This window comes from Cygnus olor, chromosome 6 (assembly GCF_009769625.2).
Source record: "Cygnus olor isolate bCygOlo1 chromosome 6, bCygOlo1.pri.v2, whole genome shotgun sequence".
In the NCBI taxonomy this organism is placed as follows: domain Eukaryota; kingdom Metazoa; phylum Chordata; class Aves; order Anseriformes; family Anatidae; genus Cygnus; species Cygnus olor.
Window position 1 is genome coordinate 22,877,025 of NC_049174.1, and position 144,179 is coordinate 23,021,203.

Sequence of the window (144,179 nt, forward strand, 5' to 3'; positions counted from 1 at the left end):
TATTGTGAATGAGCGATACAGAAAGAACATTTCCACCCAGACAGAAGAATCAAATCAGCCTAAGCATCTCCCATACTTAAAATGCACCCCCCCCACCCCTGCCCAAAACCCAGAGTCACTCCCCAACCACAGTTGCTTGGCTTTGTCTTCTTAAAACCAAGCAGCCAACCCACCTGCCCTTCCGTAAGCATTTCTAGTCCATGGAAAGGGTTTAAAATGTCACATTCCAGTTGGGACTCCTTCCATATATCTGTATCTTATGTACCTCCTCTTTCACAGGAGGGAGGGTTCATATAACCCTACAGCAGCCCCCATCACTTTAATGTTTATTCTCAGAATAGTGCTATTTATGACACCGCTGGTGAGAGTTGTGTGATTCAGTTATCAGCATAACTGAATTCATTTTCTTAAGGTCAATTGTCTTCTGTGGATATTACAGCTTGAATAATATTGAAAGGGAGCTGTCATCGTAATTTTCAGCACTTGTTTTTTGTATATCCTTGGAATTCAGCGCTTATATATATGTGTATATGTATATATATATAAAATCTTAAAAAGAGTATTTAGCAATCAATGGAAGCCAAATTTCATTAGAGATTTTTTGCTGTCCTAGCAACTAACATCTCAGTAGTTCTACAGTGGATAGAAATACGTTTTACCAGCACTACACCATTGATTCCCCCCACTCTCACAAAAAAGGCCTTCCAGAACTTAAGACAGGCTTGTAAATGTACTTTTATTATGTTGCAACAATCAAAATATATATGTACTACTGATTTTTTTCCCAAAATATTAAATGAAAATGTAATACATTTTTGCCCACATTGTGTTCTTGAATTGCTTTGGAGTCTGTAAAGACCCTGACATAAAAAAACTGAAGCAACTGCACAATTAGAGACTGAAAGGTGTTATTGAGCTGCGCTTAGACTGCAAATGAAGTCAGATGTCTCTGTTTAATCAAATATAGCCTCAGCAGTCTCTGTTTTGTGAGTATTAGAAACAATAAACAAATATACACAGAAAGCATCACAAACAGTAAATCGGTTATTTAAATACAACTGTATCCAACATAGCAGCTAAACACTGGACAATGTTTGAAGTCATCAGCACATCCACATGCTCTTCTAAATGACGTTTGGGGTCCTGAAATAAATAGGATAACATGCGAGAAATGAATAAAACATATCTCTGTGAAGGATTTCAGTTACTTCATTTCTATGTAAGAAGGCTGTGACTTAAGGAAGAGAAGACAGTGAAGCTCCCAGATTTTCCTTTCTAACAAGACCTAGCAAATGACTAAATTGCCAAACGATTAGTCCATACTATCACTCAGAGAAGCAGAGGATAGGTTTAGGAAGGAAATTTCTATCCAGCATCTGAAGAGTAACCATGACAGCTGTGAGTTTTAAGGACAAAACACAACACGTGGAATTCACTATGCATCTCACTAGGTCCAATATTTTAAGCTCAGTTCTGGTACACTGCAATTTGTTTTCAGATCTTTGTACAAATATGTATTCTAATCCTGTAAAGCCTCAAGCATGATCTAACACAGTCTTTGAATAGTTGTGTCAACTGAGAAAATTAACATATTTATACCTATCAAGAAAATGCACAATGAGATGTTCAAATGTTCTGACAAATAGAATGCTAAACCTGAACAGCATTATGAAAATACACATTCCCACACACTATTACTCAATTGAGTGTGCACTTGTGGGCATTCACATAGAATAATTACATTATTTCTGGTTGAAAACTTAACTATATTCATAAACGGTTAAAATAACTTTCAGAATCAAGATTAAGTAATTAATCTGAAAATACTGCAAAATTATCAGGAACGTTTAAAAAACATCTCTAAATTTTACTGCTGCATTGTTGTAGCATTCTTGTTTGTAAAGAAAACATGGAAGGCAATCATATGGGAATTTTATCTACTACTTTAAAAGAATTATTGTCAAAATCTAATGAACTCATTTGAGTTTATGTAAAAGTGAACTGGAAAATCAGCATGTCAGGAATGCCATAAAATGTAAGCTTTCTTAAATAACTCATTTTCAAAGATCATGTAGTTCTCCAATATTCTGTTCTTAGCAAATGCATCCTAATAACATAATATACCTATTGCGAGCAGCTGTCTGTTTACAAAATTTTCTATATAAGTTGCAGAGAAAAAAACACAGAAATTACTTAGTAATTTTATCAGGAAAAAATGGCTTTTCTTTATAAAGAACTGCATCAAAATAGATATTTTCCCCCACATACGTCTAATTATTTAAAAGACGAATGAAACTCGAGTTATGTTTGAGATGACATCAAAACTGTTAAAATACAATCCTTGTTACAATGTTTAATTATATATATTTATGTATGTGTAGGTGTGCATAAACTTTATTGTTCTGAATGCTACAGAAATACACGAGTGACTGAACAATAGTGCAGATGTGTTATGACATAGCTGCTAGAAGCTGGCACATAAGAGCAATCCAGAAGCCTTTAAATTCTTCTACTGCCACTAACAATACAATATACACTGGTTTTTCAATGACATGCTTAGTATTTTTAAAGCCATTTTTTTGTTTCCATTGCCCCTCTTGAATTTTGAACACAACCTTTTACCAACCTGTTTTGTCCTCCTCTCCTCCACCAAAGCACATTTCCTCAACCTTTAGGTTAAAATGATATGTAGAAATGGTTTTCTGTCAAGTCCTCTATACATCCTTACTTTGCAAAGGGATAGAATGAATTGAGTAGGTGTTTTCAGTTTCAGCTATGGTCCTAAACTGTTTTGCTTCAACAGCAATACAAAGCAGTGCAGCTTACTTGCATATGTACATATCGGAGCTACGCACTGTCTGTGTTCGTGAACCAAGGACAGGGGTGAGCTGGCTCTTTAGCCATGATAATGTATGCAACTACACCCCCATCTTTTTTCAGTAGTACTGTTTTTTAAAAGTCATCATGGTTTTGGCCTCTCTGACAGTACAACAGACTAGGATATCTTTATGTATCTCCTTGGAAAGAGAAAAAAAAATGGAAGAAATCTCAACACTATTCCTCTGCATCTAATATAAACACATGTAGAATATGACTTGCAGATATACTGCAGATTACCTAAGGTCAAAAGCCTTGTTCCTTACACAACAATCTTCAGCAAAAATAAATTCATTATTTAGAGTTGAGAATATCTTGCATGTAGAACTAAAATCACCTACACACATATATGAAAATTAATATTTAGAATGAACGAAGCGTATCATTCCACCTCACTCTAATTCATCGCACCTCACCTGCTTGCCAACATTTTTTATTGCCAGCTGTTCAGGTGTCATCTTATCTTCTTCTTCAACAGCCTGTGAACGAAACACAGAAAAGGTCAGTGTTTCAGATTTCATTTACTTTTTCCCCCAACCACAAGATTCTCAAATATAATTCTCTTTCACAAAAAAAAAAGGAGAAAAAGGAAAAATCAAAGAGCAACACATTTTAGAAAGTCAAAAGGAAAGCTACTTCAGCTTTTCAGCAGAGATGGTTTTAATTACTAAGTGTTAGCACAAAAGATGAAGGTAAATACTCATGAATGGTTTTATTGTCAGATAAGCAAGATGTATTCACAAAACTTTTAAGCAAAAAATCCTAAGTGAGGAGTATTGACAGTAAAGATAATTGAAGACAATTAAACTAGTACAGCAAAAATAAAAAAATAAAAATAATGTCACCTACATTGTTTCAACTACTGGCAGTTTGATCACTAGTACATTTTATACTGTTTAGAGTCAATATATTTTTATAATGTCCTGTTGTTTTCAAACACATAGTCTGTATTATGTGAATCCACTAACTTTACCTAATGGATGTAACTGAATTTTATTTTTGAGGACCTCTTGGAAGTTAAAAAAAAATACCATTTATCAAGAATGACTGATAAGCTTATTACTTATTGAAAAGTTGCAGACATCTATGATTTATAAACAATATTTTTAAGTGTAAATGCCAGTATTAAAACACCACAAATAACTGTGATTCTTCTTTCTTACAACATCAATAATAATTTCTTTATTTAAAAAGAACATGAAATTAGGCATCAGAATGAGTTCTAAATATTTACTACCCACCTATCGACTGGAGTAATACCGATAAACAACCTTATTCTGTTATACTGAAGTCTGGTCAAGTAGTCCTTGACTGAAGAATGAATAATACAATCAATTTTGAGCTACGGGAATCTGAAATTCTCTTCACCAAGCACAACTACAAAATTAATGTGATTACTCCCATTACTAAGCAAAACACATCATTAAACATTTTGCTAGTTTAGGGCAAAACCTTGGTGAAAACGCCTGAAGAGCTATCATAGTATTTTAAAAAAAGTTAATAGGCAACTTCACATAGTTGATTAATAAATGGGGGAAACAATCTTCACAAGGCCATTAAAGCCATGCTTGTGCCTAATTTAAACAAACCCCAAGAAACCCTTTGCAGAAAGCAGACTATACAAATCAGATTAACCCCCAAGGTTCAAAAGAGTTCTGCAATGATTGCTTTGTTCTTACAGTCTAGTCTTTTACAAGTCATTTTGAGTAAGGCTGTGATAATTATCTTTGCTTCTGGAATTAAGTAATAACTTTCTTCACTTCATAAACAGTTACAATTATATCATTATGGGATATGAATACCTTGTTATAATTCTTAGCTAATTCTAACATCTCCTTCACTACTGTTTCATTGAGTTTGCAGTGTTCACTGTAGTCCTGAAGTGTCAAACCTTCCATCCAACTCTTCTTATGCAAATTTAGCAACATCTGCAAAATAAAACCTGTTTAGAGCACGCATCATAAAATACATTCAAAATACTACACAGATGTCTAATTTATAGTAGTAAAAGTATAATAAAAATTATTGATTGTGCAATGTTTAAGTAACTACAGTAATCAAATATTCTGCTAAAGCAGACAATAGGCTTCCTTTAAGTTTTTAAAGACCAAACTTCTTGAACTCTAAATATGAAAATGAGGCATACAAACCAGGGTCACATTTATTCTGATGGGAATGTTTTTCTTTTGTAATTTAGTATTTTTGCTGGAGGTTGAGAATGCACGATTGTATTGTTGAAGAGGTAGCAGGAAGGTGAATATTTTAGCTACCACATAAGGAATGGTTGAAGGATCTGGCCTCTGATGAATTTGAAAAATATTTTAATGCTTTGATTAAATGTATGAGGTATTTATTTAGACTTCACTGATTATCCTGAACTGTATGCAAGCAGCTGCCACAGTTGTGAAGAAGTGAACTTCAAAAGCAACCAAAGAATGACTTCTGTTTGTCTTCCTACAAAGTAAAGAGCCCTAAAAACTACATGATAAAATGAAACAGATTTTTGATGGTGATAAGCGCAGGGACTATTAGAAATATCTGAAACGTACTTGGCTCTCTGATGACATTCTGACAGTCTTGAAAAAGCGAAGAAATAACTACAAAGGTAATTTCCTGATTTTCATGCATAAGGAAAGCCTATTTTGCAGATTTTCTGCACACTCAAGGACTGTAGGGAAGAGTCTTTCAGCAAACAGTTTCAGTTTGCCTTCAATTTGCAAACATTTACTACAGAAGTCTTTGAGAACCTATAAACCCTGCAATTCCTACTACCTGCATGAAAGCAGATACTTCGTCCTTTGTGCTGCTTCCAAAGAAAACTGTCTTTGGAACATACGAACTTAGTTGAAAGTGTCATACATTGTTTTAGCAATATCTTATTTACTGGCAGAAAGAGTTGTAGGCAAACTGCGTATGGATAGATTAGCTTGGCTATCTGGGTTTTAAAGTATGGTTTTGTGTGATGGGCTCCTCATCCAATACGTGAAGCATGTACTTTTCTTTCTACAGATGGAGGTAACCATCACCATGAAGGGATTTTTGAGATCTCAACCTACCTTAAGTGAGACACGTAAAGATAACGTGCTGCCTCACAAATTGAAGCTTCCTTAACTTGGACAAAATTATTCTCTTACTTGCATTTACATATGTAAACCATTAAACCACATACACACTTGGAACTTCAGATAAGACTGGACCAGCCACACTGTTGTACTTTAATGTAAACAATAGCTGGAAGCTAGAATAATACTGTCCTAAAAAGGGTTATCTATTTCACAAACTCCTTTCAGCTCCCTGATTTGCAAGATTATTCTTCCATTATTCAAAATTGGTTTTATTTTTATTATTCTTAGCCTTCTAAAAGTAAAAATTAAGTAAGAAAACCATTCTGACCATTGCATCATGAATTCCAACTCTGAAATCAATTTATAACTGTAACAAAGCCAGGAACATGCATAGTCATAACTGAGGACATAATCTGGCTTTTCAAGAACTAACTTCTGTAGACTATAAACTTTTTTTCCTGGTTGAGACTGTCAAGCTAGAGGATTTTACTTGTGACTGAGGAAGTCTGATACAAAAGTAACTGAGTATTTTTTGTCAGTTACTGAACAATATTTTTTCTGTGTAATGTGTGAAGTTTGTGTAAAGTAAGAAATGTGTCCTGTGAGTTAAGCAGGACATCACAACTTCCTGATGCTCAGTGTAGTCTTCGAGAGCTCTATTCATACCAACCAGAAGCACTGCTGAAGTGACTATAGCCAATAAAAAACCTGAGACTCCTTGGTTATACAAATCCGTTTCAGAAAATACATTCTTCAGTCTTCTGGAATTCCAGCCTGTGAGAACCTAAGGGAGGTGGTACTTTTTCAGCCTAAATCACTGAAAATTAAACTTTGCACAAACCTGTTAAGTGTGGAGAACAGCATGAGAACTTTCCATAAAACATGGGGAGAAAAATGTTGTCAAAGTACTTACACAAATATTAGAATGTGTTTTTGAAAGGTTTCATCATTACTACACATCTAAGTGCTTTCTTATGGAAGAAAAGCCATGAACTGCAGGAGAGTTAAAACAACTACTGAAAGTATCAGCAATTAAATTAGAATATTACCACAATTCTTAAGTAGTTTGAGCAGAATTCTTTGTCCTCTGAATAAAAGCTAAAACAATTACCTTCTGTTCTAGTTCATTCTTCCTGTAGTTGATAGTGATGGAATAGTAATGTCTGTTTAGTCCATGAATTAGTGCCTGTAAAATTCAGAGAAAGTTTGTATAAAAGCTTCTCACCATTGAAACAAAAGGAAGAGTTCATTTAAATACAGCCACCTTCAAAGATCACTTAAGGGAAAAAAAAAAGGAAAAAAAAAGCACAACAGACTATAGGTACATATCAGATAAATATACCTGTTCCTATTTCTATCTTTCAATGTCTGTCAACTGGTGGTTATACTTTCTGTTTCTAAAGCACGGACTCATTCTACAAGTAACAGCCATCATAGGAAAAAGTGATTAACTGCCTGCAAACTTTTGACTGATACATATGCGCAGGTATTTCTCTCAAATCTTACCTCTCTCAATAAATTTGGCTATCACATCTACTAAAATATAAGTCTCTTTCTGTTACAAATAAAAGAATGCTGAGTGCTTTTATTTACAACCACTGCCAACCTTTCCACATTTATATTCTGAGCTACAGTACAAAGAGAGTAGCTTCAGCCAATTTTCAGCTTTGCGAATTTGTCCTTACTTTCTCCACCTGCCCTTTCTCCTTCCTCCCCTCTTCCCAAATCACTCTTTTAAAGAGTTGACAAATGTAAAAGGTAAACAATCTAGGTAAAAAAAAGGTAAAAAACACTTCAACTCTGAACAGAAGCTGTAGTTTGGCAACTGCAACAGGATTAATTGAAGCCCATAAAATAAGCACTTGCTCTACATTTTAAAGTAAACCTTGCTCTTCATGTATTTTGTTTCAAATGGAAACCACCATTCCAACATGACTTACAAATTGGATGCACAGACAAAAAGCAAGTAAAAAGCTGTTGATAAAGGAAGACAAGAAAAAAGACACAAAGAAAGGGATGAAGGGATACAAAAGGGGATATTTATTTCTAAGATGTTAAGAAATACCTTAAAACTACTGTTGGAGAAAGAAACAGAAATTGCAGCCTAGCTGAAATCTCTGTTAAGTTTGCTGCTGAGCTCAACTGTGTCAGAACTGTACTCATGACCTGAGAACAAAAGCAAAACTAAACTGAGTCCTTAGAGGGGAAAAAAAAGGGGGGGGGGGGGGGGGGGGGGGGGCAGACAACACTGCTTAAGAACAGTCTCATTTTAAGCCACGATTTTAGCCTAACAGTGACATTGCAACAGCTCGCTACCAATTTGGAAATTAAATAAACCAACAAAAAATAAAACACTCTCACAAGAGAAACCAAAAACTCCCGTGGCTAAAATATGCCATGCTATAGTGACAGTGCTCTTAAAATAATGAAGCTGAACAATACTACAGGGGTTTACAAAACGAGTCATTACACATGGTCCAGAAAAGCTCAGTTAGGATATTCTCCCGAAATATGCAAGCGCAGGCTTGCCTACATCCAATCAAGAGTATTAACTGGTTATTTCATACTCATTACTGTTCACACTTTTTTTACCAATTCAAAAATCAAAAGTAAAACAACCATCTTCTGAAGCAGACACCGTTTAGCTATTGGATTTTATTATCATTATTTTAAAAAAGGGTTTCAATGTGTAAGTAATAAAAACGAACTGATCTTTTGAAAGTTAGGGGTATGGTGATCTAGTCTCCCAGAGGACGTTTCTCTTACAGCAGAAGTTTAGCCCCTATGTCAGTCCTACCACGAGTAACATACTGTCTTTTGCCTAGTATGTTTATCTAGCAGATATTGCTTTGATTGTTTAAGTAATAGATCAGAAGAGAAGGAACGATTCTCTGATTCTATGAATTTTGATTCATGGGTGCCAGAACACATGCCTTTTAGAATGCATGGGAATAGCAAGGGAAAAAAGTTTTCTGGGGAGAAAAAAGGAAAAGACATCGAGGCAGAAGAATGACACAGAAAAAAGCATTAATCACTCTCGGGAATACTTCCTTCAGATCAGAAGCTATTTCTTGAAACGAAAGTTTGCTTCATTGAAGACCAACATTTTTGTCTCACTAGTCAAACCGTCAACTTTAGAAATCAAACTTTGAATACTGAATTTCACAAATGTTTGCAGAGAAATACAAGACAATATTCTCAAAGGAAGCATTATAGTTGAAACAACCAAACAATCCACTGAATCTCCTAGTCCACCATTTTTTCACCAAATTACTGTATCATCTCAAAATGATTTTTTTAAGACACGATACAATGTTAAATCTAGATTACATATTAAGCAAGAAACTTAATATGCATACAGCAGAAAGGCAACATCATTAATATAGAAGAAACTTTTTACATAATTTACTTCAGAATAATTTATACTTAAGAAAGCTCAGACATGCTAATAAGGAATTTTTTAAATTACAGCACTGAAAATGGATAATCTTTTACCTATCTTGCGTCACACAGTATGGCATCAGTTGTTACTTTAAAGTTTGCATTTTGATAAATCAGTACTTTAACCTTTGCAGTATTTAATTATACAGGCATTCACACTCAGTTAGCTAATTTAGGGCTCAACTTTAAACTCTTCATATATATAACTCTATTGATGAATCACATCAACTTCAAATGCATGCAGAAAAATGCTAAAGAGAGAACAATAAACAAAACTTATAGCTTACTGTTTTTAGGTACCTGCCCCCAAAATTGCTGAAAAGATCCTGCAATTCACAGGACTATCAACACTGAGTTTACCTGGATAGACGGCTTGTTTAAGTGACCCAGATTTGAAGTTGTTTGTCTTGGTTCATGTCCCAAGACCATCATATTAGCATTGATCAATCTGAAGGCATCAATAACAACCTGTAAAAACAAGATGTCAAGTCAATTCTTTTTAGAAAATGCAACTAATAGTGCCAAGCAACAGTGGACAAGGCACAATCAACTCTCATCTGTTTTTGGCCTTTATCCAGAAAATCATTTAATTATAATATTAATAAAAAAGAGCCTCCTGCTGGCTATGCTATCAGCACACTACACTACCTTGTATTGTAAGGTGACACCAATTACTACCTTTTCCATGGAGCTGTAAGTTTTATAGACATGATATAATCAGATAACATTGAATTTTTATATATGCTTACTCTAAGCTTCAAAGGTATGCATATGTTTGTCACCTAAATCTTATCCAATCAAAACGAATGACAGAGAGAGACTAAAACTGAAAGTGAGCACAAGCTAAGGGACTGAGTCTAAAGCCCAGTCCTGTCACATCAATTATACTACCACAATACTTGAAATGACAACAAAATTATAGCCAGCAAGGAACTTGCCCCATGTATTCCCTTCTAGTCAGATGCTTTTTGCTTCTTGTGACTACGAAAGGGTCTATAAACTGTCTGATGGATTAAAAAGTCCTTGTCAGTGTCATGCTCAGGAATAAAAAATAGAGTAAAAGAAAACCAAGGTCATTTATGATTTAAAGGTACACAGTAGGTAGTATTCAGTGCTATTTCTTCGCAAATAAAGGAAAACCATCACTGATTTTTATTCTGTCCTGTGCTGAATTTGTCTATTAAAATAGTTGGAAATAGTATTGCATGGCCCATAGAATAAAACCCAATCACCTATCCAACGTCTGTGTCAGGTGTGATGGAGCTGAGAACATACCAGCAACACACGCGAAACTACTCTTGCTGGGTACTCGCCATTACAGATTAACCATAAACTGACCTTTCTTGTTTGGGCCCTGGTCTTTTAGCCAGACTTGTGGTCATATGCAGCCGCATGCAGCCCCACGAATAGCTCTTGCCATACTTGCAGACATCTTTTCTGTCTAGCTTCGAGGAGTTATCCCAGTTCTTTTAGCTAAATAGTTTAAATCTCATTTTAGCAGCTTTTACTACACTCATTTTTATTCTCTTCCTCTCCATACTATGACCAACAACAAATACATTTATATGACTGGTCTGATATTCTGAGGAATTAGAGCTGAAACAAATCTTTTGTGTTGAAAAAACACGAAATCAAACACTGTTTGCTACCAAAAGTCTGCAGAGAAAGTGACATCAGGTCTCCCACATTATTCTAGCATTTTCTTCTTGATTTACAGCAATGTTAACTAAATACATATGCAATTTGACTAAGACTGTAATAGAATTATTGAGGTCACTGAGGTTATTCATGTGTAAATAAAATTGATGCAAGTTAATTGATTAGGCAGCTATTTAAACAAAATAAATATCTATCCAACTGTAAACTCAAAAACACTAGTAACCCATCACCTTTATTTTTTTAGACCAAACTATTTCATCTGTGTTGAGTGATTCAGTACCACTATGGCCTACTGGGCAGACTCTCAGCTACCTTGCCAGCTGTGTCTGCCCCAATATATGTCATGATATAAATATTCTGCATATATCATGTCTTAAGAAAGCCTGCAGAAAGCGTACAAAACATGTTTTTATTAAAAATATTAGATAGTGACCCAATTAATGTCAGGTAACAGTGGCAATCCCTTTCTGAATAATAATAAAAACAAATTACTTTTAATATGCAGTAAAGAAAAAATGCCATCTTATGTTAATGCTACTGAAGGGAATAATTTAAAAAAAAATAATTCTCAAAATGACCTTAAATAGTTTCTATTTACCTATACGTTCCTTGTTGAAAGATATAAAATAATTGTATTTTTCCTTTTTTATTACTAACAGATTTTTCTCTATCTCAAAACGCTTGTGACAAGCTATTGTATTTATCTCTCCATGTTCCATTTTAACCAGATGCTCCAATTTATGAACACCTGGAAATGCCCAACCATAACGAACAGGCAGTATAAATTAAAAAGTCAAGCAAAGAAAAAAAAATCTATACTGCAGGTCTCCAGAGACAAGCTAGACAAGGGGAAAAAAATCTAGCAAATAAAAATTTACCCTGAGGAGCAAGAAACATCTGCATGGCACCATCCCAAAATCATGAGGAGCTGCTTGATAACTTGAGATCTTAGTGGCCGTGCTCCTTGATTGGAGTTTAAATGAGAAATTCACTAGAAAGTGTTGAGTTTATCCAAAAATGAATAGCTTCATAAACTATGGATTTGGTTTGGTTCTTGAGCCATTTGAAACAAGAAGAAAAAATAATAATAACGACAACAACAGATTAAACTTGGTTTTGATAATAAATTCAACATTTTAGTCAGTGTTCTCAAGGTTATGTTCGGATAAATTTCAAAGGAAAACATGAGAACTAGCTGCTAAAATATTTGAGAATGACACTGACTATTAAGCTAGTGTCTTTCCTCTGATCACAAGTGCTTTCCGGTAGGCCTCAGGCTCCACCTGGGCGTGAGGCCTGAAGTACCTCATCTCCTCAGCTGGGCAGGCTGCACTAACAGAAGGCGGTATGAACTACTGAGGTAAAACTGTAATTCCTACAATCTCAGAAGGGCACCATGAGTACGCATGCGGATGGTATTTCTCGTCTTACTTGCACTATGACGACCAATGGTAACTAAATATTTTAACTACGCTAAGATTAAAGGAATTTGCTGCTATCTCTATAGCAACCATCTTAAAGAAACTAACATGCTCAACAACCTGGAGGCTAAATTTAGACCTAATATGCAATAAAAGCATAAATACAACAACAATTCCTACATATTGGCTTCTACCAAATGTAATTGCTTTTTTCATGGTGAGAACAAATCAGTTCCTCTTTTAGAGGATTATACCAAAATAAATAGACTCATTAATGTCCAGTTTACTAATGAGCAATGGGTGAACTAGGTGTTAATTACGCCACAGTAAGATTCAAGAAAAGAGCCCCAGTAAGCACTTGTAGGTGCACACAAATCTGCTCTGTACGTTTGCATATCTTGAAGTACAGCATGATGTAATCAGATGACAGCAACATGGTCACCCTGCACTTTATGATGGAAACTTTAGATATGGTATTTTGAACACAGAACCTCTGAGGATTAATTAAAAGCAAAACAAAAAACACCCCACTTGGTTACTTAGAATTTTGCTAAGAAGTTGGTATTTCCTCATCCAAAAATTTTAAGTTGTCATTACACTTAAATTATCTGATGCATCTTGTGATATGTTAGTAAAAACTACAGTTTCCAAGCTTCATGCTAAATTCTCTTTCCATAGACATAAAAAGTTAAACAAAAGTCTGTGGCATTGGGATATTTTCCAGAAATAAAAAGGTAGGATTTTTTTCAAATGCACTTCCGCAGTGCAACTCTTTCACCACTCTGACCATTTAATTTCTCTGAGTACAAGTGTCTTCAGACTTTTCAGAGGTCATTTCAACAGCAGACAGCTTATAACAAAACCATTAGCAGTTTGGCTAGCTTAAGGAAACCTCTTACTTTCCTTTTTTGTTTATTATCACTGCATGAATCTGCAGCATATGAGAGTTTATAATTTCTCAGGCTTGTTAAATTCATGTTAAAGGTCTGTTTTCTTGTTGAATAAATTTTGTTCATATAATGCTGCCTATTTCATATACTGAGTCTTTAATAGCACCTTTGGTCTATGCGCAACTCACAGATCAAAACAGAGGACTAAAATAGGGGTTGATGATGCTATTTACATGTGTGATTCCTGCTGTCTTCTTGTTAGTAGCTTTAATATAATAGAAGACCTTGTCTGTTTTGTAATTAACACATCTTTACTGGAGAGATATTTGGAAGTGATTGCTGTGAATATACTGGTTAGTAAAATAAACACAATCACACACCACTTTCTGTTATCAGACAAATTTGTGAATTGTACACATTATACTCCAGATCAACAAACTGTGATATAACAGCCAAGTAGAAGACACATTTATATAACCCTTTATTTTTCTGAAAATATGTATTCAATCTGACCTTGCAAATATAATTAGCTTGTGGGATGTGTGGATTTCAGTACCATGGATGCTTTACTAATTGCAGCTCTTGGAAATAGATACTAAATATTTGGAAGCTGCCAATACAAAATAAAAACTGCATCTTTTTGTACATCTGTCTTAGCTTCAAAAAAGCATAATAATCTAAAAAACAATAACTATACTGCATTTTTCAAGCATTTCCCAGGGGTCACCAACCCAGAATAGAACTTGCATAATAGAGTTTTAGAAACGAAATTTACAATTATCTTCGGTTTATTTTATAAATTTGAGGATAGCTATAATTAATATGATTATTCACAAGTGTTGGATTCCTCGATTGGTAACTAGATAAAAATCTGGCCTTTTATAGTGAACATGGTTATTAAAAATAAGTGTGTGTTTAAAATTTAGAATGTTTAATAACTGGACTTATTTTAGCTTCTTCTGACAGTGTGCCATGTAGATTACCACTTTTTCTAAAACAGTCTCCATAACTGTCTGTGTGAAAAAAATCAAGACAATTTCAAGAGTACTTTACCCACTTGATTCTATTAAATTAGTCCAATTGCAAATCTACAAATAATATTTAAAGAAACACTCTTGTTTTGCAAGGTCTACTATGTTTTAATGATAAGGTTCAGTTAGAAGTAAGCCACCCTTCTTATTGAAATTAAAAAAAAAAACCTCTAGCATCAGTATTTTTTCCAGTGAAGAATGTATCACATATGGTGACTATCTTTAAAAATGTATTGTTTCCTTGGAATTCAAATCGCAATGTATTGTTTATGCCATATGTTTATGAACAAACATACTAGTGCTTAAAGAAAACTATGCAAAAGATATAACGTGGTTATGCAAGGTGTGGAAAAAGAAGTAATGTCCCATCTAAAATATCTTTTATCACCTGCAACTGACCTGTTATCAACTGCTTAGTTTGTTTCTAGATTCTTTAAAAATGAAACAGAACATGTGACTTGAGAAGTGCAGCTCAGGTTTATGACCATTTCGTTATTTATGCTGCCATGCACTGTTAGACAGCTACAAGTGAAGAACATCTTCTGTCCCCTGTAAGCCCACAACATAAAAAATTCAAAGAAATCTTACTTTTTATGCCATTTCCAATGAAAAGCACTAAGAACTGAAACTGACTCATGCCAAATGCATATCACTGAATTGCTGTGATTGTGAGTTTGAAGTTTGCAACATGGAAATTATTTATAAAATGTCAATTTTAGCTCTGAAAAATATATTCCTAGGAGTATGTGCATTTTCCTTCTCTATCCTTAGAGAATTGCTTATTTGTGGTCAAATCTGCTGTACAACTTGAACATCCATATTGGGAGGGGAGAGAACTACAGTATAATACATTTATCTTGACAAGTGAGGGCATGCATCCATAACTCACAAGTAGCAAAGCCACAAGTTTTTAAAGCTATATGCCTTAATGAAGATAAATGGACTATTCTACATCCACCACGGCAAAAGGAAATTAAACATTTAATACTTTTCAACAAAAAGTCTTCTTGGAACTTTTTTTGTTTTAGGGAAGGGCATGAACTGAAGTAACCTATGTAAATGGTTTAGTAGGTAAGCATACACTGCTAATTTAAACACAGCAAATCCAAAGGATGTTGCATAACAAACACCAGCATTCAGAACACCAGCATCGATATTAAAAGTTTTAGCATCCCACTAAAAAAAATTAGGAATTAACATATGCAAAACATGTTATTCTGAGTACATGCAATTACAATTAAAATGCTGGCTTTCAAACAAAACAGTAGAAAACGAGTGGTATAGCAGCAGTAATAAAGCAGTTCAATGCTTAGCCATTTATGCCTAGGCTTAGAAAACTCGTATCCTGAACTGAAATGCACAGATGAACACCAAGTGTCCTACACAGTAGTGCAGATGCAACGCATCTCTCACAAATGATTCTTCAGGAAAAAAAGCGTCAGTCTTTATTGAATGAGTAGTAAATCAAAACCAACACAAACGTTGTCTACTTCCTTTTTCTCCAAATCTGGCTTAGTTCTCGCCTCCATTCAAGGAGGAAGTTTCAGTCCCTGTTATGGAGGCTACTACACCAAATGCACCACTCAATGTTAAGAAATGCTACGGATGAGTTCCACAGTTATTTGGTGGTTACTTAGCTGTTTGTTACATGGAAGACGTAATCCCACTCTTGCCAAGGATGATTGCCATGCATACCACAGGACGCATTTTATTGCACAAAGATGCAATATTGCCATAAAAGGTTTTTCTAAGAATTAACTGAACACTTTGTTTTCAAGTTTTGGCAACTAAAAGGCTACAATCACATTACAAATACATAATATTGTGTTCCTGTAATTATTTATGACAATAATTGTGACATTTCCTTTCTTTCCTTTGCATTATTACAATGCAAATTGTGATAATGAAAAGTATCAAAGCTTTGTGCTCCATTGTTATTTCTCAGCTATTGTGTTTATTCACTTTAATCTCAAAATCCACAAATTACTAATACGTCAATATTAATGGCCAGTAATGATCCAATACTCAAGGATGAAAGTTTTTATACATACTGTAAGAGTATCTCAATGTACTAAATGTTGTACAAAATGTACAGGACAATATAATCCCTGATCTCAAACAGCTGTAATCAAACTTACACAACATAAAGCTCCCTTCTGTATTTTAGAATTTTTCATTTAAAACAGAAAATAATGTTAGCAAGTGCAATTCTGAAAAATGGTCTGTTTCAGGCATAAAATAATCTGACATAAAATTGTAGGTATTACATGGTTTAGAAGATACTTTACTGAAAAATATTATCTGCATAATAATTCAAAGCAAACCGTGTCTCAAAGCAGTAGTGACAATATAGTCAGTTTCTTTTAGTTTTTAACTAATAATTTCAAGCTGCTAATGACTTGAATTTGCCTTGTTTCTCAGAAAGATTTATTAAGGATAACAACTACTAAGACAAATACATGAACCAGGGAGGGGAAAATTGTGCTTGTAAAAAAAAAACTTGATAGGTGGCTCCTATGTGCTTACTCAAAGTTCTCACAAGCTTAATTCTTAATGGGCCACTTTCAATGTCAAATTTCAGGTGTTATAACTAATCTCTCCACATATCTCATTTTACCGATTGCTTTTTTTCTGCTTCCTTAAAAGCAGCCACTATCTCCTCTAAACAAACCAAGGAAAAGGAAAGGTACAAGTGAAAATAATAGTCGTGGAGAAGAGTGGAGGTCTGAAAGTATGCAAACTATTAGAAACTAGCGTAAGACTTATGTTCAGCTGAAGAAAATTCTTGAGGACAGATGGCAATTACAGCATTCAGAAGAATCATTGTTAGTTCTCTGCCTGCTTTTGGCTTCTACTTTTAGACTACTTTTTACCAAATCATTAACAAAACCATTATTCTTATGTTCATCATTGAATAAAAAGTCTCTCTATTCCTCCAAAGAGTTAAAAACTGAAATCAGGTATTGACAAAACCATATCACTGATACACAAGTTGACACCTAGATCTAGAATTAACATAAGCACCAAGGTGGGGGAGCTTTATGGAATACAGCAGCCAAACAGGTCATTCAGCAAATAGAACAACAAGCCTCTGTTCAACTGTATGATATATCAGTTTTGTAGTGGCATTCTAGTCTTTCACCCTATGCCTATTTAAATTTTGTCCATTTCAAAGAATGGAAAATAAAATTCAAAATAGACTGGACTACTACAAAATTCTGAAGTAAATTATTTGAGCCACCGTACTTATTTAAAATGCACTATTTTTCTCCATTACCAGTTCAAAAGGATTTTAAGGTCTTGCCCTTGCAAAGATGACCTTGGCTTTGGATGGACTCAGTTTGCTATAGACTTCCAGCAGCAACTCAGCTAAGCTCTCCAGAAATTTGCTATTTCAGGACAAACCATGCATATATATATACATACAGTAAAAACACAGTACCTTTTTGGGACTTCTAGGAGCACAAAAAGGATATTTTATCTCACATTTTGAAACAAATAAAGAATAAATGGTAACTGTTCATCACATTTGTTAGACTCATTTAGAATAAATTATAAAGATTTCATAAATTGAACCAAGGAAAGCAATTCAGAGGTCCCACTGGAAAAAAAAAAATCAAACAAAATGTTTTTAGTCTAACGCTCACATTCTGGCTTCTGTTTGAAGCATCAGACCTTGCAATTCCAGAAGAGGAGGCTACTAATATCACAGAACCCGGTTCTTCACTGATGTGGAAGGAGAAAGAGACAGCAGTCATAACTGAAATGGGAAGCTGCTGACTATATTCAGAGACAAAAATAACCACCAGAAAACAAACACACATACACAAAAAAGCCACTTCCGGACTAATAAGCATTGGAATAGATACCCCCGTAAGACTGTGGCATCTCAAGACTCAAGTGGACAAAACCCTAAGTGATTTGGGTCCAAACTCAGCATGGAGCCTTTGTTGCACACGAAGCTGGACTATATGATCTTCTGAGATTACTTCTGACCTGAATGATTTCTGTTACCTGGATACCCAAATGTTGTTTTTTTTTCTCCTTGCATTCTCTGAATGAGATTAAGATAACAATACAACACCACAGCAAAAACCTCTTTTACAGAGGTGGCAGGATACAGTCCGCACATAGGATTAAGATGCACAGCATGTTTGTTTCATCTGTCAGGAGGTGACAAACATGCAAAATACAATTTATAAAAATTTATCAAAGACAAGTCTTCTTCAGAAAACAAATATTTTTAAAAATAGATTTTTGCCATGAAACAACAGATCTTCTACCAATATTTTTGACAGTGCTTTGCTTGGAAAGGTAACAGTGCAATAGACACGAAATTTTGCTGTATGAACGAGAGATTTTGTTACATACCATACTAAACACCAACAAGTGCCATCAAACTTCTCAGATGTACAAAACAGACTACTGACCATTTTGGATATTTCACCAAACTTTCTGTCAGCAATTATTTATCAAGGGAAACCAATGAACTACCTCTCAGAAAGCAAACCATTTTAAGTGGTGACTTTTTCTAAATAAAGGTTTCTAATATAGTTAAATAAGTAAAATAAAGACTAAATTTAAATAGTTTAAAAAGAAAACACCGCTATATTTAACATATGAGTGTTAACATATAGATAATGTGTGTAAAGTGAAAGAATTACATTACAGTGGATTTAATGTAGTGTATTTTCCTTAAGAGGTGAGGAACAGCTGCTAAGTTAAGGTCCAAAAAAATTTATTTTTAACATTTGGCAAAGGTATATAGTTCTCTGTACAGATATTTCAAAATGTATGTTGGAAAGAAATATAAAATGTCAATATTTAGCTTTAATCCAGATCTTTAATGAAATTACTTCTGTGGAATATTCTAAATATGTATTATAACTCCCATTTCACAGACTGGAAAACTGGAGATGTTTTTTTTTTTTGAAAAAGGCTTTTGTAATAAGTACAAGATAAAGTGACAGCTAGACAGGTTGCTCCACTCTCCACATTTTACCATGCTTACTTTGAATTTATTCACAAAAATCAATTACAAAAAAAAAAAGCCAAAACAAAGCTTTTTCTCTCTGGGTTCTGCTAACACTGACCTGAGTTAAAATTATATATATATAAATATATAAATACATATATATATATATTAAAATATATATATATACATATATATGAAACATGAGTTTTTACAAGCAGCTGAAACTTTATTAGCCTAAATATTGAAATATATGGTACATAGTCATGGAAAAGAATACTGCTTGTGTAAAAATATATATGTGTAAAGTTACAAGATCAGTACTAGAGTTGCCTGTCTTTCTTGTGTCCTACAATATTTAAGGATTTTATTTTTATATGTGGATTTCATATTCTGTTCAAGGGCTTAAGAAGACAAGAAATGCCTTTTTTAAACAGATGAGAATTATGTCTTCTTATCTTTGAACTGCAGTCCCAAACCACAGTCCTAGTAGATGCTTGGAATCAGAAGATGTGTGCCCAGATTAGGAGAGCTAACAAAGAAGTTAACAAGTTTTAGCTTTCTACCAGTGACAGGGGCAAACCGCTTTCTAATGCTTTGGTTAGACGAGGTGAACCTGAGGCTCCTCACCAGAATTCATTTCAACTTCCTGACATATGTAAAAAACCTGTGCCCTTCTTTATCCCTCACTAGCACCACCACTACTACTTCACTGACTACAAGCCATAGCAATTTATCTGGGCACGGCCCCCGCCCTCAGGCAGGTTTAAAATTAGCTAATGTGTTATTTGGACTTTGTTTTTAAATACTTCTAATCTCAGTCAAAATACACCACATTAAATCTTCTACGCCACATGTTCACAATAGTTTTTGCCAGACAGTTATGCTGCTAAAAGGTATAATGAGTAATGATCTTGGACTCATGCAGCTACATGCACTAGCAAAGCCCACCAGTACAGCGGCTACTACAGCAACAAAATTACCTCTACAAGCATTTCTTCTTTTGCTGGCGCTGAGAAAACACAGGTACTTCCCTGAAATAGGCTACACTCAAATTGTCTATGATACTAAGGGGCACTAGACAGCATATTAAGGGAAGCCATACAAACAAAACGGTCAAAACTGACCTAAAAAATCTCCCCAGCTCTAATAAAATCTGTTCTTACAGTTCATCTAAAATCAAAATACATTTCAATGCAAGTGAACTTGCCAACCAAGGATATAAAAATCATATACATCCCGCAGCCCAATCTCAACCACTAAATCAAGAAATTAATTTGAAGTACTATTCATAATTTGGGGTATTCTTTCTATTTCTAAACTTTGGGGATGCACTTGCCAGAAACATTTTTTTTTTAAAGATGTGAAACCTGAGAATGCAATTTAATCTTACTGTAGCATCTAGACCACATTAGAAACAAACATTACAAGACTTCCAGTGATCTCAAGTACTGGCAGCAATTGCCATAAGAAAAGATGTAACTGAGAAATGTTTATATGGACAAAAATTCAAAATAAAAATGCCAAATATTATTTACATGAGGAGAACAAAGACCCTTATTTAAGATGACATCTGTGTCCAAACAACAGTGGAAAAAAAACCACACCACTTAGTGAGCAAGTGTGGAAGTGTGGTATAACAGTAGTGTGACTTACTGGGAGGCTTTTCCCCTTAAATGGATTAACAGGTTAGAGAGCTCTAAATTTTTGGTATAGTATCCCCAATTATATTTTGACAAAATCATTTTGTTTCAACATTCATACTTGAGTGAGAAAATAAAAGTAAGCATAAAGTAAAACTTACAGAAAAAAGTCAGCACTAATTAATATTCTACTGCAGTATTTTTTTTCCACAAGAACTACCAACATATTCTTCCACTCTTTATGCAATTTAAAAGACAGCAAAATTGTTTCAACATCTAATAGCTTCCAAACAAATTTTTTTTAATTTCCTGTATTTACATAAACAAATATGATAAAAGAATCAGAACTAAAAACCACCAAACAAACAAAAAACTTTAAGTGAAACCATAGATTCTAATATTCTATATGAAATTAAAGGAAACCTTAGTGGAATTGTTTGTAGCTACTGTATAAACTCTCACAGGAAACATACTACAGCTTTACAGAAAATGAATACTTACTTTTTAAATATTTATAAATTTACATTAATATCATCCATATATACCATGATGCATTTCAATAATTATTCTACAATACAATGGGAGTGCATGCTCAAACAAAACACCTCAGCAGTATTTAAAGCAGTAACCACCTAGCCAATTCTGTACGTTCTGTAGTTTTTCATAATCCACTCTCCCTGTGGTTGAGCAAAATCGAATTGCCTCTCACATTTGCAGACAGCTCTGTGAAGGTGATAATAGAGCTGCTCCCTGCTGTCATGAGGCAGGAAATAGGAAAATGGCATATGGGGCTAGAAAGAAATAAAAAGAGAACTAAACAAGAACAAAAGAGATTTCAACAAAGGACAACTATAACCCAATACGCTTTGCAAGTTAATCTCTTTTCATAATCATTTAACATACTTAATCATCTATCTGCACACTTTCTGAAAATCTTGAATGCTTGATACCGAGTCTTCTTAAAGTTTTATTGCCAAAAGCATTTGGAATAGAAAGGCTATTAAGAGCCATCATATGTAATGCCTATAAATCAATGCCTTATTGGTACCCACATTAAGGGGCTAAATCTATTCTGATCTGCTAGATTCTGATCTTAGATTTGTGCTTAAATGAAACCTCTGAAACAATGGTACACTTGGATTTATAGTTGCAAAATGTTGAGTCACACCTGAAAAGCAAAATATGAAGTGAGGATTATGACCGGTTATGTGTACTGACAATATTCCAAGAGTTCCAGCTTGTTTAGGACTACTGATGTCATGTGCAAAGTAAGTGGATAAGGATGTTTCATTTACGGTGAGATTATTTATTTATTTATTTTTAAGGGAGAATGGGCCTCCAAAAATCAAGAACTTACACATATATACAGTTTCTCCATACTAATTCTTACTGAAGTACCTTAAAAAAATAAGAAAGCTACTATACCTTTCCTTTTACACTTTGAATGGGATCCACCACCACAGCAACAGCTCTTTCCGATAAGGCTTCAAAGCTCTGCTGAGTATTGATATCTACACCAGACAACCAACAGCCAAAGCCAGGGTGACTATGATACCAACCAACTACCATCTCAGGTCTGAAACAAAGAGAACACCGAGATTCTTTAAAAATAAAAACATGCAACACAAGAAGAAATAATAAAACACAGGGCATAAAGTAAGATGATCTGTGAAAAACACCATTGGAAATATTTACATTACTCTCCATATTATGGTGAAAACATGATATGAATAAATGTGACAAAAGAGGGCTATCATTAAGGGATGCACATTAGCAGTAGAAGATCATGCTTTCAGTTTTTCACCGTTACCACACCTTTCTTGAACCAGTTTTTACCCTTTCAGCACTTGAGTAAATATCTACTCTTTAACTCCTTGGCATTGAGGGTTGAATTTTCACGGCAGAAAGTCCATTTCAGACATGGACAACGGGAACTAACGGTGGGAAAGGATTAAATATCAATTAAACCAGCAGCAGAACTAGGAACTCAGTCAAAAAGCAATTTGCACTGTTCTGTTCAGCTGCTGAGCTTTTTGCTAACATTAATTTTGAAGTTTTTTCCCACAGATAAAAGAATTTGAGCAAGCAGACGACAACTGTTGAGAGGTAGGAGTGAAATAAAAATTTGTTTAAATCCTAGAATCTTTTAGCAAATAAGTTTCTCCTTTTTATTAAAATTGCTCATAAATAAGCTAAAACTTTGTATTTTTTTTAAATCTTAATTGAAAAAAAAAAATCAATCTTTTACTAAATTGAGCAGCATTCTTTCTGTGCAATAATCAAAGATGTGGGTTTAACATAACTGACAACCTCCTGACAATTGAAAGGCATGAGGTGGACTGAATTACATGCTACGTTACTCACCCCGTTTTCTGGACCAATTATATCTTTTTAAAACTTAATAGCAGCTCCTACTTCACTAGTTTTGCAGAGAGCCAGCCGTTTCTTCTAAACAACATGCAGGGAGTATTTGTTATTCTCAGGTCTCCTCAGGGTGACTTACCTTCCTGTCTGTTTCAGCATATCCAACATTTTTGCTTGAAATACAGGATCAACTGCCTCCACACTGACACCCTGGTGTAAAAGAAACAGAAATCGTGGTAATTGCACATGAAGTAATACTTCAAATCTTTTACGTGTTATTTTCACAAACAAAATTTAAAACACAATGTCCACAAGCATCTGTTAAAAAAGGAAACCTGATTACTTTAGAACACCCTTAAACGTAAATACTATTTATAAATGTATGTCAATGAATGTTTTAAAAATCTAAAAAGATTTGAACTGTCGTTTAAGTAATTTCTACTATGATTCGTCTTTTCTACCTCCTTTTTGTTCCGTAAACTCTGGCCTGTTGTTTCTCACAAGTTCAGCTCAATAAATTTTGTTCAAGAGAAATAACAGCTTTTGTTAATTCTACATATACTGACTATGTATGAATACACACAAAGTCAGGACAAAAGAATTTAAATACTTCATTGTTGTGGAGCTATGATTACACAGGGATCTGTACTTTTTTAAGAGCAGTATTTTATTTGTTAAACAAAAAAGTACCATCAATTCCAATTATAAATATTGGTTCATCATCTCTTTAAAATATATTTCATAACATTAATATTCTTACTCAAAATTAAAACGCTTAATTTTTTCACACCATAAAAAGTATCATTTAAGAGATATGCCACTATAAGATCTGTCAAAGAGAGTTTGAAGTGTATCTATAGCATCATCACAATTAAGGACATGATACATTTCTAGTCAAACCTTTACATTTTTGAATCCTTCCCTTGGCTAGTACATGAGTTCTTAAAGTTATCAATTCATAAGTCTTGTAAGTGGTGTTATACCAATATAATTTACACATAAAGACACAACAGATCTCCAGTGATATACACTGGTGTATAGTACACTATATGTACTAGTCTTTGCTTCAGAAATGAAGTTTTCGCTTTTTTTTTTTTTTTTACTGAAACCCTTAAAATACAAACAATCAAACACTATCTAAGCATAAACTTAAGGTATCAATACGTGAATTAGACATGTTCAGATTATATCCAATAGGTATAGACAGCTTAAATAAGATTGAACAAATAGGTAAGGAAGGAAAAGCTTTTACAAATTATTTACTATGTGAAAAGAAAAAAATAAAAAGTCTAGCTGCAAGAACTCACCGTTCCAGACTGTGGCATAGCAAAAACATCAATCACTCTCACAGTGTAATCATCAACAAATTCCCCAAGCATCAGACCCATAACTTCCATAGGGACACCAGCACGACCGTGTTTCAACATCTGGAATTCAGACCAAATGATATTGTTTAACTATATATGTTTAACAGGAGGTTCAAGTTTGACCTGGGATAGTTCTTCCAGCCTTTGCTTCTTTATTGATAATTTGCAACTTGCAGCACTTTTGGAAACTGTAAGGCACTATAAGACAGTAAAAATTAAGCCATAAAAAGAGAAATAACTTTCTTATTTTGAAAGTTCCACACAATATTAAATGCACTGTAAAATTATTCTGACCAGCATCTAAAGAGCACAAGTCCATAAGGTCTGGGTAGGTGCCAGGTACTCAGTCTCAGCACCACACACAGCTGTAGCACACACAAGACACTTACTTTCAGCAGCGCAAGGGAAGAGATATAAACCTGTTCCGCTGTATCGACCGCAGGAGCATCTGTTGGTGGCCCCTATGAAAAGAATAAATAATCAAGTATTTTCTCCACAGTTGTTACAGCCGTTCCTAAACATTTCCTTTACTGTTCCACATTATGAAACTTAAAGAAAAATGCATGTAAGATTTGGAATTTGTGTGCTGGATGCAGTTCTTACAAACAAAAAAAAAGCACATGCAAGCCCCAAATGCTTTTTTATAGCGCCTTCCTACACTAACCTATTTCGCAATAAAAAAACACTTAGCCTCCATCCCGTCTCCCCCATCTCTAGAACAATACCAGCCTAAACAGCAATCTTGTCAGAATCAGTCACGTAAAAAACTGGCAAGTATTGCACTGGGTACAAACCTGTTACAAGACATACAGACTAACAGTCGGATTAAGTTTCCATTAGTCAGCTTTGCCGCAAAGCTAACCTTCGTCAGCTGTAAAATATGGCCAGTTCTCCAATTAACTATGTGTTTCTTACAGTGGTGTGAATGTAAATGCTGCTGGGCTAGCATGATTAACTGGCACCAACACAAACAGCAATTTCCCTTTGCTTCATCAGCTTTCAGCTACAGAGGACTTGCAGATAAAGGCTATGGGAGTACTTTGCAGATGCACTGGTACAGTGAGAGAAAAAACGGACCTCCGATCCCTAGGTGGAAAAGCTGTGAACAAAATACTTTGCTCTTTGCCTTACGAGTAGTTATTTAAAATTAGCACAACTGTCCCAGGTGTGAATGATTGGTTGAAACAGGTTCTCTGTACTGCTGAAAATGAAAAACACAGGAGGCAGCAGTTTAACTGTCCCCTTCTTGAAGAGCAGGAGACATATTGCTCTTACATACAGAATTCCGTATCAGCTTACCTCATTACAGCCAATTAGCAGTACATTCATTACTTTGTTAACAAATTGTGTACAGCAAATTTCCAATGAAAAGACAAAAGGTTATCTCTGCACTAAGTGACGCAGAACAAACTTGTAATGGCTACAAAGCAACCATGGAGTACGGGAAAGAAAGATGCTCCCCATTAAATTAAAGAAGGAAAGGAAATGGTACTATTATGCAAAGCTAGATTAGAACTTTGATTCCGCCCTTATACACAGTATAACACTTAAAGTGAAAAATTTACAAGCAGTTCATTAGAACATTTTGCAGAACCAGATCCATGGGGCACCAAAACACTTAGTCCAAATATACTACAAGCAAAATGCTTGGCTGATGAAGCTTCAAACGCTTAATTGTTTTCTGGTACTGTGCTTTTTTCATCCAAAAAAAATTTACATTTTTAAGTGTATTTTTCCTGCTTCATTTAAAGTTTATCCTACATTTTCTTCTTTTCGCTTAATACTTGGAAAGCATGAAGACTTGTATTTCCATTTAATCACAGCTAAGAAGAAAACACAGATAAGGGTACTTTTTTTAATTAAAAAAATAGTATGATAACAACAACCTTCTAAGTGTATAAAGCTCTTTTCCAATTTTCTACTAGTTTTACACCAGAGAGAGTCTGAAGTGATTGCAAAAGTACAAATTAAGTGACCTTGGCTCTGTATAAGGAAGAACCATAACATTAACACTGTGATATGACCACAAATATATTCTACATTATATATCATATATATGATATCACCATATAAATTTCTCCTAGATTTTCTCCTAGATTTCTTTTTTTTTTTCTAGATTTTCTCTGCAAGCAAGCATTGCATTTCAACATTCGCTATTTTTAAAACTGAAAAGCTGCGATTTCTGGAAAACTAATGTTCATGCTTGAGATTGGCTTCTCAAAACTCAGGAACTTAACTGAAGTTTATTCCACAGATTATGACATTTAAATTGGCTCTCCTGCATGTACTCTCTAATGTCTGTTAATATGGCAGATCACACTGACACCCTTCCTGCAGCTGAGGCATTAATCATGTCTCTGTCCCCTACATAGACACCTGTGTTCACAACTTGTAAGAGTTTAATTATTCTTCATAACTTTTCCCATTTTAAAATCTATTTAAAATCAGTCAGTAGAGTCAACACTTAGAGTGAGGAGACAAAGACAAATATTACTACATTTTGTTTCTGTAACAAGGCAGCTAAAATACTGTTAACTTAAGCAAGGATAGGAAGAAAATCTGGGCGTTAACCTACTGTGCTCCTTCCTAATCTCTCTCATTATTTCTGTACTTGTTAGAGCTTTGAAATTTTTGTTTGCAGTAGCGATGGTCCAGAAGTATTTAATATTATATTTGCTATTGATCCTTTGGGCATTCTACAAAGTAAGTTTTAGACACAGACAAAGGCCAGCACCCATAGCCAGCAACTCATTTTCAGCAAAGGGAATACCGTTTACGCATAAGGGAACACTCCACTGGTATAAATCAACTTTGCCTAGCATTCTTTTCTTTCTTTTTTTTTTTAAGCTATAGCATTCACTTCTATGATTTTGCACTTTACACGTAGTTTAACTATAACTATGCATGTAAAAATGTAGTTTTACACACTACGTGTAGTTTAACTATATGTATACACAAATAAAATGACTACACCATTAGTAGACAGCAACTGAAAACTTTACTGTTTCACTTTAAGCACATGCCCTAGATCATAAAAATATTAAAGCTCCAGCTCTTCTCATCCAGTTCAATTAATAAACTTAAAAATTACCTAATTGTAATCTACAATGCAAATATAGTGTTGATTTATTAGCTACCAGGCTCATATAGTACAATGTATATTAACTAGTTGTTTGTTTGTGAAGACCTCACGATTTCCCTTTCTGTCTACTCTGTTCTCCTTTTAGATTATAATTACTAACTAATTATTAGAAAAGATGATAACTTGTTGCAGTGTACCAATCATATGTATTTATTCTCACATTTATATTCCATTCTTTGTTCTGGTTATAGATTAAACTAACTTCTCAGAGTTCTGAGCTGATTTGGATGTACTGATTCAGGAATTTTGAGAAAGACACTGTCTATAGGTTAAAATTTGCCCAAAATCTACCTTCACAATAGATTGAATTTCCTTTTATTTTCCTACCAAAGGTAAGATGACACATAAAATAGTACAGGTACACACTTATCCTTCTACAGAAAATTATAAGGCCAAAGTTCTTTAAAGATTCTTAACATAAAACTTTTAAAGATCTAACTGACAAAACCAACATTATCTATCTCGGGTCTTCCAAATAGTTTGCTTTAAATGATGCCATTTGAAAAAAAAAAAAAAAAAAGGGCATTTGGAACAGGAAGCGGTTTACTTCCACTCTGACCACTTCCTTCTCCAGAAAGGGCCGATGTTCTAAGATGGTGCCGGAGCGAGAGCTGTAGCTCCTGTCAGCTAGTTACACAGCACGTGGCAGCCACGCATTACACATCTGGAGAGTTCTTGGGCCTGTTTCTGCTCGTCTTCCACAGACATTTATTCATTTCTTTCATCATGGAAAAAGAGGGGGGGAAAAAAGACTATTAGCTAATCTCTACATGGAGGCAAAGTATTTTACGCTGACCCTCCACAGCATGTGCTATTATCACTGTTCATAAACTTCACTGCCTGCCAACTTTAACAAAGGAGCACCATCCTCATGAAGCAGAGTACTAAATTAAATTAACTGGTGTCAGAAACCTAAACAAGAAAGCATTTGTATCTGTAGTACAGAAGATCTGCTGGTATTTTTGGTTTCATTATGGTACTCAAAGGTCATGCAGTTCTCCCACTACAGCTTTGTAACTGTCCATCTCACTGCAAAATAACATGCTGCCTTCTTTCTGCCTGCCCACAGCTTTATTGAATAATTTCTTGGAGAGCTGGAGAAAAATGAGATTTAGAAAGAGCAAGGAGAATATTCTTTTTCCTAATCATTCCTGTATAAGCTGAAGAATACAGTAATTACTAAAATTTAAAGACTGCTCTTAAAATAATCTCAAAGAACAATGTTATAGTGCTACTTATTGAAAAAGGATTTTTATTCCAAATCAGTTATACACATCAGTCCAGTGAATGGCTGCCTGAAGGCCAGTCATCTTGTACAATCTAATCAAATTCTGGTGTTGTTTTGAAGTGGCTGAATCCCAATTTCATTGACAACCAGTAACGTTAACACTATTACAATGCATTTTATTTTTGCTTCAAGGTGTTTCCCAGTAAGACTTGCAATGGAAAAAGAATTGCATTCAGGTTAGAACAGAGGGTTATGGTGAGGTATTAAAATTATTCACTATACAATTTTTGTTTCAAACAGTTAAAAAGATGATCCAATATAAAAAGCAGCCCTTTACTTGGGCAGGCCTTGTTGACGAAGTGTTAAAGGCGTTTGCCATTCTAACAGGATAAAAACTAACGCCTTGAAGTGTTATCTACTCAGGCCTTTTAGCAAATTTGTTAACACTTTTAGGTATATTACTCCACCTTTCTCTTAGTGTGAACTGGTATCAATTATTTAGCCAATTTTATTATGTTATTAAAATACCTGCTGATTAAATGTGAACTAAAGTGTCATTTTAGAGCACTGCTCTTATTTGTAGTATTTCACATTTATTCAAATTGGTATAAGAAGTGGACTCGATTAATTACACTATCAATAGTGAGAAATACTCCACAAATAGAGACACTTTCTATTGTCTAAATGGATCTTAAATACTGTTCTAGTGTCACGCTAATAGAACAAAAGATGATGTTGAAATACAGCAGAGCAGTTTCAACAAAGAAACCCGGTTTTACGCGGGCAGCTGTAATAAAAAAAGGCAGCAAAGTGTTGTAGAGCAAATCTTAGCTTTATTGCATCAAATAACATATTGCTGTGTAAAATATAAGAACCATTGCAATCATGACTTTTTTCTTGCAATTGGAACAATTTGAACATGAACATAGGACACGCATGCGAACACTGACCGCTGTAGTGTTTATTTCTTTCCCAGTAAGGCAAGAAAGAACCTTTTAATAGTTTAATTCTGTGAGTATTAAACAACTAGTGTGAAAAACAAGCTGCATGTAAACTATTTCTACTGCCTCTGCTTCAATGACTAGCTGAGGCAACCTGTTATAGGAGGTGTTAATTGGCAATAGGAGTACAAGTCAGAAGCATGTTCCCCATCGTCCTAACCCAGCAAGGCTAGGTCATTAAAGTGGAAATGAATTCTTTCATGCCGACTTAACCCCTTCAGTACATATTTTCAGCTGTTATATATGAAGACAATTGAGAAAGATTAACTAAAAAGACATAAAAACTTGCCGTACTTTTGAAATAAAAAAAAGTGTTCACAAACCCCCTTTTCCCTTTACTCCCCTACTGAACCACCTCCATTGTAAGTGTTCCAGATAATCATCACATTTATTATGAACTAAGGAGGAAAAGGGCATCTACGGTATAAAAGCAATGACAGCCACAATAAAATAATTTAGCGTGTTAAAAGATATGTGGAAAAATCAAGTGCTTAAAGTGAGCTTAAAGCTCCCGTTTTTATAAAGGTAAATCCAGTAGCGAATAGTTTGGAAAGGGGAAGGAAAAAAAACACAGAATATTACATGCAAAAATGACACAAATTCAAGCAAATATGCAAAGTAGGCAGAAGTACGAGCGATGATAAAAAGATTTTAAGAAGTCACCTAAGTACTCTTCTCTACTTACCCTTTGTAGAGAAGTGGTATAACGATGAATTCACAAGGATTTTCTTAGAAGAGCATAGTACTTTTTACCCATTGCTAAATCTAGAAACCTTATTTAAGTTGTAATTGTGGAGCAGTGTTTCTGTACTGAGACAATACCCTTGAAAATATTAAGTCAGTCAGTGGAAGTAGCAAAAGGGAATAAGCCACATTCCCATATCTCAACAGTTCTAACAACACTGTCATGATAAACACCAGAGCAAATGATCTAATTCATAAAGAGTGAAAAATCCTAAGAAGTTCATAAAAATATTAGTTTGCACTGTGAATCACATGCTAATTAGTAGAAATTTGAAATTTTATTGCAGTTTTCCAGCTAGTACACACACAATTTTACAGTTAGTTCCACATCAACAGGATTATATTTTGAAGCAAGCATTATGTCTAAACAGTTTGTATGTTTAGGCCCATTTTTATACCAATTATAATCAAGCATACATAACAGACCACAAAATACCATAAGCCTCAACAAACAGCCTAGATTTCTGAAAGGATCACATTGTCTTGTTACGCCATATGTCAGATGAAATAAAAATTTCAGTAATATGTTTAGTCTCAGACAGTCTCAGGCTCCAAAATGGAGTAGGGATACTAGGGAAATATTATGGCATCAATTGCTACTTTAAATTAAAAATATCTTTGTGAAAGCCTTAACAGGCTGTATTAAAGAAAAAAAACTGCCTCAGTATATTTTACAAAATCCTGCCTCCTAAAAAAAGGAAAAAAGGTTTATCCAGGTTCATGTTTACAGCAGAACTCAACAACAGCAATATAGATGGACTTGAAACATACAGCATTTTCCATCTTCCTCCTCTTCAAAAGCCAAAATTACACAACACAGAACTTTGTATAGCTCTGAGCAGTTGGCTAAATGGGTTGGGATCATCAGTTTACAAACACCTCTTCAGCAGAGCCAAAGATTTACTACCTATTTTGCTTGTTTGTTTTAAATTAAACAAAACTTCAAACAAAAATATTCACTAGCTCATTGAGATACTCCATAGAGAATCTGGTCAGAATTTTAATTAAAAACAGAAAAAAAAATCAACAATAGAAGCATTCAAAAAAATTAGTTTACATTTCTAGCCTGTCCATTCAAAACTTTGAGTAGAAAAAAATTATCCTTCTGCCAGTGATCTCTCTTGCATTACTTACAGTTTCATGAAAGAGGTACAATAATCCATCTATATGGGTACACCCGAGATTTCCCATATACCTTTAGTATGCAATTTATTTTGCTTACCTAATTGTCTAAAATGACAGGCATAAAATTTAAGTGTCTTCTACAAAAAACAGCTTTACTGTTTTCCAATGTTCCCATAGAAAATATCATTTCAGACTACTGAGGCTTACAGCTTACTAAGAGAAAATATAACAGGATTTGGCAATGACTGGGTGCTAGTTGTGTTTTGATATAAGCTTAGTTATGCTACATGGTACTTGAGAGACTCACTCTAGTTAGTCTGATGTCTTGTTAGAGGTACATAATTATTAACCCAATATTAAAATGTAGTCACAATATAAAGTGATTTGCATACACCACTGATGCAATTTGCAATACTCAGATTTTTCTGTTACGTTCCCAACCCAACTGTTGCATGAAGTGGCCACTTAAGCGTATCAATCAAAATTTATTAAGAGAAAAATCAAGAAAAGCAAGAAAAATCAAGGGAAGACATGCATCACCAATGCAGTTAACATCTCTTATTATCAGAGTTACTGTTAGCAAAAAGCAATAAAAACAGGGACACAAAACAGTGTTGTACACATCTTTGAAAAGTACTACTCTTCACAGCCTCAAACTACCGGGGAAAAAAAAACAAAATACTAAAGGTTGGTTTCACTCCAAAATAGAACCAAAACTAATCTGTCATCTACTCATACCATTACAGCAGCTACTGAGGTTTAGAACGAGAGCCTCAAGGCATATAACTAATCGGGATTTGTAATTTTTGCCTGCCTTCAGAAAATTGTGCTCCAGTCTAGACTTTTCACTATCTTATTCTAAAGAATTCCACCAAGCAGCAAGGTAGCCCTCAGTGTGTGCTGTCTGAGGTCACCCTAAAGCATACTTTGTGGAGCACAGCAGTTAAATAGGGTTTACTTACACTTTACTTAGAAAGTATTTGGTTCTACACATTTGGGCTTGCTGTTGTAAAGAGCTGGTACTCTGGACACAAGCAGGTTAACTGAGAAACTCAGAAGGAAGGTTAGTTATTTGTAATACTTCAAAAAAAAAAAAAACACCCACTGACATTAATACACAAAGAACACTAACATATGGCTCCAGGAAAACCTGAGGAGAAGTCTTCTATACCACAGGAAGAAAACAAGGCCTTGTTCAAAGGTGCTGCACAGTAGCATTGCAACATTCAATAGCATGGGTTTTCAGACAGAAGCAGCAATTTAGATCGCTGTACAGGAGCTGTTCTCTGCTTACAGAGTGGAATGTTACAAGTGAACAGGTATAACGCAAGAGGCACAAGGATGACTGCTCTTGTTTAGTCTTTTTTGCTATTTTCTCATTATGACTACATTCATTTCCTTGTCCAAGTTCCTTTGTCTCTTCTGGGGAAAGTCAGCTGGACTACACTGGCAATTAAGTTGAGGAAAGAGAAGCTAATTGCCTAATTATTAGAAATAAAGAAGCTTAAAATCTGCGGCCAAGAGTAGACAGCTAAGAATGGTCTCCAGAGTTTACAGGAAAATAGTAGATCACAGGAAGCTGATAATGCTCAGGCACAACCCACTATCTTTGTTATTTTTAGTAAGGCATGACAGTAGCATGGCCCATCACACTTTAAGGCATCTTTTACACCATGAAAAAAGTACACACTGTAAGTACCCATCAGCTCAGACAATTGCATGACAGTTCCTAATGTGATTCTAGCATGTCCCCATACTCCTGCCCCCATTAGCACTGTTGGATATAAATAACATTACAATTACTGAACCATATTTCAAATGTGGGAAAAATATACCCAGACTTTAATAATGCCCAACAACTTTCAGATTAAGCCTACACTATCCACAGAGCTGTCATCTCCAGTGTAAGCAGACCTGGGCCACAATGGCACCCTAAATTTGATATGCAAATTTTAGTGTTTTAATACAAGACTGTTCAACCAACTCATGCAATGAGCTACTCATCTCAGTCAAAGAGAACAGTTTAGTATATCTTAGGTGCTTTTTCCACTCCCTGAAAACATAATCATATACATAAAACATATATATATATGTAATGTCAAGCAAGGATACCTGCTTGAGCAGAGGGATGGACCAGACAGCCTCCACAGATCTCTTCCAACCTTAACCATCCTGTGGTTTAACCGAGACTTTCTATAGGAGATCACACAGGCGATTAAGTTCTTTGAACTTTTCATGGGAGTTGATGTTGGATGGTTTCCAATGGGTGACTAATGTTTGTCACTGAGAAAGTTTTAAAACTTCCTACTCTTTAAATGGGTCGATAGCTTCTGGGGAAAAAGGTAGAACAGGGGTCAGCCACCCACGTTGTATACCTAGCTTCTTCAACTGGGATGTACATGGGATATTTCAGCAATACCAGCAGCATTCTGAGCACTTGGAATTTGTGGTGGAAATCATCACCAAAGCGATAGCACAGTAATGATGCAGAATTTCAAGACCTATAATTCAGACTTATTGCTCTTGCAGAGCATTCTCAAAGGGAGTATCTGAAGCTGGAAACACATGGGAAGCAGAAAACTGTGCATCATCACAATTCAGGCCACATAAAGTGTACACACCCAGGAGTCACAGGAATAATCAAGTCATGCAGGTGCAACAGATACCAAGAACTACAAAAAACACTCCACATCTTTCCAAAGAAAAAAAACAGTTCCTGATGTTAAGACAACAGTATTCAATAAACACACCTGTATCCTCCAAACTAAGAGCAAGCTGTTTCAAGAAGCAATTAACCATAACAATTTTCAATAAGGTGCTTTATTACACAAGGGAATTTTAGCATGAAGATTAGCAAACTAGAACATGCCATTTACTTTAATATACATCAGTTTACTCCCATGACCTAACTCAAGGAAACCTGCATTTAATTGATAATTGGGAATGAGCTACTGACCCTCCTTGCCTGCCAGATCTTAAACTCTTATTCTGAAGCCTCTCAGAAAACCAGACCAGCAGTAGTGCTCTTTTCTAATAGCCATCCTGGATAGATTAGCAGATGAAACAGAACTTTAAATCAGTGGCAGGTCTCCCAAGTTCCCACGGTGCCATAGATTTACTAAATGGGATCAGTATGTTCTAAAAAACCATGATAATATGAGGGAAAAGGTTCCACAGCATCAAGCAGTGCAATGCTTGAAACCTCATAATCAAAGTGACAGTTTTCAAGTGCCATTTACAATGCCCTAATCTGGAAACATCCCAGCTAACCCATCTGATCAACTATTTCACAGATGGAAGCACTTGATGGCTAATTGGCAAGTCCATTATTCAAATAAAATAGCTATCTGCACTTCTATTTTCTCTATTCCAAGTCAAGGTGTAAACACTCCTTGTAAGACGCAGGTCACTTCTCTCCCGTCCTTCCCATTTGGATATTTTCCCCTTCCCCCGCCGCCAAATATGTTAATTCAGAAGTAGAGGAACAATTTTATTTTCCATATATTGCAGTAGAACTTCTGCACTGACAGAGCAATGTAGGCTATTCTAAAAAAAAATCATTTGAAAAATGAAAAATTAAAAAATATAATTACTTCACTGCTTCCTCTCACACCTGGACTGAGAAAAAGAGACAGGATGCGTTTGCATGGACAAGAACTTGTATAGCTTGGGTTATTGTCCTCAAAGTGTCAGGGAAAGAGCTCTGCTCTCTTAATTTACTCACACTCTGAAACAGTATCCAGTAGATTGCCTAATAGAGGCATATGTGGAACTGATTTCACTAGCAAACAATAGTTCAACGTACAAAATGAAGAGGAGTGTTGCTCCAAATTCCTGCCTGCTGCATAAGAAGAATGCTTTTACGTACCCCACAAAGCCTGTTAATTTGTCTGCAGCAAATGTACAATGCAAAACCAAGTACTAAATCACCCGTGAAATTCTGTGGTAAGCAGTGCTTCATGGGGATATCAACGTGATATGATACAGAAAAGAATGAAATAGGAAAGGGGATATAACTAAAAAGCCCAGCATGACAAGAAGCAGAGTCAGGAAGACAAGAGACCATACAGGAGAAGGACAAGAGGAGGAGGTACTTCCAAAATCTAAACTCCCATGAACAACAGAAGAGAAATGAAAGGACTAATAGATGTTTTGTCACTTTGTGTGTTCCCTAACTTTTATTTAAAAAAAAAAAAAACAACCTCACTCATCATATGCATATCAAGCATACTGTTCCCCACAGAATGTTGTTTCCCACAACATTCTCCTCAAGAAACTGGCTGCTCGCGGCTTGGACTGGCGCACGCTTCGTTGGGTTAAAGACTGGCTGGACGGCCGGGCCCAAAGAGTTGTGGTGAATGGAGTCAAATCCAGTTGGAGGCCGGTTACTAGTGGAGTCCCCCAGGGCTCAGTGCTGGGGCCGGTCCTCTTTAATATCTTTATCGATGACCTGGACGAGGGGATCGAGTGCACCCTCAGTAAGCTTGCAGATGACACCAAGTTAGGTGCGTGTGTCGATCTGCCCGAGGGAAGGAAGGCTCTGCAGGAGGATTGGGATAGGCTGGACCGATGGGCTGAGGTCAACTGTATGAAGTTCAACAAGGCCAAGGTTTAGGTTGGATATTAGGAAGAACTTCTTTACTGAAAGGGTTGTTAGGCATTGGAATGGGCTGCCCAGGGAAGTGGTTGAGTCACCATCCCTGGAGGTCTTTGAGAGACGCTTAGATGTAGTCCTTAGTGATATGGTTTAGTGGAGGTTTTGTTAGTGTTAGGACAGAGGTTGGACTAGATGATCTTGGAGGTCTCTTCCAACCTAGACGATTCTGTGATTCTGTGAAGTATAAATTCAGATGCCTACAATATCAAGTATCTAAGACAATCAATTTATGCACAAAGAACTGTTGCAAAGAAGGTCTTATTTATGGTACCATGTACAAAACTACCACAGGTATCTTCTCATTCAAGGAACATGAGGTTAATGACTAAGTTTACTGCCAGAAAACATTGTGGATTGCTTATGTGATGCCAAAAGCTATCAGGTTATCTTCCTTCCTCTTTTCCCCACGCCAAGATGGCAGTCCTTCGTCCATCTACGACTAATAAAGAGGAAATGGTCCATAAAGTTTCTAAGCCACAAGTCGCTGGAAGGAAAACTTATTGTTAAAATATCACTTTAGGAACGAGCATGCATATTGTCTTCATCAGACGTTTATTAGCCATATGAAGATAGTCAGTGCTAAATTCCATTGACCCTAAGCGTATCTCTGGCAGTTTCCAATAGTATGTTGATAGAGCAAACAGTAAAAAGGCAAAAAAATGGATTTACTTAAAGCATTTCCCAAGTAGAATACAAGACACCAAAAGACTTTTGAAAATAAAGTTGTAAAAACAAATCCAACTAGCTGCAGGAACAGCATATTGTAGTTCAGAAATAAGAGGAAAAAAAAGAAAAATCACAGAATAATAAACAGAACAGGTTGTATTAGCAAGGGGAAAGAGACAAGCACTGTTGAAGAACCTAAGGCAAGTCAATGAGAAAAGTCCATGGTCGAGATTGAACTCTGCTTACCAAGCATTTGCTGTTACTTGAACATTAGTTACAAAGCAAATCAAATGGACTACTATCCAATCTGATGTGATAGTCCTTTTACCAACCAAACCCCTAGCTAAAAAAAAATAATCCCTGAATTGCATTACATAATATTCATTTGAAAGTGTTTCTTCTTCTACAAGTCTCTACATACAGAGAAATCTTACGTCTTTCTAACAGGTGTTTATCACTATGTTCAGCCTTAAACGAAGAACCTTCAAAGGCAACTATGACACAGCAATAAGAAAAACAAAGTTACATACAATTGTTTAGAACACTCTAGGGCAACCAAAGGATAATAACTTTGTTTATTTTACAGCAAGACAAAGTATCTCCAAGAAATTTCCCAATTTCTCTCTTCCACCTCAGTTATCTGATTCACTCTAAATTATCTCTTAATCAATCAACATTCAAAACAGATCTTTGAAGGTCCAATGAAACACTGTATCTTAAGGATGCAGGATTATTCTTTTTGAATAGCCTTCCCGCTCTTTGAGTAAACCGAAAGACTACAAAAGTAGCAGAGATATTCAGTGCAAGCAGCAACTTGCATAAAGAGCAATTCAGTTTTCCACCTTTTTTTTTTTTAATCCAACACATACTCATCAATTCATTTAAGAGACAACTCCATATTTACGCAAACAGAGCAGCTTTGCAGGCCAAAGCTGCCAGAGGAGTTCATCAAGCTTCTTTTGAGTATCACATTCTATTGTCTGCCTCAATTTTCTATCAAGCCTTAAGTTAAAGCTGAGAAATTCAGAAAGCAGCCGAGAGAGTTAACTGTAAATTTGAAAAACAGCTTTGATATGCGTCAAGTTCAGAGAGGACCAAGAAGTGAAACTTGAGTGATTAGACTGCGCAGATGTTAAAAAAATGAAGAGTCATGAAGCAGGCTGGCAGCTCAGAGGAACAAGAGAAATAAATGTTTAAGAAAGTGAAACTAAAAATAACTGAGAGCTGCTTGAAGATTCACTAAGAGAGCGTGAATAGAATTTTAGCTATAAAAAGGAAAAAAATTATGCACAAGAAGTTACAGCTTATTTGGCAAAACACCTAGAGGCTGGAAATGAGTTTAGAATATACCACCAAATGCTTCGGTATTAAACCACTCATTTCCTAGTTACACCGGACACAAACACAACACAGAATCCAAAGAAGCTGTAGGTTTCACAATTTCAGTCACTCCAGAAAAAAAACTAACACACACATCACGAAGTCCAAGATAAGCAGAACTGATTCCTCCAGAAGAATGACAGCCTGGATTCCAGACTTAGAACAGAGCTCCTGAGGCAGATCAGGAGAAAAGAAAGAGGCCAGCTACTGTGTCCAGCTAAGACCAAAAGGACTAAAAGGAAATTCCACTGAAGACCTGTCTTTTCCTTAAAGAAATAATTCTTCCTAGAAGCTTCGGACAGAGTTCCTTTTTCATTATTTTTTTTTCCCCCCTGTATTGACAGTAGCCAGGAATAAATCTGGCACCACAATGTAATAAGTTCAGCTTGGTTTTATTTTTGAAGACTGCTGGCTACACCAACTGGCCCAGAAAAAAAAGTAAGGAAGACTTGTGCTAGCGGGAGGAGAGGCCATACGATGTGTGTGGGCTTTGCACTGGAACAGGACAGCTGCCACAGGGGCCTTTTTGCTGTGAGCAGCATTACAGCAGCAAGAACAATAGCAAACAACATAAAACAGAGTAACACACACACGAGTGGCTACAGCTACCCAGAAGTGATGATATCATCACCCTGAAATTTACATATACCTCAGTATCTTAAGTGCTGTTGTGATGAGCATTATAGGTACTGAAATATATCTTAAAAGCTATAAGATTAAGAGAGATATTGAAATAGCAAACGGGTATGCTCAGCCATTTTGAACAATACTACTGTTCTGAAAATCACTATTATAGGAAATTGATTTTTGAATTTTATTCTCCATTTTCACTGCTTTTGAATCCAAACTTAAACCATTCAGACACCAAATTAAAGGTTTATAAACATTCTGTAAAAATCACAGTGCCAACACAAGTGTTCATACTGACAAGAGAAACAGTCAGGCTGTAGCAATGATTTGCATACACTTATATAGCATCTCTAGAGTCAGAGATTATTACTATGAATTCTGTGGTTGGCTTTTTTTTGTGGGGGGTGGTGGTGTTTTAAACATAATTAAAGGCATATTCCAGTAATTGATTAATATTAAAAAGAGAAGATATTGACAAGCTATATACTAACCTGTCCCAGCCCAGGCATACCTCCTCCAAGTCGTAGAAGTCTATCCATATTTCTAAAAACAAAAAAAACAGAAACAAAGGAAAAAATGTCCCCAGGCTCTGAAGTGTTTACTAAATTGCTATCCATATAATTCACCTTCAGTCACTCAGTATGTCAAAAATATTGGTGGTAATTACAACACAACATCAGACTTCCTGTTAATTAACACCACATATTAATTCAAGAAGCTGTCTTCCATACTAATTAACAGACCTTGTTTTATTGCTTTGGTTTTGGGTTATCCCCATTTCTGAAGATGAGTACTCTTGTCAAACTTTTCAAAAACTTTCCTATCATTCAATTAATTTGGGGAGTTTTGTTGCTTGAGAACAGCACCTACATCCAGGAAGTGCTTAAAACTTATTAGATACACAGTCAAGTTTACTCCAATTTGTTCAAAAAGCATCAACAAAAATGTGAAAGTAAGGATTTTAGCATCCTCATTAGTAAGTTCTGCGCTAATTAACTTACAGCTTGTCAGTTATCATCAAAACTACATGTGAAAGACACTGAGCAGATTATGGATCTCTGAATTAGCATCAAAAGCTTTTTTTTAATGAACTCATTATACTAAAAGAAATACTGTAAAGTAAACATTTAATGTGTATATAGTTAGAACGCTAGTGATAGTACAGTCATTTAATACATTTCCAGTGTTGCATGAGGCATTGCTTTAGCGCAAGATTATTCCAATCAACGCAGCTAACTCGTTACTTTCTTGGAGAGAAAAATCGAGGTTTTCTATCTTGCACTTTTTAAAGTACTGATCTCCAGGAATAGGAAATGTTAAGGTACCCAACTGAAGAATTAAATGTTCATTACTCTGCAGTTTATTCACTTTATATTGTTGAAAAGCAATCTAATATTTAATTCTAGCTACCTAAGTAAGGGCTTTGTCCCAGGTGTAACAGTTCTTTTACTTGCTTACTTGACTTTGCAGTTTCTTGACTTTACACAATAAAATCTGGTAATAAAATAAACAAAAGCTACTGAAAATTCTTATAAAACAGCTGCTTTCAGCAAATCAAGCCTTTATATTTCCAAGTCTTACAGAAATTAGTAAAATTTATTAGCTTATTCTAATTATGAAATAGAAAGTACGTAGTAAAATACCAGAAACTATCATCTTAACTCTACAAGTTTCAATACAATACAACAAAGCCTGTTCGTGCAATATAAGAGTGATAAGAACAGCAAGTAATGGTATGTCCAAAATACACTCATCCTCAAAACAGATGTTACATTACACATAACAGAATTATACATAATCTCAGGCTGCAGTAATGATACTAGATCAAGCATTTTAAGTTTAAATATGCAAAAAATAGCTTATCTTAAAAAAAATGGCTTTGCATATGAAAGATGAAGTTTTTATGTTGAAGGAATGATGATATTCATTTTGTGAAATTATTAGTGGTTTTACTGACTAAATACTAGCACGATTATATCAGTTTAAGTTTAAAACAAATATTTTAAGCTTCGCAGTAACAAATAAAAAGGAGCTATCAGAATCTACAAGACATGATTATTTAACTCTTACTTTAATGATATATAAATATCATCCATTTCAAGCAACAATATCTATGACACATGGATCAATAACACATGCACTATTTGATAATTTCACTCTACATTTTTAATTTGTGAATTTCACTCACAATTTTAATGCACTACCAAGCTACTAGCTTCATTTGATTCACTTCTTTTATTTTGTAAAACATATTTTTAACACATGCAAACCTTACAACTGCAGCCTCAGCTACCAGTAACAAACTTGAAATCACGTTGTAGAATTTCCATGGAAAGGTAAAGCTGTTGTGTAAGCACAGGGTAAATCACTTAGGTGAAACAGCCATGAGCACAAATTAAAGCCATTTATGTCTCATTCTCCAGGGTAGACACCCCTCCATTGAAACGCAAGATGATTCATCTTTCATGACACTAACAAGGGCTGAGGAGTAGGTAGCTGAGAAGTAGGCTTAAGCTACTAAACCTACGATTTTAACCACTCATAACTGTATGCTTATTTTGGGAAATTCTTAGTCTCTACAATGGGTTGCCATAAAACACATTGGTAGTTTTTCCTACACTACTGCAACTTCCATAAGCCAATGAGGTGTCTTACCTACCTTCATTTAAGAAATATCAAAAAAAACTTTATGCCTTTTCACATTTCACTTTAGCAAGTGATAAGCAATATTTATTACTAGCTCATTAGTATTTTATTTACATCATTTATTCCAGTCTAACCCAAGACTGTAAACGTTTAAGTAGAAATTATGCAAGCACATCATTTATGAATCATTAAAATTGGATTAGACTCATCAGTTACAGAAACTTTTTATTTGTCAGCATATCTTCCCAGGTTTTAGAAGAACAAGAGTCTCATTTTCTTTCAGAACTGGAGGGATATAACATTTCCAATGTTGCTATCACAGACTAGTCACTGTTCACGTTCAGATTCCCAAGGCAACACCAGAGAGAGAAAATCTCCACAAACCAGTTCTAGATGGAATGCAAATTATTTCACTAGCTCCGCAGCTTGACTCTGGTTAGAGTTTTGGCAACTAGTATTTTACATTCTTATTTGTAGCTGAAGTTGTTTTAGTAGGTTAGAGTATATTTAGACTTTCATACATATATTTAAACATATTTGTTTACTCTGTGTAAACATCTGAAGATTTTAGGTTAGCCATCCAAATTAAAAACAATTTTATTTTTTGTCAACCCACTGTGCCCAAATATTATTTCAGCAATAGCTTCAGTTTAAGAAACAATGTTTTTGAAAACAACTTAAGCAAAATTTTAGACCATAACTAAGATTACAATTAAAAACAAAGCATCTCTGCATTTCTAACCTGGTACTCAGCAAGAGGTGATTGCAGAACAAACTCAGCAGCAACTCCGACTTTCAGGCTATAAAGATGCAATCAGTAAGTCTTTCCTAGAGAAGGAAAAATGAAGGAGAGGGAGGGGAAGAAAACAAAATTTAGAAACAGTAAGTAACATGCATAATAAGAAATGTTACACTGATTGTGTAGCCCAAGTATCTGTAACACAGGAAGAAGTTTAAGTTTCTCAAAAGTAAAAGAAAGGGTAAGGCATTTTAATAGCCTCTTTTTTAAGCACAGTAACTTAGTCTTGGATCTATTCCTGCTTTAGCACTAGACATTCTTCAGAAAGGAATAAGAATTTCTGCTCTTTCATTGGTCAGCTAGGATTTTCAGAGGCCTCAGCAACTACAGATTACATACAGATTAAGGCAGGACTAAATTACCTCACGATTTAAATTTTCTTCAAGTATCACAACATCATCCAGGGTCTACCTGAAATGTATTTCTAGTGATTAAGGCATCTTCTAGATAGAAATGGCCTTTTACAGATAGAACAGAAGATCTAGTGCCCAAGCTTTCTGCAGTTCACTGCATTTACACCAATCCAGACTATGCAGTCCAAAAAAACAGGAACACAGTTTAAATGAACATGTAAATACACAATTTTTTTTTTTTTAAGTACTCTTGGTATTAGAAGCAGTTTTCCTCACCAATAAAACAATTTTTATTTTTACTATGAAAGCAGATAAAAAAACCACAGAAATAAGAGGTTTTGTGTAACATCATCAACTTCCCGAAAGTGAAGCCACGCTGCATTTTAAGAGAATGAAAAAACTGACTTCCAATTACATTTTTATACCACCTTAAGTGCTTCACAAACCCTACCAAGTGTGTTTCAGCAATTTAAAGCTAATCGATAATTTCTAGTGCCACTAGACTGTAACTGTGGTCTGTTGTTACTATTTTAGGAGAATTCTGCCGCAGCTGAGATGACCTAAGCACAAAGGTAAACAGCGGCCTGTAGGCACGGGGAGTGTTTTTTGCTGTTGTTTCTAGCAGCGTGACTAAAAAAGTCACTGAGGGCAGCAGGTTTGCCTGAATTCAAGTTGAGAAAGGCTGTTTTACATTCAGTTCAGGAGTTAAAAGTTGTGTTCTCGTTTCCACAGAGAACACTGCCCACTAATTGCCTCCACTCAATCACTTACAGTGCAGCGTTTACAACAGATCCGTGAAGTGATCTGCGGCCATGATTTGATAGACATTTTTTTCAATGTCACTGTTAACATAAGGAGCAGTGGGGAAGCTGCTGCTGCTGCTTACCAACTTGATGCTGCTTTCTCAGTACTGCCAGGACAGCCATTTGTGCAGCCTTGCGGTAAACTGATAGGCTAACAAAAATGTTGTTTTTAACCCTGTTCATTTCTCTGATAGGATTCACACTACATCCCAGAAACAGTTGTCTTGGCATAACAGAAAGAGAGGTCTTAGAAGAGCTGACTGCTCTAAAGCTAACCCAGACTCCGGAAGAAATTTATGTTGAACCGTTCTTGAAGCTAAAGCTGCCCAAAGATGTCTCTGGCTGTCTTCCCCCCCTCCCTGAAGTAAACGAGGTCATTTAACAGAGTCCATTCCGAACCTCATCTGAAAGAGGTACCAGAACAAAGGAGGAGGTGTTAATCTTTCTGGGAAGTCAGAGCAGAAAGAACAAGTCGGAGTTTCTCAGCGCCAACAGGCTGGGGTGCGATTCCACTGACAAGTCACACGAAGAGGCATTAGGTTTCTGCCAGCTTTGCACAAGGAAGGGGTCCAGGAGAGCTCCTATGAGCCAGGCCCACAAGAGGCAGCAGTTGTACCAGCACAGGCTGCAAGAGAACTGCAACCAGCCCAGAAGCTGGCTTCAGTTACAACCCAACTCACTTTTAGCCAGCTGCCCACCCAGGGGTCTTGCACTCCCTTTAGGGATATTAGAGACACAGTTCACTGAGAGCTTGATTTAATGTCAGACTGTGAAGTGCAACAATACAGCCACTGTTATCAACAGCTAACCCTGCTGTCGGGTCAGGGGAGGCAACAGTCCTGAGGGGCCGGACCAGAGGACAATCCCGCGGTCACAGCAAGTTCAACACTGACAGAAAAGTGACATGGAACAACAGCTTGGTAAGCCTCACACCATCAAACTTAATTACCAAAGACTGTTTTAAAAAAGCAAGCCAAAAACCTACATTCTTGTAGGTAAATCACAAGCAGAATTAGAATGAGATCTTCTTTGTATAAAAAACAGAGAAGATGTTTACAGTAGAAGAAACTACTGACATTACATTCATAAGCTGCTTTATGGGCAGCTCTCTGTCATGGAATACTACTGTAATTTATCTTAATTAATTTGGACCTTAAAACGTACAGATGTCACTTCAAATCTGAAGCAAATATTTAAATTAGACCTTGCACTTTAAAGAAAACCTTAGAATATTAAATGTAATAAGCATCCAGCTCAGTTACACAAGAATACAGCTTATACTTCTGCTCCAATACCAACTGTCTGCTCTGTCCTCTCGCTTCTTCCCTGCTGGACACACACAAAGTGGTAACGTACTGCTGAAAGTTTTTCCTCCCTGCTGGGAAGTGCAAAAAGCTAGTGTTGATCACACACACACCTGCTTTTATTTATATTATATATAAAACAGAGAAAAGTGGGAAAAAAAATCACAGCAAACTTCATACCCTTTCTCTCCAAGGTCAGCAGAAGGTACTTTGGTAACATTTCCTTCTGCCCGCTAGGAAGGGTTAACAGTCTCTGTTTAAAGTGAAGCTTTAAGGAAGCGAATCCACATATCAATAGTTCCATATCAAAAAGTTGGTAGAGGCCAGTTATAATCATCATAAACTTGCATTTTGGTTCACTGCAGGATTTAGATGACATACATTCATCACTGAAGCTATCAGCAACCACACTGATCTCAAAAAAAAAAAGTTAAACAGTTTCTCTGCTTGTATAAGTCCATGACTGAAACAACTCAGCTAAAAGACCTTGGTCATTGCCTGGTAGTTAAAAAACAAAACAGAACAACAACAAAACAGACCTCTACTATTGCAGTCTTCTCTTTCAGTTGTCCTGGCCTCTAAGGGAAAAGTCTGTGGATATTAACAGTGCACTGGGAGTATACACAAAGCATCTCTGAATTGATAAAAACAGGAATTTTAAAATACCTGTGCCTAACACTTGTTCATAATACTATTATTAGATAACTATAAGTCACAAGAGTTGTCAGATTGGAGAGCTCTGTCTCACCATTTAGTTGTTGATTATGGTTTTCTGGTCACTTCATAAACGTTGACTTAAATACCAACTTTCAATAACAAAAACATTTTTCCTTAGGCAACATAGGGAAGAAGTTATATAATGCATTATGCACAATATGTATGCACACATTAGGTACCCACAGTTGTTGTGCATGTGTTTGGCATGTTCCAGCCCATATTTTCAAATCAACTTGGAAGTCTTAAATTATTGCACCTCTGCATGAGTTTCATGCTACAGTGCATTATTTTTTCATCTGTTATTAACAAACCATGGTGTAACCCCCCAGTGCAAGAGAATCCTACTGGGTTGACAGCTTGAGTTACAGTCAAAAAAATAATATCAAAATTAGCTTCCACAGACGTGGATGAAAACTGGCTACCAGACTGCCCTAATAATGGAAAGAACACCAGGCTAGGCTCAGGTGACAGGAACTTACTCCACAGTTTGTGCAATCTGAACACTCTGTGACTTCATGCAAGCTATTTCACCTCCGGTAACTCAGTTTCTCCACCTGTTGCATGGTGACTACAATACTGGAAGTGCTCATACAAAGCTTAGATCTCCTGGTGAGAAGCTCAACGTAGCAGAGTAGCTTTTTCTTTTTTTAATTTGCTGTTACTCAAGTGGTTTACGGTTTCTACTGCAAGTGTAACACAATTCCAAGAAATTGCTATGAAGGTAAAATAGTTAAGGAAATGTATCTTGCAGAGAAGCACCATTTCACCTAGAAAAGGTCAAAAACTCAATGCAAGTAAAGTCATCGAACATAGACTGAAAGCAAAACTTGAACCAGAACAGGGATCTCATGTGACAGCAGGGGAAAAAAGAGGCTTCTTATGTATTTTGTATGAGAAATGGAAAAAAATCCAAACAATCTATTATAGATAATCCTCAGTTATTTGCCATTAAAGCTAAAGATTAACCATATAATGAACAAATGGAGTCTCAGTAGTGCGAGCCCAGAGCTATGTGACTATCTAGGTTCCATGAAGTGCTCAGCTTTGGAGGCTGGTCATTTTTGGACTGTACAGACCTAGACTTCATTAAACCTGAGCTGGACTAGAAGGCATGAAGGTTAGATCCTCTGTTTTTGCTTTCTGATTTTTAGAAGTATAGCGAACAAATGTGTATAATTCAACTACAGCCACTGCTGAGCTGGAGTTACTGAAGTAACCCAGACTGACCTCTCTAGCGCTACCCAAGTACATCCAAACCAAGCTACCACGTAAGGGAAGATTGCTTAACAAATCACACCACCACACAAAGCCCCAGAATGAGCTTTCTAACTTTATGCTGCACGTACATAGCGAGCTCCCTGAAACTCCACCGTAGGAACGGCAGACACACCACTGCTCTGGAGCACTTCCTCCCCACCGAGCCATCACCATGCGGTTTTTCTATCATTCAAGGTATCCAAACTACCTGTCCTTTCCCACCACCCTAGATGTTGTCTCACCCCAGACGAGGGGAAATAATTGCAGCTTCTACAGATCTTTTCCTTACTTCCTAACAGCCGCTCACTGACAGCGCTCCTCTCAGGAGAAGCTTCTTACAAGCGCGCTCCCTGTTTTGAGGCGGGCAGCTCGTCTTGGACTCACGGGGGGGGGGGTGGTGGGTGGAGATCAATACAAACGCGTAGGACTTCTCAGCTCACCTAGTACCCTTTCAGCTATATATAGCTTTCAAATACGTTGGCATAACAACTAAAAAAGAAAAGAAAGGAAACCAAGCGTCTCCGCCGGTCGCTGTTGTTCTCCGGGCCTTCCAGGCCCTACCGGAAGCAAGCAGCCCTCTGGGTGCTGACATCCGCGCACTCCCGGGGCCGCCAGCTGTTTACAGCCTCGCTCCACCGCCCAACTCGGTTCCCACCCCGCCCGGGCCTGCCGCTGACGGCCCCTTTCCCCCCGCAGCCCGCCTCGCCCCCCGAGCACGCCCGCGGACCCCTTCCCCTTCTCACCGCCACCCCCCTGCGGGCCGCCCCCTGCCCCTACCCATGACCAACCCCCGCCGAGGCGGCGGCGCCGCGCGGCTGCTGCCGGAGCCCGAGCGGGGCCTGCTGCGCTGCCCGGGGCCGTGAGTCCGAGGCCCGGCTCGGCCTCGCTACCGCACCGCGGCCCCCCCGGGCGCCGCCTGCCAAGGCCCGGCCTCCCCCCCCTCCCTTCGCGGGCCATCCCCCGGTCCGCAGAGCCCCCCCCGGGCCGCCGATGCCGGCCTTGGCGCGGGGGCGGCCCCGCCGGGCCCTCACCTGGGCGCGGGGCCGGGCCGGGCCGCGGTGAATCAGCCGGATCTCATTCAAACCCCGGCCGCCCAGGCCTCCCGCCGAGCGCTTCCCGGTTCAAAGGGCACGCGGCGGGGCCTTCCGGGCCCGGAACCGGGCGGGCGGGTAAGGGAAGGAAGGGGAGGCGGTTACCATGGCAACGCGGCCCGCCTGGCAACGGCGCGTGCCGCCGGCGGGGCCGCGCTCGGTGCACGTGCCCACGAGCGGGTGCGGCCGTTAGGGCCGTTAGGGCCGTGCCGCCGGCTCGCGGCCCCGGCCGTCAGCCTGCTGAGGGAGGCGGAGCGAGCAGCGCGGCCGCTCCCCGGGCCGTGGCGGGCCGTAGGCGTGAGGGCGAGCTGCGGGGCGGCGAGGGAGGGCCCGGAGGGCCCCTCAGGCAGCGGGGAGCCGCAGTGGCACCTGTGGTGCTCGTGCTCCCACACGCCCCCGCCCGTCACAAGGGCACCTGGAGCTCGTGGGAGCAGGGGCCGTCAGAAGGACGCGGCCTTTAAGTGGCGCTGACTGGAATCTGGTCTGAAACTGACTGGAATCTGGTCTGAAACTGACTGGAATCTCGTCTGAAACTGTCTGGAATCTAGTCTGAAACCGACTGGAATCTGGTCTGAGGCGCTGAAACCGCTTTGTCGTGAAGTCCCGCACCTTCAGTTTGGCCGTAGTGCAGGGTCAAGTTGTGGCTACATGACCCCTGTGCCTCATAACTACACAATATGATGGCTGAGGAACCAAAGGGTGTGTCATCAAGTCGGTAAAAGAATGATGAGTTGGAACAGTAGTACCATATGTAATCGCCTCAAAAGTGGTGTTATAGGAATTAAGAGGATTTAGAAAAGAGCAATATGCTGGTCATACATATGAAACATCACAGCAGCAGAAATGGGAAAGAGTGGTAATTTTTACCACGCAAAGAAGACAAATAAGACATAAGATAAAAGCATGCATAATGATGAATAATGCAGAGAAAGCCAACTGGATTTTTCTATTACCCTTATATTACACAGGAACAAAAAAAAATTAAAAATATGAGAACGTGAGGCTGAGGAAATAATTTTTCAGACACTATGTGACTGTTCTGGAACTGAGTGCCTCAGGAACTTTTTATGGCTGAAACAATACAAGTGCAGATATATATCTAGTTACCAAAATATTACAAATATTTTAGAAGGCTTAACAGCTTAAGAAAGCTTAAGAAGGCTTTAACAGCTTAAGAACCTAAAAAGCAACATTTTAGGTTTCCATAATGAATGTCCAAGAACAGCATTACGGTTTGGTTTTGAGAGCTCCTTCAAGGACTGAGAATGTGAAATTAGAAGATGATCGGCACCTATGCTCACAAACAACTAGCTAAAGTAAGTAAAAATGCATTGTGTTGTAAATTGCACTGACATATCCGTAGCCACATACAATCACCCCTTCCATGACACTTTAGCAATCGTGGAAGTCTTAGGTTTTTTATACTGTGATGAGTAAAATGAATCAAAAAAGAGGGAAACTCAATTAACATGATACATACTGCCTTTTAAGAGGGGTAATCCTTCTGAAAAACTATATTCCCATAATTGTCTCCCCCGTGCCTTTTCAGATCTTTACTAGGCTGAGAGAATTACTAGAGCTAATTCTCAGAAGATTCTTAAAATGCTAAAGGATTGAAATTTAGTTTATATGATGACTGTCATTTCTATTTCATGTTATTAAGGCAAAACCTATTAGTGCATTTTATCACTGCAACAACAGCTAAATTATTCAGGAAAAAAAAAAGTGTGTGTATATCAGTGTATGTTTCTCTCATACAAAAGAAAATTTGAACCCTGTTTCAAAGTGGCAGTTACATTCTTTCTTATTTAACCTTGCTAAACTTGCGCTGTGATAGTCTTGTCATTAATATTGTGAGACATTTGAGTATTTTAATGTTCTCTGTTCTAAAAAATACATTAATAAGGTAAAGTATGAATTAATAGAACTGAAATGCATTATACATTTTCTTAATTTGTACTGTGTTTTTGAGAGTAATCCTTTTATTCCTCTCTGTTCACTGGAATTCTGACACCTTAGTGAGGAATGCTCATTACATTTTGATTTTTACTCTGCAGTCTTGTGTCTTTTTGGAACTCAGCAGTTCTGGAGAAAAAAAAAAACCTACAAAAATCTTTATGAAAATGTAGCATTCTCACAAGTTAATGTGTATGACAAGAAAGAGCAACATAGGTAGATTTTTGTAATTTACCTGTATCCACTGACTTTAACGAGCTATGTCATTTAAAACCATCTGAAGATTTGGGCCTTCTTCTAAATACAAAGTGAAACAGACTTTCATTGTTATTCCTAATTACATTTCAAGTCATACTATTGACTTTTTTAATATATACATTTATTGAAATTTTATAAATAATATAGTTACAGAAGAAGAAAAAAAAGAAAATAGGAGAAATATTTACATTAGAAAATATAGTGAATTAATTGGATACATAGAGCAAGTATCATAGTTGGTACTTACGACAGATGGTATTTTATATTTTGATATAAAAAAGATATATTCTTAATCGTATATGTCAAAGAAAAGAGACCATATGTTGTTAAACACTTCCAAATTGTTATTTAATCTGAAGGGCACTCTCTTGCACGCTACTGAATCCCTCATTGTTTTCATCTAACCAGCACTAATCCATAGAAGATTTTTATTTATTATTTTGATGTAATTAAGCACTGAATTAAAATGTTTAAGATTTGTTCTTTTTTTTTTTATTACTTGCATGGCTGTTGAAAATGATGAAAACTTATTTTGATTGAACCCTTACATTCTTCCAGTTTTCTTCATATTGAATTATCCTTGTTTGTAGCAAAGTGATCAACAGGAATCAGGCTTGCTAAGAGATCAAACTATTTTTTCCTAACTTCCTGTTTAGCTGAAATGTGATTTTCCCCCAAGTCTGTTTATGATTTAGTTAAAGCAGCAATAATCATAATTAATGAGCTTAATTTTACAGATCTGAGTGATGAAATTGAAGAGTTGTCTACAGAACGTGAGGAATACATTGAGAGATTGGCCACCGTTTTCCTGCAAATCATGTACATAAACAAACAGAACGCTATTTGTGCTAGGACAGGAGGAAGTGTCCAGGTCTTTATTAGGATAATATATATATTAAAAAAAAAAAAAAAAAGAAATTTTGTAAGTCTGGGATTAGAATACAATGTGTACGGTAGGATCAGATGGCGTGTTAGAGTTGTGGACAACCACATCTACATTTAAGCATACAAACCAGCCCAGGGAATGCATGTACACTGGGGCGTACAAGAGCTGACTTCATCCTTGTAGGGGAATAACAGAGTCAGAAGCAGCACACTTGTCTGGTTGGTTTGTTTGTTTGTTTAGCTTTGAACTATGTTTGGTAGTCAAACATTGAAAAAATAATAGAGGAATGGTAGTTTTTTTTAACTGCAGCCTTTTACCCTGGACTGAAGCTCTGTACATAAGGATTTGGCAGACCTGTATACAGGGAAATGGTTTCTTCTGTCATACTTGGCGAGCACTCAAAATGGTTAGAAGTGCTTAGGATGACCTCTGTGACATCCACAACAGCTTGTGAAATGCCTGCACAATTCTTTGCTGCATACAGACTAATAAGTGGCCTTGTCACAATGAATAAAATTTTGCAAGAATATGGATTAAAGACAGTAAATAAGAGTGAGATTACTTTTTTCAGCATTCTCAACATTTCACAATCAGCTGCAGAAGGCTGTTAGAGGTTTGAAAGAGGCTTCATTAATCATGAAGCATATGATTAATGAAAACCTGCAAACAAAACTATTTTCATCTCTCCCAGAACATAGACCTGCCCATTAAATCATGACAAGTATAAACCCAGCATCATTTGGGGTGAGAAGAATGGTAGCAAGATATTTGGATATAATCCATCCCAGTTTAGAAGGTAAAGAATATTAAGAAAGCAAACATTTCCTACTGTGTGCCATAACTCCCCCCCAAAAAATGAAGCCAAAAGGTGCTGTTTATATTGAAAGTTTCAGTATTCAGCAGTCAATACATACTTCATATACAGTCCTACAGGAAACTGGACTTTTGTCTTTTTATGTCTATTTAAAGTGATGGCTGAGTTGTGAGAACTATCTACAAACCATCTGGAGAAGATAAGGCCAAGAAAAAATCAGTCTTGCTGGAAATGCTTGTGTTGGGGGTGTCTATGGAAAATTTTTATGAGGCAACAGAGAAGTGGGTTTGTGTCCCTGGCAATTGCAAAGGTGCTACTCTGTGAGAGACAGATTATTTAAATAACTGTGTAGAAGACTGTAAATTGAAGACTGAAAATCAAGAGAAAGGTGGTATGTAAAGTGGACATACTGTGTTGTTTTTTTTTCTGGATTGCTGTGGGATGGAACAATGTTCAACCCATTTCTTATTTTTTTCTTTATGTAGTGGGAGTTTTTCCACTTGTTTGTGACACAATAAAAATACATTTTACATTTCCTTTAGTACTTAAGACATTCTTGTAGTTGAACTGAAACATTCCTTTACAAAATGCTATGTAACTGGCACAATGCTTTTTACCAGTCGCAGGTAGCAAGAGCTCAGAAATTGACTATTTCTGTCACTTCGGTGGCTATGTCTGTGTTAGGAAGTAGCACAGACTGGTAGGAACAAATTGGAAGGCCTAAACAGGCAACACAATGTTTTTGTCAGATCCTCCCCTCCCCCCACTCCCCCCTCCCCCTAAGTGTGTTAGGCATGTTCCTGCTCTGCAGTTTGTCATATGAAAGAATTCAGTTCCAGTGTGCTAAGAGCATGGGGCAAACCAAAGCCCCCAAGCGGGGATAACAGAGAGTTTTGCTTTAAAAGCATGCTCCTCGTCTAAACTTAAATATGCATCAACTAGATGCATGTCATCTTTTTCTTTTTTTTTTTCTGTTTTTTTTTTTTCTTTGTGGCAAAACTTAACCCACAGTATGAAAAGAAAACGTCAGAAAGCTGGAGGAGAGTAAAATGAGATTGAAGAAGGTGAGGTCCTCCACATTACTACTCATGGCATGCCCAAAGCACTGCGTATATACAATATGTTCTATGGAGAGCCTGAGGGACCTGTAAACTGCTAGATAAAACCCATTCAGTGAATATTTTGATCCTCACAAGAATGTCACTTGGGAAAGGCACATTTTTTACAAGGAACCAGCTGCCAGATGAGACCATTGACCATTGTTAAGATCTTTAAAATAAAGCCAAGTAATGTGAATTGGAGCAGTTAACAGATGGATGAATTACTTGTGATATAAGTGATAACCAAGTCAAAGCAAGGTGAGAAAAGGACTTGACATTGCAAAGAACAGCGGATATTTGCAGGGCTAGTAAAGACTGCTTCCCAAATAAAAGTGTTAGCTAGTGGTGAAGGAACCGGAGTGCATCTAATTAAAAATGCATACCAAAGCATAAAGAGAAAATACAAGGGTAAACAAATGGCAGAGACCAGACTTGTTTTCAATAAATGTAAAATCAATCACAACATGGTGAAAAGGTCCCGCACAAGAGGTTCAGTGTCCTGTATACAATGAAAGCAGCCATTTTGCAGAAAATAGATTGCTCTCAACTCAACTTGTGAAGATACGCTACAGAAAAGCTGTTCAAGATTGTGCTGCTGGAAAACATAACAATGGTGACACCAGTGAAAGTAGCTATAATGCTTTATTAAAGGGATAGTACGGATGGTGCTGTTCTATAAAAATAGATTTTCTGCTCAGCCAGAACTTTTTCCTTTCAAACTGCATCACAAACACAGATGCAATTTATAGATTTTGGAAATTATCTGATGACACAAAAGTAATAAAGAATTTTTACGTAGATTGACTCCACAGTGCTCTCTATAAATTAATTAAATCTGTGGAGATTGCACTAATAATCACAGTGGTGTAGCAGAGAATAAGGTAGTTGCAGAGTCTTGATGCCTGTACAGAATAAGGTTCTGTTTGTTGTTTGTGATTTACGTTGTTACTTAGGAAGTGAATGAACACGTGTTTCTATTTAAATATTAATTGGGTCAAAATAATGTATCTAACTTATACATGAAACTCTTGATTCCCTAATAGTTTTAATCTTCAGAGTTATGCAAGTTATTGATGAGATGATGTTAATCTTTTCTCTTTAGGATGGTTTCAGTTAACTTGCAGTACACAGAGATATACCCGATGGCATTTTTCCTCATTCGTTGCCCTGGCTCTTTTTTCTTTGTCCTCTTTACGGGACTCTGTGTGGGTCCTCTTTATTGTGTTTGGAAATTTTCTGAGAAAATGAAAATTATGAATAGCTAGCTAGATAAATACCAGTATTTTTCCTTCTTATTTCATTTAGAAAATAGTCATTTTATTGATTAAATGTATACATCACACCTCAGCCAGTTCAGCTTTTTGTAGTATGAGTCACTGGCAGAAGGAAAAAGTAAATAACACAATTGTTTCTTGACTAAGCACAATTTGTACTGTTGTCATCATGTCTTTGATGTGTCAATCATAATAAATACACTAGAAGTATGTAGAAGGGTCTTGCTGCATTCTTTCTTGTCATACCTGAATTGGCAGAAATAAGGTTTTTCAGGATTTTATTTTGCTGAATAGGCAAACTCCTTACAAGCATTGTTAGAAATGTAATTTGGATAGGCAGATTATTTTACAACTGACAATAAACTATTCAGGTAAGGCAAGATGTTTATTTTAGTTATACTGGCTGTCTGCCATAAATAAATACAGTAGCAATTATCTCATCTCACTAGCTATCTTGATTCCGTTGATTAAAGGCTATAAACTGACTTTAATTATAAGTTGTAACAGTTGGTATTTGGAGACCTAAATATTTGGGACCATGTGGTGGAATTTTGAATCTCCATTGTAGAAATGATCTGAAGAAACTCTCTTACTACTGCCTAGATTTCTAATTTTGACCCTTTTTTTTCTTTCTTTTTTAATTCATATGCGTCCAGATTTTCTTCTGCTTTTAGGAAGCACTTTTTTTGTTTGTTTGTTTGTTTTACTTTTTTTTTTTTTTTTTTTTTAGATTGAATTACTAAACACATTTTTGTAATATCTTATTCCAGGTCTGGAGCGCAGTCCAAGCACCAATTGAACCTAAGCCTTTTCTCTCCAAAGGTAGGACATGGAATTTTTTATCTATTTCAGATATTTATTGCTAAGATAAACAAACTGTAAGATATTTTTATGCTCTGCAAAGAAGGTAGATGCAAATATTATATTTGTACATAGTAAATTTTTATACAAAGATTTGCATAGCTGTCTTTTGGTTTCCTAAGGACTAATGATACAACTCTCAGTATCAGGTATTTCCAGCATCTTTGATCTGTTTGGTGAATAGTTTATGTTGAAAAAAAATTAATTTAAATTCAATTTAAATTGTATTTTATTTCAAATTTAGTTATTCTGGTAAACAGAGTAAACAGGACTCCCTTGTTTATTCTTTCTGTTGAGGTGTTAACCATGACAGTACTGCCTAGATTATTTTATTTTGTTTAACTGATAAAAGTGAGACTAAATCCAGATAAGTGCAATATCACACAGATAAGCAGAATGTTTGTAGTGAAAGTAAATATGAAAGCTTTGTTCTAATTAAATAAAGATACTGAAACCAAATCATTAAATACAATTAATTTTAAATACAATTAATATTTAACATTAATTATGTTAAATATATTTTTGAGACTTTTTAAGACAACGTATTTGAATTAACATTGTACGAAAATGTCTTAAATTTTGTTGCGACTACCAACTTGTCTATCTGCCTGATTAAACCAATGTAATTCATGGAGTAGCCCAGAGAACTTCATGGTTAGCTGTAAAGGACTAGTTATTGAAGTTCAAGAAAAGACTTCTGTATCTCCTGTCTGGTTTTGTTAATATTCAAATTGGTTTGATACTCACCAAAACCTTAAAATACGTCTTTGGCTCTTGTTTTAGTTCAGCAAACTATTTATATCAGTTTAAGGCAGAACCTTTTAACCTGTTTTGACTTGTGGAGTCTTGAAAAAAATGCAGTGGACTCCTTGATATATGTTGTTGCTTGACTGACATATTGGTACTGACATCTATGAACTTACTGTTCTTAATTGCCTTATACAGACTGCTTTAGAAGTCCTATCTAAGAATTAGTCTTACAGGCACTTCTATGCTTAGCCTGCAGATCGCAAATTTGGATCAGTGATTTTAAAATGCTTTGGAGTCTTTGAGTAGTTTTCATGTACAGGTCATGAAATTGCAATGTTCAGAGTAATTGATATATAGCATGATAATCCATATGGCCTGTGTGCAACAGGGAATTTTGGTGGTATAAATGCAATTGTTAGTCTGAAAAATATTTTCCTTACAGTAATTATACTCCTTAGAAACTGCCCTATGGCATCAGAGCATTATAATTGTATTTTTGTGTATTTTAGGAACTTTGGGGTTTTGAGTAGTGTTTGTGTATTTAAAATTCCTGCTGCTTTGGCCTTTTTTAGTACCCTTCTCAGCATTTTTCCAACAAACTAATATAATTATTTGCTCCTTTTATTTTAGTTTTATATTCAGTAATGAGAAGTTTCCCTTCTCCACACGACGAGGACATAGAAATAAATTAAATGACAGATTTCCAAGTTACCTGAAAAATAAATTCAAGCAAGAGCAATAATCTCATCTAGCTAACAATTACCCTTTGTGTTCAATACCCTTCTCTCACTGTTTTCAGCAATTGTGGATAGCCTCTAAATAATCACCATTCCATTGTCGCATGTTTCTTTATGGGCACAGATGCTTACAGCTTCTATTGACTGGCTGTAAATAACATCATTTTTAATTAGAAATGCACTGATGTAAAATTACCTGCTCATCTTAGCTCCATCTTTCAGGTAACTGGAGCTGCTAATTACTTTCAAAAAACCAGGTCAAATGCTCACTATCTGAATTCATTAACTCAGCAAAATATGGCTATCTCTGTGAAAAATAGGGAAACTTTACAAATATTTTTAGAGGTCAAATTTTGCTCTCTACTATACCTATTGACTTTGTTTGTTCCTGGTAATCTAGGGTTTTATGATAGAAGTAATACAGAAATATCTGTTATTCTTCAAATGAGTGGTTGTTAAATTAGCTTAAATTAGCTCTTTTTTTTTTTTTTTTTTATATGAAAGACACCAAAATGTATTCTTAATGGTACAAGAAATGTCAAAGCCAGCTCATTCAGATTTTCTCCATACATTCTTTTGGGTTTGTTTCTCAAGTGTGTAAGAGAAAAATGATCCCTAGTACCAACCATCACATGTAAACTACCAAAAAATCTTTTTAAACAATTATCAAAGTTGGGTATAGAGACCAAGTCTTCTGACCCTCTGAAAGAGAGACATTTTTAAATAAATGTTTTCAAGTTTCAATTATTGAAAAAGCTATTTGAAGCTGTCATAAGTTTGCATCTAGCTGACAGTAAGCATGTTGTCCAATCTAGATCTATATGTTATGTAAAACATATTGTTATATACACAAATACTTAAGTAACAAAGAATTTTTTAAATGCAAACTGTCTTTACTGTCTTGAAAGATAAGATTAGACTGCCTGCCGTGTGAGAACTAATCATGCTTCCAATTATTTGAAAGTACCCTTGATATTGCAGTTAGTTTTCAAACAGCCGCTAGATGTATAGTTGGTGAGCTATTTACAATATTAATGTGTTTTAGGTCATTTGGTTTGGATAGTAGTTCTTTCAGCTCTTCCTGATCTCTTCCAGCTCTTTCTTTCATTTCCTGAACATTTGTTAAGTTTTCTTCATTGCTTACCAGTAAAATTCTAGCTAATCTTGATACTAATTTTAAATTAGTTCCAGATATGTATGTATATTTATATATAAGACTGATGTGGATTATATCAATGTCATGAAAGAGGTAGAATTAGGTTTTTCTTGTTTATGCTATAATATAGGTAAGTTTTGTTCCCTGTTGCTTCTAGAATTATATTTTACTATACAAATTGGAAAAAAAACTAATAATACCAAGTCTTTCTTATGACAGAGGAAACAGCTATCTCTCACATATTTTGAATGAAGTGGTATTTTTAAGGAGGAAGAATCCACTCTGCCTAAATTTGGGCATACAGCATCTATTGCCTTTTGAGGTATTTGTCATTTTGCCAGTTGAATAAGAAGGGTGTTGGGCTTTTTCTTCTTTTCTTTTTTTTACTTTTTTTTTCTTTTTTTTTTTCTGTAGAAGAAGCTAGGAATGCTAAACATGCTATTTCATGAGGCTTACTAAAGAATGCTGGTTTTATTTAATTTTACAGTGACTGATGCCAGTAGGAGGGGAAGGCATGTATTATTATGTAGCGTTGCATAAATTTATTTCATCTTTGCATAGAGTATATATTTATATTTCTTTAAAAAAAATGGCTGATAGGTCGTCAAACACAGGGAAATACTGTGAATGTACTGTCATTCCCTTGTAAGAATTACAAACATATTCTATATGACTCAAGCCATCCTGTCATAAACTCTTCTAAAATGTCCACAGACTAAGACCAGTATTTGGCTATATATTGGCTATATTTATTCTATATTGGTCTTTAAAGCTCAGAAATTACAGAGTGACATCAGCTCAGTTGACAGTCCTTTTATTTCAGACCAGAACCGCCACTACCTTTAAGAACAGCTTATAGCAGAGGTCTTGACTACAAATGGTCATCAAAACTCAATGGTATTCTGTATAATAGCTGAATGATAAATTCTCCTTTACTTAATTCTTTACTTAATTCATGATATGGCATTCAATGAGAACCCCAATACTATGATCTACTAACAGCAAGAAGATCTTTTTGGATACAATATTTTACATTTTGTACATTAAACTATCACAGGTAATGGCTATTGAACAGCTGTATCTCAGACAGACAAAAGAATTCCTCTGTAGTGTAGTATGTAAAAAGAGTGATGAAGTTAATAGTTGATTCAGATGAAAAAAGTTAGATTGCAAGATCATTATTATTTATTACCATTGATATTAAATATCTATCCAAGTTGCATGCATTTATTCTGCAAATGTTGGTGGAAAATAAGGCCATGCATATTCCTACAACAAAGCTGTTCATTGTATAATTTAGTTTTCAGCTGAGTCTGAACTTACTGCAGGTGAAAATAAGATGATCCAGATCTGTCAGCACTGATATACATGTAGGTGGTTCCATTATTATAATTTGTGAAATGCTCACAAGCTGTCTTTGTGAGGGTGCTTATATAGAGTAATGTATTAAAAAGAAGCAAGATGTTCTACCTTATGATGGCATTGCAGTTGTGCAGTTTGTGTAAAGCAATCAAATGTTTCTAAAATACATATGGAAAGTTTTTTGAGCAGGAAAATTGAGTGTTGTTATTGTGTGATTTTGTGTGTAAGGTAATATTGCATACTTTAAGAAGGAATTTCCTGCTTTTTATGTGACAGATATGCCTCAACTAAATGGGAACGGTAAGTATTTATCAAGTGGATGCTCTTTTCATGAGCTATGAGTTACTATAAGAATAACACTGTTGTTCTTACGTGGAATGTTAGTGTTGCAGAACTGTCCCTCTTTCCTGAATATAGAGTTGTTGTGCTAGTATCAGTAGGTCTTCTGGACTCTTTTTCACTGTTTCAAGAAGACCACTCAGCTTCTTCCAATCTTTTCTTAAATTATATTTGTAGCTCTTGTTTAAATTAAATTTTCAGTGATGAGCATGAACAGTAGGTTTAATATTTGTTAGAAACATTCTGCAACTCTGATTAAAATAAATGGTCAAACAAAATAAAACACATACTTCAAATATCTACCTTTGATAAGCTTATTTAAAAAAAAAAAAAAAAGCTTTTAATTATAATATGACAATATAACCAGATGCAATCCATTACTTTACAAGCTGAATTTCAGTTTCCCCCTCACCCCTTCCCTTCATTCCCCTCTCTGTTATAGTAGTAAAACAAAGTTTATATGAAGAGGTCATTCATTTTATTAAGACTGGCTAATATACCCAGAAAATAAAGGACAAGGTATTGGACTCATGGTCTCTTCATTGAGTCATTCTGTCTCATTTACTTTCAGCAAAGCAAAAAGAAACAAAATGTTTCTGAAATTACAAGGATTTAAGCTTGCACCCTTGTAACTGCATGGATATGCCATTTTGGAGCTCTGCTTGGGGTGTTTGGTCCACATGTGAATCCATGCTTGGGTTTGAATACAGAAACTAGCCAGCTACATAAGCCCGTAAATTCGTTATGAAAATAGGATGAGTTCTTAGTCACCTAAAATGTGACAATCCCATGAGTGCTTAACAATATTCAATACTTTAGTCGCATGATTACAGATGCCTTTGGGTGAAAAGGGCTTTCCTAATCTGTAATAAGTTGCTTGATGAGCACCTAAACGAGCAAGAAATTCTTCATTATGTGAAATTAAAGGCAAAGTATATATGACCTATCCTTGAAAACAAAATTCCTGCACTGAAGTGTAATTGACAATGTAAAAAAAATAAAGTATTGATAAACAGCTTCTAATTCTGTCACTATTTTTTATCTACCTGAAATGTGAATATTGGATCCATCAAAGTTTCACATAAATAGCAGCTCTGCTTTTCTCCTTTTTAGTTCTGGCCAGTGTGCCATTTTTGAAATATTCAAACAAAGAAACCACAAACCGCTAGTCACACCACAATACCAGCTTGTGTTTACATTTTCAGCTCTCCAGATCATGATCCTATTGAGCGCACATAGAGCGAGTGCGTGTACACGCGCCCATCCACCATCAGGAGAAACGAAACTGTAAACACAAGCTGGTATTTTGGTGGGGGCACACTAATATGGCGGTTGGTGGGGTCGGAAGGTGGAGGGTGAATTATGGATCCAGAATTTCCTTGTATTTTTCTCTTTAAGTCAGGCTGCTTGCACAGTAACTGCTTTTCAAACTGAAATGTTCAGTTGTTTTAGAACAGTAGGGCCTAGATTTGTTAATTTTAAACTGTAAATTCAGACTTGAATGGAGATGGATGAAAGCACTGATACTTGACTTACTTAAACTAGGCAATGAAATACAAACTATACTATGGGACATTCTGCTTGCATGAGTGTGTGGTCGGCAGGAATGTTCTCACAGTCTTTACCATTTTTGGATTCTTTGGCGAACTGACTAGCAAATCATCTCGTTTAGTATTAAACCAAACGCTAAAGAAATAATAAAAAAATAATAATATGGTGAGAGAAAAATGGCTCTCTTTAAACTTGTAGAATCTGAGATTTATATTTGAATGTTAACTATTCAGGTACGAAACACCTGATGGGCAGACTGAAGAGATGAGATGTATTTAATTAGGTATCTCTAAGATCTTCTCAATGTCATCTCTTGCTTAATTTAAATATGTCTGCAAGTCTCTAGTCTTTCTTTTTTTCCTTAATCAATGAAATTGTATTCTTGAACTAAAGTTAGAGTGCCTGAACAAAGCTTTTATCAGGAGAAAACTTGGTTTTGCTGCTTACAGGTAAGATGTTGCCATGAATCTTTATGGGAATCTCATCATGAATATCCTTTTCCTACTGTATGACATTAATAAGGTCTTCTTCTGGCCATTTGTAACCATTTTATCCTGCCTTCTCCAAGAAGGAGGAGAAAGAGCAATATTGCAGAAAGAATATTGCTGCTTTGAGAGGACACAACGTTTTAATGCATAGTAAAGCCATGGCTTTAAGAAACAAAACAGAGATATGTGACAAAAGGAAGGCTGTTGTCTTCAGAAGGAAAATAGTTTCCCTCCAAAATCTAACTAGTCTGGTAGCTTCTCCTATCCTGAGAGCAGCATGGCCTAATTTTCAGTCCTGCAATCATATTGCCATGTTGTGTTAACAACGGCATTTCTGAGCTCACTCGTCTAAAAGCTACATGCCATTCTTAATTCCTTAGTATATATTTTAAAGGACTATGAAAGAAATCAGATTATACATAGTAAAACAGCTACTTTTAAAACTAATTTAAAAAATCAAAAATACTAAAATGTAACCAATCTTTTCCTCAAAAACAGTAAACACGTATTATTATTGACAAGTTTGATTACCTAGCACATAATGCCTGTATTTAAGTTTTTATTTTTTTTATTTTTTTTAACTTTTATATGTTAAAGGTAGCACAGAACTCAAAAAAATCATAGGCTTTGTTGTAAACTCTCTATACATAACATCTTAGTTCCTAGTACATGTCTGATTAAATGGAGTGAAGAAGGCTATTTACCTGCTCTTAAAGGACTTGTGAAATTCGGCAGGTGTGTATTTTGAATATTTGGGATTACTAACAAGAAGAGATTAAATATAGTAAAAGCTTATCTTTATAATTATAGTGATCCTTTTGGACCACTAATATTCAGATAATTCAGCAACTAGGTCTGAAAAGGACCACAAGGCTTTAAAAAAAATTAAGAACAGCCTGGTTAGCGTAATTAAGTATAAAACAAAGATATTATCATCTACATCTTTAGATAGTCAGTAGATTTTACCAGAGAGATTACAGAGAGTGCCCCAAACAGATACATTTTTCTTCTTATTACTGTCGTATTTGTGCTGCTAAATCACTGAGTTTTTACAGTAATCTTTAAGTTATTTCTGGGAAAGTCATGTTTGACTTGGTTTAGCAGAAGCTGAGATTCTCAATATAATCCATCACATGTTACTGGGAAATTGTGAGAGTTAGCAAACTACTGAAAGCTTAGTGAAATAAAACTGTTGTAGAATGAATTGGTTTAGGGGCATGGGAGGTCCCATTTCACACTCTTATCTAAATAAATGTCTGATAATATTTTGTTTTAGCAAGTTTCTCTTTTTTTTTTTTTAATTTTATTTTTATTTAGATCTTCTCACTCTGTTAGGAAACAAATGTGCCTCATTTTAGGGATGATTTCAGCATTCTATCCATCAAGACTTGTTACTTATTTCTCTGGACCTTTCATCTCATTCTGATCTCTCTATTAATGGTCAAGGATCCCACTGAACAGCAGGAAGGAGCTAACCTTTTGAAGAATTACCTAGCCTAAAGACAGAAAGTTGCTGCTCTGGTAGGGCAGAGGAATAGCGATCCACCTAGCAAACCATCAGTACTACAAGGAGATGGAGTTGTAAGAGAGACCTGTTCAGGGCTTTTCCCAGACCTTAAGAAAAAAAGTAGTTAGCAAGAAATGATGACCACAAATCTTATTAATGTTTTTGCTGTATGTGTGTTTTCTACTAGTAGCTTTAAAGTGCCATTTTTCTATGAGATCTTGTCCATCCAAACCATAATCTTTTCATATGTGGCTTCAGAATTGTTTTCTTATATGTTTCTCATGGAGTTATTATAGTATCATACAAATGAATGTTACACAAACCAGTGAAAGTAGTTTAGCTCCAGCAGTAGCTCCAGCAGCATAGCTATTAGTCATATAAAGCTACAACCCTGTTTTTAATACAAATTCCTACTTACATACAGAGCAGAACAAAATAAAATTGGGAATATTGTACATCTAAATGCTACAGCTGACGGAACTGGCAGAGGTTAGTCACTCTTTAATTCCAGTTAAAAATGCCTTGACAATACAAGACGAAAAAAAAACCAGCCTAATACTAAACTAATATGAACAAAATTCCTCGTCTGCTGTGCAATTGAATGATTGGTGTGAAGAAGAACAATGTAGCCAAATCCCACCTGTATACACTTTTGCCTTCTGCCTACTTTTGCCTACTATGATAATTTTGTTTTGTTTATTAATAGAAATAATTACTAGTGTAACACTTAATTGAGAAACTGTGTGGATTGTCTCGTATTTACTACGTATGTATTGCATATGTTTTTATGCAGTATATACAAAAATATGTTCTGAAGTCATATGTCCTTACATAATTTCAGATTCTACATTCAAATTTAGAAGTAGTAGTTAAAATATTCACAGACTATATAGTAAATAGTTTCATAATCTATAGAATCCTGTTTTTAACATGTAATAGAAACCCAACAGAAGATTGCATTCAGAATTATTTAAATGGTAAATTTCTTCCACGAGAGATATTATTTTAAAAGGCATTTCAAATATTTCCAAGTAACGTGATGCATATTTGCACATAGCAAACAGCAGAGCACTTTCAAAAATGCATTGCATTGAATTTGCAATTAAATATTTTAAAAATATTTTTTCAAGGGCCAGATTAAATCTTACATTGGTAAAAGTCAGTTCAGCATTAAGTATAGTTAACTAGTAGACTCACACATTGTATGCCAAGTGGCTAAAAACACGTTAGGTGTAATAAGTTACTATTATTATTACTGTAATTGATTTTGTATCTTTTTTCTTGGGGAAGGGGTATGGAATGACTTGCCTTATGTTTGTTTTGAGGAAGTTCCTTCAGAATTAGATCTTATTTACAGTAAATCTAAGGCTGTGGTTCCACTGAAGCCGAAGCCAATCTAAATGTTGATTGCTGCAAACCCTACTTTTGGCCATATGTTACCACTGCTTTCCCTTGAGCTTTCTTTGCTGTGCTCTTCTTCAGCATTTGTACTGGCACCTTCATTCATCTGACTTTAAAGTAAATATCTTGCAACTCAGTGGCCTGCTACTAACCCAGAAAAGTACATTTTGTAAGAGTGGTTTTCTCTCCTGTGGGGTCAGCTCAATACCTATGACGGGGAGGCATGCGACCAGTTTGGGGAACAAAAAGGAAGCAGGATAATCTCTTTGAATATGGCCCTGTTTATTGACCAGCCTAGCCTAGCTGTATTGTCAGGCTGCAGCTATGCCATGAAACAGCTCACCTCTGTGGGAAGGTGGGGGATGGCATCATCCAAACACTACTGCTGATGCAAGGGAGTAGGCAGAAACACTTGGCTGTGAGCACACTAGCAGCTCTGATGTGGAGCAGTTCACAGTGTCTTGGAACTGCAGCTGTAACTAATGAAATTAGAGACGTGGCTATATGTTGCTCAGGAATTATTAGAAAATGTTAGTTTTTAATTTAAAACCATTTCACATTTATATTTAAACAGAAATAGTGTAGTAAGGGGTTAAATGACTACTTGTGTTGTTTTAGGGTGGCATACTGGAATGGTTTGAAATTAGTCTTCTAACATCATTCAGTTATTCAATTATTGTACAATAATTGTTGCATAATTATTATAGTTAATATTTTTAAAATAGTAAGAATGGGAATTTGAACCTGATTTCTTTGCCATCCATGGAAATTCTGTTTCTTAGTGCAGGATTTGACATTCTGTCAAGTTCCCTAAAACTCACAAGTGACAGCATCTTAGTGCTAAATTGGTCACTCAGCTATGTGTTATAGCAGTAGACCCCAGCAGATTTTAAACATTTAGATCTCTCTGTTATCAAGGCTTTCTTCTCATGTAAGAATGTCCTATTACTGCACCCAAGACTACCAGTACTTCTAGATTTATGTACACAGCTTTTTTAAAATATAATAAAGCATTATTTCCAAAGAATTTACAAGAGACTCAGTATCTTAAATTATTTCATACTAATGTGCAGTATTGCATCATCTTAATTATCTTGAAGCATTCTTTCTAAATAGTATTAATGAGGTTAATATCCATAAGAAGACAGATTTAGAATCTCATTGCTAAAACTGGTCAAATAATTCATAATGAATTATTCACCTTGTTTTTTTCATGAACTCTTAGTGAACAGATTGCGATTTTCTCAGAAGATTTAATTATTCAAAGTTATTCACCAAAAAACTTAATAATTCTTGGGCTCAGTTTCTTGGTGAGCAATATATCGTGAACATCTGACTGGCCCCAGTACTGCAGAACATACATAAGTGTTTTTTTTTTGTGTGTGTGTGTGTTTTGTTTTGTTTTTATGTGTATGTGTGTGTGTGGTTTCTTTTCTTTTCTTTTTTTCTTTCTTTTTTTTTTTTTCCTATTTTGACCTTTCCCTATAAGTTCAGGTCTCTGAGATGAAATGTTTCTAAGACTTCTTTTTTCTCGTATCATCTGGGAAACTGTCCCTTTAAATCTGACAGAGAAACACAGCAGCAGGCCTGAAACTTATAGCACACTGTCTCTGCCTTTCCGTTACTAGGTATTGTGTGCTGTACTGTGCTTTTACTTAGTTTTCTATTTCTTACTGTTCAATAGATGACTCATTGTCAATGGATGATGTGCTTTTGTATGTTGAGTTATACATTCAAAATTTTCCTAGAACTATTACTGAAAATGTTCTGTGTAGGCGAATAATATTTTAGATTACTTATCTAAATCAAGTGATTTCATTTTAATGTGTATTAGTTATCTGTATAATATTCAGAACAAGATTATTTTTTTTTCAGCTGTAGTAATGTATATCTATAGGCACATTGCTTTCTCCAGCTCTCAGATATGGAAAGTACCCATCTTCACTGCAATCTCTTCACTTTCTGCTAAAACTTCTCCAGTGGGACAGCTACAGTTGCTGGAAGCCATAGAGTAGCTAGGGTTACTATGGTTTTGCAAAGTTTTTTGGTTCCAGTTTATACTACTTTCCTGTACAGCTCTTTTGTTCTTTCTTGAGAAAAATCCAGTCCTGGAGCTGATTCCTTCTTGCTGAGGAGCAGCTCTGTCTTCCAAGGAGGCAGCATTCTGGGCAATCTCATGGTTCTTTATTATTATTTCCAGAATTCTCTCTTTTTATTTTTTATTTTTATTTTTTAATTTTATAGCACTTTGATCTACAAAGTTCAAATCTTGTCCTTCAAATACAACAATGTAGTATCACCTTGTAGCATTGGAAGACTCCATAGTATTAAAATGCTTAAATTTTTTAACGAAAATGAAAGCAAGGAAACAAAGTCTTTTACTTCTGTTTCCATGAATCAAATGGAAATAACCTACTCAGGTAGCCTGTTGGCACTGTAGCTCTTCTGTTACCATCATACTTAACTGACCTGTTTTCCACTTCGACCTTTGCTGTTCACAGTTTCTCTTTAGTAGCAAGTCAGGAGAACGTACTTGTAAAAGTGCACCCAATTATCTTCTGCCCCAGTGCCTTGGTGTAAAAGTTGAAGGATTGCTTTCTCCAACACAAAAATTGAGATTGGGTTGGTGGGCAAAATTCTGAAATTCACCACAAGTGATTTGTCGTTCTTTTCTGTTGTCTTAGGATCATGGAAATATGTTGAGTAATGAAATAGTATGATACTCCAAGTGTAAAGCTGTTCAATGAGCGGTAAAATCAATTTATTATATTTTCTGTATCTCACTATGTCCTTTACTTGTTCTTACTCCCATCCCCTCTGTATCCCAAGTAAATCTTACATCACCTCTACATCTTTTAAAACTTCCAGGACATCCTTTGTCCCTTTAATGAGACACCTCCAGAATATTTCTGTCTTTGCCTGGAGGCTATGGTTTGGGGTTCTGGCCTGCCAGCTAGGTTAGAGACATCAGATGGTCAGACTGCCTCAGGAGTACGTGGGGTTTTTTTTTTGGTCTACCAGATGCTGCCAAATAGAACAAATAGTGGTTGCATTCTTTTTGCCTTTTCCTTAGAATTTACAGGCTTGTTCTTATACACATAAATTGGAAAAAAAAAAAAAAAAAAAAAAGGCAGCACTATCCGTTTCTCAAACTTGGTTGAAACTTGCCAATAGATTTAAAAATTATTAGGAGACAGGACATAACCTAAACCCCTTTTTTCCTTGTTGTCTTTGGGGACAAGGGTTTAAAAAAAAATCACTTTTTTTTTCCTAAATGAGGATAAACAATCCGTTAGAAATATCTAAGTAGTGTAGTACTCAGCAAATAAAGAGAATATTTATACTGTTTGCAGTTATATGTGTACCTATATCTGATGCATGTGTTCCTCGGTAACACTTAGGTGGACACTATGCCCAAAGCAGAGCGCAAGGTGAGGCCCTAAAACTCCAGGTGCTGCAGAGCTCTGAACACCGTGAGTGTTGCAATGCGTACTTCTAACCAAGTGGTGATGAAGGCCCAAATCCTTTTCTCCTAGATCACGAAAATAATCCTGGTGGTTTTGTTCTGAATTTTCCAGACACAGCTGATTTACGTTGAACTGTAAACATCAAGGTTGTTTTTGTAAGGTTGTGCCTTACGTTGTTTGAAATTTTGCGGTCAATGTCATTTAAGCCCATTCTTTAAACTGAGCTGCTGAAGGAGATTTGTGTCATCATTAGGACAGCAGAAGCAAAAGAGTTGTGTGAATGCATTAAATTCTTTAATGGGAAACATCAGATCCTATGATAGTTAATATAAACGCTGGGAAGCTGATGCGGGTCAATGATACACAACTTTTACACCGTCCTTTTAACCAACTGTAAGAATCCATATATGCTTGTGAAACACTGGGAAAAAAAATAAAAAATAAATTAAAAAAAAAGATGTTGAAGGAGTGTTCGCAGTCTGGAAGAAGGCACCACAATAACCAGACGAGCGCGGCTTTGACTCCAGCTGACAATCAGACCGCGGGGGATCTGTTTAGATCCCAATGGCTCCAAGTCGCCTGCGGTGCAAAGGTGCGGCGCTGGAAGCGAGCCGCGAGGAGCTGCGTGCTGCGGCCGAACGCCCTGCCTTTGTACGGCTGAGCTGCGGGGCGCCGGCTGCGGGGCCGGTTTTGAGGCCGGGGCCAGGCTCTGGGGCGCTGGTGTGGGTGCCGCCACCTGGGGTTCCGCGGGCCGGGCTCCCGGGCTGCGATCGTGAGGCGCCGCTGCTCGCAGGCGCCGAGTCCGCGCTGCTCGGAGCCGCGACGCGAGCGGGGCGCGGGGGCCAGGGGCGCCACGGCCCAGGGCGCCGGCAGCGAGAGGGAACGAGGCCGGGGAGAACGAGGGAGCGAGGGGCAGCGGGGAAGGCGGCCCCGGCCGGAGAGACGCCCCCGGCGAGCGGCAGCGCGGGCTGTGGCCGGCCTGAGGGCCGCCGCTGAGGGAGGGAGCCGCCCGGAGAGAGAGACGCCCGCTGCTCGTCCTAACCCCAGCCGGGCGGCGATTTTCCTCCTGAAAAGAGGAGTGTCGACAGTTCGCAGATTATCGAAAACATTAGCTAATCACCCCACGCCTGTCCTAGAGGAGGCAGACAGACAGACACTGGGGAAAGCGCTGGGGACGGGCTGGTGTGAAACGCAGTAGCCCTGGAAAGCCTTTCCAGCTCCAGCCTGCTAGTAAAGAAAAGGATCATGTGAGGCTCCTTTGAAAGCAAATGTTCTGACTAAAGCAAGCAACTGCATTAATTGGGAGGCTTGTATTCATACATGCTGGGCTAAATAAAGCAAGCTGGTTTGCTGCAGCAGGCTGGGGAAAATTTATAAAACTAATCCTTTCAATTACTTTGTCGGTGATTAGAGTATCCACAACAAATGCACGGTCCGAAGAGTTTTTGCACGGAGCTTTTTTTTTTTTTCAGGAACAGGACAAGCATCCTAAGCAAAAGAAAATAAACAAACAAATAAATCGGGGGGTGGGGAAGGAATGGCCACGATTGCCAAGCCTGGAAAGCCGAAGCTACAAGGTATTCCCTTTTTATGGCATTAAGTTAACTTTCCTGCTGGAGAGAAACTCGGCAGGACAACAAAGCTTTGATCTTTGTGTGAAGGAAGAAAGTAATGGAGTGATAGGCTCTCCAGAGGGTAATTACTCCTTGGCCGCTCAGACAAGAAGTTCCCTGTCACTGTTAAGGTTAATATTAAGGTAGCTCCGCTATACTTTCCCATATTAAAAAAAAAAAAAAAATCCTCCCCAGAATGTTATACTATTAATTGCCAATTTGCATATGTGTGCAGCTGCTGTTTTGGCTCCGATCTTCCATCCGATAAGCTTGCTGGAGGTATCACAGAGCACTTGGCAGCTTTCCTATTTGAAAAGAAAGCCTTCCTAACTACAGAACAGCTGATAGTCTATCAGTGATAGACCCTGATGGCGTGAATTACAATTACACTACTTTTCACACTAAATCTGGGTGATAGCTACTTGGAAAGAAGTTTCATCATTTTTTACCACAAACTGGAAAAAGAATTACATGGTCATGCTGTGCTTTTAAAGGCAGTTTGGTTCACTTTTGTCTATTTAACACCTAATTCCGAGGAGTCCATAGGCATCTGGAGATCTGAACGTCGCGTAATGAATTCACTGTTTAGATGGGAGATTTTTTAAATCTACCTCAAATTACATTTATTAACAAGGCGAGCAGGAAGTGTTAGAGTTGTTAGACGCTTCATTTATTAAATAATTTGTGGGTATTTTCAGTTGTCATATCCAGAGTCATGGGGGTTTACTTATTTTTTAATTAGCAATTCCAAAACAATGCTACTGCAATTTAACAATTCATCACGTAATCTGGGGCTGTTCAGTTCAGCCACTAATGCTAGATAATTCAGATTGTTATTTTGATCTGTTTATAACTCATTTTGTTGTGATAAGAGAACTGCTGCCTTGAAATTAAGTGGCACGATTTTCTATGGACCTTGTTGCGACCTGGAAGCTCACTATATAGTCTTTGTCTACCTATTTCTTAACATTAAACCTGGTATTCCAAAGCAATAGTAATTTTTTAAAAAATCACTTTTTTATTCTCTCACTTCACGATCGGTCTATATTTCGCCTTAGTATGTTTTCATATACCAGTGCGGAGGAGGAGGTGGGGGAAATGCAAGTGTCGAAGTAAATTTAATTGTAAGAGTAAGTCACCCACGTTGCTGCCGAGGTCACGACGTCTAAACTTTTTCCTTTATATGTCAGCAAGTTAATTTAGCGAGGTGCTGCCCTGGTAGTTAAATGTGGCTGTTTAAATGTATTAAAAGGTATGGTGGAAAGCCTGACTCCTGACGTAGCTAACCTAACAGAAAATAGACTTTGTTTTCCTTTTTTAGTTGCTTGCTTTATTAGATTTCTCACTCTCGCAGATTATCCAAAAACTACCCATTGATTGATCGCCCGTAGAGCTGCATTTGGTGTAAAGAAAAACTTCACAGCTTTATTGGCTCCCAGGAGACAAAACAAACATAACAAGATATTCGTATTAATACAAACAATGCAACAAATGAGAAAAATCATCACATTTAAATAAGACGGTAAAGTCAGTCCAGTGTACATCCCATCTTCTGATATACCAGACATGGCAGATCAGCTAATCACCAGCGCTCTCAGGCACGAATCCCTATGGGAGTTGCATTATTGCTCACAGCATCTCAGCAGAGTGAACACAGGCAACCGAAGAAAATGCCACCGAATAAACTTTAAGAACCCAGTTTAGCGGTATTTCACTGCAGATTTGCGACTCTAAACAAGGAGGTTGCGGTTAGTCCGTTTCTTAAAAAACGTTTTGAATTGTAATTTGTGGAGGCTTGGACCTGGAAGCTGTTACTTTTTTTTTTTTTTTTTTTTTTTAGGGCACCACACAACTAATCATAACAAGGCATTTATTTTGGGAAGAGAAAGCGAGAAGATTCAAACTTTCTGCCATTTTTTCTGAAGGCAAAGAAAGGGACGTGCTCCTTTAGCCTTACTAAGAGTCCAAGGAACAGGTTTTATTTTTAAAGAAATAAATTTCCCTTCCGAACACAAAGATGCCCCCACCTATAAGTGCCACGAACCTTCTCTTTAAAAGAAAGCTAAAGCCCTCTTAGCTTCATCTCGAAAAAAAAATCTTACTTGATATATGCTTAGAAGGAAAAGGGAAAGGAACCGTTTTTGAGAACAGTAAGTCAAGTCAGTGTTATTTCCTACAAACTCTTTACCAAAAGACGCAAACGGTCTGTTATATAGTAACATTTTCTTCACCGGCATTTTCTTATAATAGCCATTTTCTTCACCCTGTAATGGAAAAGTCACTTAGGCCCAGTGGGAAATATAGACCTTCAGAAATGCTGTGGGAGTCTTATCATCCTCATAGTCTTGTTACCCTCACGCAAAGAGCCGGGTAATTGCTGTTCTGCCATTCTAGTCATCTCTTCTCTTTGATAAACTGACTAAAACCAGAGTGAAGCTGGATTTGTTGGCCACACAATTCCCTTGAAACCCATAAGAGGTCTGGCACTTCTGAGATTCTCATCACATTCCAGGTCTTGCATCCATTTTCTACCGTATGGTGGGGTCGAAAAAAGTGGAAGGGACTGCCTTTTATTTTTGTGTCTGTGGCGTGTTTGGGCCGGCTGGGCATTGCTTGGCATTCCTGGTATTCTATATGGAATAAAAAGCCAAACAAACTTATAAATGCTTACTGCAGTTCCGCCCATTGACGTTACCATGGTCTTGTGAACTTGAATGCATGACCACATTCTCTTTGCTAATAACATTCATGTTGGTCTTCTTTCACACTTGGCCGTCTATAGGGGTACACGCTCGCCACTCCAGAGCATTGCCCAGAGCGTGGGGTGCACAAGGCATCCAGCAGCGGGGTCATCATTGCCTCTTTCCCGTGTAGGTCAGTAAGTTTCACCGAGGAGCAGCACGCACTCGGTCAAACAACACAACAAGCATGTAAACTAAGTTAACTTTAGAATAATTTGCAAAGCATTCAGCATTTTGTCCTCTTCTTAGAAGAGGCATTCACAGATCACTACACATGTATCTTCAAATAGTTGCAGTTGCAATCATGACCTATAATCTCGAGCTATCATTACACGAAGTAAATTTTAAAATGATGACTCTTAAAACTTTGTTAAAGCGTATGAAGCTATTTCATGACTAACTGATATATTATCTTGTACTGCTTTCCAGCTACATATTCCGCTCAGATTTATGTTGCCTGGAATATGCATGTTCTTGCATATAGACATGAAATTGTATATATATATATATATATATATATATATTTAAAAGTTCGGAGAAATGCAGGGAGCAGTGTGCTGAAGGAGTTTTGAGAAATGATAGGAAAGAATGAAAGGAAGTTTGACTGGTAGAAGAAAATCTGCTATTCCCATTCCGCGGGCAGAAGAAGGGCTAGACCTGGCAGGCTGACGCTGGGAGAGTTTTATCATTCCTGGAATACTTAAGGGCACTAAACTCCCTGAATAAGAAAATCAGATGAATCCGTTTTAATTAGGGATCTTCCTGTTGCTACTGTCTTGTATCACTTGAGGCAACTGGGAATCTAAAAGTAACAAGCTTATTTGATCCGTATCAACTGCAGTTAAATGGACACATGGATGAGAACTCTATTAAAAAATCAGTGTATGCGATTTTGGCTGCTGAGCCTCCGTGGGCTTTCACATCTCGGATGGCATGGAGCCCGAGGTTTCTCTCCAGTGCTCCTATTGAGCTTGGACGTGGCTTTTTTACGCCCCCACCCTTATGTCCAGAGTTATGTACATGTTTCCACATATTAAAAATGCAGTCTCCACCGCTCGGATTGACAACACTAGCGGAGCCTCTGCAGACGTTGCCGTCGCCAGGTCTGTGTGCGCCGCACCGTCTGGCCGCAGCCAGCTCCTCCGAGCTGGTGCCGTGCTGGGAGGTCACCCGCGTCCGGCTGCAAGGATATTTTTCTCCCGCTCACTTCATCTTCTGGACCTCCTCCTCCAACTGCTGCAATCCCTTTAACCCAGCAAACCCCTCCAACGCTCGGCTGTTGATGAATTGGTGGGTCGGGTGCCCTTTCACCTGGTTGTCACCTCTGGAAAAAGTGCTAATGGACATTTGGAGATAGGATTCTCGCCCGACCGCAGACTCACTCTGTGCTGTGCAGGCACGGTCTTGTCGCACAAAGGCTCGGCTCCGCACACCGCCTGCACGCACACCCTTTCTCATACACGCTGACCCTAGCAGTACTTTGTGAGGTCTCTCGGGGCACCTGTAGCAAGCAGATGTGGTGCCACACACAGCTCGCCATCTCAGCGGCTCCTTCACTCCGGTACCCCGCGTCCGGGAGGAACCCGTGCGCAGGAGCCTTGGGACGGCGAGAAGGGCAGTTAATCACTGCAAAACCAAACAGGACATTATTTGTCACTCCTTTGCTCACGGTCAGTTATAAAGAAGAAGCTTCCCATGGCAGCGTGTCGGCAATGGCAGGAGGGGTGGCGGTGCCGCTGTCCGGGCTGCCTTCCTTCACCCATCATTACCTAGCAAATAAGCCGGCTAGCTGGTGGGCAGGTACAGAAGCCCTGGCAGGCAAGCAAGAGAAGAGATTATTTTTGCATATCTTCTGTGAATCTCCTGGGAATTCAGTGGCGTTCCTGATCTCCAATGCTTGTAATTAAGAGGATGGCATCTTTGGGCTGGAGAATTCCGGAGAAAATCATTTTCACGGCACCTAGAGGGCTTGATGTCGCACTTGATGACAGATGGGAAACCTTTATGAAGGCTCCGTAACCTTTTGCCCTGAGAGACTATACTTTTTGACACTGCCGGATTAAGGGGATATAGATGTTTTTACTCGGGTGATAGCGTGGTGATTTTTTAAAACAATGAGTCATTTAATAAAGTATTTTTAATGAACTGTGCAAACGGCGAAAACCTGACAAAGCTTGTGTCACTGCTGAGAGCGAAAACATAACTATTAACCATAGAGTGTTTTGCCTATGGAGACTTTTATACTGCACAGAAATAAGACATAGAAAAAACTAGCACACAGGATTTCACGTTTCATCTTTTCAGATCATGACCTCAGGAATGCCGTGCCACTCCACTTCTATTAATCCTTTTCTTGACTTAAGGCTCTCTGAATACGAGTAAAGTTGTATTTTAAAAGCGATAGAAAGAAAGAGAGAAGGAGAAAACAAGACTCATTCACATTCCGAGTCTGCTTTCTGTCTCACACGTATTACATTTCACAAAACAGATAGAAACAATAGAGCTTATTAAGAAAAACTTGTTTTGAATGGCAAATTAAGCATAATGAAAATACACACGTTTTTACAAGTAGTTATTTTTTCACCAATTGAATATTTTAAACCTTTTGAAAGTATATACTTGTCTCTGCGAAATGTTTTTCTTTTAGCTCATTTTCACCATATCACCCTGCTATATATATCTATTTAAATTTTTTAATTCGGTCAGCGCAGAAACCCTAATAAGCACAACACCTTGTCTGTGGCCAGACGTTAACCAACAGGGGTGCTCTGCCCCAGCTACTCCTGAGCAGTATCAGTGCTGGCCCCCAGGCTGACGCACGGCTCAGTCACACTAAGGCTTCTTAGGCAAGAAAAAAAACTCATCTTTATATTCGAGAAAATATTTCAGCCTTCGTCTTTGACGCAAATACCTTTTCTGTGCAGCACAGATCATCACAATAGAAATAACTGTGTGTTACCACGATGTAAAATCACCTGAAATCAAGAAACAATGCAACAATCTTTCCAGGAAAAGTAAACCTGACCTAATGAAAAGTCCCCCTTTCATCCTTATGTACAAAGTTAAAAAAAAAAAAAAGTCTTTACAGATAATAGCAAAGAAATTCAAGTTTTTATCTCCATCCTTCATAACGCTAAATTCAGAAGCACAGGGGAAAAAATTAGCTGCTTGAAAAAGGGCACAGAGCTTAACTTAAATTTTGCTTTATAGTGTAAATCCATTAAATCACTATTCCGTATTTGCACCAACTTGTGTGTCAGGTGTTACAGAGTCTCTTAAACGTGAAGCACCCTGGTGTTGAGTATTAAGGTGGTCTGTTTTTTTCTACTTCGTAGGTATTGCAGCGATCTGGGAGTTTATTTTTACAGCCTGAGATGTCAGTATGCCACAGAAGCATGAAAATCTCACCATCTGTATGCTCATGGACAGTTCATCAAGAACACTCAACGACAGCCTCAGAATAACAAAAATTAAACGTTATTACTACCGCCTAACCACACATACGCTCGAATCTAATTTAAATAGTATTTAACCTGAGTTATCGTCCTGCTTACCTCAGGCCCAAAACAGTTTCATACCTTTCAGTGTTTGCTTACCCGTAGGAATCCTGTCATAAACCAGGCACATGCTGTTTGAAATAACACTCGTGAAATTAAACGGGAGTTTACACAGAGACGGCCGTGATTTAATTTTGCCGAGTGCTGTTCCGCAGCCCGGGGAAGGTTCAGGAGGCGAGCAATGGCTTCACCTGGCAGCTTACCTAGCGTGTCGGGTAGTGGCCTTCTGGGCGCGTGTGCCTTGCCAGTGCCAGGAGACAGGGATGTGTTTTAGTTGGAACTCTTCTAGCAGACACTACATAGTTTAGATTAACTCCTTTCAGTAGTACAGCATCAATGTGTTATTCCCTTAACATAAAACATACAGATTATGTAAATCTGTAATAAATACTATTTTGAAGTGTATAGTAATCAGAAATCTTTCAGGGCAGGATGGAATGGAAACTGAGAACTGTCGGAGAGTAAACATTCCAACGCTCATTCCGCCGCTTCTCCCTGGCAGAGCCGAGCGCTGGCTGCCGCCGGGCTGCAGCCGCCGCCGCGCTGGGCTCGGCCCCGCCGAACGGGGACGGGGCGGCCCGGCTGGGGCTGGGGCTACGCCAGGAGCCCCCTCGGCAGCCGCGCCGCACCGGGCGCGGCCGGCGCCCCCCACTTCCCGGCCGCAGGGGGCACGCCGGGAGGTGCGGGGTCGAGACTCGCCAGGCCAAACGCTCCGGGAGGCAGCCGCGGGAGAGGCCGCGGAGCTTGCTTGCAGCGCGTCAGCGCTCGGGACCCCGGTCCCTGCGCGGAGCTGGGAGGGCAGCGGGGCCCCGCAGCCCATCAGCCCTGGCACAGCTCGGCAGTGCCCGCACCTTGGCGGCCTGACCCGGCTTGCAGCTCCTTACTGGGCAGCCCCGCTGGGAAGCGCCGCCGCCCGCCGGGGACAGGGAGCCGGTCTGAGCCGCCACAGCGCTTGCAAGCGGCGCTCCTCGCCTCTGCCCCTGGCGGGGACACGGGCCGGGGGGCTCCGGGAATCCCGGGCACGGCGAACGAGGTGTGGAGCCTACCCCCGCTACCCCGGAGCACGCCGGGTCCCCTCGGGCGCTGCTCGCCCCGCCGGCGGGGCTCCCCTCGCTTAGCGCGCTGCCCGCTGCCGAGGGGCCTGGCCGCGCAGGGCTCGCCATGCGGCCGGCGGGAAGGAGGGACCGCGGCGGGCAGGCGGAGGGAAGGAGGAAGGGAGGGAGGGAGGGTGGAAGGGAGGGAGGGAAGGAAGGAAGGAGGCCGGGCTGATTAGCATGCAGCAGCGCTCGCAAGCCCGGCTCCATTGTTTTAACACCTCCCCTCTCCTCCGCGCCAATCTGTCACCGTTCAGCAGGCGAACGCTGCTGCCTCGAATGCTGCTCTTCTCAAATGAGACGGATAATTAGCTGCCCCGCACGAATGGCGCACTCTTCTCACCCCTGATTGCTATCACCTTCTTGCTCCTGGCAGTTTTGACACCTCGTAATCAGCCTGCTGCTTTTTCTCTTTTCTTTCCCTATTTCTGATTTTTTTTCTCCCCCTTCAGTTTTTTTTTTTTTTTAAATGCAATCCCAGTTGCCATTTGGATTGAGACTCCTCTGTTGAGTTAACCTTGTATGATTGCGGGGGAAAGGGGAACGTACGGTAGGGAGGAAAAGAAATCGCCTCCTCTGAGTCTCATCTGCCGGGTGGGGGTAGGAGCATCTCGGCTTGTTCCTCCAGCGCTTTTGTTCGGGAGGGGAACAGCCTCTCCTGAGCGTCCTCTGCATTAACGTTATCTCGGATGGGGAAGGATAGTTTGAGGAGCGACTCCTCCGCTCAGTTAATGGAGAAAGGGCTGTATTTCTATGGAGTTCTCTGTTTAGTTAAATATAGCAATGCGAGGAGGAGATTTTAAAAGTAAATTGACACGGCCAGGAAGCTCTGTCTTTCTCCCGGGTAGGCAGGGAAGGAAGAGAACTTCTCCTGAGCCTCTGAGAGTGAATTCACTGCGTTTCATGGGAGGCGGAAGAGGGCTCTGATTGGAGTGCGGAGCAGCAGAGGGAACTTCTTCCCTCCTGATTCCAGAGAAATAAGAGATCTCAATTAATGCTCTGGTGATTTCCGTGAGATCTTATAAAACAGAGGACTCGCGGAATCTGTCATAGGAGCGTTTCCTTCTCCTCTAACAAGCACTGACAGTCTAATTACTGGAGCTACGAGCAGCTGTCGAGTTAGCCGGAGAGACAGAGGAGCTACATGTGTTACCCCCGGGCGCCAGCTCGGAGCCCTCGCACAGGCTGCGGCAGGCGGAGCGCCGCAGCGCCCTCAGAAAGCGCCCAGCCCCGAGCGGGGGGCGGCTGGCTGCCCGGCCTGCTGGCCGAGCCTGGGGCCTGTCAGCACGGGCAACGAGGGGACCCGCAGGGGGCCTCCAGAGCGCCTTCGGCCCCGGGTCCCCGGGAGGGGGACTCCACAACCCCGGGCGGGGACAGACACAGGGAGGCAGGCGGTAGCAACCTTGGCTCACGAGGCTGCCGTTCTTTCACTCCTCTCCGGTTCCACTTTCTTCCTCCAGATTTTTTTTTTTCTTTTAATGAAATCCCACTTCCCATTTGGACTCAACCTCCTCTGCTGAGCTGGGCTCCTTGGAAGGGGGAGAGGAGGGGAGGAATACTGAACCTCCTCTGGAGAGTGTAATAAAGCAGATGTCCCTGCTGGCAGCAGCAGCCTCTAGGAAAGCTGTACGAGCGGGGCCCACTCAGGGACCGCGCTCACCTCCCACCTCAAGTCCCTCACAACTGCTTAGTGCCAGGGTTTTTTGTCGCTTTTCAGCCCCAGGCTGCCGCCCCTCGCAGCGGGCTGATAGGGAGCCGCCGCGGACGCCCTGAGGCAGGACCACTCCTCATCACCCGGGCTGAGCCAGGGCCCTCGGCAGGCGCTCTCCTCGCGGCAGGGGCAGCGGCTCCGCCGGCGGACGAGGCCGGGAAGTGCCAGGTCCCCCCCCCGCCGCCGGCTGGGCCGCAGGGGCCGCAGCTCCGCCGGGTGCCCGGCTGCCCCCCGCCCGGGGACTCGGGCTCGGCGCAGGGCTCCCAGGGAAAACGCGTCCGGGCAAGAGGAGATATGACTTTCCTTTCTGGATAGGTGATTCGCAGTTCGGTCAGCTCTTAATAACGTGAGCTCCCGAGCTCGAGTTTCACGGCTGAGATGATACGGCGGTTTCGCGTCGGGGCTGGCTGGAGATGTGCGAATCCCCATCTCTCTTCCCAGTCCTGGGAGGCCTGGGAGTCCTGCCGCCCCGGGACCCTCCCGCAGAGGGATTTCGCTTGGCTCCACAGGGGGCTTGCAGCTGGTGACAGTGACAGAGTCTTTCTCCAGGCCACGTCGCAGACACGGACTGTACACTGCTGTTTATTACACTCTGTTGACAGCCAGTCACAAACATGAGATGTTTAAAGTACAGCAAATAACTGCAGAAAAATCCATTTCTAAAAAAGATGCAGGTGTATTACCTGCGAACAAATCTTTAAAAAGTGGTGTGCTTTGCTGCTATAAAAAATTAATGCTAATTATCAAAAATCAGGACAAAAACCTATACTCAGTTCATATGCAAAAAGCTCCAGGTCACCTTTTATCATTAATTTAAATTGCTTAGTAAAAAACCATTGCTTTTTAATTTGAACCCTATAATTCCATAAAATGTGCAAACTTTATCAAAATGCAATGTTTCACCTAAACACAAATTCATATTGCATTGAGAAAGCCACTCTTGCATATTCAGGTTAAAACTGAAGTCACTGAGATTTCCATTATTAGGTTTTCCCCTCGCCCATCTAGGCCATAACCGACTTGAACAATCCTTCATAACAGACCAGAAGGAAAGGTAAACAATCTTTGGTATTCTTAGTTTTAGGGACAGTTTAGCCTTTTCTCATTCCATCCTTCATACTAATATACCATTTTCTATGGCAGTATTTTACTAATGATTAATGCTAGGACAGTATGTTAACAAAATAGTTTTTTTTTTAACAAGATTTATCAGACATACAGAAAACTGCTACCAGTCCATTTTAGCAAAAGGGTCATTTATGTACTGTGTTAGATTAATCTCTCTAGAAAACAATTCAGAAAGAAAGTCAACCATTGATTTATATTAAGAGTCTATCCTAATTTTGGCACACTAGGCAATCAATTACTCTGATGATTTTGCAAGGATCTGAATTAAGAGGTTCACTACTGTAAGTTAAATTTGGAAATTTCATAATAGAAATTAAAAATGAGAGCCTACTTCTCCTTTCTGTTTACTTCAAGGAGAAGAGAATCATAACTGGATATTGAGAAAAAATGCTAGTGTTACACCAATTTCCCCACCCAGATTAAGGACTTAATCCTGCAAATCTGTACTCATAAATATAATCATGACTTTGAGCCTATTCAGACAAATATTAATTGAAAAAAAGGCATTTAACAACAATCCCAATGGTAATATTGAAGCATAACAAGCAATAATGTGTTACAGTACTGACTTACAGTTCCATTTTACCTTGTCAAATGACAATTAAAAATGTGCTTATCTGACAATTTCAGTTATAAGTTCTTGTTACAAGTCTTAATCCTTAAATTCTTAGCATATCTATTGAATAAAAAAATCAAATGTATGCAAAAACAGTGATCCATTGAATTCTCATACATTAAGACTGTACTTTAAAGTGGGAATTCAGATGCCGAAGAAAATCTTCCTTAGATGTTATAGATGGTGGGAAAACTTCTCGACAGAATTCACATACTCCACACTGATTCAGTTCAGAGTCTGTATAAGCTTGTGCCAGCAAGTCATTGTCTTGAGGCTGCCAAATGAGCTAAAAGAAACAGAAAATGATTATTGCTGTGGTTTATGATATGATTTACATGATGCTGTGGTTTATATTTATATTAAAAATACCTGCCTCTTTAGACTAGGTGTACTTAACACGTGCCTTGCCAGAGACATTAACTACTACCTAATCCTAAATAATTAAGGAAGACAAGATTTTTTTAAGTTTTGATTTTTTCTAAAGTTCCATAAAAATAACATTCTTAAAAATGCTTAAAACGCCTTGATATCTATTAATGATAAATACTGCTATGAACAGAATTCCGTAATATCAGTATGATAAATATTAAGGCTTTTAACGTTGTATTTCAATACTTTACTGTAGAAGCCGCAGGACATCATAGCCATTTAAACTGAAATAACAAATTTTTGCCTCAGGATAAAATACATATTTCTTGTACAGAGCGAGTATGAAACATTTGATTTCTATTCTTATTGGTACATACCTAATTTTCAGTTTACTTACAAAATTACTAGAGCAATGTTGTATGTCTTAAGTTACTTATTTAATCTGACTGCCTTTTAGTGTAAACGTGTCTAAGATAATCTCAGTTTTGGGTTTCCTTCTGCCATGACAGCATCAATAGCGCCATCTGAATATCTATCCATACATTTCAGGCAATTCTGTAAACTATGCTACATTTGGTTCAGCAGCTGTTACTGCTCTTGGTACCTGAGGTAGCTAGTTGAAAGCCAGCAAGTCTGTTTACCTGACAATAGGGACTTGAGCCCAATACATACTTTTAGTCAGAGGGTAGACTATATAGCTTGATAGCAACTAGGATTCAGAAAGTCTTCTATCAGTTTTCAGGTAGTTAAAAATTAAGTTCTATCACTTTGGTATTAGCAACAAACATAAGATAAAATACATAGTTACATGGCCACGATGATAAGGTTTTGAGTAAATTGAAAACTACTGCTGTGACTGCAAAGTAGACAGAATGGCAGCGAGTTGGTATCAGCTCTATGCGGGGCTGGAACGTAGAAAAGGAGAGCGCCCTACAGTTTTTTTTGGCTCATCTTTCTTCTATATTGCTTCAATCACAAATGGAAAGGCAAGCAAGAAGACTTTAGAGAGTAGTTTCTCTTGAAGTTTTAAATTTCTTGCTATTCATACTTAACAGAGAGTTTTAATTTTCAACTGTTATTCAAATTTATCATGCCAAATAGTTAGAATCTAATGTTTATTCCTGCTATAATTCACTGTACAACTAACCTGGCTTTCATAGTGGTTAATCCTTGCATTTAAACCAGCTACAACTTCTTGGAGTCAATTTCCTGTCCATTCCCCATTTAAACAGTGTTTAGCTTATCAGATAGCGGTAGCAGATTTACTGTCTTTCATTATGGTCAGCAATCCATATAATTAAATTGACTAATTAGTAATTAAGTGCAATCACACCACTTCTTTTCAGCTAAAAGAGCCTACTTATTGTATGTTGCTGGTGTAAATTGCATATTAAATTTACCTAGACACTGACACAGTTAAATATCCCTAATGAAATGTGTTTAGAATTACTTGTTTTTAATATCCTATTATGTAAAGCACCATTAAAAAAAAAAAGATAAGATATTATTGTAAAAATCCCACTAAGGACATAGTTAGATTTTCAGTCTTGGAAGCACGACAAGGGAAGATACTCATCCAGCAACACACTGAAGCAAGCACTTAACTTCCATTTCTTTCTTTGAGTGTTAAGAATGTTTAAAATGCTTTTCAGAATAGGGATGTATTTAAGTGGGTGTTTCATTTCAAAACAATATTCAGATTAAGATCAATAGACTAATGATTTGCTTGTAAAATTGTGAACATTCTTAGAAATGTTTTTGGTAGAAACAACCCCCTCAAACTGTGAATACCGATAAACATATGCATCTATATGCAAGTCTCAATTAACAGTAGTCTGTAAAATCCTAGGTCCACTAATATCCATGCTTATTTTAATCTGCTGCTCTTTTCAGTCACATGTTTTTTTTTAAAAGTTACATCCTAAGAAAACAGTACTGAGTTTTCACATTTAGTATCCACAAAGAAGGAAAGAGCTAAATTTATTACAGCAACTGAGAGCAGTTCCAAGAACTTACTGTTGCCAAATCTACTGCATTTATGGGGTTTTCCATTTTATAAGTTAACATATGTAGTAAATACTTGAAAGTTTTATCTACACTAGGGAAAAAAAATCAGGTATCTCATTCCTCCGTACTGGAGCTTCACCAGTGGTAGGGATGATGGTAACATAACTGCTCCCTACAAAGGTGGTAAAAATACTAAGAACAAGTATTATTAATAGTTTTTGCTAAGGTTAATACAGTAAAAACGGCATGTATGCAAGTAACATTTTAAAATATTATTTTAATCTACACGTATAATTATCTGTGAATCAAATCTTCAGCAGAATTAATAGTCAGAAAAAAACTCCAAAGCTGAGTCCAATTCACTAGGAAAAATACTAAAAAAAGCAACCAACGAAACAAGCAAAAAAAACAAACAAAAAAACAGCTTCTGAAGGCAGCTTCACAAAAGTGATGGATGTTGAGAGAGAGAAAGAAAGATTAATAAATGTTAAAGTAACATTGGCTTGGTTCAAACAAGCCTCTGGATAAGATACATTTTAAGCTGTCTTACATGTTCTACAGTACTATGTAGATATGATTTACAAATACTGAAACAGTATTTGCCTTTTTTCCCCAGCTGTTAGCATTATTACATTTTCTCCAGAAAGTAAATCATTTACATTTTAAGTGATGCCCCCAAATTAATATCTTTTTTTTTTTTTTTTAACAGAAATACCAATGATAAAACCAATAGCTGACAATAAGCTGAATAGCGTATTGCTATTCAACTGCAATTCTTCTCTACTTTTTAAGCTGCATACTCCCCTATCAATTTATAATCACATACCAGCTGTTTCACTTGCTGTAATATACAATGCAGGGTGCCATCTATTGAAAACTACAGACTAACTAGTAAAAGAACAAGCTGGAGAGAAAATACAAAAAAATAGAAGAGTAACAAGCAATGGAGTGAATACTTCACAGCTCCACAGGAATTCTACCAGTGACAAAATAAGTGGTTTAATTTGTTTAACTCAGTCACAATTTTAATGGAAGATCCAATGAAAATTAAAGCACAATAAAACCCATAATTAGTAAATTAATATAGAATTCAGATCTCCTACATAATAGAGAGGTATTTAAAATACATTTTGAAAAATCAGGCATATAGTTTAAAATAAAAATAATGAAGAATAGCGAACTTTCTATGCTTTAAAGTTTTCATCCCAAACTGGTTTGCAATGGAAAATTAAACTAGAGTTGGTGTTAGAAGAAGAAATCATAAAAGCTAGGATGTCCTACAAATGCTTCCCAAATGCTAGTTTTGCATGTCATACAGTAACAAAATCGAGAGGCAAAGCTCTTTTATCTCCACGTATGTTGTCATTAGCAAAGAACATAAAAAACACATCAATGTAAAGAGGAAAAATATTCCAAATCCACCTTCAGAGAATCCCTAAATATCACTATTTGTATATTCTCAAAAAGTTCTCCTTTCAGGAGGTGTGAGAAAAGCCACAGAAATGTAGGGAAAAAAAAAAGGAAAAAGAAATCAGTCTATAAATTCTGAACAATTTCACTTGAAAGAAAAATGGTACACAAAGGAAGCAAAATATTCAGAGATGGGATTGATACAACCTGCTGAAACGTTAGCCTGCACTACAGCAATTGGGCCTTGCTTTCAGAATTCCCGCGGACTTCAAGTAGTTACAACTGAAATTCAAGCTCAAAGTACTTATACAAACATGACTTAGGTATCTTAGTGTACTTCCACTCATTTGTAAAAATAAATAATTATGTTTTCCTAATGACTGCTTAAACTATGAAGAACATATTTTAAGTTTTCTTAGAGGGGAGGAATGAGATGCTGTTTATACCAGATAAAAAGTAGATCGTTTTTTCCACAGTGAAGTATTTATCTGTTTAGTTTTTTTAAAATTAGTTCATTTGTCATATTCTCTGCTGTACGTTAAAAACAATTAAAACAATTATGTGCCCTATTCATCTGAGATCAAGGGTAGAAGGAAAGCAATCTAGGGGGCAACTTATGATTAATGACACCTTTGAAACAGATATAGAAGCAATTAACATCTACATGAACTGAAATTTGTGTGAGCATATACAGTGCTTACAGCTACTTAAAAACTTGCCCTATCTCCCTGGAAAAGTTCCTTGTATACATACCTCAGTATCAGGGAGAAGAACTGACAAAATATATTGGCTTAAAAAAAGACTGTTGAGATACCTCATAGAATATATTATTCCTGTCTCAAAGACCTTAGCAATGCGGTTGTCTGCATGGCTACCTTTTTTTTTTTTTTTTTTTTTGAATGTAGAGTATTTATAGAACGATACCTGGTGAGGACCTCTGACAGTTGTCCCAGCAGCTTCTAAAGGAAAAATTGCTTCAGGTGATCCCTGGTTCGTGTGCTTAGGTATAAACGTGAAACCAGTGTCTGCTGTTTTTAAGCATGTTTTGTCACGGGTATTTTCTACGGGTATGTTTGCATGATTTGGGGGGTTTGTTTTGTCAACAGTAGTTAAGCTTTGTAAAGCTGAGGTCATGAGATCAACTCCACGAGCTTCAAATGAGTTAGGTTCCAATTTACTGAGGTTAACAGCACGGTCTCTGTGCTCCAGGTTAAAATGATGATCTTGAAGCATGTTTTCAGCTATACCAGTACAAGGAACCGTTGGTTTCTCCTGAGTGCTCTGCAAGAAAGCAGAGTCATTGTCTGTAGGTGGAAACTTGACATTAAATTTAGAAAGTGATTCTACAGAGTTGTTGTCCTCATCTTGGCCCACTCCTCTTGGTGTGATAGATGTGATGCATGATGCACCTCTATTTATATCCTGTATAACCCGAGGCTTAAAAAGCTCTTCTGCTTGTTCATCAGTTTTATCAGTACACTGTATCGGCATGGAAAACTGTATTTCTGTGAAGAAAGATTGAAGAAAACATTAAGCAATATATCATTATTCAGGGTGTGATGTTGCGGTATTTTTCCTGAGACGTTTTTGATTTTCCTTCTTGGCTTCTTAACCTTAATTTTGTCTCTTTGAAATCAGTTCAAGATATTTTTTTTCCACAAACATTAGCTCTGACTCAAAAATTATCAGAAGAGAAATAAAAGCAAACAATTCTGTTCTAATAATTCTATTTCTCTCTGATTTATGGCTATAAACATTTCCATTTTATTGAAACTTATGTTGTCCCATACTCTTAACACATACTTGCATATATTTACTGAAGTGTTCTGGCAGAAATAGAAGCTGGAACCAAAACTATTACACACAGTGCCAAGAACATGTTAGGCACCATGAACAAGATTTGAGAAGGTATTCAGGTACCAAACTCCCATCAACTTTCAAATTAGGTAAATATTTAAACTGAACAATTATTCAGAAGATGGACCATATTTCCCCTGTGTTTTGAGTATTCCCCATTTATTTTTGGGGCTCTGTACATTTACTATACAAAGGTCTTCCGATATCACTCAGATATTGTAACAAGGTGGGCCACAGAATTAATAAAAATGCAACAGATCCATATGATTTCACATAGTTAGTTGAGTTAGGAACACATTTAAAGAAAAACAATTAATTCTGGAATAAGCTGTGAAGCACCCACACCCCAGACAATAAAGTTTAGTAGTGTACACTAGAATACATTACAGTTCAGATGTAGCCATTTGGAGCCACAAGCTACACATTAGCACATCTAACAAAATTTGGGCAATGGCGAAACTTTAATTAGAAACAAGCGTTGGTATCGGTGTCTTTTGCTTCAACCATGTAAATTTGGCAAGTACTTTTTGAAATCATTTAAGAAATCTTTTTTATTTTTTTTTAAATAATTTGACCCTACTACCAAGCAAAGCTAGTAGGAATACCCCTAATAGCTTCAATTATATTTTAATGCAAGCATTAGTAGAACTGGACATTCAAGATCTCTTCCAGTGGCCACAAAAATCAAGTCTGCCTTTTGTTTTCAGGAAATGTTGGGTTAAGCTCTTGTTCCGTATAACAAAATGGTATTTAAAAGTCTGCACAAGGAAGTCTAGGAAATCAGTCCTCTGACTCTCCTCAGTCCAGCAGTTTTCCTCTAAGAGATATGGGGCTAGAGACATTCATAACAGACATCTTTTGAACTGACAGCTAAATTAAAAGCAAGCAAGCACTGTCATTCACACAGTATGATAGGATATCACATGTAGTAAGTGTCTGCCTCTCACTCCAAGGGACAAAACAATTATGAGAGCCATTGATGTGACGACTGTCTTTTATAGCATGTGATTTGGAGCATTCGTCATAGAATGCCAAAACTGGCGGTGCGTTTTCTTGGTGAAATACTGAGCACCATGTGAACAGACTTGAAAAAGGCAGATGGTAAACAGTGGAAGTACTTCTATGTATGTGTAATTTACAGTATTTTCAAATATAAAGCAAAGCTTTCAAACAGTTGAATCACAATAAGAGCTTAAGTATGATATTACCAGTTTCAGGTTCTGGCTTTATCCTAAATTTACTCAGTTGGTCTGTTTGTTCTCTGGCTAGCATACATATTCGATGACACTCTTCTTTCATCTCCTGGAAAATAGTCTCCAGATTCTCCCTAGAAGATCAAATTGCAAATTAAAGCATCAACCACTTCAGCTCGTTATGACCTTTAATCTAGTCACACTCACAAACCAGAGAAAAACAATAGTGTAAGCTACTTTTCTTGGATAGCTTGTTCCTCAACATATGTATATACATTTTTGTTCTCCTCTGTAAAAGCAAGCAGAAAAGAGAAAAAAACGTAGTCAAATAGCTATTTAGTCATATCATACACACAAACATTCAAGCTTAGGGCCTGACTCTTCAAGGACACAAAAAAGTAAAGGATTTTTCTTTTTTTCCTTCAATTCTCTCAGGTATCAGTGGAAAAGCTTTTATTTCACAAGTGTGAAAGATACTGTTTGCATCCCGTTCTAGGCAAAATAGGATCCCACTGTTGTGGGCATTAACTGTTTTCTGCTGCTTCCTGTGGACTTCAGACTTTGCAGGAGAAAGAACACACAAGCATTTGTTACTGTTCCTTCCTTCTTTGTCTACCTGACATTTTTGAGAGATGTCAGTAAACTCATTCCTCTCTTTTATACAACATCATATGACTTCTCCTTTTATTCTGAGGGGTCTTTTTATTATATCTTTTCTAGCATATCATATGGCCATCTGATATTTAGTTATCTGCATTAAAACTAGTAGACATAGCTCTCCATGCTGGTTTGAATTTTATTTGCCCAAAGGCACCACACATCACATTGTTCAGTTATTGATGCATCCATAAAATTCCATCGTGAAATTTAGATAAACCTGCTGAGCAGTTTATATTTCTAACCACATAATGGATTTTATAAAATGAACTATAGAGATGAAAAAATTAAGTTTGTGACAAACTGGACTTGTGTTCTCGTTTGCATCTTTGTATCAAAAGAGGTCAACAGGGGTTTTTCTTTAATCCGATGAATTGTTTTCCTTTCTACTGCTTATTTGTCCAGCGATCAGGAGTATCATGAGTTCTGCTCTTACTTCTGCTGCACTTCTCTTTTTGAAAACAAATGTCTAAATGGATCTTACTTCAAGAAAGAAACATCTACAGAAGGAATTAAAGTTCAGGTATTTCAATAAATAAGAAGTGAGAAAAGACTCAAGTTTTTAATTGGAGGTTTAAAATATACATATGATTAGATAAACCATTCTTCATTTGCTAGGCATTTGTGATACCATAACAAATGTAGATATACCATAACCATTTAAATATACATCAGTAAAGACAAAAAAAAAAGTCTTTATCAGAGTCTTATTTCCCCTCTTTCTTATCCTATAGCAGTAATGATTCAGACTAAAGATTCACACAGTTCACCTAGTCTATGTCAGAGAGTGGCCAAAACCAGTTGCCTTGGCAAGAATATAAGAAGACAGGAAGAATTCACAATACTTTTCCCTAATACTCTCCCAAGCCCCACCTTTGAGAATCTTCTATTTGATCCCAGCAAAGGTTGTTAAGTGGTATTATTGCCTATCCTGTGAAAAATGCAAACCTAAGTTTGGTCAATATTTTTCCCAAAACACTGGCAGAAGGGGGAACGCTTGCTTGGGAAATACACTGCTTTTGGTTCCTTGGTTGTTGCCAGGGCTGGCTGGCCTCAGTTTACAGATAAACCTGGTTTCAAACTCTCATTTAGGATGGATCAGGCCAAGAATTATTTCTTCATGCTGACTATCAGACCTCCTCCTGGCAGCGCAGCAGGCTCCTCTGCTGTGCTGCCATCAGTTAATCCATTATGGTAGTACGTTCCTGCTCTGAAGGGATTTAATGCAAGGGAACTAATGCTTATCCAAAACCCGGCATTAACATCCACAGTTATTTCCCATAGAGTTTAACCTCCTGCTGAACCAAGTGGCTATTTTTCTTCCTCCCAACTTAACTCTATATACATGCAAAGCCCTGTTACAATTCCACATAGTCGCTGGCTTTATTTCCTTCCCACGCTAACTCTTTGATCTCTGCTGCTCTCCTGCCCTGCTGCTGCCCAATTTTTAAGGTACTATGTGGAAATGATGGAAATAACAGGTCTTAGTATCAGAAAAGACAACTAAAAATAAGTTGACAAAATGTTGCAAAAGTATTTACCTTGCATGCCCAGGTGAAATACCAGAGAATCCTAGAGATAATTCAGGCTTATCTGGAACAACTTTCTTACTTTTCACCTTGAAGTAAAAAATGAAAGTAAGAATCACAGGTTAGCATATTCATTTTGCTCTTCATCCTGATATGAATAAAAATGTCACAGTATCCTTCACCTAGTCATTCTGGAAGCTCTCAAAACATTCACAAAACGACAAAACCCTTTATTTATTTATTTTACTTTGTGTGAAATCTTATTTTTAATTTAGCTTTTAACAACTCAGCGTGGCATTCCTCTGCTCATACTTTCTTGAAAGAAAACTCATTCTAAGAATATTGCTTCACTGTAAGTCTCTTTTAACCATGTACAAGTTAAGGTTATATATTGCATATAAGCTTGTTACTGAGGTATCCAGCAATTTCAGCTCTTAAAAAAACAACAACAATGTATTCACAAAAATTTTCAATGAACACATCAAAAGCTAATGTGTCAAAGAGTCCGCTCAGGTTTTTGGATGTTATTAACTTTGACTACCACCTTGTGGTTTACTCTAGCATTACATCGTTTTAAGTCAATGCCAGCTATTAAGAAAAGTTTTTACGATAATCGGTCATTAAGCTGCAGTTCCCCTAGATCTACATTACCAGATGGCCCGGGTATGTTCATATGTCCTCCACATCAGACTTAGAACTTGATCATATGTCTGCCAAATTAGCTGGTTTCAATATATTGCTTATAACCACTGACCCATAGCCTACCTGGTAGTAAAGTGCAACTGCAGCTCCTGTTGGCACATTTGAGCTGCTTTAAACGTCCCTACATTGGTTACAAATAGCTGCTGTAAAAAGTCAAGCAAATGCTTGCTTGGTAAGTCTGAGAGCAACGAGTTGTGTTGCTTTGTCCTTTTAGTTACATTCACTTTGAATTAGCTAGCTAAAATACATTTATAAGATTGCGTTCAGTCTGCAGTACAGCTATCCCACAGCTATATTTCACTCCAGATGCTATTTTACCACAAAAATAGGGTGGGGTAAAAGAGAAAAAAAAATCAACTCAATTTTGGTGAAAACCCCTGACTGAAAATTATAGAACTGAAATGCTGATCTCGAGTTTTCACAAATATAACGCTATAATGGCATAATATAAAAATAACACACAAACCAATCAATGAATTAAATAGTTCAGTTTCCTATGTTCCTTATATAAATTAATAATTTAAATGTCAACATTAAATAGTTACTAGGAAAATAATTTTCTTAGAACAACTAGTATAAACACATTTGAAAAAACTAATGATTTTCAAAAGTTTGGTTTCTCATTTTATCTCCACTTGTTTTAATCTTATCTTACCTCCATTTTGTATATTGGCATCTGCATATTCTTTTGTGCTTCATTTAATTCTTTCAATTTAATTTTCAGAGATCGTATTTTATCTTCTTGGTTGGAAATAATAGACACAAGCTTCCTTTCCTTTTGACTGTTTTTGTCTTCAAGTTGCTTCAACTTCATGCTCTCATTTTCTAACTGTTCCTAAAAAACAATTTTAGAAATGCCAGTACAATTAATAGAACTGAGCTTTGTGGAATATCATTATTCAGCAGTCCAGAAAAAGCTAAATAAAGATTCTGCAACATAAATAAAAGCCAGTATTATTAGCTGAAATATTAATTTTGAACTGATAGTAAAGACCTTTTACTGCTACACATAGATGTATCCGATCATAGATGATTACTCAAAACAACTGTATGTTCTGAATTGGAGTCATATTGGTGAATATAGAAAAAATACCATCTTGATTCACTTTGCCATATACATTAGCATCTTATTTACAATATAGCGTATGTTTAATATATAAACTAATAATTCATTAATTTCAATCCATCTTAAACAATTTTAAAGGTGATATTCTGCAGCTACCTTGTTTTTTGGACAAGCCCAAGAATACTGCAAAGCTAGCAAGATTTACGAAATAAAAAGCGGTGGCTGGCCCCACTTTAACTACAGATCTGGTAATTTGGGGAATTTTAACGTAAGTGGGCTTTTTGGTGGAATGAAGAATTATATAAGGAATGATTATTATTATTATTTTTTTTTTTTATATACACAGAAGTAGTCCTTGAATAATTTTCAAGAAAAAAATCGATGGTAAAAAAACAACATGGCTATGAAAACCTTATAGTTGTCAATTTATGAAATCTCTAGAAACAGCGATATTGAACTGCATCAAGTGTCGCAAAGTGTGCCCTGAAGCCCCACGTCTGTCTCTGCAAGAGAAGTAAGCCCAAGGGGTTTACTCTGCAAGATGGAATGTAAGTGAAATGCAGTAAGATAGTCTGTAGGAAGGTAGAGCAAGGTAAAGAGGAAAAAAACAAATAAATGCTTTTCTAAGAAGAATATTTGTTTTACTTACAAATGGGACCTAAATAGATTGAGGTTGTGTGTTTGGAGATTAGGTAGGTAAACGCTAATGTAAATTATAAGATATGAAGTTATTATCAGTGAGATATCCCAAACTAGACAATTACAGCCATACAGGGATAGATTCAGAGCTGGTTTACAGAGACACCAGGTGGTTAAGCATGGATGTGTGCATGTGCAGCTAACACAACATTTTAGTGCCAAGAAGTTACCCTATCTGGATAAACAAACTCAGAAAAATGGCTTTGAAGGCATTGTTTTTTCCCCAGTATCAATTGTGACTTTATATAGTAAACCTAAAATCAGACCTTCAGTGCAGCTCTGGACTTGGGTGGGATCCCAAGTATCCAGATTAAACATCAACTGCTTGGTAGGTTCAAAACATTGTCTAAAAATGCAAAACTCCTCTCTCAGCACAATGTGCAGATCTTACATACCCAGTCATTCAAACACCTTTGAACTGGCAAGGTATTTCTGCTTTAGGTATTGCAAACTTCTTAATTCCTATGGCTGGAGGAGTCTTCCGCTGACAGGTGTTGTGGGGAGTATATAGAACTCATAGGACAGATCATGAAATGATTTCTATAGTCTTCTAGTGTGGAATCTGTACACTGCATCCTAGTAGATAAGAATCTAGGGAATTGTATGAAAAAAAAGACAACAGCAACAGAGGAAAAAAAGAAGAAAGGTTTTCGGATGCAGTTCTGGAAAAAGCAAAACATCTGAAGATTTTAGGCCAAAGAACCCTAAAGACCATCAACTTCATTAACACGCTACAGCAACTAGGTTGGATTTTCTCAAAAGGCACAACAAGAACACTAAAGCACTATGAGGCATAGAAAGTTCAGAGCAACTTCAGGAAATATCTGATGATTGAGAAAAGAATCATACAGAGCAATGTGCAAAAAAAACCCCACCTATGTTAAGAGGAGATGGAGGCATGCATAAAAGTATTTTTAACAGATCTGAAAATACTGGAAGAATGTTATAGCCAGGCTGAAGCTGGACGTAGTTTTTTAACTAAATACCTTTTCCACATTATTCTAAGACTACAAAGGTCTGAAAAACATGATGCAGCATAAGAATAATAACAAATTCATAGTATCTACGAAGAAGGCTTCAGTATTGTTTTGTGTACAACATGAAAGCATACAACAACATGGCTCATGACCAGTTTAGTTCATACATCAAGCCACAGTTAAATATGAAAAGCGCTAAGCTGTTACTTCTCCACCTGGGTCATGCAGAGCAAACCAAACATAGTTACCAGGGAGTGCTCCGGTCATCTAAGCACAAAAGAAACAGTACCTATGGTATGGGGAACTACATTTTGCCCTTCCAGGAACATGAAGTCAGTAGTATTTCATTCTGTGGGTTCACAGGCCCCAAGCCACCACAGAGCCATTTGGTAACAGCGTTCCCAAACACTCCTTGGTCAAATTCCATTTCCCTTTTAAAAAGCAAATGGGACACAGCTTCTCCTGTATTTTCCTTTTAAAATGGGATGCTTGGAAATCCAAACACCTAGGAAAAAGCTTAAGTCAAACACAGCACTTGCCCTGGAAGAACAACTTTATCTTAAGTACAGTGAATTAACTCTTTCAGTGAGCCTGTGATACAGTGTTGATCTGCACATGCCATTTATCCATTTGGAACTACTACAGCTCCAAAAAGCATGGACTTTGAAAAGCTTCCAGACAACTGGGAGCAATGCAGTAACAGCCAGTAGCTCTCTTCCATTTTTCCTATCTTTTCCAACAGGCAGTGGGGACAAGATTTAAGAAAACAATGAGAAAAGCCACGTGGGAACCAATGTGAGAAGAGCCATTCAACATCTTGCAGTGAAGATGTATCAGTACATACCAGTGTAAGTCATCAGTCTTGTGCACTGTCAGCCTGTCACACCAGGAAAAACACTTGCAAAATTATTACATCTTTGGGGATCTTTTGGTAATACAAGCTCTCATATGTTGATCCTCTTACAGTTTCTAATACCGACCGAATTTGGGTGTTTGCAAACAATGTGGTAACATTTATAAATTGCGTTCAGTTTTAGCTTAATGCCATCAAGTATGTCACACAGGTGATACCTACTCAGTTAAGGACTTGGCCACATAATGGATCTTTTAAGAATGCTGGTATTAGCAACCAACAGAGAGGTTACATCTGTACTATGAACAGATCAGTATCTTTTTTTTTTTTTGGAGAGGCCTTACTTCACAGGATACTCAAGTTGGAAGGGACCTCAAAGATTCTTCAGATCAACCTTCTAATCAAAGCAGCGGCAGGAACAATATCTCTCAGTAACCTTTTCCAATGCCTGGCTATCCTCCTAATGAAAAGTTTTCCCTTATGTCCAGTCTGGACCTTTCATGTTTCAAATGCCTGTTGTCTCATCTTCTTGCCATGCACCACTGTGAAGAGCCTGGCTCTGCCTGCCTGATAACCTCCCTGTAGGTATTGGAGAACTATTAGTTTCCCCTGAAGCCGTCTATTCTACAGGCTGAACAAGTCCAGTTTCTGCATCTTCTTCTCATACAGTACATGATCAAGATCTCAGATCCTTTCCAGCAGAGTCGCTGCACAGCCAGTCAGTCCCCAGACTGTGCTGTTGCAAATGCAGGTCCCTTATTTTCTCCCTGAAGTGTGCTATAACGGCCTGTTTCAGTGGCTTCCTAGGATGAATAAGCTTGCAGATGGTTTTAAGGAAAAATACTATTCAACTTACAAACTACTCTAGGTGGTTTCAGGCAATATTAACTGTAATGACTTTTAACAGCTTAAGCACAAACTTTTAATTATTTTTGGGCAGAGATAGCCTAAACAGATGAAGCAATAAGGAAAAGGCTACCAATACCAAGATTTCCTAGAACATGTAGCAGGGCCTAATTAATCCTAGTGCATACATTGTATCCGTAGCAAAGGATAGCTAAATACATAGACCTGTGAGCATAAAATCATAAAGTACAGCTTTGTGTCAAAGACAAAAAAAACTGACACCAGTGAAGTTGATATTGACTGCAACACAACTGTACAAGACTGCTGCAGTAGCTGCTTTTAGTCACTTAAGTCATTTTAAGCACAAAGATGACTACCATACATCTGCCATTCCTTTGCTTACAGCCTGCATGAGGAAAACCTAAACATTTATTGTAGAATGAACAATTTTGTACGCCATATGCATTATTCATTCCTGACACACGGTTTCTTCACCTTTTTTGTGGCACAAGAAATTCTGATCAACGAACTCCACACAGCGTTTTATACTGAGGTTCCTGACCAAGGAAAATATGAACATGATCTTATTTTCTTCACAGGTATTGACTTAGCTTCCTGTTTTATGGACATTGCAACGATTCTGGTATCTAACTCTGTACTAGAAATAACACACAAAAGAAGCTTTGCTGGACATTGCTTGCTTGACATCTGTTTGCTGGACAGCTTTGGCTCTGAAACAGCAACAGGATCCACATTCTTCCTAGTTAATAAAGTTGAACCAGGCAGTTCTGAAAAACAGCACCTGAAAAGGCAGCAATTTAGGTCTCTTTGGTCTCCTCAAGCAGAGGACTGAAAATACCCGGTAATTTTGTATATGGTTTGGTACTGACCAGGCCACTGCCTGACAAAAGCATTTTATGGCACACTGGCAACGAAAATAAGCAACAGCAGACAAAATAAACAAGTATGGCCAAGTTTTTGAGGTTGGAAAACAGGAAAGCTAATCCCTACCTCATTTTAAACCTCTGAAATTTAAGGTCTAACCATGCACCTATTACAAGCAATCCAGCATTTCTATTAACTTTACTGGAGAACAGAATATAGTTCTCCAGTCCTCCAAAGAAATCCGATTGGACTTAGCAAAAGACAGTTTCAATAGGTATCGGTAAACCTACACAATTTCAGACATGGGAGAAACTCTGAGTTTCAAGGAAGGACAGACAGCAACATTTTAACTTGTACAATTAGTCTTTAATTATTTATTATCCAGAATTGTACATTTTGCATGCCTGATTTTTTTTTTTCTGGAGAAGTAGAATAAAGGAGTTAATGAAATAGAGGACAATGGCTATAGACAATTTTCATTTCATTTAGAGCAGAACGTGGGTAGAATGTGGTTAGAAAAATATAGGCTTTCAAATAAAATATGTGAGCTTTTGAATTTGAACAGCCAAAAAAGCCAACACTTTATTGAATTAGATACACTGGATCAATGGCAGGTTGATGACTTTTTGGTGTAAAAGAAGTCAAAAGATGATGTCTAGGGAAGAGTATAAGAAAAAAGGAGGCATTCATGATACAAACTTTAATAAATTCCCAGACCTTCTTAGCCATAGTTTCTGCATTTCTATTAACTCAATGTATTTATCTTCCATGAAGTTGTCCAATTTACCCCTGGATTAGGAAGCTCTACTACTTGACTACCTGTCATGTGAAGAATCAGCTCCATTATTGCTATTATTATTTTTACTTTTACCCTGACTTCATTTATTCAGGAAGATGGGGACTGTGCCTGGGCTTAAGTGCACATATTCTATATAGTTGATTCTGCATGGAGTTATATCAAAAATCTTCCCATTTATGGCACAGATGAAACAAAATCCAGATGAACTGCCTATTGCTGAGAGGCAACTGTAATAATTGACTAAATCAAAATGCAGATAAAGACAAATAACATATTCCATTAAGAAAATAGCCTCTAAAATAATGATTCCTGCCTCTCGCGCATTGCCTGTAATGTACTGTATAGATCACATAATTTCTCAGTGTTTCATGTGAGAAGAGCAGATAACACAGCTCCCTTTCTCATTATATGACTAAGTTATGTAAAACCATTGTCCTTGAACAATCATAAACAAGAATATGGAACATTAGGCTTGGTCACATCTCCATATGCAACCGTAAGATACAATTATTATCCAATTCAAGATAGAAAAATGCAAAAATACGCAAAGATGTTCCATCACAGAGTGAACCCTGTGTTATACTACAAATAAAACGCAAAGATTAGGAAAAAAATAACATTTTGTGATTACAGATTTTAGTGTAGAAAAATTATATAAAAAGACTACTTTTTAAATGAACGAGTGTATATAAATCTTTGACAACAGTACATTTAAGATGTTTGGAAAGGCTTAGTGTTAAGTGAGATTTCTTCAAGATAATTAAATAAGCACCAGTAATCCAATACAGTTATTTTAAAATTAACATTTCTGTTTAAAAACTGCATTTCCATGAATTTAGCATAATTCCTTTGTTCATAGCTCAGGCTCAGGAAACAAATTCTGAAGCTAACTATTTTTAAATCAAATGCCTGATTTCATATAGGTCTTCTTAACATTGCCTTACACAGTCCCTGTTATAGAGACTCGTATTCAAAAATAACAGATTCCTGCTTTACATGACAGCTCCCTAAAACACAATAGGATGACTTAGGATAAGAACAACGCAACTTTGTGCATCTCTGTCACGGTCTTTGCTCAACACACGAAATCCATTCACGGTATTTCCTGCCTATTCTACACTACTGTTTTACTCTTATTCCTGTTACTCTCAATAGGCTGTACTGAAAATTTAAGTGTTACTTCAGTGAATAGGTGAAGAGGGAAGAGAGATTGTATTAAAACTAGCTATTTAAAAAATCAAACATATCACCAGCATCTCCAGAGCAATGGATATTTATTTCCCACCTCATTACTCTTTGAGTGCAGATTTTTCATTTCGTCTTGCAAAAATATGCAGACTGGTTGCGACGCAAATAGCTCTCATGAGAGAAAGAGGGAGCCCCTTCCTGACCACTGGTTTTGGCAGGTTAAGAAATAAATAAGCGAGTTCCTATTTTCTGACAAAAATTATTCTAGGGAGCTGGAGCAAACAAAAACTGCACTAAGAAGGACCAAAGACAGATGCTTAGTTCAACTAATCAGACTATAGGGCACCACACTCGTGCACTTCAGGTGAAGATCTCATATTGGAAGAAGAACAGTTCAACCACAAAAAATCTCAGTTCTCTCTTTAGGTTCTCATAGTATCATCACAGCACAAATGTGATCTTATGCTAAACATGTTGCAGATGACCATACCTTTAAGAGTCTCTCTCTTCGTTTTGCTATGTTCAGTTTTTCAGAGAGCTGGCTAAAAGGTAAGTTGGAGGTTTCAATGTCTTCATGCATCAGAATGTAGGGATGCACATTACCTTAAAATAAAAAGCAACTGATTGTCACTGCATCTTTCCCCATCAAAATATGCTAGGCTGACATTAAATTCTCTATTTTCCTTGAGTAAGCCTTCACACTAAACAAGCAAGAGAAACCCAATTCTGTGCTTAGAGACAATGCAAGACTCATCTAGCAATAATGAATGTACATGTATTCTTAAAAGTAAAAGCCAACTACTTTGCTATTATTTATGAAAATCAGGAGTGTTAGGCTAGTGTGAATAAATATTTAATGAGCATGGCAGATTAACACATGGTTACTCTGACTCTTCTCTTATTTGTGTAATACAGTCAAACAGTAGAAAAATGACTATTTGATTTGAAAGAAAATTACCTGCTATAAAGCTTCAGTTATCCACTAGATCAGCATCACAAGACTTGTCTAATGTAAAAGACATAACCATAGCATTCACATCTAGAACAACCTATGAGTTAAACTTATTAACAGATAATTGTAAAATTAATATGTGACGTGCTTAATCTAGTGATTGATTTGAACCCGTATTTTCATAACTTTTATTGACTTCAGTGTGAGCAGGTTCTACATCTAAAGAAAATCTCACCATTTCTTGAAGAGGATACAGAGAGACCTCAGAAGTGTTGCATTTTATAAATAGATTTTGAAACAGCACATTTGTGTTAACTCTCACGTTCGCAGAAAAGTATGATAGTGCTCTGAGAGATGTATATTGTAAAAGCTGAAGCAACAAAGTCAAAACTATTCATCAATGCAACACAGCATAAAAAGAAATAATGTGCAGACTGGAGTACATACCTCTATTAGCATTCAGAGCAGCTAACTGTGAATTCAGTTTTGCAATAATGCTGTTTTGAAGCTCTATCTGTTCCTGCTGTTCACGTATTTGCTGCATGTAGTTCTCTGTCTGCAAATATAATTTAATTAGCATTAATCTTATTTTGTTTTGACTAGGGGTCTCCTATTTAGCATATAAAAAACAGCCCTGATTTTTAAAGATGATGGTAGTAGTGGACCCCTGCATGAAAACCCAACTACAGTCACCTTTGGCAAGTCTGTACTTTTGAGACTGCACTGATTAGAAAAGGTATAATAAATAAATCCTGATTTTAAGTAACCGTTTCAACTGTAGCAGTTATAAAGGATAGGATAAATAAAGTATAGGAATCTTCTTTCATAGCCGTAGAACACATAGGGTTTAAAATCAGAACTACAGCATTTACTTCTTCAGAATGCTGGTCAGTTAGTTTATCCATAGAAAGATATAACTTTCTTCCCCCATATTTTCTAACAAATAAATTATATAGAAATTGGCTTTCAGAAAGATAGGTTTTTAAATTAAATCAACATTGCTTATTCCCTACAACCTTGTAAGTAACTAATTGTCTACGTACAGAGATTTTGCCTGTTTCTTTGAGTGCAGTAGACTTGGTATTCTAACCTAGAAAACTGAGGGGGGGGTGAAGCAAACAAGCAGAAAATAAGAGTAGCCAATCAGCCCCATTCTTCAACTAGTTACGCTCTATTTTGTGCTATAACCAGGCCATACAGAGCCTAATAAGGCTGCTCACATTTCACTGAGGAGTATAAATGTTGTTAGACAGTCAGTTAACTGAACACATGGTCAGGTGGCAGGAAGATGCTAATATTCAAGAACTATTATTTCATTAGCACATCCCTAATGTTGCAGTTACAGTAGCACTAAAAACCAGCAAGAAAACTTGTGAAATACCAGCAAGGAAACTTACAGAAATGCACTGAATTTGTGTGGAATTAAGAATATGCCTATTATTGAACAGGTCAATACCTGGGACAAGACAGGTATGTCTTCACTTCTATTTATAATTTATCCATACTGCTTTCTAATTCTCTGATCTCAGTCATGTTTAAATTCCACACACCCCTACCGCCCAATATGCTTGTCTGTGAAGTAGGCAGGAATAAACCTAGAAACAAAATTTATTTTAAAAAGCCAGGTAGTAGTTGTACTATGAGAGTTAAAAAAAAAAAAAAAAAGTGATCAAAGAGCAGTATACTCCAGCAGCTACCAAGAGACCTCATGAAGCAGAAAAATCACTGAGAACCAAATTGAAAATGTACAACAGCAATGTCTTGTCAACACTTCTGTACAGAGCACAGACATGACAGCTAAAACAGACAGAAGAGAAGATGCTTTTGACAGCCAGTGTGCACAAATTATTCCTTGAGTCAGATGGCAGCAACAAGTTACCAACTAGAAGATCTGCATGACAACCAACCATCCATCTGTATCAAACACCATCTGGCCGAGATGACTCTGGCTTCTGTGTGCTTGACATGGCTCCCAGCTCTAGAGACTGGCAAAACAAGTGGCCTATCGGTAACTTAAGTAGTAAACTGTTAACAACAGAATGGTGGACAATCCAACAATGTGTGAAGGCCACACAATGAACAGAGGAATTTACTATAGCCAGGCACTGTAAAAAGGTCAAACCAAACTCATGGTTTTTGAATAAAAAGACTGAAAAACAACACAAACAAAAATACCCCAACTAGTTATAGTACCAACTCTTCCTGAAAAAATACTTTCATTCTCTTCTGAAGTCATGGAATCAACTACTGAAAGTTTGATTAGGGCAAAAATTTGAACAAATGGCAATCCTTTATGAAAGGCTTCTGCCTTTGATTTCTGACCCCGAGAAAATGCAGAAGGAAATACTGCAAGCATTTAGTTCACTTAACATTAATGATCTCACACACTTTTCTGATTTTCTTCCATAGACTTTAAGAGAGCTATCTCCTGACCTTGTATTCAATGTCTTCTTTCTATGGCAGAAATTTCTTTCAGATAGTTAGATGCCTCACAAGTATTAACTTGACTGTTTTTCCTTCAAATAATTAATTTTTCATCATAAGAGAGGGAATTCAAAAGATTCTCAAACATTTTAAAGTATGTTGCCTTTTGTTAAGTTAGTTGCAATTTCAGCACAAAATATATCTGACTTGCTTCCTGTGCTTGTTAAGTGCAGAAAACTCTGCAGATTTGCATCGGCACTGCTGCAACAGACTATGCATGTAGTTAGGCTGAACAGTGGATGAATGACTTGATACTTGTTCTGCAGTGCCTTGGCTAGTTTATTTTGACATGACTGTGAATGGTAAGATCGTACCCAGCTATCAGAACGCTCTCTAGTAGGCATTTCCTTACTTCCAATTGTACTACTGCTTATATAACTTGACATCGAGTATGGTTCACCTGCCCCCGAATAAAGTCCCAGCCTACCTGTTCTACTGAAGTATTGGAAAGTCATGTCAAAAACTTTCAAGCCTTGCAGTTAGCTAACAGAGTTTTCCTTGCTGCGAAGTATATGCACAATAAAATTTGTATCACAAAGCCCCAAACTGATAGCTTTGCAATATGCTGGCACATATGATGAGAAGTCCTAGAAGAATTTTGGCTGAAGCAATGTTTTTTACAACAGCAAACTAAATAAGAATTCAAAGGTGCTCCTTACTGGTCAGAATGCCTCCAGAATCTGTTTCTGTTGCTTCATCATTAAAGAAAAATTGTATAGATTGATTATTTTTTAAAAGTCAGTATATATTCTAATCATTTTAAGATAAGTTTGCTGTAACTGTTTCAAGCTATATTGTCCTAATAGCTTGCGCAGTGCTTAACACACTAAGGCGTTTGGCTTTTACATTGTGTAAATTAATAATTCATGTGGCATATTCTCCTATTAACACAAAACGATTTAATTTAAGCTATTTAATAACTTAACTTGATTAAGCTATTTACAGTAATAACTTAAAATTTGGTCACTTTTGAGTAAACCAAATTAAATTTCAAGATATCCTTCATAAAGCTGGGTAACTTGCATATACATCTCTGCTGCTTACATTAAAAGACTTGATTAATCCTTCAAAACAGAAAACACTTTTCTCATCTTTAAAATTAAAAAATAAAAAATTAAAGGTTGAAAACCAGGAAGCCACCTACTACATTCACACCTTAATGAATTACTCTGCAGTTTACTGGCCTGGTCGTACAACTGTAATTTTCAACTTTAACAGATGTACTCAAGTGTGCCTAGCTAAAGTGAAACCGAAATCTACATGTACCACAGTCCTCCACAGAAGGGGTGGCTTTACAAATACAGTGCAGAACCCAACACATACTTTTTGCTGTAGTTCTTTCACAGCATGGTCCCTATCCATGCATGCTTGTCGATAGGCTTCATAAGCTTTATTAAGCTGCTCTCCGATGTTCTTGTCCATAATTCCCAGTGTTGTTTCATCACTGAAAGGATGGTCAAGTTAAAAGACCTGAAAAATAATCAGAAGGAAAAAGAAAGCTAAGAAAAAGAAGATATAACTAAAAATAAATATAATATCACTTGTATTATTATCAGATTCAAGCAATATATGCAGTATGCTTGAGCATTAACTCACATGGTAGTTTGAACTACGGATCTGCTCACCTCAGCATTTAATTCTATGCTCAGAAATAGGTTTAAACAAAAGCTAAGTAAAAGCAGGTTAACTTTTAATCAAATTCTGGATGCACAGAACCTGTAAATGTGTAGTTACAGTGTTTGAGGGCCGGGACTTATAATTGGTGCAGATCACCAGTTATCTAAATTTATAACATTTCCAACAGTTTAATGTTTATGCAATTGTGAAGTAACAGACATTATTAAAACAAAACAAAGCAAAACCCAGCTTTTGGCATTAAACAATACAAAGATAAAAAGTTAATAACATTAGGTCACATCACAACCTATTCTATGCCATATTTAAAAACAAAAACACAAGCAGCACCAAAAGGTGAATTAAAAAATCTTTTATCTAAAAGATTAGTAATATCAACCAGTAAGACTCAGACCTTTTCACACATTACAATCAACTTCTCACTCTTTGTGATCAATTTCAGTATCAGCTCCTGAAAATAAAGCTCATGAACCTTGAGGCATAAGACTACAACAATATTAACTAGTTACAGACTTCAATTTCAAGAGAGACTGAACTTTGAAGACACAGATCCTTTACTTCTATAACAGTAGATGCCAAAAAATATAGAATTTATTGTAACGTAATAGAGGATAGGTAGTGAATTCTCAAAAACAGCAAAAATGGGCCAGCACTATGGAAAAACAAAACAAAACAAAACAACAACAAAAAAACAGCAGCAATTCACATCTCCTCTCCTAATTCAATATTAGCATGGTTACCTCACAGTACAAAGTGTGAACAGCCACTGTCACCTATCACTATCTTCTGGGATCGTGCATAAACCACAGACACTACTAAGGAAACATGCAGTCAAGAGAGGATAAGCCATAGCAAGAAGGGGATGAGGATAACCTGTCCTAGACCCTGGCAAAAATCCTAAGGACTGCAGCTTGAAGCTTTTGTTCATTTTTTCTTGCTGTTGAATATCTTCTACATCACTGATGCTTAATACAAAAAAGTGGTTTGACTTTCCTAGAAAGTGTAATGTAGTACTGTATGGATGTTGCATCTTTTTGTCCTGATAACATTATTTTAATGATGCACGTATATTGCAAAATCAATTGTGTCTCAACTCCAGCATGACAGTACTTCATTAGTAATATTTACTACTTTAATTTATTACTTTAAAGTAAATTCTTTGACAGCTTGGAAACATTTAGGGACCCTTTGATACAAGTATTATTGAAATTCACAAAGTTTTGTGTAACTTCTACATTGTTTCATGTAAAAGGTTTTTGTTTTCTAAACACCAGTTCATTAGTTTATAATCTCAGTTACATGTTTACTGTCTCAAAACACAGTTAGTAACACAAACTACTTCATCCACCCTCCCCATCCCTCAAAGAGTAACCTTCCACTAACTGGAACATTCCCTTTAATACCTGGGACACATCTTTAAACAGATGGATAGACTTTCTTTCAGTTTCAAATGAAGGACTGTTTTACGTAGGTCAAAAAAATCAGATACTACATTTGTCTGCAGGGGCAGGTACTAAACTGAGGAAGGGTATTGTTATAGCTGAAAGTGATCGAAAAATGTGCTCTCACATTCCTTAAAAACTTGCAGAGTTTGCACTGATGTTGGTTTTGTACTTCTCTGAAATGCTCCAGAAGACACTTAGCTTGTTACAGTTTACTTAATCAACTGTAGTGTCCTGTAAGTATAAAAGGCAACTTCAAAAATTGACTGCAGCAGATTTAAAAGACTAAGTTCAGCTTCCAATAGAGGGAACAGGGTTCAGCTCCAGACAACTCACTGTTTGTAGAAAATGAAGGTGTGCAAATTCAATCTCAATTTGGAAAAAACAGCACTCTAAATTTATGCCTAACTTCCAGTCCTCTACTGACTGTTTGATTCAGACTGCGAGCATTAACAAAAAGTTCTACTCTCATCTGGACTGCTGGTACCAGAAATAATTGATCCAGCAGACAAGATTGTAGCACTGTGCCTTATTTTCTACTCAGTAGGTAAGAATAAGGAGAATGGTTGCTTATGGTCCATTTCTGTGGAAAAAATGTCCACAATTCTTAATTTCCTGGTAGCTCCCTAAAACCCAGACTCCATGTAAGAAAGCAGAAAGCAATAAAATTAATTACTAGTGACACTTAGAGATGGAACTGTTATCAGAAGAATTGGTCCTGTATTCCCCTATACTCTTGACACTCATTTCTGCTTCCACCCCACCCTTTTACTTCTGCAAGCACAAGCAGCTTTGCTGTACACTGTATCAGTGAACTGACCCAGCCTAAAACTAGATGCTAAAGGTGTTTTTGCCGTGTTATTTTTTTTTTTTAGTTTCATGGACCACTTCAAATTGCGTGATAGCACAAGCTCCTGTGTCAGTAGCAGAAAGCCAACGTAGGAGCAGAAAACATAAGCAAAAGGCAGACAGAATTCCTGTTTTCAATGGCACCATGAACTTCAAACCTGTAATGTGAAGTCTTGGTTATGTAATGGTGATAGAAGTCTACACTGCCACAAGAAAAGATATTCCTGCCTTCCCCAATCTCAGGCCATGTATTTTTGCCACCTATTTGTACCAATGTCAGTGTTTTTATGCTACACAGTTGAGTTGTGCCAGAGAACTAGCTGCCTACTTCCTCAAAAAAATTCAACAGGAGCTAGTTCAGTGCAAGGCTGCTGGAGCACTACTACCAACACAGAGAGACAGTGGGAACATGAGACTAGCCGTGGGCAGGACTGCAGCAGTCTAGATTTAGATTGGATTAAACTGCTCTGTAGTCATACCCTGAGTTGCCTGCTGCTGGAATAAACAGATAACATAAGAAGCAGTTATCTCATATCCAGAACTCCTTGCAATTAGAAAAAACTGGCTCCTTTTCCTGCTTCTCCTCCATAGGCATCAATATTTATCAGGGAAATTGCCAACTGTTCCTTGTCATTTTCTCTGCTCCCTTCATCCAGTTAGGAGGAAAAAAAAACAAATACCCCCACTATTTTAACCAAGCTCAGTTATGCTGCATCAGTATAGCTACTGGAACGTATTCAGCCCAAAGCTGACAACCCTGATTTTTAGCAACTGACATGCTAGATGTTCATTAGATCCTAAAGACTCTTTCACAACTATTAACAGCAATATGGAGTCAGAACAGATGCAGCAATACAAAATGCTATATTCAATCTAACAAGGACAGAATTAGACAGAGATTAACTCCAGAGTTTGCCTGATAAAGGAGTCCTGTAGATGTGAGTAGCTTTGAGTGTTGTGCTGCCAGACCAACGGCAGCGGGACCTTGAATTTCATCTTTGAGTACAGACTTGAACACTGGAAAACAACTGGATACAGCAAATATTGTAAGACAAACCTTAGAGTAAACTCACTAAAGGAAACCTGAAGATGCTCTTAAAATACTTGCTTCAAGTGGAAAACATTTCACTGGCACAGGTGGGAAAAAAACAGCAGCAGTAACATGAATTTTCTGCAAGTCGAATGCCAAAAAAGCCCCGACAGAAAAATCAGCAACCTTCTGCTGCACACATCCTGAAATCCCAGCACCACGGATCACTACAGAGACACAGTCTGAGTTTTCATAGTGCCTCAGAAACGCCTTCAATAGCAAAAAAAATAAGGCTTCAGCTAATCATGGGTATACAAACATCCATTCACAATACACGTGCCTACCTCTCATAGGTTCATATGAGCACATAGATGCCATCCAGCAGCAAGCACTCTACATATTTCTGCTTTCAAAACAGTTTCTCCAATGGAAATATTTTGTAAGTTACACTGCCATCATCATGGGGACTGGAAACCTGTTGAGGCAATCGCTTGTGAGCGGGAGACCGAGCGCTCCCTGCACTTGCAGTTGGGAGCTGGCTCTGAGGGACAGAAGCCCTGCCTCGCACGGGTGCGCTGCGCCGGCAGCCCGGGAAAAGCCCCCGTGGCCACGGCACCGTCCCAGCCCTCCGAGCTCAGGGCAAGGGCTGCGGCTTACCGGGAGCTGGGGCGGCACACCCACCCCGGCCGGCGCCGCCAGCGCGCCGCTTTCTGCTCCCCCGCTCGCCGGAGCTGCCCCCCGCTGCCCTCGCTCCCTTAGCCCCGGCCCCTTCCGCGGCACCCAGAGCCCCGGGGCGCTGCCCGGAGCCCCGCTCCCTCCGGCGGGGGAAGCGGCTGCCCCGGAGCGGCCGGCGGAAGCGCGGAGGGGCGAAGGCACGGCAGGGCAGGGCAGAGAGCAGGGCAGAGAGCAGGGCGGCCGGGGCAGGGCGGCACCGCAGCCCGCCCGGCAGCCCCGAGGCCGAGCGCCCGGCGCTCCCCGCGGGAGGCAGCGGAGCAGCGTTAGCAGCACCTCAGACTTACGAGCGCCTCACGGAGCCCGCGGCCGCTCCCGGCACAGGGCGCTCGCTCCTGCGAGCACCTTAACCCAGGAACCAGAACTCACTTCCTGCCGGGCCTCTCCCCGCCCGCCCGCCCGCCCGCCATGTGACGGGCGCCGCCGCCGCGCTCCCCGCTCGGCTCGGACCGGGCCGGGCCGGGCCTGCGGGCTCCGCAGCCGCTCGGCGTCGCGGCCAGGCGGGGGCAGCGCCGGGCCTGGGCGCAGCGACCGGCAGCTTTCGGCTCCCCCCGGGCTTGCGGTGCCTCTTCGGCCTGGCTGCTGCCCTCCCGCCCCGAGCAGGGGCCGTGCTGCCGCGGTGCAGGGCTCCTGGAGTCCCTTGCTATGAACGGATGCGATGTTTGTAAATCGCAGTGCTTGCATTCGTAGCATGAGTGCACTTTTTCATGTTCACTGTGTAAAGGTCCTTTTACTTCTGTAGGTGACTAAGGTGGCATTTTTTTCCGTGCATTTAATTCATGCAAGCAATGGATTTTACATGAGAGTACATTGAAAATACATTCAACAATTTTAATTTTGCTGCTGCTACAAGCCCTTATTTCTCTAGGTCACATGCAGGAGTACGTTTTTCTTGAAGGTGTGTAAAAGGGTGAGAGTCGAGGGGAGAAAATGCAGGATACCTTACATAATTGCACAAGGTACAGTCACAAAGCCGGCATTAGAGAAGCCTTACAGACTGTGTGAATGAGCCTCAACCGTCCCTGAGCCCCAGCAAGTGTACCCACCCCATCGGACTGGGCTGTTTCTTCTCCCGGGGCAGAACTGCTCCCTTTGCCTGCTCGCATATCAGAACCTGCGTTAGTGCCTCCTGTGTCTCAGCACTGGGGGCCTCGCACACCTTGCTCGGTGTGTGCCCTTGGAAGCCTGGGGACTGAGCCCAGACACAGTCCTAGGCATTGCTCTCTGTAATTTTATTTTTAAGATTATTTCTATTATAGTTTACTTTTCCTGCTAAGTCTTTAACAACTTGTTTGGGCTGTTTTGACCTTTTTTTAAGACTAAAGAGACTTATGAACAGATAGATTATTGAGCCAATAAACGCACTTCCTGCTTAGCCACTTTTAAGAACTTCGGGTGAGGTTCTGATGAACTACTGAGGTTCAGTGAGGGATTGCTCAGTTAGCGTGTTTCCAAGAAAGGGGGATTCAATTTCCTCTTTCAGATGCCTTTAGCTTAACAAAGTGTTTGATATGCACAAGTTTAGGTTTCATTTAACCAGGTGTTTCTTTAATGAAAGGAAAGGAAAGGAAAGGAAAGGAAAGGAAAGGAAAGGAAAGGAAAGGAAAGGAAAGGAAAGGAAAGGAAAAGCTATTCCTTTTTAATTTCTACATTTTTATTTTTTATTCAGTCTTCCCAAGTAGTTCTGCACTTAAAATGATAATAGATAACTGAAAATAATAATTCTTGAATTCAGATCAATGTATGTAAATATAATTTTAACTGTAGCTATATTTAAAAAGGGATAATATGTAGAAAAATACAAGTAGGTTATCTGATGATAAGAAAGTATTAACTAGGATTATGGTTACATGAATTTGAATAGAGACTTAACATATATACCATCTGTGAAACACTGTCATTGCACATGTTAGTGGTTTTGCAGGAAGCAAAAGTTTGTTTATTAAATTCTAGAAATGTACTTAATGTAAATTTGCTGCAAAGGTCTCAAACCCGACAGCAAAACTGACAGCCATCTACAAACATAGCTTCACTTTTTGAAGTCATATGCATTATTCTCAGTACTTTATCAGTAATATCCTTTCACAATAAAGCACAAGAGAAGCAGGTCTTTCCTCTATCTTCATTATTTAGTGCTTTTTTTCCCCCTTTAGTAAATTTCCCCCAATGCAATAAAATATGTTACAAGCTTTACAGTAGCCCATGCTAATATTCCTAGCTATTTCCAACCCCTTTAATAAATTGTTAAGTAGAAGAATAGAAAGAATACCTATTAAAATAAAATAAAATTTATTTTCTGTAGCTAACTTGATGTCTAACTTTGATCTTTTAAAGGAAGAGTGTTTTTTTGCTTTACAACCATTTTTTTGTCCTTTTCTTCCTCATCTTGCTTTCTTTTTCTTCCTCATCTTGCTTTCTTTTTCTGTTTTCCTGCTTCCTCTTTATTCTCTGTATTTCCTTCCCTACAGCCATTCCAATAGTGACTTTCTGTATTTCAGTCTCACATCAACATTTGACATTTTTATGTCATTATTAAGGCAAAATTGCTTTCCTATATGTAGTTTTTAATACAGAAGAGGGAAGAACAAAGGATATTTCAGTATAGTTAAAAACAGTTTAAGATTTTAATGATCTGTTAATAACAAAAACTGTTGCAAGCCACTTATCTAGAGTTTCAGAGTGGTGGTAAAGAGGTTCATGTCTGTGTTATTTTGTTTCACTTTGTCTTCAGACTTGGAGTCTTATTTTGACAAGTATATTAGAAACATTTTATTTTAATTTTTTAATTAGTAATTAGCAAGTTGATGTTTTTTTCTGAGTGAAAATTCAAAAGCTTGCTCTGAGTGGTTCAAGCAGTCTATATAAATACCTCACATCATCTGTATTCGGTTTAGAGGTTGACATTACTCTTGAAATTAAATTTTACATAGTTCATACTCTCAGGACAGCATGGAATCACTGATGTATTAACTTACTAGTTGAAGCTGTGTTACAGAACTGAGAGGAGCTGCTTGCTGAAAGGTAGGCTTGCAGTGCAGCAGTTTGCATTTCAGGAAAGTTTAAATCTGATTCGTTTATGCAATTACAAGCTTCTAAATACAAATCGCCTTCTACCAGCTGTCAGAAAGAGGTTAAAATGTTTCCTGAAGCTTAATGTAGCCATTCGTTCAGACACTAGGTGGCTCACGTCAGATGTTTAAACCTTTCCCAGAACTGTTCAGCTGTGGCTCCCCAGGCCTGTACCGCGCGGTGCTGGGTGCTGAGAGCCTGTGCCACCGGTCGTTACTCCATTCCTTCAGTAGCTTTGTTGCTGTTTTAACAAAATAAGCAGCTTATTTTGCTATTGAAATGCCTTTCCTGTGTCAGAAAAGGATAATTGAAGGAGAACTGTGGATTGATTTGGAATGATTGTTGTAGTCCTGGAGTAGGAAGGTGAGGTGGCTTTTTTTTCTTTTTTTTTTTTTTTTTTTTCCCAACTGCTTAAATAGTCAGCTAATGAGCCTGTGGAAACCTAAGTACACACAATGCAAACAAGGTATGTATTTTGCCTAGAGGTAGCAACAGACAAAACCTGGCTTCCAGAAACTAACTAAAGACTATTTAATCAAGGTGTAGACATACAGACTAGTTGCAATACAAAAGTAGTGTTAGTGCAGTTACAAAGTTTGTAGCTATATTTTTTCTATATATTGGTATACTGAAGTTGATAAATATGATTTACTTGTTGTTTTCCCAAACTATGGAAACTAGATTTGGATCACCTTTTAAGTAACATCTTCAAGAGTACTTTCTTCTCTCAGTTCTTTAGTAACAGTAAAGGCAATTTTTATGTTATCGGGGAGGAGTGTCAACAGGATTATGAAATGCGGTTCTGTGTTTCAGCGCTGGTTATGACTAATATTAGCTGGGAACTTCCACTGAGAAATACCCAACTGAGCAACTTCCTTATATGCAACTGCAAGCAGACAGCCATCCTCTGTGACAGAGACCTCAGCTGAACCAGCCTGCAGTCTGCCTTTGGACTCAGTGCAACGTGCTTTACTTCCATGAGCTACTCCAGTGGTTTCTGGGGGCTTGCTGTCCTGAGAAAATGTTACCTTGCATGTGAAGGGAGCAGTGCAAACCTGCAAGCTTGGAAACTGTTCACATATACAGTGACTATTGTACCTAATGCAATACATTTAAACTGTCTTTTAAAAGCCACTAATGATAATGGCATCAGTAGAAAGTAGCAACAGCTTCGTGAAACCAAAGCTAGTCATCTGTATAGAATGCAACCTGTGTTACGTTCAGAGAGAGTGCAACAAGATGGAGTCTTAAATACATCTTCAAGAAGAATAGCACAAAGCCAATCCACCAATTCACAATTAAGCTCCAAAGGAACTTGATTATACAAAGCCTTGAGATCCAGTGAGGTTTTATCCCTGTTGTGTCTTTTTTTTTTTTTTTTTTTTCCCCGCCAAAACAATGTATAGTGAAACTGTAGAACAATGAAGGGAAAACATTTACCTTGAGAAATTCATTTTCTGTAGTGTCAATCTTTCTTTTATTTTTTTATTTTTTTATTTTTATTTTTATTTTTTTCCATAGAGGCAAGTACTCAGGAGATTTTACACCTAAACATTAATTTTTCAGGCCTGCCAATGTAAAGAAGTGAGATGTTTTGATGTCAACTACAGGACATAGACTCTCTCCCTCAGTTCCTTGTTAAAATTCAGTAAATCTTGGGAGATGATTTAGACAGAACTACATTATATTCAGCACCTAATTTGAGAAAAGAAGCTTTTGCACTATTGGCTGAAGGTTTGATTCCAAGCCATTTATCAGGCTATCAGGCTGTCAGTGTAGAGTAAGAATGGAGGATGGAAAAAAAAAAAAAAAGAGAGAGAGAGAAGTCGTTTAATTTCTGAGATCTTGTGACCTCTTTCCTTCTCCTGTAAAAAGGGGAGCTGTGTTCTGCAGCAAGATCAGTGGTTCCATGGTATTATTTTTGTTTCTGTAGTCTCATAGAATTCCAGAGTTTGGGGAAAAGGAAGAGACAGGTGCTGATGCAAAGTCAAGTTAATGGACTTGTGTTAGTATACCTGTGGAACTTCACGTCAAAGCTGTTTGGGATGTGAAAATTTTGGACATGTTCAAAGGGAGATTGGACAAGCAGATACTGGAGAGATTCACTGAGGAAAACTAAAGAGACAGGCAGCATCAATCTCAGGAAGTTCTCTGACCTGAAAATAGCTGGCAGCTGGGAGAAGACTCTGAGGAAGCATTACATATGCTTGCCCTGTTCTTATTCTACCCAGGGCATTGATTTCTAGCCACTGCTGAAGAGAAGATGGGTCTGAACCAATGTGGCATATGTTCTTATGTAAATTACTTCATGCTGATACAAATGTGTAGGAATTTCTCTGCATTAAATGATCTGTAAAAGACAGGATATTGTAGAAGGATAGGGAACATTACTACTGCAAAAGCTCCAAAAGATTTTGCAACATCCAGTTAGAATCATTTTTGATTATTTCAGAATATCCATTTGAAAGATGAAACCTTTTGGCAGGTGCGTAGAAGGTGATCAGTGAATTTTAACTGGTTCCTGAAAAGACACTGTATAGTTGGTCTTTGGCTGTGTTTGCAGTTGCACTGTGGTGACCAGCACATCAGTTGCATAATTTCATGGTTTCATTGTTAGTATTCATCCTAACTGCACAACAGTCTTAACAGAAGGTATGTCTACACCTTCACAGCAAGGCAGCCTTCTTGTTCACTGGATTGCAAACATCTCAATAAAAAGGTCTCAAAAAAGAGTGATGGTTAGAAATTTTTTCCCCTATTATTTAGCTGGTGATGGCATATAACAGTTTAATATGATTTATTTAGTGAAGGAGCTTTCACCTGGGTCTCCAAATATACAAGTTAATATTTCCTAGTTGTTTTTTTTTTTCAGTTAAGAATGAAATCAACTATATGTAAAATCTGTACAATGGCATAAATTTTCCAAGCTTCTTCCTAAAGACAAATTTGTTAGGAAAACTAGTAAAATGCTTTGATTCTCTTTTATTTTTTAAGGAAAACACACATCCACTTTAATTATTTTACAGGATGATAGGGCAATTGAAAATGCATCTCTAACTTCCCTGACACATTGAGTTGGTATACTTCCTGTCAGCACTATTTGATTTTGTAATATAGTAGGTTTTGAAAATAAATAGTTATGTTTCTCTGCACACTGAAAAAAATATTTTGAAATGATTCATCTCTTCAGTCTTTTTCTTGTTGATATAGTTGTTCCAGCTCCTCATGTTATTTTTTAAATTGTTTTATAAATGAAACGATAGCTTTGTGACTTCAGCAGAGTGCTTTTCTTGGTTCTTACTCACAGCCGTTCTCTGAGAGTTCGGTGGTTTTGAGCTTGACTAATTAGAGCGTGCAAGGCAAAATAAGATGCTCACGTGAGCGTTTCTGTAAATCTTACCATGTACCATTGGAGTGAAGTTCTACAACCAAGTAAACCAAAAAAGATATGAGCAATCATTGAGTAGTCATTCTGCTCAAATTTTAACTAATTTTTTTTGATACCTGCATACACCAGAGATAAATCAGCTTGTGGATTTTTTTTAATTTTTTTTTTCTGGTAAATCTTTCCCAACTTTAAGCTAAGAAAGCTTGAAGCTCTGTGCTGTGTAGTGGTTCACAGCATGCTGACACTGTGCTTGCTTGAATACAGCCTCATTGTCTGTGAAGCTAAGCAGGCTAAATGACAAACAAAAATGCAGACCAGCTTCCTGCAAATGATATTTTTTCTTAACATGCTGTAAACAGGAATATGTGTATGAAAAGAAGAAGAAAAGGATGATTAATGTGTATTCTCAATTACAGTACAGAAAATGTGTCACTAGTGATAACTGACTTTCTGAGACAGTTGTGACGCTTCAGTATTTATTCCTGATGAAGCAGGGAGAGGACCACATGATCAATGAATTTGGGCCTTTTTGCATAATTAGTGGCAAAGCACTCACACACACACACACGCTCACTTTGTCTGGCACAGCTTCAGTCTTCTTATTCACCAGCTGCTAAGTCATTTTCATATCCGTAGCTGCTTCCTCCGAGTGAAAACACACCTGCTCTTCTTGCATTGTATCCATTTATTGTTGGCTTCCTGGAAGCAAAAGATGTAAGAGAATTTTGGCTTGTATCAGAGGTCTGGATAACCATGGGGTAACTCAGGACTGCCGCACTCTTAAAAAGTGATTATATGTTAATTTATCTATATTAATTAACAATTCCCATCCGTACATATACACAGAAGGCTGAGAATTGCATGTTGTAAGTGGCATTTTTGGTCACATTATTCCCTGTCTGTACCATTTGGAAATATACTTATTTGACTAGGTTTTGACCATTCCTACAGTGTTGTCACATACCAGTGCCCTAAAATTGCATTGCAATCAGCTTATCGCATATTAAATCACCTCAGAGAATTTTGCACAGAACTGAAACATCCTTCCCTGCACCAGTGACTAACAACTGCAGCTTTGATCACAAAAGGGAGATCAGGCAAAGATAACACTGAAGAAAGACAACTTTAATATGGGGAATAAAACCAGGAAAAATAGATGATAGTGATAAATATCAGGTTAGTTTCTAATACGAAAATAAAGTACCAGAGACCTCTTTCCTGGTGCTTGACTTTACTTTTCCATCCATTCTCTGAAGTGCAGCCAGACTGACAGCTGTCTCTAGAGCCCTCCCTTAGAAGGCACTATAGCCTGGAACTTACGGAAGTGATCTTTAATTTTTTCTCCAAATTCTTCAGAGACAATGGATAATTGTATCATATATCTCAGTGCACCAGCTACTAGTCAGCTACTGCCTGTTACTGGGTGCTGTGACAAACATAGTAGCCAACTGGTTACTGCACCAGCCATGAAACTGGCAGCATAACATCCAAGTCCTGAGTGCTAATCATTTTCTAACATAGAGAGTCTTTTATATAGACATTAATTCATCTTCACAAGACTCTAGAAATCTACTTCTTCCTTGGCACGTAGTGGAGTAGCTAAAGACAAGAACTACAAAAGGAGTTTAGGGCTATGGTACCAGCTGCTGCAGCCTCCAGTATATATCTTCCTTCCTACACAGTGTATGGGGCTAGCTGAAAAGCGATGCTTTAAGTAGAGCTGCTGTCTCTGTAGTCCTGAGTCCTTTCTAGTCATGTCTCTTGGAGATAAAAATTCATTTTTACTTGGAGTAATTAAGGCAGATCACAGAGATTATAATTCTCCACTCTCATGGCTACAGTGATCTTTGGGTTCCAGCCTCCATTCTAACAATGTTTGCATGTTTTATGGCATGGTAGGCAGTAGGGTATTCCCACTTTGCTGCTTTTGACGATCAGTTTTACTGACTGATTTTCTATTTTACTGGTGCCTAGAACCAGCCCTCTGAAGACACCATCCTTGCCAAAGGCAGAATCAGCTTTACCTAAACCATTTCTAACATATGTTTGCCTGTTTTGAAGATCTATATTGGTGATAAAGATTTCACAGCCTCCCAAGGGACCTTCTGTTCTTCCTTACAGATTTTTTTTTCTAAATCTCTAATTATTCTTCAGTTGAACCACACTTTCCACAAGGCACAATGCACAAACTGGACAATATGCTCCAGCTGAGACTTTCCACGATAGTTTTCAACAAATACATGCTGGCTGTTTTGTGTCCTTAAAACAGGACAAAAGCCTAAGCTTTTACACAAACTTGTTCTATTATTTGTTCCAGTATTTTTCTGAGAATGGAAGTAAAGCAGAACAGTATGTAATTCTCTGCTTTCTTCTGTTCTCCTCTCAGAGATAAACATGATGTCTGTCCTTTTTCATTCTTTTAGAAGCTCATCTGTTCTCCACAAGTTCTCAAAGATAATTGCTAATGGCCCTGAAATGTCTTTATTCTGTTATCTCTGAGTATCCTAAGAGGAATTTCCTCAAGCCCAGCTGGTTTGAAAATATTCATAGAAGTTATAATTCTAACCTGAATTATTTTGCCTTTGTCACTGGTACTAATTGTTTTACCCATCTGATTGAGGTTCTACTGAAGAAAGAGGTAAAAAAGTTTTCAGCCTTTTCAATAGAATCTCTAATAGTTTCCTCTAATCCCACTGAGTAGTAGTAGATCACTCAGTCACTCTTTCACTCTTTTCTTTGTCTTTGTTTTGGTGTAGGGGCATTAACAGAATACTTTTTTTTTTCTTTTTTTTTTTTTTTTTTCTGCCTTACTACTTATTCCATTGTGTGCCTTGACTTTTCTGATTTTGCCATCTTTTTACATCATTGCATTATTCTTATATACTCCCCAGTAATTTGACTTAGAGCACAGAATGTAGAAGCTTCCTTGACCTTAAAATAGTTAAAAACCTTGCCGTTTCTTTAGCTTTGGGGGATTTTTTTAAGTACACTTCTTGTTTTATCCCTTGGAGTGATTTGTGTTATCTTCTCCTTTTCTAAAGGAGATAGAAATTCTTTTGAGCTCCTTGTTTTATTTTTTTCAAGGATCACGATGGTGTCTGCATACTGGGTTCAGACACTGAAGTGTCTGCATAGATCTAATCCTGGCTGTTTTGCCAGAAGTCACACTGTACATTCATGCTAGAGCTGGGTCTGAAGCACAGAAGTGCCTTGCTTGCATCAGTTGCTTCTGATTCCTGCCTCATTTATGATCTGATTAAAGCAGGATTGTTTGGTTACTATCTGATTTGTGTAGGTTTATTTTATGCTAGCAAATTGCCTTGCTTACCAGTTCTTCTTTGCGTGCCCTTCATTGTCCTTGTTTATTTCTACATTGTCTTGAAAAAAAAAAGAAAGAAAGAACAAAAAAAAGTTTCAATATGTATTTTTCCCATCTGGTTAGTCCAGCACTCTTCTTAATTAGTAAAATGCCATCCTGTCAGATTCTCTCCTGCCAGGAAGTCATTCAGCTACCAAATCACTTCTTCACCTCCATCATATATTTTAACATTTGAAAACAGCAAAACTGTAAGATATCACATTCTTCCTTACAACAGAAAAAGCAAAACCAACTACAGCAATGCTAATTAAGTGTAGGTTAGGATTAATTTGAATTTAAACCAGGCCTCATGGGACTTCAGAGTATGTACCCAGAGTGTCACAAAATATGTAACAACACTTCTTCTCAATTAACATTCGTTTATTTGGGAACAATAAAAAGCTGCAGAAATAGGCACAACTTCTTCCTCAGTCTACCCACACCGGTTTGTGCTCTGCCCAGACTGCTCTCCCAACTTCGTATTTCAAAGGCCGTCTCCTTCTTATGTCTGGGAACTACCAGACTGGATCAAGTATCACTGTATTCTCTTTCTGGAGACTTAAACCTATTTTTCCATTATAAAGCCACTTGAAAACAATGCATTGTCAATTAAATCATAAGCTTTATATCTGAATACATCAATTTTGTTACAGAAGCATAATTATTGTGTTTCTCTTCCCATTGTTCTTAATGGAATGCCACCCATTTTAAGCTTTCTGCATGGTTTCGTTAATTTTCAAAAAACCCTTGTCATATCAGTAGAAATATTTAAATCATTCAATGCCAGCATACTGATTATAAATAACAAAGTTAATAAGTGTTAAAAATAAGCACTCTTTCAAGAAAAAGGGACAGTCTTGAGAAATCTAAACTACATCTATATTTGAAATATATAAACATATGAATAGTTTCTAGACAATTAACAAGCACAAAAGAAAATACAAAGTTTCAAAACTTCATGAACATTTTTTTAAGAATTTGCTAAAGAGAAATTCAGTAGGAGAGCATTCTTTATGTTAATTTCATTTAACAGCAATGATAGCATTTTCTCCCTTTGTTTTTACTTTTGTAATCACTATAGAATGTAATAAAAATCATTTTCTCTTAAATTCTGTAGGAATTTTTGCTTTTGCATGGAAGTATTTTGAAAAAAAAAATTACACTAATGAGGTGTTTCTTTCAAGATTATGACCTGCTATATTCTGACTCCTCTGTGTTGTGGATTTTTCGATATTTTCTGGCAGGTTTGTTCATGTGAGCTTTAATGAAAAGGAAGCAGAGATAGAAAGGGTGAATTAAACAACTCAGAGTCTCCTGTGCATAGAACTCACCCCTAGGCACCCACTTCCAGTTGCTGTTGGAGATTAAATCTCTGAATTAAAAAGGGCATTCTTGTGCAAGACAAGTAGAAGTGAGCAGAGAGAAAACCTGTGGCTGGCTGAGCACGGGTACCATCGGTTCTGTAGGGGTGACTGTTCCAAGGTGTGAGAAAGCTGGCTAAACTTGCCGTATAGACATAACATGTTGTAGGTTTTAGCACTAGTAGACCAGCAGAAGATGAAAACAATTATATTTTTTCTTCTCTACTGTAGCTAGTGAAAATATTTTTGCGTTAATTAAATGATATGAATTCTGTTTGAGTTAATGATATATCCATAGTGTGCAGCTAGTGTGCAGCTAGGCTAAAATGCTGCACAAACATGATACGAAATGTAATGATAGTTCCCCATAATACTTATTTATACTTCAACCCCAGCTAAAGAACCTGAAGATACGCAGGCATTGTGTTGGTAACTGAGAAAATCTTGCTTCTTGCTTCCCGTAACAGCCACGTAAGGTGTCAGCATCCCAGCCAGTAGGCAGAGACCCTGCATGCATTTCTAGGTTCCCTGAAGCTCTCCCTGGCATACTTGCACTGTTCTCTCAGACTGGATCCACTCCAAGAAATGAGTATAGCAAAGCCAGTATTTTAGAACATGGAAACCACCTCCCCCCCCCCCACTGGTCTTTATTAATCACTGTCTATTTGGACAGCATTTTGCTTCCCAAAGTGTTTGTCAGATTTGTGCCCCAGGCATGCATACTTGAGAAATACAGTTTTATTTGGGTATTGAATAACATAATGCATCTCATTAGCAATAAGCTGATTTTTTTCTGACAGAACACAAGACTTATTAAATATGACTGTTGGGTTCATTCAATGTCTAAACAGGACCTCACTGCAAATCCCAATCTACTTGAGCAGACATACAGTAAAATGCCATGGGCAATACCTCATTATATCATTAGGAATAATGATAATAAACAGCGATAATGAATCTCTTGGCCTCTTTTATATTAAGAGAAATGAGAGCATAATGTCTCACACTGCAGAAAAAAATCAGTAGTTGACAAGAGGTTAAGACTGGTATACAGTACAATGAAAAAGGTTAATTATGGAGAGATGTCAGACACCATTTATTTCATCTGTAATAGCAGTGTTCTGTTACATGATAAATACAGCTTTCACTCCTAGTCCTATCTTTGGCAGCCAATACCAACATGTAAAGCAGCCTAGGAGTGGGCCTATATATTGGGAATTTTTTGCCAACAAAGCTGAGGAACGCTAGGTAAAGCTTCCTTTGTCTCAACCATTGTCTGCCTTTCAGTATGGATTGGTCTTTCTGTTTGTTCTTTCTCCCCCAGAATTGTTTCAGCTCCTTTTGGATCCTCTTGTCTCCATCCTCTGCTGCTCCTGTCTGGCTTCTAAGAGTTTCTCAGTTTTTGCTCTCCCTTTTCCCCCTGCTCCATCAATTCCCTCCAACTCCTTCCTATTCTGCTTCTTACATCCTAGAAGCCTTCCAGCCTTTGAATGCTGTGGCCACCACCTCCTTTCCTTCCCAGGTAGTTGCTTCTTTGCAGTGGCTTGCCTGTGCTTCTAGCATATGTATTCTGGTGTGACAAACACCAGCCCCAGAGACTGGCAGCATAAAGAAGCTTCCCCAGTGCTTGAGATAAGCAAGAAGGTTTTCTTCTTTTGCTGCCTTAATACATCAGCAGAAAAAAATACAAGTGGAAAATGGAAAATGCAATAAACATTGCTGTAACAAGGGATTCATACGTGCACACTGAGGCAATACCTGTGGCAGTATCATCTGTACCTAGAAGATGAATCTGATTTTACAGCTAGTGACATGGAAGGAGCCTCTCTTACTCCCGTTGTCAACTTTGTGTTATTTCTAAGGAGCAGCTGCAGTTGTGAAAAGATGAACCCTATTTGCCAGGATGCAGACTTGCTCATGACTGTAAGAATAACAAAATACATTGGATTATGGAAAACTGAAAGAGAAGGGTCTGGAAAACTAAAAGAACCACCAGGGTTCTGGTCTGCATGGTGCTAGCTCCAGCTACCCTTACCTTTTCCCTGCCAGGTGAATTTCCTTCTGTTCCATCTCACCCTTCCACAACATTCAGGGTAATGTTCAGATTGAATTCATTTAAATCCACTCAGCATCCAGAATATGTTAGATTGGGTTTTTAACCAAATTGGTGTTCTTGTTGTTTAAACCTGTAAGTTTTCAAAACCAGTAGACTTGAAAGCAAACATCTATCTACATTCTTTGGATATCTGAAGGCCTTACAAATGTCGGCCTGGCAATAAGTGTAATGAATGTGCAGTGATTATACTACCAGATTTATTAATTTTATCAGATTTATTTCTCTTCCTTATCTCCACCACTATTCCACTTTGATGTCTGAATGTGTTTGGCATTAGGCTAACGTTAAAAAAATCCACAAAACCAACAAACAAAGCAGCTTGGCTAAGATTGATTGAGCTGCTTCTGGGAAAACAAGAACTGACTTGAACTTTTTTTTTTTCTTTTTAATTTAAAAACATGGCTTTTACCTGAAGCTTATCCAGCTCTTTTGGGATTTTTCCCATCTGTGCTGCAGTTACCATTTTCCTATTATTTTTTCCTTTTCTCTTGCTCTTGCTTGAAGATGAGCATGTGTACATTGCTAGTAAACATTTCTCAGCTAGCACTAAAAGATTTGAAATGTTGTCAAATACAAAAGGTGTTTTGGGAAATCTATTAAAAATGCTGTCCTTTTATGACCTTAATTTTCCTATTTTTTATATGTGCATGTAATAAAACAGCATGATTCATTAAATATATAGCTTGGCATTTGGGTTCACCGTATGTTTTTGAATGTCGAAGCTATAGAGATTCCACCTCAACAGTTTTTTCCTATAATGTACTTTGAACAGAACATTACAGATGGTGCTCCTTGATTGCTCACAAAATTGCAGGTCTGTAGTTGCTGAACAATTCTCTTCAGCAATCTAATGGACTTCAAGGCTTTGTGTCAGACATTGAGGCAAAGGTGAACTTCCAGGTGAAACCCAGAGTTATTTAATGATAAGTAATAATAAGATAGAGCCCTGTGAGTTTTATCTGTGGAAAATATTCTCAAATTAATCAGGTTTTACATAAATACAGTCTTGTAATTTGCATTTTTTCTCCTCCATTCATAATTTCACAGATCAAACCCTTCCCATTCACAGTCCTTTAACTTCCTTTTGGCACTTCAAGCACAAAAAGGAAGTGTACAGGAGGTGTAAGCATGAATAGGTGATCAAGGAGGAATATTGAAACATTGCCTGGGCATGCAAGGATAGAATTGGGAAGACCAAAACTTAGCTACAGCTGAAACTGAAAGGGATGAGAACAGAGAACAAAGCCAAACAACCAAACAAAAAAACTTGTGTGGGTGCATTGACAGCGTAAGGAAGACCTAGGAAAATGTTGCCCCTCGATGAAAGGGGCATGCAATCCAGTAATGAATGACATGGAAAAAGGATGAGGGCTGAAAGCAATGCTGTCTTTGTTTCTGTCTCTAGTGGCAAGGTCTGCTCTCAAGCCTTGCAGGTATCTGTTCCTAGAAGCAAAGTTTGGAGGAGAAAGTAACCAACCTCAACACACAGTTGAGTCAGAATCAGTCTGAGTAAACTGGATATGTCTAAGTCTCTAGGACAGATGGGAGTCTTGTGCTGGTGCTAGAGGAGCTGGTTGGAGTCAGTGTAAGGCCTGTCTTTAACTTCTTTGAGAAGTTGTGATGATTTGGGAAAGTCCCTGATAACCAGAAAAAAAGAAAAATATTTTACCTATCTTCAGGAAAGGGAAGAAAGAGGATGTGGTGAACTACAGGCTTGTAATCCTATCTGAAGGATAGAAACAGGTATTTATAAACATTTATTTTCTAAAGAGATGGGATGGTTTATTCTAAACCATAGATTTTGATAAGTCTTTATTATTACCTTTGAGGAAGTAGGGTTGGTCTCTTGATTTTCTTTCTATCCTGACTGACTTTCCCATTGAGTCTGTTCCACAGAGTATCGATGGCCAGTGACTACAAACCAAGGGCTACTTAGGTGAGCATTGGGTTGGGTATAACTCTTCCCTGAAACCATGGCAACTCCTAGCATTGCCTAGCATTGTTCAGTAAATAATTTGCATGGCCTAGAAGACAGTTAAACAATTTAATTTTGTAATTTGGCTTAATCTTTACGAAGCAGAGCTATCTAGCAAGGAGAGTGAGTAGGTTTTATTTCAGTTTCAAAAGTGTTATATTTTTTCCTTCTGCTTAAGAGGTGCTTAACTCTACTTTACTTTGTCTCCTTTTCTGCGTTCCTCTTTTTCACCAGCCACTGATGGCTACAGCAGCATCTGCAGCTTCAGTTTAGCTTCCCTTTCTTTGGGCAATGGTCAGTGTGGTTTTTCTTTAGAGCTAAGACAGCCTTGGGCTTTCTAAGGTGCTTTATGGTGAGCTTCATATCATTCTGAGCTTGATGACATCTTAAGTTAATCTGCTTTCTTTTGAATTTGTGGACTGGTATTCTAGTCTTCTCAAAGCTAGAAAAGTCTTACCAAAACCCTTTTACTATTGTTCTGGCCCAAGTGGTGAGCCAGCATTTGAGGCCTTGCATGACTGGTTGATGTATGGATGAGTTAAGGCTTTAAAATGTTTGTTGTTGTTGGTGGTGGTTTTGTTTGTTTGTTTTAATTTTATTTTGGTTTGGTTTTGTTTCATTATGTTTTGTTTTCCGGTCAGGTAATGCAAAGTCTTTTTTTTTTTTTTTTCAGTGACCACTGTGCGAATAAACAACAGGCAGTTCTTTGCTAACAGTTCCTGTCCAACTTCTCAGTTATTCCTGCTTCCCAAAGGAGCTGCCTTGACTCCCTGCTAAGGTGTAGCACTGACTGTCCTGCTTTTGCCGGCCCTTGTTTGCTTTTTCTAAAAGGAGGAACCTGGGCTCATAGCATCGCTGTTTAACAGATCTGTGTACAGTCTAGCAGCATTTGTTTCCAGTTTCTATTATAGTTTGTAGCTGTCTCATTAAAATGCTTCTTCCAATCAGGATAACCAAGAATTACCTGACTCTAATGAGGTTTCTGATTGTTTGCAGGTCAAACACAGGCTTGATGGCCTTATGTTTTCCATTATAAATATATCCTAAACATTTCTAGTGCACAGACATGCATAGATTCTACTTCCCCACAATTAACAAGGAAGTTCTTTATTTCTGCTACTCATGTAATTTAACTTTCAAATGTAGACTGGTACAATCTCTGCTTTGTACCATATTCTTTCTCGATGCTTATTGTATTCTCTGCTCTCCATGCTTAAGCCCAGTGTCCTGATATTGATGAATATAACTTCTCCCGGTCACACTGTGAAAAAAAGGTCTGTGGTTTAATTGCAGCAAAATCAAAACATTCTGAACATTCTGTTCACTATTTCTCACCGACTTTTTGGACTTCTCAAAAATACACAGTTCCCCCATCATCACTATCATCTGACCTGCACCTTTGTTACCAACAGGGAAACCTTCATGCAGATGGCTTTCTGACTTGCTCAGGTGTTTCCCACTGTACCATCGAAGCCTACTCAGAAAAAATCTTGATCAAAATAGTACCGTAAATGTCCAAGCTGGAATGATTGACTTCACAAGATAGGCGAGAATGGTGCTATAAGTTTATGGTAAGATAGGTTTCCCTGCTATGTGCAAACTCTTACTGGCTAATTAAGGTGCTTTTGAAAACATTTCCTTCATGCTCATCAAGCCTCAGATTCATCAGTTAAATGAGAATTATACTGTAAGAAGAATTCTACATGTCAAGTTGTAATTTCTCCACAATACACCAATTCATCTTATCAATTTTTATTTTGACATTTAGACAACTTTTCTTTTATTTGCAAATACATTTGTATGCAAATTATAATGCAGGCTGTTGCTGATTATTCATTACATACCCTTGGATACTGCTGTTATTTCAACTATTTACTCTTGAAGTCAAAGCAGTTATTTAGAAGGCACAGGGACTGTGATAATAACTGAAATACGAAATAGTCTAGTTGTATCTAAGTGTTTGATGCTGTGATGCTTTTCAGGTGAGTCATTTTTATGTGGTTACTCTAAATGTAAAGAAATCATTTTTTCTTCAGCCTAAATGAACTAGCGATTTTTGTGTCCTCTGTACTAGAATAAGCACAAAGGAAGCTTTACAACTATGTTTGGGTGTTCTCTTAGGGAACTCTGACCTACCAATATTTCAGAGAGGGACCACTTCTTTTTGTTTTTGTTTTTGTTTTTATACTGCTCCTGTGGATGTTACTTCTCTGGAGCTTCTGTCCAGCTGTAGCAATATCCATTTTTTCAGGTGAAAAATTAGTATTAGGAAAGTAGAGATTTAAGTTGTCTTTGTAAATGATTTCTGGAACTTGGAATAGGAAGAGCCATTCACTGTACACTGCATTATGATAAACTCAGAATGAAACAGCTAATAGGTGATTTGTTGGTCATAAGTCTGAAAGTTTGGTGGGAGGGATAAAGAGAGTTTACAGATTTGAATTTAGTAAATATGGCCAATAGGCTTCTGCTGTTGAAAATTCCTAATTGATACAAAATAGTAAAACCTACTTTGTCTTTTAACTTTTTATTTCCCCCCATGGTCTAATGCTGTGGTTTAGGGTCAGTGAATATTTGAAAAAAATGTTACTGACATCCCAAAGATACTTGTTTCAGCACAATTAAAGCAGAAGTTGGATGACTGCAGAGGGAAGTCAGTTGTTGTATGGATATATGCTGAAAGGAAATTCTGCAGGATGAGGTGCAATGGAAGCAAAACCTATAATCCAAACCTAGCTGCACAAAGGGAAGAATTAGTAGAGAAAGGCTCTATTTTAGATGACAAGTTTCGAGCTAAACAAACAGACGTGTCTTTGCAACAGTATGCTGCAGCTTAAGGAGATGCCATGTTCTGACCTCCTGTGAGAGAGGAGGAAAATGTCATACCTATCCCAGAGCATTCATTTGAGGCAACTCACTAAGGGATGTTTCTCAAATAGTGATTGAGGACACACCAAGTTCAGAAAAAGGTAGCTGAACATAAGTATTGACAGAAACTGAGGAGACTGGTTACTGTTTGCAAAATGCTTTCAAGGCAGTTAGCTGTTGAAGATATGACATTCCTGCAAATTTTTGCTAGTTCTTACTAATGTTTTTTCTCAGATATTTTTTTTTTCAGTGATGACCATCCATCAGTTACTCAGTAACCATGAGTTACTCAGAAGCCTGTTACAACTTCTAGAACATATCTAACACAATGAGTAACACGAATATCTGTGTACAACTTATTGCAGACATAAAGTGTAAAGCTTTGTGATCTTTGGTACTGTGATGCTATCATTTGTACTATATAAAATTCTCATTTACATTTCCTGTGCAGAGGCCGTTTAAAGTTTCAGAATGGTAGATCGGTGTTTTTCAAGCTTTACAGTGAAAAGTAATAAGCAGCAGTACAACTCACTGACAGTTTTTTTTTTTTTTTTTTTTTTTTTTTTTTTTTTTACTGAAATAACAACTATTGAAATATCAGTATCTATTCATTGGATTTGTTCATCTGCATCTCCACAGGCCATAGATGTCCTTGGCCTCTTTATTATTAAAATTTTTTATTATTTTTTTTTACCATATGGCCATCAGAACTGCTTTTTTTGTTCTATATTCAAATATTTGAAACAGATTTTTAGTGGATCTCAAGGCATATTGTGATTGTTTAAAACATATCAAAAACATTTTTCCCCATAGAAATAAAATATTTGTACTTAGCTAAAACATCCTTATATTTTTTTTTCTATTTTTTTTTCCTCTGTAATCCTGTGGGATAGATTTTGCACGTAATTATCCTCTGCACTTCAGATCTTTAGAGATATGTGGTCTGGAAATGAGGAACAGAAGTATCTCAACAGAAGTTGAACAGAAGTCAACTCTCAGGTTCATATTTTCTCCCCTTGGGGTGGGGATATTAAGCGAATAGAGCTAGCCAAAAAGGTGAGATACGATGAAGAAAAAGGATGTATTTCTGTAGCATTATATTTTGAATCTCAGAGTAATTTAGAGGCCTCTGGAGATCATTTAGCTCAATGTCATGCTCAAAGGTGGGTCATCTAAGGTAAACCAGGTTCCTGAGGAACTCATCCATCTGAGTTTCACAAATTTCCAGAAAAGGAAATTCCACTAACTCTCTGGGAAGCCTGTTCCAGTTCTAAATGCCTTCTCTACACCTACTGGCTGTGCCCTTGCTAACACAGCCTTCATTACCACAAACGCACAGCTGCTGACCCATGGTCAACTTGTTCACCAGGATGGCAGATCCTTTACTGCATAGCTGCTATCTAGTCAGCTGGTCTGCTGTTCTTGCCCTCTACTCCAAATTCTCCCTTCGTTTCCCCATAACACTTTATCGTGTCCTTTTTTTCCCCTTTTTTCTTTTTTTCTTTGTTTCTTGTTTGTTTGATTGTTCGCTTTTGCAAGGATCTCTCTTCTGATCCTGTAAACACAAACTTCACAGAATCACAGAATCACAGAATTGTCTAGGTTGGAAGAGACCTGCAAGATCACCAAGTCCAACCTCTGACCTAACACTAACAAGTCCTCCAGTAAACCATATCACTAAGTTCAACATCTAAACGTCTCTCAAAGACCTCCAGGGATGGTGACTCAACCACTTCCCTGGGCAGCCTATTCCAATGCCTATCAACCCTTTCGGTAAAGAAGTTTTTCCTAATATCCAACCTAAACCTCCCCTGGCGCAACTTTAGCCCATTCCCCCTCGTCCTGTCACCAAGCACGTGGGAGAATAGACCAACCCCTACCTCGCTACAGCCTCCTTTAAGGTACCTATAGAGAGCGATAAGGTCGCCCCTGAGCCTCCTCTTCTCCAGGCTGAACAATCCCGGTTCCCTCAGCCACTCCTCGTAAGACTTGTTCTCCAGATCCCTCACCAGCTTCGTTGCCCTTCTCTGGACTCTTTCGAGCACCTCCATGTCCTTCTTTTAGTGAGGGGCCCAAAACTGAATACAGTACTCGAAGTGCGGCCTCACCAGAGCCGAGTACAGGGGGACAATCACTTCCCTAGACCTGCTGACCACACTGCTTCTTATACAAGCCAGGATGCTGTTGGCCTTTTTGGCCACCTGAGCACACTGCTGGCTCATATTCAGCCAACTATCAACCAATACTCCCAGGTCCTTCTCTGCCAGGCAGCTTGCCAACCACTCATCTCCCAGCCTGTAGCTCTGCTTGGGGTTATTGCGCCCCAACTATGATAAACTTATATGTGATATAAGATTATATGATCTTTATATGATCATATATCCCTTTATATGATAAACTTATCATATATGTGCTCTCCCTGCTAATAAGACTTCCTGTACAGTCAGTGGGGTTGTAAAAGACTGCAAGACCCATGAATGTTGTTTTTCCCTGGTGAATCCTCCAAAAGCTGCTGATAGGAGAGAGTTCAACTGCCTCCCTGAAGAAGAAATGGGAGCCTCCACGTCCTCATGAAAAAAACACATAAAGTTCTGCAGGTGTAAAATTTATTTTTAATTTGGGATATAAGATCTAATTTGTCAGATTCTAGAAATAGTCCTTGGTTTCATCTCTCATATTGTATATATTTTGTATGCGTAACCTTTGAAAGCATTTAGGAGATTCATTTTAGAAACTGCATGGGAAATATAGTCAGTATACCACTAAAGCTTTCAAAATGGATTTACTTATGGATAGTAAGAAAGGGACAGTAGAAAACATTATAGGAATAAGAGAGTTCCATGTTGCAGTGGTAGAAAAGGAGCAGGAAGGCTATTGAACTAATTGTATAATAAGTTATTAAAAGAACTGCTATGGTGACAGATGGAAATAAACACTACTGCATGAATAATAATCATGTTTTTCCCTACCCAAAGATCAACTCTAGACATTCTGTCTGAATTAATTTTCCTTTAAATTAAGAGAAAGAAACTAAGCAGAAAACAAAAGAATTAATGAAAGCCTTGCATATGTCCCCTCTGTAATATGCTGTACTAAGTTTCCCTCAAAAATGGAAGCTAAAAATGGAAGCTATCTTTGTGCACAGAACATTTAGAGGTGTACATGCATGTGATGCAAAAAGCAGCGATGAATAACACATCATTTCATCCAAAGAGTAATTGCAGCTAAAAAAAAAAAAAGTTATTAAAAAAGAGTCCAAAAATGGATGCTAAAAAGAAATTAAATAAAAGAAATGGAAATGAATTCTATATAGAAATTGTGGTCACATGAAAATAGAAGCCAGATACTGTTTATACCAGTTTAGGTATACTATTGCTGCCCTTCTGTCTGTATAAATACATGATCCTAATTTCTTATTCTTTTCCTCTTTTTGTAGTCTTGCGGAATAAAATCGTGTTTTTCAGGGCAGCCGGTATGGTTCTGTATGTGTTTGTACAGCATATGAGCTCTCAGACTGTCCAGGACCGCCAACGTGCTCTCGTAACAGAAATAAGAGCAGAAGTAGTAGAATCATATGAACAAATCAGAGGGGTGATTCTGTAATTTTTACGTTGGTGTAATTCACATTGATTCTGAAGTAAGTTCTGCGAAAGTGATGATTACAGGATTAGGTGGGTGGTTCTTCAGATCTTCTCTGTCAGCCCTTTTGTTTTCCAGCTGCTGAGGTTTATGTGTTTCTTCTCCTAAGCTATTAGGCTGTAAACTCTTTGAAATAGGAACCTTTTAAAGTTGCATTTTGTAAAGCACTAAGCATATTCTTTGGCCTAAATAAATAATGAGCTCTAAAATAGAAACATGTCCCTCAGACTCTGGCTACCAGAGACACACACTGATCTTGTTTGCATTGCTAGATGGTTCAACTCTGATTTGTTGTATTGTTATGTCTTTAAACCTGCAAGGTTAAACACCTAAAACTATTTTAGTTTCTGAATCAAGCAAAGTTAGTCCTGTTGCGAAAAGCAGGTATTTCATGTACCCAGAGGTCTGAAACAATTCTGTGTCTTTGCTAAGTAATTAGCATGCTTTTTCCTAAGTGTAGCATATGGCAGGTGTACTTGTAAACATACCCCAAGACGCCCTTTTTATTGCTGAGTTCTGAACCAAACTGCAATTTTATATACATATATTATTTTTATAATAGCCATTACAATTACATTGATATTTTAATATTACCTGTGATGGTACCAATGATTTGAATTTGCTCTGAAAATGTTGTCACTAGCATTCAGTTACACCTTGTGTTCAGCTGTAGGCGTGTACTCAGACAAGTTCAAGTCAGGCAAAGGAGTGCTCGGGAAGCACAACCAATATAAAGGCTTCCCTGATCGGTCTGGCATGGGATGAAGATTCATATGGGCTCCTCTTCCAGTTTCAGTATAGCGAGTGAAGGTCTGGTTTAGAAGTATGGCTGAAGAACAGTCACATATGAGAAGTCAAGGTGGGAATACTTCTGGTGACAGGTTTAAATGAGAACTGAAATCAGTTTGTGTAACTGACCCTCAGAAGTTTACCACTGCCACCTGGGACCTGGGCCCTAAACTGTGAGATCAGATATTGAACAGATTGAAGTTGCTTCATCTTGCACAACTCTTCTTCTCTAATGCTGGTTTCATTCAGAAAGCAATGTGGAAGTCTCACCTTGCTTTTGTGCATTGGGAGGTTCAAATACTGAGTCTGTTACTCTGTAGCTCTTACTTAGTGAGCTTTTCTGAAGAATAAAGCAAGCTATTTTGCAACAAGGTTCATTCAGTTAGGCACTCCAGCAGAGTTTTGTGGGCAATTTTTATAGTTAGAAGTGCCAGAGGTGTAATTTAGAGAAACCAAAAGCTTAAACAGTCACACAATCACCACTGGCTACAGATAAATATAAATAACCTTTTTTTTTTTTTTTTTTTTTTTTTTTAATAGGAAAACTCTTCACTACTGTCCAGCACAAGAATTAGCTTCCCATGTGACCCTGTAAAAATTCTTTTTTCTTCCTCATCTTCCCTTTCTGCTTTTCCTTTGGCTGATGTTTCCGGCTTAAGATCTCAATTTAATTTAGGTACATAATTCTTCAATACCAGACAATTCTTTCTGCCTGTTCTGCAGTGTTCTTTACACATTTACAGCATGCACAAATGATGAATAATGTCATCATCTTTCAGTGAAGACCAGACGTCTATTTTGCATACACAATATAAATCACTTATCTAGATTTTATATTAAAATAAAAGAGGAAAAATATACCTCTAAGTAGCTACTTTATGATGTAGCAGGAGAAACCTCCTGCACCTGCAATAATTCCAGAGAATAAAATGCTATCGCTTGGCTCCAGCCACATCCTTGACTATAGCTTTGAATGGGGGGTGAGATCAGTGCGCTTCTCAAGAAGGGATTTCCCCCCACATTGGAAAATCCAAAATTACAATCTACCATCAACACATAACATACATTTCAGAGGTAGTTCAGGCAACATAACAAGAGAAGGTTGAACTGTAAGTAATAAATCAAGTCGTTGGGGTTATTTTGTTTGTCTTAGTTTCTGTGTCTGCGAGAGGAAACTCAAGAAAGGAAAAAAGCCAGCAGATCAGATCAGATTGGTGACCACCATGATCTCTGTTAAAAAATCATAATCCCTTGACATCATGCAGACATCCATGACACCCACCCGTTTTAGGACAGCCAACATTTCTTCAGTACGCGAAGCCTTCTGTTGCTATTTTCTGCACAATATAAAATTGCATGTCAGTAAAGGCACCATGACTTGAGTGATCCATTTGTAATTAAAGTATAACTATAATGCATTTTCCCCACCTCCCACATACTTATTTTTACCACTTGCCTTGTTCTGACTCACAGAAGATGTGAAGGGAAGTGCTGAGGCCTTGTTTAATATGCTGTGTCCCCAGAAGCCACCGCCGTCCCACTCAGTGTGCCTCTGCACAGGAAATACTGGGCAAGCAAGCTACTGCCATTGCTGCACAGGGGAGTGTGTCTTTGACCAGGATCCAGCTCCTAATAGTCATAATCCTCAGGACTCTGCATATTACTACTGATTCTGGTGTTTATGTTAATGTACTGTACCTATGAGCTATCAACCATATGCAGATTCCACAATGGCAAGCACAGTAGCTGCTGTCACCCTGTACATCTGGAGAGTAAACAGAAGGAACATCACATCTATATAAGCAAAAGTGCCAAAGGAGAAAGCTTGTGTAAAAACCTGTGTCCTGCAGACTATGGACCTGAGCGCAGGTGTCCTTTCTTCCAGAGAAGTGCTCTTTTACTAGTCCCAAGTCAAGTTCTTGCTGATGAGTTTCTTTACTGGCTTCCAGAAACTTGTAGTCAGCAGGAATAGCACAGTAACTCAAGTCTCTGTGCTCAAAGATCACAGCTATTCAGGGGAAAACAGTTCATGTCTAAAGAAATATTTCTGAAAGTGAAGACCGAGCACCTTGCCTTCACTGCTGGCTTCTCTTCAGCCTTGATCCTGGAATCCAAGCTCTGTCCTTCTCGTCTTTTAGCCCTGATTCCTTCTGGTGGTCATCTTGCCTAGAACCATTCCATTTCTACCTGATACCTTTGTTGACTTGACTGACCTCTGCCTATCTCTTGCCTTTTTCCAGTTGGATCAATGATGTGGACTGTAGCAAGCAAACTAGGCCTTGTATTTGTACTTGACCATTCTTCCTTGCTTTGAACTGCTGCTTCCCTTGTTCTCCCCAGTCCTTGGCTTTGGTTCACCCTGACTGTTGTACATGGTATGTGTTTGCATATCAAATCCAGGCCTACCCATGGATATACTCTGCAATTCCACAGCCGTAACAGCTAAGTAGATTGGCTATATAGTGCTGAAGTCAATCTTTGGACCCCCACAAAGAGGCTTCTGTATTCATTTGACTAAGACAGATAAAAAATATGTTCAGGTGTACCTCTTTATAAAGTTCTTTATGAGTTTGATGAATAAATAAGATATCCTTATCAAGCCAACGTATAATCATAATACAACTGTTTCAAGCACCTCAAAAAGCATGTGACAAAATATTAGCTACTTCAAGCTAATAACACTTCTGAAGTCCAACTTCATGAAAAAGGGGTGAATTATATTTCAAAACATGATGTAAATTGAACAATGAAATAAAAATTGCCATGTCATTATTTTAATGCCTAATTAACTCATCTTTCTTTCTGTGATGTAACTTTAACTCTTAGAAAGGCAAATTTAAGATTTTTTTCTCATTAACTGGTATCCATTTGTATCTTATGACTATTCACAGGGTTTTTGAAAAGAATATTTAATTTATTTTCAGATATGGTGCAGGAGACCACAGCGTTGCATTCATTCTACATGTAGTAAATGCAAAATACAAACCCCAGCAACTAAGAATAACCTGTATGTCAGGGTGATTTAGAACAGATAAAATATAATAAATTTATAATTAAAATACAAAAAATTTTTATAAGAACAGTTGAAATTGAATTGTATTTGCCAATGTGTTGCATAAATACTGAACTTAATGGATTTTTTTTTTAGCTCTTAATTTTACAAAGAAGTCCCTTTGATGGAATGTCCAGTTTCTGGACTCGAAGCATAAAATGTACCAAGTATGGAACATTATTATCTCATGGAATAAAAAATGCTACCACCCACATTAAGGTGCACATCTGTTCTGCTACTTTACAGAGTAAGTCAGGATCACTGTGTGTGAATAGTTTTACTTGAAGGACTGGGAAAGTTCAATTTTGTTTTTTGAAAATGAAGCTGGGGAACTGTGTGCACATTTTGGAAGACTGGGAAAGTTGGTGCAATAGAGGGCTATGTCAGGTTATCATAGCAGATTTTGAAATATATTTATGTATTAGGGCTCTGGCACTTGGCCCTGCTCATTAAAGAAATTGAAGTAGTCTTCAAAATACAGAAATATTAAAAAGCCACTTTATGTTGGCATGGGGATTTCCGTAAGAACCATCATCATATTGGCACATTTTGAGTATTTATCCTGTAAAATCTCAAGCCTTTTTTTTAAATTATTTTTTTCCCTTACATCCAAGACTCAGGGCTAGTACAGAAATTGTACCTGAGCAAGTCACTGAGGAGAAAAAAAGGCCTAGTAGTAAGCTGCTGCTGTGGGATGTATCTTTCAGGATAACTTCTTTGAGCGCAGGATCCTGCAAAGTAGCACAGCCTCTCGTGTAATTTCATGAAGTACCACAGCTTAGGCTGATTAGAAATTAAGGGATCAAGGGATGAGGTGGGCCACTTACATCCAGTACTTTGGGACACAGTCCAGGGGAGTTCTACAAATGGGTGCAGCCCAGATCGAATGGGAGATGTCAAGTTATCTGAGTGTCTCCCTCTCTGTGAATTTTGGCAAATCTTTAGTTCTCATGAATGCCTTTATTTTGAGAAGCCTCGACACTGGAGAGAATAAACCCATTATTTTCTTCAAATATATTGAACTGACAGCACTGGCCTAATAATCACCTTCCCAGAAAACCTCCTGTGTATGTTTTTTCATGATCTTACCTTAGTGATATAACTAATGAGTATCTTCCTCATCCTCGATTTTTGAAAAAAAATCCCAAGCAGAAGTAATTTCTTAAAATAAATCAAGGAGAAAAGTGCATCATTTTGTCCTAATAAACTGAATGGAATAACCTTTATTTGAGATACTGAAGTGAATCATGATCAAGGCCTGAGAAATTGACTGCCACTATACTTTTTGACATAGATATGCATTTGTCAGCCCTATAAAAATCCTGAATTTGTTTTAGTGGTAAGCCCTTGAAACATTCTGGCAGGCTTAAATCTTTGAAAATGACCTTGTCTAGGAATCAGTTTGTCTAATATAGAAATCAGCTAAATCTGTACTGATTCTGGCACCATGTCTCTTTGTGATGACCAAATGACCATCCAGAAAAGTGACTGTTTGTGTCTGAAGTCACTCTGCTCTGGACTGAGGTGAGCATGCTTTCTACCAGCTGCAGCCAGCTTCTTCTTATGAAGTTCTTGGATCAGACATAACACCTACTATCCTCGTGAAAAATAGAGGAGAAATTACTGAATGAAAAATTGAATGAAAAAGGAAGCAACAGCTGGAGTAAGTGGGAGAAAAGCGGAGTAAGAAAGGAAATGTAATGAGATTAGAAGAAAAGTAAATTGGGATGTTGTTCAAATTCTGTGTGAAGTGTTGAGCCATCAGAGAGGTTCACAGATTACTGATATGAAAAGGAAATTGATTTCTTTTTATGGTTATTAGTATGATTTGTTCCTTAAACATTTTGAGATTACTGAGGCCAGAGTGTAGACTTTGCTTCTTTTTATCAAGAGTAAAGGACTGAAGAGTTGTTTCAACTTACAGTTTTTAAATCCTAATTAGTGGGCATCTAACATGTGTATCTTACAACATGTACCTTAAAAATGAAATATTTAAAATAATGTAATTTCCTTACATCTGCTAGGACTTCATGTCCCACGTCCTTCCCACTCTAAAAATGATACAAGAATTTATGTACAGTAAATACATACAGAATTCATGTACAGTTCCTGCAAAGGAAACTGTGATCAAGCTTGCATGTATTACTGCCCTTCAGAGCTAAAATCCCTGAAAGTTTGTTTTATATTATGAATGTCAGTCTTATCTTCCCCCAGGGACTTGTTAGCAATTGGAGAACTGGTGAAATGTTGATATCAAAGTAGAATGACATTGGAACAATTACATGAAGGAATTTGTAGTTTCAATGTTTACAAGTTTTGGCCAGAGGGAGAGGGTATCACTTGAATAGTGGAGAGAGTAAGCAAATTTGTAAGAAGTCCTCCAGCAAAATCAAAGATCATGGTACAGGAGCACAAGGATATTTCATCTCAACTTTTTGTTTTTGACACACAAAATAGAAAAACAGAACAAGAGGGTTCACATCAATTTAATAACATTAAAGAATGCAGCTTTCTGTTCTTGTTTTACATTAACAGCCTAGTAAGCTCTGGCAAGAGTCATCCTGACCCTTGGTTTATCGGAGAAATAAGGGAATCTAAAATATTTCTCAGCACCTAATCTTTCAGAACAATATGCGGGATATGGCTGTAATGTTTCAATATTTTAAAAATGTCTTCAACCTGAGACAGTTCAAATCCCTGCCTTTCAAGTGGACACAGGGAAGCTCAGAGTGCCTCTCTTAATTCCCTTCAGTTCTGGGGTCTGGTTGCTCAGCTTTGTCAATGTTAAACCTCAAAACCAAAAAGACTTTACTACATATACTGGGAAAAAATATAAGCACAGAGCCCATCTCTTTCTTTGCCAACAGATTGACCTGAATTCTGCAGAGCTGTACTATGTGCCTCTGGAATTCAACAAAAATAACTGCAATTAATATTTCTTCTGCCATATGCCATCTTACAGTAGAATATTTTATTATTACCTTGTTTAAAATTAGGTTTTTAAATTGATGATCTTTTAGAAAATACCAACACTTTTTATGGCTGGCACGAGGTGCATAAACAAATGTAAGATCAGTCGCATTCGATTTTAAGACTTGGTAACTCAGATAATTATGCAGAACTAATTAATTCAAAATCTGTTTATCAACAGTAGACTGTAGCTCCAGCATTTCATCCCAGAGGCATTAACAAAGGCTTATCACCTGCTTCCTTGTTGCATTTTATCTCAAAGGCAAATCAATAGGCAAAGTATGGAAAAAACACCATTCCCACAACTAACACTTTATAGAACTTGCAGGAACTTTTAATATCTACTACCAATTAGTTTTCCTGTCTTAAATTATAATCATTTCTAAATGGAAATTAGATGTGTTAAAAAATCGACATTTCCACTTCTAATACATATATGCTATGTGAGAAGGAGATTTGAAATACAAAGAAATATTTAAATAATTTAAATAATTGTTTAAGCATTGGGCTGTTATTCCTGTCAAAATATTCCCAGTGCAGTACTTGTGCAGGATTGTGGATGGATTAAATCTTCCTGTTGAAGAACTGTGCTGATGCAAATTTTTTTTTACTGTCTTTTCTGCTGCATATTCTGCTCCCCTCTCCCCCCCCAATAATTTTCCCCTCGTATTCATTTTTGAAGTGCAGTTTTCATTCCCTATTACTTGTACCACAGTAGAAATGCTAAGCAACAACAGTAGAGGTATACAAAGTACTCGTCACAAGTGGTTTTCACGTTTTTCTGCAAGTTCATTGTATATTCTAACATGTGAATAGCTTGATGTCTGCTAGAGTATTCAGTGTGAGGTCTTAAACATTCATCCAAAATACTGAAGTTCTGCACCTGAGGTTTGTATTTCTGTTCCATCAATATACCTAAAACATTATTATATGAAACAAATGCATGAATCTATATTTTTGTGATCTAAGCTGCAGAATACCAAAGGAGGCTGACTTCAGCATGTGTTTGTGGGGTCTCTAAACTGAACCTGGCTCCCAGTGTTTCTCCAAATACTAAATTCAAATTGAACCAGTAGCTATGGCTACATAATTACAACAATCTCTTATAGAATCTGTAGAATCCTATTCCCAATGAAATCAGTTACATAAAATGCCTCCAGCGTGACTCAGATACCTATAAAAGGTGACTGCTATGTTCCTGCAGATACTCATATGGTGTGCTTACGTAAGTGTAAAATTAACCAGGTGCATAAATGTTGAGAAGCCACCAACAGCCACCATCGTAGCTATTGTGCTCGTGGTTATGTTCTTCCTGATACTTTCACTACTCTTCACTACACACATCTGCTGGTAACTGCTTGTTAGTAACTCACTTCTTTGGAGTTTACTTCTTTTCTAGAGATCAGTGCTTCTGTATGTTTATTATCAAAATTCTGTGTTGAGGTACATTGCTATTAATGTTGCCAAATCATACTTAAACAAAGTTTTGGAGTTTCACCACTGTTTCATACACTGTTTCATCAGTGTATTTTAGTCCAGATTAGTTTAGATCAATAACTGAGAAGACGGGCCAGTTCAAGGAGACAGAAGTACAGATGAGCTGGATTTTATTGCAGGTGTCAAGTACGTTCCCTTTTCCTGGTTAAGTATATTTACTTAAATATGAGGCATAGCTTGAAAATTTATGAAACAAAGCATAGGAATAATTATGTACTGTTCTCAGTGTAGCAAAGCAAACAATTAATTCAGCAACAAAGAAATTAGATAGTCCCCAAAGTACACATTGTATTGCCTGCTCACAAGAAGCTATAGGTAGAGCAAAGAGGAGTGACAGTCAAGGGTTAAATTATGAAATTTTGCAATTTATTTCTTATCATTTATGAGATTGTTAAATGTCAGAAAGTGGATTTTTTTTTCTTTTTTTTTTTTTTTTACTATCAGTATAAAACTGAACATACTGTGAGACATAAGGTAGCAGGTGTCTTGGCTCTAAACTATCAAGTCTGTGGGCATTCTGTTATAACAGGTGCTCCAAAAATTTGAACAGATTTTAACAAGAGCTGTATGGGCTTTTTAATTAGCCTGGTTACTCAGCATGTGGAGAAAGCACTAGGTATGTGCTTAAAACATCATTGTATCTTGCAAACAAATGTTTCACATACCCATAGTCATTCTTTTTGGTTATCTTAAAATTTCTTTCTCTCTGATGTAGGATTTGATCCTTGTATTCATTCCTCTTATATTGTACCTGAAAAGAATCAGCTTGCTAACAAAAAAGGTTGAATATTGTGTATCCTTTTATTGGGAAATAAGCCTTTAGTAACTTGGATTTACCTGATATTTAGCTGTGATTTTACTTGGCACAAAAGAACTACGACAAGGCATGCACCACAGAAATTCTCTGCTCTGAACCTTTCTTGGTTTTAACTCCAAAGTGTCTTTTCCTCACTTTAAGTTATGCTTTTTCTATTATCATATAAGTATATTGCAAGATTATTTAAAAAAAACAATGCAATAAACTAAAATAAAAATAATAAAAATAATTAAAAATGTTTTGATGCTATAGAAATTCACATAAATGTATGGCTATATTATGTGACATTAAAATAACACCACATAAATTCATTTGTGTTATTATATTGGTTTAAAATGAAAAAGCCAAAGAAGTCTCTTTACATGGGCAGAAAAAAAGGAACAAAGCAGTTGCATACATAGGATTTCTGTGCAAAATGTTCTGTGGTGAAATTTGAGAGATTTTAATTTATAAATAGTTTATTTTCACATAAAAATGATTTCACTGGTTGATTACTCTGTAATACTGACACAAATACCTTCTGCCTGTATTCATCTAGAAATCTTTGCATCTATAATGATTTTCTTGCTATAAAGTTTAATATTGCACATCTTAAATTACAGAAATCAGTGTGGTTTTTTTTAACTCAGTAGAGATTGTTGAGATATTATGTGGAGGATTTCACACTTGAAACATTCCTGTCAAAATATCTTTAATCATTTGGTCTAAGATTAAAAATACCAAGACACATTTTGATCCATATAAAATGCATACTTTAAAAAGTGTGCTTAATTTTAAAAATGCTTATATCTGCTTTTTTTTTTTTTTCATTTTACTTTTAAAGGTACATGAATTGATTTAAGAAATGTACATTTCATTATTTCACTGTAAATGCATGCTCAGCAGTAAGAAACACAAGAGTAGTCTATGATCATTTATTACCTTAAGTAATAATTATTACCACTCTATTTTTTTTAAATTTAGAAATGCCAACCACTTTATGAGCTTGACGGAAAACACAGATGGGGACATATTTGTGCAGTGAAACGAAGGTAGAGCTTGTTACTGTAAATGCTGGTTAGCAGAGGTAACAATAGTGGTGAAAACACAGCAGAAGATGCGTTAGCGTGTCAGCCACATAAAATCCCCATAGATCCTGTAATCAGTTTTGTGAGGGATGAAAGGACCCTCGCCATTGCATTCCTGTTAGGCAACCCAGACAGTAAAAGCAGATTTACACTAGTGAATATTGCCATTGCAGCTGAGACTGCGGCTTGAACATCGGTTGCCTTGGGCACGATTGCTGGCTTGTTTTCTGACCCTAGCAATTCCCATCATTTGCTCCTGCCTCTGCTCCTGTATCATGCAGCATTCTCTCAGTCGGGCCAATGCAGTTGGTTGTGGGTTATCTTAGAAGCCAAATTTGCTTCTTTTAGAAAGTAGATATGTTCAGCCAATATTGCTGCTGAATATAATATATTGTCAAACTGTTGTCTCATTTCACTGTGAAAATATAACCTAAGTACAAATTAAGTCTGCTAAGAGTCAGTAGCAAAGCTGAAAACAATTAAATGGACTCTGAAATGACAGACACAGAAAAGGTGGCTCTGTCAAGGAGACTTTGAAGTGGTAATAACTTTGAAAATGTAGTCTTCTTCTTTATGACCATATTTTTTCACTCAAGTAAGCCCCTTCATTTCAGTCTTTCAAGGCATAGAGAACAGTGGCCATTTCAGCGTAGTTTTCTTGATTCATCATCATATTACATTATCTGCATAATCATGAAAATTGAAAATAGAAGTATCACTCCTGCCGGATGATGATTTGCATTAGTGAGGTGCTGTGTAGGAAAGTCTGTGATGAGATTCAGGTAGTAATGGATGAAAAATACAGCAAATGAAACTGTAGGAGGATGGCAATCTAAAGTTAGAAGTCATTACAGTAATAGTAAGTAACGGGGGTTATGAGATGAAACCATATGGAGCTGCAGCAACCTATTTCTAAATTTGATAGGGCTAGTCAATTAATGATCAGAATGAGAACAGGCCACTCTTTTTAGATCTGAAATTATAAACAAGAAGCCTATTTGTCAAAACTCAGCCATGTCTTGATGCAATGTTTTTCTTGCAAATGTGGAAGCTCTAATTGGGTTGATTGGATATTGCATTAGGATAGATGCTAATTACAAGTCATAAAGACGTAATTTTTCTATGTTTCTAATTGCTGTCTTACTTTAAGATTGATGTATGATACAGATATTTGTACTAGATATAAATACACAGTTTAAGGTAAATATACTAAATTTGTCATGCAGAATATTTTAAAGCCAGCACTAGGGGTTTCATCTCTAAGTCAAAATTTGAAAAAGGCTTCAGCTTTTATAAGTTTGTCCATAGAGTATCTGTGGCAGATACAATTTTGTAATAAAAAATATGAAGCTGTGTGCCCATCTAGATAACTAGAAATTTAGCTAATCTATTTGCTAGTATAAATTCTGTATATGGAAATATCATTGATTAATATGAAAAGTATTACAGCTGTAAAACAGGCAAATAGTACCCAGTCCTGAAAATAATTAAAATTCTTTGTGATATTAATAGTTCTGTGACTTTATTTAAGCACAGAAGAATAATATGTAATTAAATTAAGGCATTCATATATTTTTTTGCAGGATTAGAGTATTTGAAGCAGTTCTTGAAAATCTTACTAGGAATTATCTAGTCAGGGATAAAGATGCCATTTCAAAGAAAAGTTGCTAATTTCATAGTCCACTGGAAGAGATATTAAATGATGGGCTCACTAATCATCACTGTTTATTTCCCACTGGGTTTCTCCATACAACTGACTTCTTATTTTCAGACACATAATATGGACTCACTAAAATGTGTCTAATTTTAGAAAATTTTGGCCTGATAAAAACTTGTAAGGAAAAAGTTTTAATTATCAATAGTAGAAAAAAAAAAGAAAAGAAAAGAAAAGAAAAAAGAAGAGTTAAGGCACTAATTACAGTCTTTATTTTTGATTTTTTTTAAACATTTAGTTTGGCAGGTCTGACTATCTTTTATTGTACACTGTCTGAGGTCAATTAGGATTCAGCTGATCTTGGAGTCGGTTGACAATGATGTTTATAATTAGACAGAGGAAAGGGAAAAGGTTGGTGGTTTTTTCTCTTCCTCATTAGGGCTGGCTGACTGCGCCAATTTTATTGCTATCTTAAAGGCAGTTAAAAAGGTCATGTGACTGTTTCTTAAATGAATTGTTTTGTAAAATACTGTTGTCTTTTCAAGCATTCTCCATCATTAGAATGGATAAACAGTTCTCAGGAAATTTTTGAAGTATGGAATCCATCACTTTGGGAGACAAAGAGAAACATCAGTTATTTTGCCTTTCACCCTCTAACCTATGAACTGCAGGGATTCAAATTCTAAATGTGTTCAGTTTTGCAGAAGCTAAATTAAGGGGTCACAAAATCAAAACCAAATTCTGTCTTGAATTTTTGTCTTTAATAGCCACTGAACAGTAGTTTCTATGAAAAAATAGAATTGATATGAATTTTCCAGTGCCAGACCTTTAAAATCTTTACGTGGAACTGTGCTGCTTGATGTTTGTTTAACAACCATGAGTGATATGTTTGTTTAATAAACATTCATGATAACACACAGATAAATGCATTGAATTGCTGTATATTGTTCTAAGGAGAAGCAGTTAACAGGTAGAACTGATTTGTGTTTTAGCAGTCTTGAAACTCATTTAAAAAATTGTGCATATTTCAGGGATATAACAGAAATCATCTTAATTCATTAATATCTTGGTAATCTTAGACATAGTTCTTTTGTTAACATTGCAGTATTCATTTCACGATTAGTGTAGCACTGAGTCCCTTAGTATTAAATTAGAGGTGAAATAGGTATGAATTTTCAGAATGCTTGGCACAATGATTTAATCATGTTTTTGCTTTGATAACTGCATTTGGATAGTAAACTAGCACATGTTTTATATATAATGTTTATTATATGCATTATAATGATACAATAGAAAAGAAAGCAACCCTTTAGTTAATTAATTTAAAATGAGTATAAACTGAGCTCATGAGAGAAGAAAGAAAAAAAAAAGAGAGAGAAAAGAGAAACTATAAAAGAGACACAAGAAGGAAAGTCCCAGCAGTTCTAATTAAAGATATTTTAATATTAGAACGGCAGCATCCACCCACATGTCATACTTGCATGACATGTAACAGAAGATCACCAGTTCTGTCTTTGTACAAAATAATTGTTCGTATCATTGTTTATCAATCGCAGCAAAAGCAAGAGTTTTGGCATAACCATATTCATAAATTGTACAGAAAAGGAGTAATTATAGTAAATCTGCCTGTAACCAAGAAGTGATTGTGAAAGTAACTTTCAAGTAACTCTGCCAGCCACATATTGTCCAGTATTTTACTGTGTATACTGGCTTCCTTCCTCAGGCTGTAGACAGCAAAGCAGCCTGAAGAAGGTGACTAGCTCATTGCTTATGGAAAAAAAGTTAAATGCATGTTTTCTTTATTTCATTCAAAGAGGACAGAAGTGAGAACAAAAAGCCAAGCATATTCATGACGGTGGCAGATGGTGCCAACCTTCCACAGCTATTTTCTTTGATTATTGGCTACTTATTATACTTTTAAAAAGAGACAAAGCCAGAAAGCTGTGGTTCTAGAAGATAATGAAGTCACACTGACATAAGTCATTGTCCTGAATATCGTATATGGATTTGTTTTGTGTTTCTATAGATTTTTCCTCTATTTCTCTTTCCACTTTGTATTTTCTCTAGGACCCCTCCTTGAGAATGAGAACCATCTCATTATGTTCACATAGAGTTTGAGATTAGGTGGAATAAATTTCCCTGTGCTATTTTAGAACAACACTTAATTATTACAGTCTTTAAGATCTGCAAAAAATAATACTAACTCCCAGTTGTTGGTATCTTATTTGCTTACCCACTGTCAGACAGTGAGTGTGAATTTTGAATTTTGAATATCCAGTGCTGAAAACTACAGGTACTGTGCTGAATCATAGGCAACTTGGCACCCCTTAGGAAAAAAAATTAATGCTGGATTCAGAATGGAGGCATTTTTTTTCAAAGTGTCTGTCTAATCATCAGGAGGTTTTTGAGTATTTTTTTTCTTTCATGCTCGGAAGATCTTACTGCATAGTATGGTCACACTTAGGCGCATGTTTAATGAAAATTACAATTACAGAGAAGTTAGAACAAGAGAAAAGCTAGTCTAGCAATAATTATTGATTCTAACACTCTTTCAAACAAGAAAACACCAGTGGAAAAGGCAGCATCTTTTCCACCAACTGAATGAATCATGTTGATTTTACAAAGGATCTGGAGAATGAATAGGAGAGTTTGGGGACCAAATGATGAGACCATATGAGTTTTTTCCTACCCCTGAATGTCACCATTCAGGCTCCTTTTGAAGAGTAAATTCCTTTTGCCAGCTGCAGAATAAAATTCAAGCAAATATAAAGTGGATGCTGAGCTCAGAGACAGCCTTCACCGATAGGGAAGAAATTCTTCCTGTCCTTTTCAGAGCAGAGGGGACATTATAAAAAAAATTAAGTTAGTCAAATAATGAGGTCTGAAGTGAATTTTATTGCTATGTATAGCCACTTGGATTTGTAATTCATGTGTCTGGAGCAGTGCTTTAATGCTAACCACATTATAAGCCTGTATCCTCATGCTGGTGTGACTGTGTTACAAAGGAGACTATTTGCAAGAGAAACTTAAGGTCACTGAACCTATGGACCTTTAATATTTGTTTCAAATAATTATTTTGAAATTGGAAATCTCTCCGAGTTGTTCATGTTTTATTCTTAATCAGTAACCATTTCAGATCACACATAGTCAGGAGTCTGTGGAAAAGAATGAAAGAGTGTCTTGGAGGTGATACAGCTTCTAACTAAACAGCAGGCTTTTTGCAGTGTGTGCATCATCTTCTGAAATGTAGCTCTGTTGTTATAACCTCTGTTTTAATAATTCCAACTTCCCTCTTCCTGTAAGAAATACAGCAATGAGCCTTTAATATACAACAGAGATTCTTGCGCTACTGCCTTTCCTTGAAGTTTCTTTGAACCACCTCTGAATAGATTCTCAATGTACAAATGCTTCCCAGCCAAAAAATTCAGTTGGGGTTTCAGTTTCATAATCTGTCTCTCTTTCCTCAACAGTTATCACTCTTAGTTAGGAGAAGTACTGTTTTCTTAAAGTAAGAGCATAGAAAGGGTGTTCAGCTTGCCGCTGCGATACTAGTACTACAGCATTGGTGCTTGGTACTCTTGGATAGCACAGCAGACTGAGTGGGTACAGGTCCTCTTTACAATACATGCTTAGATATAATCAACAACACATGGCCCAACATGCAGTAGTGCTGATTCCTGGAGAATCAGGAAAAGTTAGCAGTACCTGCTCATTGCTTACCATTCATCATGACATATTTTTGTCTTCATTGTATACTA

General features: G+C 37.4%; 2 protein-coding genes and 1 long non-coding RNA gene across 11 annotated transcripts; 1 reads left to right on the top strand and 2 right to left on the bottom strand.

Annotated features, from left to right (window-relative positions):
* Positions 1-717: 717 nt before the first annotated feature.
* Positions 718-48,485, bottom strand: PSMD14 (proteasome 26S subunit, non-ATPase 14). Of its 6 annotated transcripts, XM_040561723.1 has the most exons (14): positions 48,214-48,352; positions 42,692-42,777; positions 41,574-41,645; positions 40,714-40,797; positions 39,795-39,846; positions 25,120-25,191; positions 24,671-24,790; positions 23,503-23,573; positions 22,425-22,575; positions 9,744-9,851; positions 7,054-7,128; positions 4,680-4,805; positions 3,294-3,356; positions 718-1,143 (listed from the first exon to the last, which is right to left on the bottom strand). In XM_040561723.1, exons 5-14 carry the CDS (start codon positions 39,840-39,842, stop codon positions 1,045-1,047), a joined length of 933 nt encoding a protein of 310 aa, XP_040417657.1. In that variant the 5' UTR covers positions 39,843-39,846; positions 40,714-40,797; positions 41,574-41,645; positions 42,692-42,777; positions 48,214-48,352; the 3' UTR covers positions 718-1,044. The 6 variants fall into 6 exon arrangements, with proteins under 6 accessions (XP_040417657.1, XP_040417656.1, XP_040417654.1 ...); XM_040561722.1 differs by lacking the exon at positions 41,574-41,645; XM_040561720.1 differs by lacking the exons at positions 40,714-40,797; positions 41,574-41,645 and having other exon boundaries at positions 48,214-48,485.
* A 109-nt stretch (positions 48,486-48,594) lies between these two features.
* On the top strand, positions 48,595-76,434 carry LOC121072261. Its single transcript, XR_005821094.1, has 3 exons — positions 48,595-49,589; positions 55,332-55,383; positions 75,870-76,434. It is a non-coding gene; the product is annotated as an uncharacterized LOC121072261 (long non-coding RNA).
* Positions 76,435-79,464: 3,030 nt separating this feature from the next.
* Positions 79,465-107,238, bottom strand: TANK (TRAF family member associated NFKB activator). 4 transcript variants are annotated; one of them, XM_040561729.1, is made up of 10 exons: positions 107,078-107,238; positions 106,414-106,544; positions 102,437-102,583; positions 99,077-99,185; positions 98,168-98,280; positions 91,020-91,199; positions 89,675-89,751; positions 87,492-87,610; positions 85,351-85,931; positions 79,465-80,926 (listed from the first exon to the last, which is right to left on the bottom strand). In XM_040561729.1, exons 3-10 carry the CDS (start codon positions 102,533-102,535, stop codon positions 80,759-80,761), a joined length of 1,446 nt encoding a protein of 481 aa, XP_040417663.1. In that variant the 5' UTR covers positions 102,536-102,583; positions 106,414-106,544; positions 107,078-107,238; the 3' UTR covers positions 79,465-80,758. The 4 variants fall into 4 exon arrangements, with proteins under 4 accessions (XP_040417663.1, XP_040417664.1, XP_040417661.1 ...); XM_040561730.1 differs by having other exon boundaries at positions 107,089-107,199; XM_040561727.1 differs by lacking the exon at positions 107,078-107,238 and adding an exon at positions 106,727-106,844.
* Positions 107,239-144,179: the final 36,941 nt, after the last annotated feature.

Excerpts from the sequence above, each read along its gene's own strand:
- PSMD14 (XM_040561724.1), bottom strand. The coding sequence starts at position 39,920 with ATGGATAGCAATTTAGTAAACACTTCAGAGCCTGGGGACATTTTTTCC. Across the intron at positions 24,791-25,119 it reads CTTCCCTTGCGCTGCTGAAA|ATGTTGAAACACGGTCGTGC; the intron begins GTAAGTGTCTTG and ends TCTGAATTCCAG. Across the intron at positions 22,576-23,502 it reads ATGCTGAAACAGACAGGAAG|ACCTGAGATGGTAGTTGGTT; the intron begins GTAAGTCACCCT and ends TCTTTGTTTCAG.
- TANK (XM_040561729.1), bottom strand. The coding sequence starts at position 102,535 with ATGGACAAGAACATCGGAGAGCAGCTTAATAAAGCTTATGAAGCCTAT. Across the intron at positions 98,281-99,076 it reads TGCTCTGAATGCTAATAGAG|GTAATGTGCATCCCTACATT; the intron begins GTATGTACTCCA and ends TTTTATTTTAAG. Across the intron at positions 91,200-98,167 it reads GAAGAGAGAGACTCTTAAAG|GAACAGTTAGAAAATGAGAG; the intron begins GTATGGTCATCT and ends ATTGTTTTTTAG.